Below are 144,179 nucleotides of genomic sequence, written 5' to 3'. Positions count from 1 at the left end.
GTAAATATCAACACCTGAATTATATATTTTCATAAATTTGGTAAATTGGAAAATTTAATTACTAAAAATATGCTGAAAATTACTAATTTTGGTAATTTAATTTCAGAAATTTTTGAAAAATAATTATTGAAATCAATAATTACTGAAAATTGATAATTAATTAAGATATTAATAAATACAAATTTATTAATAAAAATTATTGGTAATTTTTCATTTAAAATTTTATTTCAATAAATATAAATTTATTTTTTACATTTTCAGCATTTTTTTTCAATTTATTAATTTTTAATGATATTATCAGATAATAATTAAAAATTTTTAGTAATTTATTTTTAGTGGAAAGTTAATTTCGATAAATATAAACCTATTTTTATATTTTTAGTAATTTTGATCTTTACTATAATTTTGGTAATTTAATTACTAAAAATTACTGATTTTGGTAATTTAATTTAGTGAAAGGTAAATTATAAAACTTTCAATTATTCAAATAAATAATTGAAAATTTTTAATAATTTACATACGCATTTGATATTACATATATAATTATCATAATTATTGGAACTATATTTATAGGTTTGGTGAATGCCCCCCGATAGGAATGGCAATGGGTGGGTTCGAAGTGAGGATCATACTCTTTGTCCTGATCCTAAGTTTTAAATTAATTCATGTCTTTAACCCTAACCCCTATTGGGAAAAAAATTAGCTTGCATTCTCAATCCTCGATGGAGATGGGCTCCCCATCAGGGACCTAAGTTCCCACATTTTTTAATTAAAAGTTTGTTTTTAGAAAGGTATTTATTAAAATAAAGGAAAATTAGTATGTAAATAATATTTTAAGTATATTTTGATGTATGTAATATAAATAATATTATATATTTAATATAACATTTACACATCTACATGCCTCTCCTTGCTCCAAACCCCCACGCTGCTCTCTCCTTAATTCTCTCTCCCTCTCCCTTCCCACCATTCCCAAATTACCAAGTCATCAATCTTTAAAATTTCCTTACTAAAAACATTCCTAAAATCTCTCTTTATCCACTCTCTCTCCTAAAATCTCTCCACACTTCTAATTTATTGTCCTTAAAACTCTTATTTCCCCACCATTTTCTCTTACAACCTAGCCTTAACTTAAGCTTTAACCCAACATCTTGAGTTGGGCTTAGGATTGGAAGTGTTGAGCTTTGTGGCCCAATTTCTAGGTAGAATATATTGATAATATGTATGTATATATATATATATATATATATATATATATATATATATATATCACAAAATGTTGGGTGGGCTCAAATTGATCGAATCCGGCTCGGGCTACCTATGCTCTCAGCCCAAGCTCAACCTGAATTTAGGTAGACTTCAATTTTTTTTTGCCTAAACCCATCTTGAAGTTTGAAAACTCAAACCCAACCTATGCAAAATCTTTGGTTGAGTTGGGTCAGGCTCAGGTTAGGCCCACTCAATCAACACCTTAACTCCTTTTGCCTCAAGTTATTTTAACAAATTAAGTCCATGCATCATACAGGTCCCCACTAGTATATACTAAATTAATGTTATGCCACGCCTCTTTGTGCTCCATTACACCAAGGGAGCAATTCTAGAGGGGGTACAAGATTCCCTCTAAAAGCCTATGGAGTTGCCACCTAGCATGGCCTATTTCCCTTTTTCCTCTCCCTTTTATTAGGAAGCTAACTATCACCCACTTTCTCCTAAATTATTTCTAACTATCTCTCATTCTTATTTATCTCCTAAATTATCTATAATTCCTATTTATCATCTCTCCCACTTTTCATATATATATATATATATATATATATATATATATATTTATTTAAAGAAGTTTCAATTAAAAAATTTAACATTTATTTAATTATTATAATGAATGAAATAAGTTTAAAATATTTATTAAAAACACAAAAATAGTTATAATGGATTTAATAATATTCATATTATTAATAGTTTTATATTCTTATGAAATTCATAATTAAACGCGGAAAGTTTCCTCCTCACTTTTGTAGGCTCTCCCTCTTGTCATAGTGCAAGTTTTCAGTGTCTTTGCATCTCTTTTCTCTCTTTTCCTTTTCAATACTTCTTTTCTTCTAATGGCTGATGACGATTTACTTAAAGATCTCTCGTCTCTCATACTGCCACACCCAAATGCTGCAGTGGAAGCGAAGCAGTCAATACTCTCCCAACTAACTCTTGGCAATGCAATCTTATTTGTAAGGTTCTTTCTAACCGATCAGTTAATGTTAGTGGATTCCGTGAAATGCTTGTAAAATCCTAGAAAATTCCTGATTCAGTAATCAAATTCCCAAGTGGCTTTGAGCGGGATTCTATTGTTGATTGTGGATCGTGAAATGATCTCATCATTCTCCAAAATGCATAAGCAAATACAAGACCAGATATGTATTCTCTCTCTCTCTCTCTCATGCATCTTTTTGGGTGCATCTTCTTGGTCTCCCATCTGCTTACCTGAATCCTAATGTTGCTTGTCGCATCGGGACTAAACTAGGAAAGCCTTATCGTCCATCTGTGGGTGAAGTTTCAAAGTGGAGTTAATTTGCACGTCCGTGTGTTCATATGGATATTACACAACCTCTCCTATAGGAGGTTCCATATGCTTTGTTAACAGACAAAACTATGAATGTCCAAGTGCAATGAAAGACTTCCTCGGTATTGCTCATTTTATGGCTACGTTGGTCATGTTTTACAAGGTTGTCGTCTCCATCATCAACTCCATTCCGCCATTGATGCTTGTACTTTAGAAATTACTCGTTCTCCATTGGAGGAATTGAAAATTGAACGTTTTCCCCTCTCCATACGAACTTTGGCCTCTCAAAGGATGTTGCCATCGCATCGCCAAAATTCTATGGATAAACATATATCGACACCGTCATCTTCGCCATCGGCTCCAGCTGCTTCGACGTTAACTCAATTATAGAAACAGTTCCCCGATTAAGAAGCAGATGCAGGGGCAGTTATCAACCAGACGCTCATGTCTCACGTAATCAGGCGAGTGTAGTGATGCTTTGAATACTAATACATCAGTTATTGCAAAACTTGTTGGTCTTTTTAATTCTAATGTGATTACTCCTTCGAATGTAACTATTGGTTCTATTCACATGAAATTGGACGATACTGAGCACATGCAACCTCCTAGAATTCTAACTCCACATGCTCCCACTATGCTTCCTATGAAGGTGCAATTAATTGATAATGTTCTTGGCCAAGGTCTCTCGGATGGTGAGCTCACTACCACTTATAATGGTGGTATTCCCGCCAAATCAGGCATGCGTTCCACTCCCTCTCCTGTTGTCTCTTTCTCTATTATTAATTATGATGATAGTGTTGTGTCCTCGCTTCTTAATCTCAAGGAGCAAGCTCATTTGAAGGTTGAGCTTACTGCATCTTCCTCGAATGACTCTCCATATTCTACAGTGGCTGAGGTGGCAAGCCGTCAATTGCCACCACATTCACCATGATTTGCTTCTCTTAGAACTGCCGAGGTGGATGAGGTAGACCTCGACAATTCAACATTTCAACCATATCCTCAAGAAAATTAAGCCAACCATTTTCTTCATTTCTGAAATTCGTTGTAATCTGGTGAAATCTTAGAAAAATTTATCCAAGTTGTTGCATTTTGATTATTTTATCATTCCCTCTCAAGGTTGGCCTGGGGGATTATGGCTTGGTTGGATAAAGTCTATCGCGTTGTGTGTTCATCATCATAATGAATATTTAATTCATGCTTCCATCAGTAATAATCCTCCCTTAGTGGTTTAGGACTTTGTTGAAGTTTATGGTCATCCCAATGGGTCACAACGACAAGCAGTTTGGGATGAGATTGTTTCTGTTGGCTTTAGTATTTTCGGTCCATGGGATTTAATGGGAGACTTGAATGCCATATCAAATGCTGATGAGAAAAATGGCAGTTGTGCAGTGGACACACATCATGTTCAAATGTTTAATCAAATAGTTAAAACTTGTGGTTTACTAGATTTGGACTTTGTTGCTCAACCGTGTACTCCTTGGATTGATATTTGGCCCCATTCTTATCTTAAGCATCTTACAGCTGGTCGTAGCGACCATATACCAATTGTTCTTTATACCCAGCCTATACGGTGCCAACGAGACATATTCTGTTTGAATCTGTTTAGACAAAACCGGATGGTTTTAGGACATAGGTTCAACAGTTTTGGAATTCCAATCAAGCTAGGTTCCTTTAAACAATGGGTTCTGGCATGTAAAAATTTTCTTTCTTCATGGGGCCACACTAAGTTAGGGAACTCCAGTGCTCAAATTAGAGAAATTGAAGTGCAATTAATTAATGTTGATGGCAATATTCTAGAGGAATCTCATCTTCGTAAAAAGCTAGATAGATTGCAACTCTTGAGGAGATGTTTTGGAGACAAAGAACCTATAATGATTGGCTACGGGAAGAAGATAAACATACTAAATTTTTCATGTTACAATCTCAAATCATCGTCGACATAATGGTATTCACTAGTTACGAGACAACAATGGTACATGATCCTCTGATCCCACAATTATTGCTTCTCTGGTTAGAGACTATTTTGTTGATTTATTCTCGTCCTCTTATCCAGATGTTGATAATTTTGATGATAGCATTATTCCCCATCATATTACAGATGCTCTTCATGGCAGTGCAGTCTTCAGTGATGTTCTTTATGCTCCACGGCAATTGAGTTTCTCCACACATACATGAGATGCCAAGCTTGGAGTCTCCTTCTATAGACATGGGATGACAAGCTTGAAATGGTTGTGCTTGAATAATATTCAGCTACTACCATAACATTTGAAGTGGCCACTTTTTAGGGATTAGGATGATACCTCTGTAAATTTTAAGAGAGTGGAGTTATCACTTTTTTGTGAATGTATAAATTTTTTTAAGAGTGATAATTTAATCTCTTCTAATATTCTATCTATTGAAAGAAATATGAAAATTTTTCCACTTTCCTGTATTAAAAATATATTTGAAATATAATATATATATAATCAGGTCAGTTCAATTTTGATCGATTTACAAACCAATGTTTTAAAAAACAACCCAAAGGCTCTAAACCATTTTTGCCTCTAGGTTGTAGGTCACCGGTTCAATTGTTTGGGTCTAACCGTCCCACACGTATTTAGGGTATATATATCTATGTGTGTGTGTGTGTGTGTGTGTGTGTGTGTGCATAAATATGTATTTTATCAATAAATAATGTATAATTACGTTTTAGATATGTTATATCTATTTTTATATTTAATTTTTTATTTTAGTTTTTTATTTTTTATTTTTAAGATATTAAAAATTGTAATTTGAGGCCAAAAAGTGAGTTTTTTCACAAAAATAGCGAGGCAAGGTGCCTACAGCCCCTTGGGATGCATAGATCTCGAAAAGTTACCCAAAATAAAAAACAGATCACCCCAATTGGACATCAGAGTGCAAAGTTATGGCTCCTAAAGTTTGCATGCATTGAGTGTACAACCCATAACTCGATGATCGAGTTGAACGGATCAACGGTTGAATCAATCGAGTCAGACAGTTCTTGACCAAGTCAATAGTTTTTTACTGCCTGATGGTTCGAACAATTTAACAGTGGGTTCAAAACACTGGCCTAAATTTAACAAGTGAGAAAAATTTAGCGCAGCATAGGGCAGAAACAACTTGAGAGTGAGAGCTAAAGAGAAAGAATCAAGAAATAATGAGAGTTTGACAACTCTTTTTTGGCAACTCCTTGCTTCTCCTGCAACAAGGAAGAACTGTTTCTTGATTGTAGGGCTTGAGCATCTGCAAAGGCCAATCCCCACATGCATCAATTCTTCACTTGGGCAGGGCTACTGTCTGAGCCCACTCATTTGACCCACATCATATAATGAAAGTTGGGTTTCTCATAAAGAACGATTTTGGTATAATAGTATCAACAGCATAAAGAGAAAGATACAAAACCTTTCAGCCCTAAATATAGTGATTTACCTAAACTAAGGTTGATATTTCACAGGAAAACATTGGGAAATTTTGCAAAATTAATTAATACTTCCAGTTCCAGGCATTATATGAAACAACAAAAGTTTTAAAACTTAAAATATCCATGATTAATTGATATTGGTTGAGAAGATACAAGGAAAAGGTAAATATAAAGTTGACATGGAATAGGATTCTACCATGTTGGCAATACATGGATTGGACAATATTCCCACTTCAAATTGAAATTTGGGTTTGCTTCTCAGAGTGCGCCTCACACCAACCTCATGGTACTTTTAGCCTACATCAAGAATATCCTTTGTACTTGATGTTGTTATATTCTTGTGTGAAGATGTTTTCGGTGCTTGGTTTTCAAAACTAGACCAAATGGACAGTTGAACCGAAAAAATGGGAATTGGTTACCTGATTGATTCCATGTCATTATAAAATCGCTTTTTGGTCAAAACCATTGATTTGATCAACAAAGCGCTGACCCGAAAGGTCAAACAGTCAACCCGAACAATGATTTTGGCCATTTTATTTTTATATTATTTTTATTTTTGTCAGAATGGGTTGTCTGTTCAAACAGGACGATCAAACCATTTGGCCTAGGAACCGGTCCAATTTTAAAAACCTTGTTCCAATGCATCGTTGTGATGTATTGTGAAGTTGGTGCAAGGCATGTCCTGTGAGGAGTACCTTGTACTTTGGCCATGTCAACACTATTTTTATATCATGTTTTTTCGTTAGCTATGTTAGCACTATTTTGTTGAAATTAGCCATGCCATCACTATTTTGATATCATGTTTTTTCATTACCTTTTCCCAATTAGTACCTTTTACTCTGGGCCTAGTGCCATTTTGGTCCCCAAACTTTAAAATGCGACAATTCAGTACCCGAACTTTCAAAATGTATCAATCCAGTACCTATCGTTAATCAGTTGTTAATCAGCCATTAAGTGGCATTTGAAAAATACACAATTGCCCTTCAAGTGTCATCTAATTTTCTTGATCAACCATCCAAATGTTGACAAAAAATTAACAGTCCCAAATCCTTGCCTCTTTTATTCATAAAAGTTGGGGTCTGATAATTTTTTGTCAACATTCTTGAATAGAAAAGGCAAGGATTTGGGACTGTTAATTTTTTGTCAACATTTAAATGGTTGATAAAGAAAATTAGCTGACAATTGAAGGGCATTTCTATCTTTTTTAAATGCCACTTAACGACTGGTTAACGGTATGTACTGGATTGACACGATTTAAAAGTTTGGGTACTGAATTGTCGCATTTTATAGTTCGAAGACCAAAGTGGCACTAAATCCAAAGTACAAGGTACTAATAAGGAATTTTCCCTTTTCAATATTACTGCACAGTCCATGGGCAAGGCACGTGAAGGGCCATGTCAATTAATTTATAAACTAGTGAATGACCCATACTAAGTACAGGGAAGTTAATTACATACACACACACACACACACACACACACACACACACACACATATATATATATATATATATATATATATATATGAATAAACATTAATGATTTTTATTACTATTTATAAATTTCCATTTTTTAAGACATTCATACGGTCTACAGGTCCACATAAATTGACCGTTATATGTCAAACCTGCAAAATTATACGAGTTATTAAATTCAACTTGAACCATTTATTACATTAATTTAACCATTCTTATTATTAATAATTTATTTTAGTATTTAATTTAAAATTTTTGTTATATAGTAATAATAATAACTAAATTTGTAATTATTCAAATATTTACTTAAAATAATTTTTTCCAACCGAGTATAATTATTATATAATAGATTTGTCAATTCATATTTTGCATTCAAGAATAAACATTAATGATTTGGCTTAACAATTTTAATGACTCTTAATAAATATTGAATCTTATTTAAGGTTTAATTATTGTATTCGGTAATTATTATGGGGCATGCTTTGAATAAACATTAATGATAACTAATGATTGTTATTTCATTTTTTATTATTTACTTAATTAAGTACTTGATGATTGTTTTTATTATTAATTATTTCTATAAATAATTGATTGTTATTATTGTTTACTTAATCTAGTAATTTTTAGCAAGTAATTATTTGTTTTAATTTGAATTATTTCATTTTTTAATTATTTATAATAGACATTTAGGGTAGGCTTTTTATTTGATTTAAGAGACTTACCATGTTTTATCTAGACAATGACCTCATACTAAGTAAGGGGCAACTGAAGTATCATTTAATTTGAAATTTACTATGTAACAATAAAAAATCAATGTCCTGTTGAGCAACCCACCCCAAAAAAGTATCATAAGTTTGAAATCATTAATCTATTTATAAAATAGTAAAATTAGATGGATATTTACAACAATATCAACAATGTTACTTAATATTTAGGGACATATGAATGGATAAAAAGCATTTAAATGATATCCATTCAAAGAGGCAAAGAATGAAGGAAATCATTCAAAGAGCTACTAAGAAAAACAATCCATGCCAAACAACATTTGTAGATGCATCCATCCTCTGAAGCAAGAGATGAAAAATATATGACTATAATCAAATCATCATCATGTATGGCTACAATCAACTGATAATATAATCAGGACTCCAAAGCCCATCCAAAAAAGGAAACATGAAAGAAAGGAGAATAATGGGACCATCTTGAGTATGGAAGTCACCTCCAAGTTAGGTGGCAACACTTCTTTTGGTCAATCATGGTTATGGATTTTAAGTCTAAGCTCCCCACGGTGCACGTAGACTAGTTAGAATTTATCTTTCGGAAAAAGGTAGGAAAACTTGTACATAACCTAATGGTATGCTTGAATTGTGGGAATTGGGATATAGAAATAGGAAATGTAGGTTGAAATTATAATTTTGGGCATGTTGATGTGTCAAATTCAAGTCAATTAGAATACTCATAGATTTTTAGTTCATTCATTTAGTGGTAATTTGAATATTTTTTTATTCCATGTCTTTATTGAGTAATATAGAGTAATAATATATTAATAATTATGGAGTCGGTAATAATAATAAGTATTATTATTATTATTTACTAATATTATATTCTTATTATGTGTGTATTGATTTTGAAATAAGTAATATTAAATCATTATTATTATTATTTTTATTATGAAGTAATTAATTTGTTATAATTATGATTTTTAGTTAATTCTTGAAATAATAAATGCTTTTATAATTCTTTTTGTTTAACAATAATGAATAATTGAAAGTTTATAATTTAGCTTTCACTAAATGAAATATTTATTGGAGAATAATAATAGTATTAATTATAATTACTTATAATAATAATAATAATAATAATAATAATAATAATAATAATAATAATAATGTAAATAAGTAACAGTATGTATATATTTATAAAATAACTAATATGAATTAATATAAAAATAAAATTATTATATCCCAATTAATAATTAACATTATTAAAATACTTATTAATTATCATTAATTAATTAACATTTCGAAGTAATAATTATCGTTGTTATAATTAAGGAATTAATTATCAGTAAGTAATTATAATCAATAATTAATTTTTATCAAAAATCATTATTATTAGTGATAATTAATTATAATAATAATTTAATTATATTAATTAATATAATTATTAATTATAATTGTTAATAATAAAAACATAATTAATTATTTCATATAAATGTATGAATTATAACTTTTGATAATAATTCTACTATAAATAATTAACATTAAATATTTATTTTCAAAATAATTAATATGAGTTAATATAAATAAAAAAATGATTATTTTTTAATTATTAATTACCATTATGAAAATAATTATTAACTATCATTCTGAATTAATAATGAGAAACATTATCAGTAATAAATTATTAGTAACAAGTTAATATCAGTAATTAAGTATTAGCAGTAATTATTATAAGAAATTATTATCAGTAATTAATTATTATGAGTGATTTATTATTATTAGTAATTAATAGTTGAAATTAAATAATTAGAAGTCATTAATTATTATCAGTACCCCTTTCTTTCAAAAAGTTGACTCATCATCATTGTCATCATTAGACCTGTTCATGGGCCGGGTGGCCCGACGGGCTAGCCCGGCCCCCGGACGGGCTTGAACATGTTTATAGGTCCATGGGCTTAAACTCGGGCCAAAAAGCCCGACCCGCAATAATTCGAGCTGGGCTCAGATTTTGTCAAAATAGCCCAGCCTAGCCCGACCTAAAATTAGACTTAAAATGGGTTATGTGATTATGTCCATTTGAATAATTTTTTTGGTTTAAAACTGCAAAACTGTGTTTTAAAACGTAAAAGAAAGGGAAAAAAACCATCTTGTAGGCCCATTGTTCATTTAAATAGGAAAAAAAAACATATGAATTTTTAATTCTAATTTGAATAGGGAAATTGTAATTTTTTTTATTAGGTCGGGCTTCAGGCTTTTTATCAAGGCCGGGCTCGGGCTCGGGCCTAGCATATTTCAATTAATGACGAGTAAAAGCCCGGCCCGAGCCCTGCCTGACTAGCCCATGAACAGGTCTAGTCATCATCAATGACAACAACTTGATAAATACATAATTTAATAAAAATAGGTAAATATCATTAATTTATTTTTTTCATCTTTTGGAAAATTGAATAAGAGAAAAATAAAATGGTTAGCATTGCAAATGAAAAATAATTTGGATTTTTGCAAAAAAAAAATTATTGAACATAAAAAACCAATTATTCAAAAATAAGGTTGTTAAATCAAAGAATAATTAAAATTATTTAGTAAATAATAATTTTAAGAAATTAAAATTAATAATTAGATATCTATCCGAATTAAAATGGGTAATTTCAGAAAATGATTTTAAGTAATTAAAATTTTCTATTAACGTTTTTTAATAATAATCAGTATTATTAATATATTATTAATTACGAAATCAGTAATAATAATAAGTATAATATATTCTTATTATGTGTGTATTGGTTTTGAAATCAGTAATATTAAAGTATTATTATTATTAAAGTAATTAATTTATTATAATTAGGATTTTTAGTTAATTCGTAAAATAATATTTTCTTTTATAATTCTTTAAGTTTAATATTATTGAGTAATTGAAAGTTTTATGATTTACGTTCACTAAACGAAGTGTTTATTGGAGAATAATAATAGTATTAATTATAATTACTTGTAATAATAATAATAATAATGTAATTAAGTAACACTAATTATATATTTCTTAAATATTTAATACGAATCAATATTAATATAAAATGATTATATCCCAATTAATAATTAACATTATTAAAATGCTTATTAATTATCATTAATTAATGAACATTCTGAAGTAATAATTATCATCATTAGTATTAGTAATAATTAATTGCAATTAATTATAATTATTTATAATGATAATAATATAACTATATTAATTAATATAATATTATTAATTATAATTAATTATAATGATATAAATAATTATTTCATATAAATGTATGAATTATAATTTCTGATAATAATTATAATATAAATAATTAACATTAAATATTTATTTTCGAAATAATTAATGAGTTAATATAAATATAAAATGATTATTTCTGAATTATTAATTATCATTTCGAATTAATAATGAGCAATATTATCAGTAATAAATTATCAGTAATTAAGTATTAGGAGTAATTATTATAAGAAATTATTTTTCGAATTAATAATGAGCAATATTATCACTAATTAATTATTATCAACAATTAAGTAATAGTAGTAATTATTATAAGAAATTGTTTTCAGTAATTAATTATTATCAGTGAGTAATTATTATTAGTAATTAATTAATTAGAAGTAGTTAACAGTAATTAATTTATAATTAACAATAATTATTATTAGTAATTAATATCTGTAATTAATTAATTAGAGCTGGTTAATAGTAATTATTATTAGTAATCAATAGCTGGAATTAATTAATCAGTTTAGTAGTTAACACTAATTAATAGCATAGTTTCCCTTTTTTTAGGAAATGATTGAAAGTGGGATCTTCCCACTTCTCACAACTGTGCATAGTGGATAGTGGTGGGCTCCACTTTTCATGTTAGTGGGCTCTTTTCTTGAACTACCACTAATCAGAATTTGACACATGTCCATTGGGCTCTGTTCTTGAACTACCATTAATCAGAATTGGACACGTGTCCATTTTGTTTAAATCTTTAGAAAGATAGGTGTTTGAAGGTAGATGGGCCACATGTCTGATTGTAGGGGGCTTTGGTCTGAAATCATTTCTTTAATATATTAGATTAGATTAGTCATCCATAAATAGAATGTGAAGCAAAATGCAAATTAAAATGATGGAGTAACAAAATCTATATGCTAGATGGGAAGATGTTACAAATAAGAGAATTTAATAGGATGTTTACATTTGGTTGAGGTATAAATTTCATTTGCACCGGCATATTTACATGGGAGTGCAAATTCTGATTTATTTTTGCTTCATATTTAGCTGTCTTATTTGTTTGTGAGAAGTAAAATGATCTCCATTCTAAGGCTGTATTTGGTTTGAAGGAAAAAGTAGGGAAAGGAAAGGAAAGGTAATAAAACCTTTACAAACCTTGTATGGGTTTCTCTACCTTTCCTTTCCCCACCTTTTCCTTCAAACCAAACATAACCTAAATGAAAAAGAATTGAATGAGGATTATCTCTCTATTAATGGTTCAAATAACATCCTATATTGGCACCAAAAAACAACATCGGGTCAATTTCAGTCAATTTGAAAATTTTGCCTCTGGATCACCGTCCAGGTGGAGTGGATTAGACCGTGGTATGTTGGAATTTTATAAATTTATGTATATAGAATTATTATATTATGATTAACTTCTATTTTTTATTTTTGTATTTATAAAAATGCGAAAAGTTGGGTTTTGAGGCAAAAAAAAAGGGTTATTTTTGCATGGTTTTTGAATCATCGTTGGCACAGATGGTCGGACTATTCAGCCCCAAAACCATTTAGGCAATTGTTGTCGTTTCACCCTTGAACCATTTCTTGGCCAAAAAGTATTGACTTGGTTAATGGCCTATTGATTTGGGTGGTCGAACCATCAACTTCAAAAATGGTTTTTTTCTTTTATTTTAATTATTTTTTATTTTTTTAATTTGCAATGGGCCATCCATTAAGACCAGATGGTCAAATCATCGACTAGAAATTGATGGCTAAACTAATTATAGTTTTAGGTCAGTTTTTAAAACATTGTTTTATTTATGAAAATAGTAGGGCAAGACGCATTTAACCCCTTGGGAGGCATAGATTTCAAAAAATTACCCAAATCAATATAAAGATCACCCCATTTAGATGACAATGTAGTACTGTAAAAGAGACAAAATGTACAAATTTTGTCTAGACTCTCAGGTAGGAATATAATTATAATTATAAATAAAAAGTAAAATTGAACCAAATACAAATATTAGAGACTAGATTGGGTGGAGACCAATGATCAAAATTTATCGGCTGATACGTATCGTATCGGAGCCTTCCCGATATGCCCCTATAGGGGGTGTTTTGGATTGGCGAGTGGTTCAGAGGGTAGACTGGCCTTAAACCAGCACCCTCTGAACCAGTTTCAAAAAATAAAAATAAAAATAAAAATAAAAAACAGTACCGATACAGATTGATACGCCCTACCGGTGTATCAAGCTGTATCGATATTTTGGACCTTAATGGAGACAAAATCATGCACACCAAGCTGGGCTACCTATCACGAATAAACAAGCCAGTATTTAGTAACAAATGAAGCCTACAATGAACACTTGTGTGTTCACTCATGATAGATAGCCCAGCCCGGTGTGTATGATTTTGTTTCCAACTCATCAGGTTCTCAAATTTTACACTAGTCAAGATTTGATTTGCAACCAAAGGCAGCCTAAAGAAAAAAATCAAAAGCAAATTATTAAATGGGATGAGGATTAATAGGTTCATCAGAAAAATTAGGGCACAACTAATTCATCAATATGATATAGCTACGAGCATTTTCTAGTCAAACGAATTTGCAAAGAACCATCCATGAATATTACTTGGTTCGTGATATTTGATATTCTAGATTTTTTAATACATTTATATATTATATATTAATATTCTTAGTATTTGATAGTAGTATAATAGTGAGTTCGGATTCAGATAGCGCAAAGTCGGTTAAACATTGCCTTACATTGAGAATATTTTCATGTTTGTATGTTTTATTTTATTTTATGAAGAAATATTCCCAATGCAATGATGAAAATGACTGTTAGAACGGTGTGGGCACAGCTTTTTCCTTAATAGAAGCCAAGCTCTAGTGCACAGCTTTTGCCTTGATAGAAGCCGACCACCAGTATAGTACTTTTATATTTATTTTACAGATTTATGTTTATTTAGTAATATTCTAAATTTTAGGCCAAAACAAAATCCGGACTGGTGATGTTGCACTATTCTGGCCACTTGACGCTTTAAGGTTGAATCGGAATCTCCTCCCAATAAATAAATAAAAAAAAAGACATTCTAATAACATATTCATAATGGTGGATCCCAAACTTATAGTGAGATATGCATATAGAGCTGGAATCTGACCCCACAAATTACTTTCCAACACATTCTGACACAGTAGCGCGTGTTGGAAGTTGGAACATACTTAGTGAGGAGATCCCAGCAGATCCTGACTGACTGTGGGCATAGATTATGTTGAAATCGTGCTGGGATAGTTTATATGTTGGGAGGAGATCCCAGCTTGTGTGACTTGACTTCTCATCTCTATCAAAGTAATTATCAGAAATAAAGAAAGATTAAAAAAAAATCTTATCTTTTTAAGTAGTTACTATTTTTTTTTTTTGAAAAGTATTATAGGTATAATGTAGATTTTTGATTTCCACTACAAATTTATAAACATTCAAAAGGTCAAAAAATCACACTCTATGCACCCATATCCGCCCGTGAATTAGTATCAATTCCGAGCTAGCACCTACCCCAACTGTACTTTGTGCCTATGAATTCTGACCCTAGGCTGAACGGTCATTCTCCCATTTTTTTTCTTATTCAAAATTTAAGACTTCAATGTCATACTGACAAAAAAAAAAAAGAAAGACAGAAAGAAAAATTCAGTAGATAGTGGAGATAGCATATGATCAGGTTTGATGCCCACTTACAGAAATCATCTTCACAGCTCCTTGCATTCATGCATTGAGAATATCTTTCTATGAATAAAAATGTACAAATACGGTAATATTCCCAATGCATGACTACAAAGGACTATGAGGACGATTTTGTGAGGACCAAATCTGAATTTGTGTGAATGACATGGAGATAAAAAGTTATCTTAATTATGGTCGACATGAACTTGCCACATCATCATCCAAGTGATGAAACTAGAGAAGTCACCTTATTACCACTAGCTAAAAAGTCTTTGACTCTTTGATGTGCTCATTTCTTTTTTTGATCTTTTCATCTATATCTTGAATTGGTACATTTGTTCATCGAATTCTTGTTTGGTACATTTGTTCCAATCCTCTCAGCAAAGGAAGTCTTTGCTTCTGGCCCCACAAATCTACCAATTTTGTACAAGAATATTTATGAAACATGAAAGTTCATGTTAACTTGATTAAGGAGAATAAGATACAGGGGTTTCTATATTATGCCTTAAATGATTGATTTGGTGAGCCTTTGATCCAAACACTGTTATGATTAGATATATTCATGGACCAGGCTTAGGGTTGGTCCATAAAAATTTACACTGCTTTGGATTGATCTATTTGAATTTTGGCAAAAGCTAAGCTTGAGACTGCTTCATGAACAGGTCTAATTATGATACACAAAACTAGAGAAACAAATACTTTTCTTTTAATTAAGAAATAGTCTGTCTATATTAAATGCTGATGTATAGCATATAATACACATACTCAATCCATATCAAACAAGACTAGAGCTTAGCTGATGTTAGCCACATTAGACTGGTTTTGAGCACCATCATTTGGGCATCTCCCTTTATCCTAAAGAGAGAAAAATTATATTGATTTGTCATATTATTTATCATCATCATCATTTTTATTATCATCTGTCCTTGATCATCATCATCATCATCATCATCATCTAAGCCTCTAAGCCTTGTCTCATATACATTTGGATGCTACATGAATCATTTCTATCGTTTCATTATAAATTATGAATTCTTGAATTATTTCTCATAATTTACTTTTGAGTTCTTATGATTTTATTTTTTTCTAAAGGCAATTCTCACAAAATGCTTGAATTAAAATTCTATGGATATTTTAGGGCCTATTGATTTGCAGCCAAAATCGGAATCAAAATCCTTTGAAATCGGAATAAGAATGGCTAAATATTCTTATAGTTTTGTTTTGGATCAAACAAGAATCTCAATGAAAATTAGGATAATTAAGAAAGAGATTTCATTCTCAAAGGAGGGGAGAGAATGACCATCCCTTCAAATGGGGGAATGAGATTTCAATTCCACGTGCCCAACCTAATAATTGAAATCAAAATGGCCCATTCCAATTTTAATTCTAAACCCTAACCCTCTAAAGCAAACGGACCATTAATTTGTAGACGTCCAAACACCCAACCATCAATACCAGTTCTCGACCCTCATTCATCACCCACATGGATAAAATAGCCTGCTACTTACTTTAGGCGCGGACACCTATATTTGTTGTCAAGATTCAAGACCACAAGTTATATCTCAATTATATCAGATCGAGTACATGAATCCTGCCATTATATTTTATAATCTAGGGAGTTGCATTTTCGTTTCGTTTCTTTTCTGTTTTTTTTTTTTTGTCAACACAGATATCCAATCTTTCTGTAACTGTTCTAATTCTTTCTCATTTTCAGGACTAACAGAGTGTACATGTGCGGTTGCATTCGGAGACAAATTTGGGGAGCCCTCCAAAGTGTTTGCTAGCATACAAAATTCAAATTGGTGGTCCGCATTCAAAACAATTAAAGAAAAAAAAAAAAGAAATCCAAAAGTTACATCTATTTTGATCCAAAACAAGAAAATAAATGTAATTAAAAGTCATCTCTTTCACACACTATCTCTCAACGAAGACAACCATCTACCAATTGTTCGGGTAGTTGCCGAGCAGGGCATGGGTGCCACGTGGTGGATTTTGTGGCTGTTTTCTTTAGACCACGTTAACATCGTCACCAAAACTATGTAATAGAAGAGTATGATAAAGAACGAGTGTCCCACACAGACAAGGCAGTGTACTCCATCGGATATAAAAGGGAATTTTCCGAAGATCTCGATCGATGACCACATCTTGACAGTCTCATCATCTTAATCCAGTCGGAAAATGGATGTTCAACTATATTTTCCATTTGAGGTAAGAGACTTTTAGAATTCTCCACTCATTTAGTATATTTTTATATCATCTTTTCGCCTCGAAACTAGCATCGTCTCAACCTGTTCATCCTGGCCAACCCCTCTCACCTTACTAACTTGAGTGTCGGAATGCCTACCCGGGGAATAACTCCTCAAGCTTCTAACTCTTCCTATGATTGCAGATCTTGGTGTGTGGTTTCATCCTTCCACTTTGGCTTTGTCCAATTAGTAGGACTATCTGACTTCGTCCTCAGTTCGAAACACCTTGGATTGAATAGCATCAGATTTGCGATGTTTATGGGAAATGTACAAAAAGCCAGTTCCCTAACCTCCAACCATATACCGAAAATAACCATGCAAAAAGAGCGCATCCGGTCGCTCTAGAGCTCGCTCCCCATCCCGAGGATCCCGCTCATTTTGTAGCTTTCCGCCTCGAGAGCCCTGGCCTTAGACAACAGTCGACCCCGCACAGTTCCAGGCCATGTAGCAAAAGGTCGACCGCATCCTTGTTATGATGGAAACGTTGGGACAATTGGCACAGACTCCCCCAGCCACTCACCCTACCGCACAGGTGCCCACAATAGCTGATCCTCGCAACGAGGACCCCAAAAGGCACCACGCAGATAGACAAAGGGCCTAATCTGACCAGGGCATCCTCAACCATCCCATAAGTCTGATTCTCCACCACAGCTCCATGCACACGAAACCCGCAAAAGATCCCACCACTCCAACACCAGAGTTCCTGCGAAGGAACGACTTGGCCAACGTGTGCAACCTCCGGTCTCAATAGTCGAATCCAGCTTGATCCGCGACCAGCGAGCTATCCTAAAAGCGGAGAAGTCCACAAATGTGACCCCCAGCCGACCGAGACGTTGAGATTAGGGACCTACGAGAAAGGTTGGTTGAACTTAAGCGCAACCAGGCAAACCATAGTAGATCCTTCAATGGCACGATCGGCCAAACAACGTTATAGCCAGTGCCTCACAAGAGAGCCTATCTTCATGCAAGAGATTATGGACAAGCTCCCCTCAGCCGGATGGCAGCACCCTCAATCCAATAATATGATGGGGCTTTGGACCTTAATGATCTTCTCAAAGGGTTCAAGGCAATAATGATGTTGCACGACATATTTGAGGGCCTCATGTGTAAGGCCTCCGTCACAACCCTTTATGGAGTCACTAGAACCTAGTATGCCTACTCCCACCGTGGTTCATAGCCTCCCAAGAATAGTTGGAAGCACAGTTCTTGGCATAGTTCACCACTAGCTAGAGGCATTGGAAGACCTTGTCCAACCACATGCAAGTGCATCAAAAACAATGAGAGACCCTGAGAGACTACTTGGCGAGGTTCAACACTAAGGCCCTTTAAGTCTGAACTCTAAACCAATCGATTGCCATAAACGCCGTCATGAATGCACTACGCTCGTCGATGTTTAGCTTTTCTCTGTAGAAGAATCTTCCACTCACTCTAACCGTGTTCATGAAACATGCATAGAAATTTATGAATGCCATAGAAGCTCAAGCATTGCATAGGGAGGAGGAAGACCGGCATGACCATAAGTGGAGAGACCATGGTGGCTGAAAGCCAGACCGAGAAGATAAGAAACAGGACAATCGAGCTAATCACAGGCCAAGAATCCCATTATTGATGTACCGTAACTTCACTCCACTTAATGCTCTGTGAAATGAGATAGTGATGCAAATACGTGACCGCAGTTTTGTTAGGTGGCCCAAAAAGATGAAATCCCAGGGCAACAAGAGAAATTGGGACAAGTATTACGATTTCCACCGAGACCACGACCACGAAACCGAAAGTTGCCACAACCTTCGCCACAACTTGGTAGACCTCATCTAGCATGGATGCCTCCCTGGGTTCATCGATATAAAAAAGCATAAGCCTAGAGAAGAGCCACACCACACCGATGCACCCCTAGTCTAAGCTCCCCCCACCAGGGTCATTGTCATCATCTCGAGCATGATGGCCTTTGGGGAGAGAATAGCTAGGAATGGAGGGCGCATGCCGAGGAGCAGGGTGCCATGAACTTAGAAATATACTGATAGCAATCGGCGCCAAGCTCTAACAGTGACCAGACAACATTGTACAAACTCAAAATAAATAATAAGTTTTCTTCAATCACGAATGAGCAAACGCCCGCACACAGTCTGGCCGAACTCTAAATGGCCCAGGAACACCAATCCACATGCACGCGTGCTAGCTCGGCTGAACTCCGACGACCGTGGCTGCTAATCCACTACCCACATGGTGCAATCATGCATGACCGTAGTACGCATTGACCAATGGTCATAGCGCGATGGCAACCTCGTCAAAGACCTGGACGACCTCAAACGGCCAAGGCCTGACAGTCATGACACGAAAGACCCAACCAATCACAAATGGTCGAGTCTAGGACAAGCCCTCGATGGGCATCACGGGAACAACGTCCCTACCATAGAATGGCAAGAGGATGGCCATCGAAATCCGTGCACCCACTCGACTCACAGTCGGAGTAGAGTTAGCTGAAGACGATGGTTAGCCTAGTCAAAGAGCATAAAGCTCTCCAAGACCATGTGCTATCGAGCTCCCCAACAACATTGAGAACTTAGAAGCACCTTGGCCAATATAAGATTGAGGCCACGAAGCTTGAGACCTCGACTAGTGCAAGACCAAGCACCACTGAACTCCCCAACACAACGAGTGAGAGCTCGAAAGCGCTTCGGCCAAGACAACCCAGAGCAATCTAGTAAAAGCCTTCACTATAGTTGCAAAAAAAAAATGAAGGATGGAAGCACGAGTGCAAAAGAGCATTTCATTAATCAACCGAGTTGTACAGAGCATAAGCCCGACATCCCAAGCTATACAAAAGGAGAAAAAAAAATGTTTGGAATTACATCAACAACTTGGCATACTAAGCTAGGAAATGGGGGAGCAAGGAACAATGTTCAGCTATCCATTGGGGGTCTTCAGCTCAAACCTGGTCATTAGCCACCACGGTCTCGGACACTTCAGCAGCCTCTTGAGATGACTCTTTAGGATTGAAGGGGCCAAACTCTTGCACTACGCTCACCACCTCTGGAAATCAGTGCATTACCCCCCTTTGGTAGAGAGCAAAGCCCTCCTGCTAGGAAACAGTGGCGTAATCATCTAACTCATTCTAGGTTGACTCCAAATCCTTGTACTCGAAAACGCCCTCCTCCTTGGCTCGATCTGTCCTCATCTCAACCTCCTCTAACCCCTTCTGCAGCTGATCACGAGCCTCTTTCAGGTCGTGGATGCAGCTCCTCAACTTGAGAATGGCCTTGTCCCTCTCCTCGACCCCCACTTCAGCTCTGACAACTCAACTTTCAACTAAGCATTCTCAACCTCCCTCACCTCATACAGCCATTGCAACCCTGGAGACGGTCGACCAGGCCAACCATCAAGCACACCAACTATAGACCAAAGCACAGTTAGCAGAAAGAGATGAAAGAAAAAGTGGACAAAGCAAGACAAAGATGAGATTACCCACATGATCTTATGTGTGGCCGAACTCTCCAAGAAGCTACTGGTGTCGTTGTCGACCTCCCTCTTGATGTCGGGGAGTATCACACCCTGGACGAGCTGCTCAGCCACCCCCTTAGTCTCAAGGGTGCCATCCAGCCGAACTAACTAGCGCAGCACATATACGCCAATCGACCTGTCACCCTCGACCGAAACATTTTCCAGAGCGTCCCCCCTTTGTGACGAAGACACCCGAGCTAAGTGGTGGCCTCCTCGAAATCGACCACCACTGCCTCCTTCGTATATCTCGGCATCTTTATCTGCCGAGGTGTGCCCTTTACTGAATGATACTGGGAGCTTGTGGCCCTCGACGATGCGTTAGAGGCCCTTGCCGCCTGGGCCTTGTGGCCATGGCCTGCATGCGTCGTCGAACTTTGTCTTCAATGCCAACCATACCGAAATCTACATAAATCACCACGAACAATCAAAACCAATCAAAGTAAAAATGGAAAGAAGCTCACCAAGGAGGAACAATGCAATCTACAGACCAAATTGAGGTTGGTCGGCCAACAGATGCATCAGCCTAGCAAGGATTAACATTTGGGATGATGTGCACTCCCCGGTATGTACCCTCATTACCCTCCTTATAGAAACCACCACCTCCTTCGATAACTCAGCCTGAGAAGGGCTTTTATCCTTTGTCCTCAGAGTGGACAAGGTGTGGGGAAACGACCAACCTCCTCGACGCTTGACAAAGAAGAAGCTCTTTTTCTAATGCTTAATGGAAGAGGTGGCCCTGATGATCACCTTGGTGTTCGGCCTATCTGACAAGTAGTAGTAACCCTGCTTGTGCTTCTTTAGGTGGAGAAAGTACCTAAACATTGGCAGGGTAATCTCAATCTCCTTGAGAGTGCAGTAATAGAGCAACTCAGCTAGGTATCGAAATGAGTTTAGCATCAACTGAATGGGTAGGACCCGATACCACCTCAACACAACCACTACCCCGGGATTTAGAAGGAACCTAAGGTAAGTGGCCAAGCTATGGACGTAAACCCAAATCTCTCCAGAACGAGCCGAAGTGGCCCTTTCACCCAACATTTTTGAGCCATTGTTGACCTAGACGATCAAACCGTTTGGCCTGGGAATCATCTAGGCAATCGGTTCCATTTTACCCCAAACCCAGTCCCTGGCCAAAAACCATTGAATCGGTCAACAACCTGTTGACTCAGGTGGTCTTTCCATCGAACCGTTCAACCTGATCAATGGTTTTTTACCATTTTTTATTTTAATTAATTTTTACTTATTTCATATTTTTCGTCATAACAAGCTATCCATTCGGACTGGACGGTTGAACCTTCGACCCAAAAACTAGTGGCCATAACGGTTCCGGTTCCAGGTTGTTTTTTAAAACATTGTTCTCACCTATCCCCGAGCACCTTAGTTCAAACTCCTCTAGTATGCGATAAGCTTCCCGAATTCGGACTATATCGGGCGAAGAAAGGCTACACGGAGCCAAGGTGAACTGCTCACCGAACCTCCTCTCAAGGACTTCCTCTTCCAACTCGACATCGGCTTCGGTAGCCTCGTCAACACTAGCCTCCTAAGCACCAACTTTCCGAACCTAGGCATTGCCCCTTACATTGACCTTGGCCGGATTGGCGTCAGTCTTCGGTGCCCTAACCTTGTTTGCCCCACACCGAGGACTACCCTCACTCTCATCCCCCGAGGTGTACCCAGTGAAAAGACATCTTATCAAGGAAAATATGAGCTTGGAACACTTGAAACACCAAGCAAGGAAACAACATGAGACATTAGCCAAACTCCAAGGCGCGGACACTCTCCAAATGACAAAGTGAAATGGCTTGCCAACCTCCCTTTATATAAAGGTAGCCAACGGTTCGTATCAACGACATAGGTTTGCTGCCACACTTTGTACGTCATGACCTTGCGAAGACAAAATGATGCATCTATTAACCCATAATGGGAATGATACAAGCATTGAACCAACCGGTCTGCCCACTAAGTTGGTCCAACCTTGAGCTAGTTGGCTCAAACAAATTGGAGTTCCTCAGCTGAGGACCTTAGAACTCTTCCACCTAGTTGCGGTCGAGCACTATACTCCTCAACTTGGGAATGAGGGAGTGGTGTTTGGGTGGTTGCTAAGCTAGCCAAGGGCGTCACGTGATGGATTCTATAGCTGCTCTTTTTGGACCACGTTAACATTGTCACCCAAAAACCGCATGACGGAAGAGCACAACCAAGAAGGAATGTCCCATACAGACAAGGCAGTGCACTTCGTCAGGGAAAAGGGATCTCCTTAAGGACATCGACGGATGACCTCATCCTGATAACCCCTGAAGCCTAATTTGGCCAGAACACAAATGTTCAACTATAAATAGGTATTCCTCATTCGAGGTAAAGGAGTTTTGGAATTTTCCACTCACTTAGCACCTCTTCATATCATCTCTTTGACTCAAAACTAACATCATCTCAACCTACTCGTCCTGACCAACCCCTTTCACCCTACTAACTTGAGTGTGAGAGTGCCTACTCGGGGAATAACTCCTTGGGCCTCTAGCTCTTCTTGTGGTTGTAGATCTAAGTGTGTGACTTCACCCTTCCACCTTGACTTCGTCCAGTTGGTAGGACTATTTGACAGCATCCTCGATTCGAATTGAAACACCTCGGATTGGACAACATCACCCATCACTCCCCTTAATTCATTTCATGCTATATAAGGTAGTTACTTGCTTGGTTTCCACAAAATTCATGGTAGTAGTTAAAATCAAAGATCAAAGTATGAGTATTGAATATTGTATTGAACAAATTAGATATTGATACATTTTGGAAATGCATGGATATGAAATGAGGATATGGAAACACTTGGATATGCTAGGTAAATGCATACAAATCACATAAATATATTAATAATACTAAGGCCCTGTTTGCTTTTCGGTAAGTTACTTACTTGGGTAAATGCAGTTACCTGGGTAAGTATTTATTGGGAAAGGTAAGTGTACTTACCCATTTTCTTTTATTTCCCAAGTAAAAAAAGAAAATGACCATTTTAACTATAAAAATCTATTATTAAATGGGGCATTTTTGTCCCATTTAAGCATTGAAATCCTTCCTTCATGTGGAAAGTTATTTACCCACCTAGAAGATGGGATCACTTACCCACGTAAGTGATACTTTTCCTAGTCTCCACATTAATCTGAAAAAAGAACAAGATATTAATGGTCAATGAGAACCAAAATCCCACTAACCACTTTCCCCCTCTCAAAATCCAAAACAAGAACACCCTCTAAATCTAAAGCTGAATTATTTATGAATAAAGTATAAACACATGAAAAATGCTCACTTTAATAGATTATATGAAGAGAAACATTACAATCAACAATATCGGGACTTCAGAACATGTTCACATGATCCAATGGATATCACTCCATTTTAATTTTTATTGAAATTTGAAAATTTTATTAGTATTTTTATAAATAATAACTCTATTCTTTAAATAATAATTATGCTTTCATTTTTAACATATAGTCATTTTTGTTTTACATACAATTTTAAGATAAAACATATAAATCATTTAAGGCAAATAAAATAAATTATTTTATAATTTGTAGTTTTTAATAGTTCTTTGGGGAAATTAAATCTTAAACTATTCATTCTAGTTTCTATAATTATAATTTTATATTACTTAATTTTTTATTTTTTTGGGAAAATTTTATTTATTTAGCATTTCATATAATAACTCTATTTTTCAAATAATAAATATATTTTCAATTTTAACATATAATTATGTTTAAAATAAAACATATAAATTATTTAAGGTAAACAAATATATTGTTTTTATAATTTTTGGTTTTTATTAAATTTGTATGAAAAATTATTTTTTAAATTATTTATTTCAGTTTTTATAATTATAAATGTTAATCTTCATTAAAATTGGAAAATAATGGAAAGGCAGTCAATGTACAATTTTGTTAAATTATACACCTATATGCATGATTTAATTTGTGAAATATGCACCCAATGGTGGTTTATCCTATATTCATGACTATATAAACGAATATAATTAGAGTGTTTAATATGGATAGTTTAAACCTTGAATTAAATTACTTAATTTGCATTATATTATATATATTAGAAAAAGATTTGAGTGAAAAAAATGATTGAAACACCCATAATTTAATTTAATGATGGATATTGATACAAAGACAATTCATGAAGCTAACCCCATATAATTGAGATGAGAGAAATAGAGATGCCTAACTTCACTTTTATTTTCTTCTTTTGAAAATTATCACGGGTTGTCACAAAACCGTGATGTGCCTATTCTTATTTTTTATCTATAAATAAATATTATTTGTTTTTTGAATAAAAGAAGAAAGAAAAGGAAAATAAAAGGCAGAAGAGCTTTTCTGCTTTTGTATTATCTCTCATCACATACACACATTGACATTTGACGTGACACAACTCACCACCGCCGATGCGGAGTCGAGATCAGCAAGCAGGGCCCCACTCCCATAACGTTCACGTGGGGGGGGTGGTGGGTCCCGACAGAACCACTATAATGTAGGGTCATTGTCAGAATGATTAAAATTTGCGTAATGAAATCATAATCACGCCCATTGGCCACATCCAAACTCTCTTCTCTGCTGATTGGATGCCTCCCAACTCTATCAGGTATGTCTCCAACGAAGTCCCAAAAGCTTGCTGGACCCACCTCCCTAGTGGGCTCCATGGATCCAACGACCTGTCACGTGCACAAACATGGCTTCTGTTTGTTAACACAAATATCCCCTAAAAAACAAAAAGGTAACCGCGGCCCTACCCTTCCCCCAAATTTTAAATTTTCCTACCCCAAAAAGAAATTCTAAATAAATTCTGAAATTAAAAAAAAACGAAGGGAAGAGAGAGAGAGAGCAGCGGCAGCCGGCAGGTAGCCAAATAGCCCAACCCAAAGCTCAGCGAGGGGGACTTGAGGGACAGCATGATAAGTGTGTCCAGGGAATCAATAGAAGGATCAGAACTGTAGAAATCTTTTTCTTCTGCATCGTTTATCCTCACCAGAAAAGTATTAAAACCCCACCCGATAATCCGTTCTTCTTTTTCTTTTGGGCCTTTCTTTTAAGGTCCACCCACACATTTCGATTCTCGAACGAATCAAGAGGGGAAGATTTTTAGTTGAGAGTTGTTAAGATCTCTCCCAAGGGCGAAGGCCCTATCCAGCTAAAGGAAGAGGAAGGAAAAAAGGCAACGGAGAAGACCCCATTCCCATTCATGGCTTCAGACAGCAGAGCAACCAATGCCCACCGAACCCACTCCTCCGGTGGAAGCAATATCAGACCCCACAACCACGCTGACTCCGTGAACAAGGCCATTGCCCAGTACACTATTGATGCTCGTCTCCATGCCGTCTTCGAACAATCAGGCGAGTCCGGTAAGTCCTTCGACTACTCCCAATCCGTTAAAACCACCAATCAATCTGTTCCTGAACAACAAATCACCGCCTACTTGTCCAAAATTCAACGCGGCGGTTACATACAGCCCTTCGGCTGTATGGTCGCCGTCGATGAATCCAACTTCTTGGTCATCGCCTACAGTGAGAATGCCACGGAAATGCTCGACCTTAATCCGCAGTCGGTCCCCAATCTGGACAGACATGAGACTCTCACGGTTGGCACCGATGTCCGAACTCTTTTCATTCCATCGAGTGCGGTTTTGCTCGAGAAGGCCTTTGGTGCCCGGGAAATTACGTTACTCAACCCTGTTTGGGTTCACTGCAAGAATTCCGGGAAACCCTTCTATGCAATTTTGCATAGGATCGATGTGGGAATTGTAATTGATTTGGAGCCTGCAAGGACGGAGGACCCCGCTTTGTCCATTGCAGGGGCCGTGCAGTCACAGAAGCTCGCCGTCCGTGCGATTTCAAGGTTGCAATCGCTTCCGGGTGGGGATATCAAGCTTCTTTGCGATACCGTGGTTGAGCAAGTGCGGGAGCTTACGGGATATGATCGAGTCATGGTGTATAAATTCCACGAGGATGAGCATGGTGAGGTTGTGTCTGAGAGCAAGCGGCCGGACCTGGAGCCTTATATTGGGTTACACTATCCTGCCACTGACATACCCCAGGCCTCAAGGTTCTTGTTCAAGCAAAATCGTATCCGGATGATAGTTAATTGCCATGCCACACCTGTTCGGATAATTCAGGCTGAAGGGTTTACTCAACCTTTATGCTTGGTTGGTTCGACACTCCGTGCCCCACACGGTTGTCATGCTCAGTATATGGCCAACATGGGTTCAATAGCTTCCCTAGCCTTAGCAGTAATTATCAATGGGAGTGATGAAGAAAGTGCTGGTGGGCGTAACTCTATGAGGCTATGGGGACTTGTCGTGTGCCACCATACATCTCCAAGGTGCATTCCCTTCCCCCTCCGTTATGCTTGCGAGTTCCTTATGCAGGCCTTTGGACTTCAGTTGAACATGGAATTGCAATTAGCATCCCAGTTATCAGAGAAGCATGTATTACGGACCCAAACTCTCTTGTGTGATATGCTTCTCCGGGATTCGCCTACTGGTATTGTCACCCAGAGCCCCAGCATCATGGACCTTGTAAAGTGCGATGGGGCTGCACTTTATTACCAAGGGAAATACTATCCACTTGGTGTCACCCCCACTGAGGCTCAGATAAAAGATATTGCAGAGTGGTTGCTGGCTCACCATGGGGACTCCACAGGGTTGAGCACGGACAGTTTGGCTGATGCTGGGTACCCTGGAGCAGCCTCACTTGGTGATGCAGTTTGTGGGATGGCTGTGGCTTATATATCATCTAGAGATTTCTTGTTTTGGTTTAGGTCCCACACAGCCAAAGAGATCAAGTGGGGAGGGGCAAAACATCATCCAGAGGATAAGGATGATGTACAGAGGATGCACCCTCGTTCTTCCTTTAAGGCATTCTTGGAAGTTGTTAAGAGCCGTAGTTTGCCTTGGGAGAATTCTGAGATGGATGCAATTCACTCCTTGCAGCTTATACTTCGGGACTCATTTAGGAATGCTGAGGGCAGTAATTCCAAGGCTGTGGTTAATGCTGAGGTTGGGAATTTGGAGTTGCAAGGGATGGATGAGCTCAGTTCAGTTGCGAGAGAGATGGTTAGGCTGATAGAAACTGCTACTGCTCCCATTTTTGCCGTTGATTCACTTGGGCAGATAAATGGGTGGAATGCAAAGGTTGCAGAGTTGACAGGACTTTCAGTTGAGGAAGCCATGGGGAAGTCACTGGTTCATGATCTTGTTCATAAGGAGTCTGTGGAGGTTGTCAACCAGCTTCTTTATCATGCTCTTAGAGGCAAGTGTAACATCTCTAATTGTTGGTGCTTCTAGTTTGCAAAATCATTAATCAAGTGTTTCATGATTTTATTTGCACAACTAGTACCATGCTGATAAAAAAAAAAACTAATGCCATGACATCAGATTGTTTAACTGGCCAAACAAGAAAAATTGGGTGTGTTAAACATGTCTTGGTGAATCTCGAAATTATGAGTAAACATATGTCATCTGTAAATATGACATTCTTGGTACGATTTTTTTCTCTTGGTATGAATTTAGATTATGCTTTCTGTTACCAAATGTTTAAACTTAAAAGTTTTTTTTTTTTTTTAATTTTTTTTCTCAATAAAAAGTTTCAAGTTCTATCATCTGAAACCATACATTATATCTGGTGCCTGTCCTTTTTGGATACACATGATTACCTATATATTACTTCAATTTTTTTGCCTGCATTTTTTTTATATAATTTTTCTTTTCCAAATGGTTACTGGGCAGAAGTTGGTGTTTTGTACTTTGACAATGAAAATGATTAACAAATCTAGGACCTTCTTCTTCTTCTTCTTCTTCTTCATTTTGTCAACACTGTGAATATTCTATCACTTAATTCAGATTTATGCAGGCGAAGAAGATAAGAATGTAGAAATAAAGCTCAAGACATTTGGCTCACAACAGCTAAATAAAGCCATTTTTGTGGTTGTCAATGCTTGCTCTAGCAAGGATTACATGAATAATATTGTTGGAGTTTGCTTCGTGGGTCAGGATGTCACTGGTCAGAAAGTGGTAATGGACAAGTTTATCCACATACAGGGTGATTATAAAGCCATTGTGCAGAGCCCCAACCCTCTGATCCCACCTATATTTGCGGCTGATGAGAATACTTGTTGCTCGGAGTGGAACACGGCCATGGAAAAGCTGACTGGATGGGGAAGAGGAGACATGATTGGGAAGATGTTGGTGGGGGAGATTTTTGGCAGTATATGTCGGCTAAGGGGTCCGGATGCCTTGACAAAATTCATGATTGTCTTGCACAATGCAATTGGTGGGCAAGAAGCAGACAAGTTTCCATTTTCATTCTTTGACCGCAATGGGAAATATGTACATGCTCTTTTGACAGCAAATAAGAGGGTTAATATGGAAGGCCAGATTATTGGTGCATTCTGTTTCTTGCAGATTGCAAGTCCAGAACTTCAGCAAGCTCTTGAAATTCAGAGACAGCAAGAGAAGAAATGCTTTGCAAGAATGAAAGAGTTGGCCTATATCTGCCAGGAAATAAAGAATCCACTAAGTGGAATACGCTTTTCTAACTCACTCTTGGAGGCTACGGATTTAACTGAAGATCAGAAACAGTTTCTTGAGACGAGTGCTGCTTGTGAGAGGCAGATGATGAAAATCATAAGGGATGTTGATTTGGAGAGAATCGAGGATGGGTAAGTCATCTTTTCTTCCCATTGAGCAAATTATGTTGGCCCACCATCTCCCAATTAGTCTTCCTTTTTTTGATCAATAACAGTGAACATAGTTTTCAAGGCGCCAAGGTGAGGCTGGGCAAAAGGGGGCCCCTTGTTGCCTAGTTGCGTAGGTGATGGATTGTTTTTAATAAAATCCATGAGTACTAGGGTAATTCTCTAGGTTTCATACAACCGGCAACCATCTTTCACTAGTAATTATCTAGAATTTCTATAAAAAAGTATAAACTTCATATTAAAACATAGAAGATCAATATATTCATGAGAAGAAAAAGAATAAAGAAAAAATTCAGAAAAATAGAGGGGCTGGGCCCCTGTTTTTGCCCTAGGAAGAAGAGAAATAATATGTTGATTGGACAAAATTGTAAGTTTTTTCTTGCTTATTGGTTCAGGTTTTGAAATCTTCAAGGATTCAAGAGAGCATGCACCCAACATGTGTGTTGATTGACCCTAACAAATAAGAAAATAATAAAAAGAAATAAGTATTTTGACCCACAAAATGAATAATGTATTTTGACAATATCTATTTTATTATTATAACCTCAAAACATTAAGACTATAAAAACATATAATAGCACCATGTACAAAATAGTTAGGCACTTAAGTAAGGCTCCCTCCATGGGCACCCTTGTCGCCTAGGCATTGCCTTGACAACTATGACAATGATTTTCACACACACACACACACACACACACACACATACTGAGAATGAATTACATCCTGATCATCCTGGTGATCGACCTGGCCCTGAATACACACTCCATATTTACATTAATTGATACATGTAAAGTCTATACACAGTAATGTCACTCTTAAAGTCTATACACAGCCACTGATCATATGTTCTGTTTTAGTCCCATATTTACATTAATTGATACATGTAAAGTCTATACACATGAGCAGGATCGGAAACAACAAAACAGCCAGTAACTAGTAATGTCACTCTTAAAGTCTATACACAGCCACTGATCAAGTTGGTCCCAATCCTAAGTATATCCTCATTTGCACCCCTATTATTTTTAAAATCACATATCATATGTTCTGTTATAGTCCTACTTATTTTAAAACTGTTTGTTTCTAGGGTATTTGTCCATGAAATTCATTTTGCATTTCATACTTCATTAGTTTCATCAATTAAAACAATATCACAGAAAACAACATGCACCATGGGACCATCTTGATCAGCAAACAAATGCACCATGGGGTCAAGCCCACTGAGACACCAATTGAGTTAAATCATCACCTTGGTGATCAAGATGGTCACCCCTTGATTGATACAATAAGGGTTTAGTTCCTAGTTGGGAGGTCCATTTGTTGTGAGCCAGTTTATGCATGCCCCAAGAAGTATACACCTAGAAGCAACTCACAAAATTTTGAGATATTTGAAATCATCTCTACCTTTTCTGGTCATGGGCATCTTAGAGTTGAGGTGTATATAGATTAGATTGAGCTGAGTTTATCACAAACAGGAGATTTACATCTAGATATTGCTCATTTGTTGGAGGTAACTTGGTTATTTGGCACAATTAAACGCAGAATGTTTTTTTTTTTGATGAGTGAATGGTATTTTATTAAATAGAGATAGAAATAGTACAAGCATGAAGCACTCCCCATAAAGGTGGTTCCAAACCCAAGTTTTTTCATATTGCAGTTACAAATTAGCCAAAAATAGAGAATCCCTCGAACCCCCTTGTTTAGCTAAAGAATCTGTTCCAACTTTAATAAAGTGAGGAAAAAGTGAAGAAAAGGATAGAAGAAAGAAAGAGAAAGGGAAGGGAAAGAGAAGAATAGGAGAAGAAAAGAGGGAAGATAAGAAAGGAGAAATCTGTTCTATTCTTCTTACTGTCGATCCAGGTTGTATTAACATTCTATTAAGGCTGAAATGACTACAATACCCTTAGGAAAATTACAACAGATATAAGATAGAAAGAATAACATGAAAATGACAATACTGTCCCTGCTACCTACTTCTAACAATTCTGACACTCCCTCTTAAGTTGGAGTATATATATCATAAAGTTCTAGCTTGTTACAAATATAGTCCATCTTTGAGCGGCCCACACTTTTAGTAAAAATATCAGCTACTTGGTCTTCAGATTTAACATAGGGTGTAACAACCTCTCCACTTGTCACTCTTTCTCACGAAATGGCAATCAACTTCAATGTGTTTAGTCCTTTCATGAAACACTGGATTAGAGGCAATATGTATTGCGGCTTGGTTGTTACAAAGCAGTTTAATGGGTTGACAAATTGTGATATTAATCTCCCGAAGAAGATGCTTCAACCAGACTAGCTCACGGGTAGCATGGGCTATTGCCCTGTATTCAGCTTTAGCGCTACTCCTAGAAACTACATTCTGCTTCTTACTCTTCCAAGTTGTTGGAAAGGGATGACAAGGATTATTCCTTGTGGAATCCGAGTTAGAATCTTTCCTATTTTTTTTAGTTATTTATTTTCTTATTTAGGCTGTGATTATTTTCCTTTTTTAGGCTGTTGTTTAGTTTCCTTTTTTTCTTTAGGCTAAATTAGTGGGTTAGTTTCCTAGAATAGCTCGTAGATTGATTCTTAGAAGTTGTATATATTTGTACAGATCTTCTCAATGAAATTAGAACAAAAATCTTCAACCATTTGTTTCTGCTTTCATGGTATCAGAGCCTGCGACGATGTCTGGAACGAGCCATTCTTCATCAACAGTGGACTCGACAGCAGTAGATTCAACCATGAATGCATCGAGATCCCTTGGAACCTCCTTCACCACCTCTGACATAAGCCATTCTCTGCAGATTACCCAACACAAATTAAATGGGTCTAATTTTGTGAATGGTTTCAATCCGTTTTGTTAGTGATTCGAGGAAAAGGAAAAGTGGGTTACCTTACTGGTGAAATCCCTCCTCTAGCGAGCAGTGATGCAAATTACAAGACATGGGAAGCTGAAAATTTCATTGTCATGGCGCGGTTAATCAATTCCATGGAGCCGCAAATAGGACGCACGTATCTGTTTTTACAAGAATGCTCACGAAATATGGAAGGTTGTTCAGGAGATGTACTCAGATCTTGGAAACACGTCTCAGTGTTTTGAAATTCATTCTCTCCTGTTGAACATAAGGCAAGGGATCAATGTAAGTAACAGAGTACTACAACAGGTTGATTGATCTATGGCAAGAAATGGATTTGTTTTATACAATTCCATGGAAGTGTACTGATGATGGAGTACTGTACAATAAAGTCCTTGAGAAAGATCGAGTATTTGATTTTCTTCAAGGACTCAATAAAGACCTGGATGAAGTATGAAGTCATATTCTTGGAATCAAACCCCTTCCTTCACTTCGTGAGGTGTTCTCTGAGGTTCGACGATAAGAAAGTAGGAGGAAAGTCATGCTGAACCCGTCATCACACGGAATCCTAGAGGAACAATCTCAAGGATCTGCACTTGCATCTACTCGGTCTCAACCTCAGAAGAAAAAAGAAAACCACCAGTGGTGTGAACACTACAAAAAAGCCGTATCACACAAAGGAGACTTGCCAGGACATTCATGGAAAACCTCTAGATTGGAAACCACGGAATCAGAGGAAAGGTAACCCTTCAGCTCATGTAGCCGAATTTGCTGAGACAAAGAAGCCTAACACAACAACTTTCACACTGGAACAAATGGAGATTTTAAGGTCTCTTCTTCACCAGCAACAGATTTCTGAGGCACCGGGTTCTACACCTACAACAACAATTGCACAACGAGGTAATATCTCATCATCTCTATTATCACGAAAAGATGATCTCAACGACTGGATTGTTGACACCGGTGCATCAGATCATATGACAGGACATCATACAACTTTTTTGAATTATAAAAAATATGATGGCGAGATAAAAGTCTTAGTGGCAAATGGGAATACAATAATTGTGGCTGGAGTTGGAGATGTTTTTTTCCAATGACTTTATTTGAAATCTATTCTTTATGTTTCGAGTTTAAGATATAATCTCCTTTTTGTTAGTAAGTTAACTAAGGATAAAAATTGTAAAGTAACATTTCTTTGTAATCGTTGTATTTTTCAGGATCCGTCTTCGGGGAAGATGATTGGCAATGCTGAAGAACGACATGGTCTCTACTATCTCACTGATTCTTCTCCAAGGCCAAAACCACATCTATCTCTTTCTGCGTCTAGTTCGTTGAATTCAGATGTAGTTCTATGGCACAAACGCTTAGGACATCCTAGTTTTCAATATTTGAAACATTTGTATCCAAACTTATTTCTCAATAAAGATCCTTCTTCTATCCATTGTGTCATGTATTCTTGCGAAACAGTCCAGAAAAAATTATCCTATTCACAATTACAAACCTTCCAAACCGTTCCATCTTGTTCACAGTGATATTTGGGGAGCATCACGGGTTGTGGATTTAACAGGCAAGAGATGGTTCATCACCTTCATAGATGACCATACTCGTGCTTGTTGGGTTTATCTCTTGAAGAACAAATCTGATGCCCGGTATGTATTTCAACAGTTCCATAAAATGATAAAGAATGTGTTCCAATGCAACATTCACATACTCCGCACAAATAATGGAGGAGAGTACCTTGCACAGATTCTTGGAGATTACCTCATTCAAAATGGCATATTTCATCAAAGCTCATGTACATCTACTCCACAACAAAATGGGGTTGCAGAACGAAAAAATCGTCATTTGTTGGAGGTAGCTCGATCACTCATGTTTGCTAATGACCATACTCGTGCTTGCTGGGTTTATCTCTTGAAGAACAAATCTGATGCCCGATATGTATTTCAACAGTTCCATAAAATGATAAAGAATGTGTTCCAATGCAACATTCACATACTCCGCACAAATAATGGAGGAGAGTACTTTGCACAGATTCTTGGAGATTACCTCATTCAAAATGGCATATTTCATCAAAGCTCATGTACATCTACTCCACAACAAAATGGGGTTGCAGAACGAAAAAATCGTCATTTGTTGGAGGTAGCTCGATCACTCATGTTTGCTAATGCTGTTCCACATCATTTTTGGGAGAATCTGTATTAACTGGTGCCTATTTAATCAATAGACTTCCATCAAAACCCCTCAAATTCTGTACACCAGTCAGTTGTCTCCAAAAAGAATTCTCTCATATTCGTTTACTCAACTCTCTCCCACAAAAAATATTCGGGTGTTCTATGTTTGTTCATAATACCAATCCTACTTGGGGAAAACTTGATCCAAAGGCCATCAGATGTATCTTCATAGGATACTTTCCCACTAAAAAGGATATAAATGTTACAATCCTGTCACAAAAAAAATTCTATGTATCCTATGATGTTACATTCCTGGAAGATCAATCCTTCTATTCCCATGATTCTCTTCAGGGGGAGAACTTAATTGAAGATAATCATTGGGATCCTTCGATATCTCTTCCTGTGTCTTTGCCCCAGTTTCTATCAGTGTCCACTTTACCATCCTCTGAGTCTCCACCATTACCCCTACCAGATACAACCATAGGTCTCGATCAAGGGGGAGAATCGGTCCAACAACAAAGTGAACTAATTGTTTACTCAAGGAGGCCCCGTGTTACTCAGCAAAACCAATCATTGGAACCTATGGCGGATTCATCACAAGATTCACAAAGAGGTGTTGTTACAATTGATGATCTGGATGTTCCTATTGCTACAAGAAAGGGGGTAAGATTTTGTACTCAACATCCGATTTCAAATCATTTGTCATATTGCTATTTATCTAACACTCACATGGCATTTGTATCTCAACTTGATAATGTAACAATTCTTGTAAATATATATGATGCCTTGAGAGATTCAAAATGGAAGGTTGCTGCTTTGGAAGAGATGAAGGCACTAAATGACAATAATACATGGGAAGTTGTAAACATGCCTAAAGGGAAGAAGTTAGTGGGATGTAAGTGGATTTTTACGGTGAAAGTAGGCTTGGAAGGGAAAATAGAGAGATACAAGGCGCGTTTGGTTGCTCAAGGATATACGCAAACATACAGGCTTGATTACGAAGAAACTTTTGCATCAATTGCAAAATTGAACTCCATACGGGTTTTCTTGTCTATGGCAGCCAGCTTGGATTGGGAATTGCTCCAAATGGATGTTTCAAATGCTTTCCTGAATGGAACTCTTGATGAAGAAGTCTACATGAAGCTGCCTCCTGGCTTCGAAGACAAAGAAAAACCATGATCAGTGTGTAAATTGAAGAAGTCTTTGTATGGGTTAAAACAATCTCCTAGGGCATGGTTCACTCGATTTAGCACAGTTATGAAAAGATTTGGATACACACAAGGACAGGCATATCACACCTTATTCATAAAACAATCAAGGGATGGAAAAAAATCAATCTTGATTGTGTATGTTGATGATATGGTAATCACGGGTGATGATAATGATGAGATTACGAATCTCAAGGGCCTACTACAATCTGAGTTCAAAGTTAAGGATTTTGGAAAACTTCGGTATTTCCTTGGGATGGAAATTGCTAGAAGCAAAACTAGTATTTTTATTTCTCAAAGAAAATACATCCTAGATTTGTTGAAGGAAATCGGGAAGCTTGGTTGTCATCCAACTAGCACTCCACTGGAGAAGAATTGGAAGCATAAGATCTCTGAGAATGATCCTCCAGCTAACAAAGAGAGATATCAATGTCTTGTGGGAAAACTAATCTGTCTATCACTTACTAGGCCCGATATTGCCTATAGTGTTAGCATAGTTAGTCAGTTTATGCATGCTCCGACCGAGAGACATCAGTGTGCTGTTGATCAGATCCTTAGATATTTGAAAGGAACTCCTGGCAAGGGTATATTGTTCAAGAAAAGTGATAACCGGTTAGTTGAGGGATTTTGGACTGGTTTGGTTGAGGACAGTAAGTCTACTACATGATATTGTACAAAGGTTTGGAGGAATGTTGTTACATGACTAAGTAAGAAGCAAACTGTTGTGTCCAGAAGTAGTGCAGAAGCAGAATACAAGCCAATTGCACAAGGGATTTGTGAGTTAATATGGCTTGAACGACTACTGCCAGACTTAAATGTTCCACTTGATAGTCCAATGAAATTGTACACAACCCTATTCAACATGATCGAATGAAGCATCTTCGCATTGACAAAAATTTCATCAAATCAGAGATCGAAAGTGGAAAAATTTGTCTATCCTATGTGCCATTTGGATCACAAGAGGCAGACATCCTCACTAAACCATTACTTAGGGTCAAGTTTGAGACAAATGCATCCAATCTGGGAATGATTGATATACATTCACCAGCTTGAGGGGGATTGTTGGAAAGGGATGACGAGGATTATTCCTTGTGGAATCCAAGTCATAATCTTTTCTATTTTTTTAGTTATTTATTTTCTTATTTAGGCTATGATTATTTTCCTTTTTTAGGCTGTGATTTAGTTTCCTTTTTTTCTTTAGGCTAAATTAGTGAGTTAGTTTCCTAGAATAACTCCTAGATTGATTCTTAGAAGTTGTATATATTTGTACAGATCTTCTCAATGAAATTAGAACAGAAATCTTCAACCATTTGTTTCTGTTTTCACTACAAACATGTTCTAAACTTGGAATAGTAGAAAGCAGTCAAAATGAGTTGGGTGATGCAAGTGTCTTTTCAAACTCTAAGGCGAGCAGCTGTCCAAGTGTATCACCATCCCTTACCCTTCATTGTCCAAATGTGTTGGTCCTCGATAAGACATCCGTCATGAGAAAAAGAAAAAATGTTACCATCCTCAACAAGTTGAGCAAAGGAGACATACCAAGAAAGGGGGTGATCTGTGCAAGTACGCTTACCTTTACAAAGGGCAATAAGAAGATCAAGATCTGAGGATGGTGGATCTATCAATAGCAAAGACTCTGGTGGCATGTCAGAAGCTAGAGCTGGATCAACTACTGGCACCAATTCTGGTTGTTTATCAAGTCTAGAGTATACTCTGTGAGTAGATGGTCGAATAGGCTCCTCCATAGTAGGTAAGGGAATAAAGCATCACCAGATTCAGAGGGAAGAGGAATAGGAGGAGAAGGTTCATGTCCAAAGAAATAGGGTAAACTCTCAAAGAAGGTAACATTTGGAGCAACAAAAGCTTTCCGTAAAACAGGTTCATAGCATTTGTAACCTTTTTGAGTACGAGAGTAACCAAGAAAAACACATCTAATAGCTATGGAGTCAAGTTTATCATGGCCTGGACCCAATTTGTGAACAAAACACACAACCAAACACACGAGGAGGAAGAGAGAAATGTGAGGTGGAAGGAAACAAGATAGAGAAATGTGACTCGCTGTCTAGGACTGGAGAAGGCATACGGTTTATGAGAAAACAAGAGGTGAGAATTGCATCACTCCAATAGATTTTAGGAACTGACATTTGAATCAATAAGGCCAAAGCAGTTTCAATCATATGACGATTTTTTCTCTCAACCACAACATTTTGCTGAGGAGTGTGTAAACATGAGGGCTGATGTATAATACTATGAGAGTCAAAATAATATTGAAAAATATTATGAAAGTATTCCTTGGCATTATTTGAATGAAACACTTTAATGCATACACCAAATGATTCCTTATCTCAGCATGAAAAGATAGAAAAATAGAGAACAATTCTGAACGATCCTTCATTAAGGGGCCATTTGGCAAGTCTTTTTTGAAAGATCTTTTGGAAGCTCTGGCAGTCAAAAGACGATGTGAGCTTTTGCATCAAGATCTTAACAGTTTGAAGACCGTTTGGTTAAGGCGCATCTGTCCGCATGTCTTTCCGCACGAAGATGAGTTGAAAAAAAGGCGAAAAACTCCATTTGGAGCTTCCCGAAAATAGCCCGAAATGGGCTTCTCGCGTCTTTTCGGGGTTGTGACTTTCGGCGGCTAGATCTTTTCCCAACCAAACGGGAAAAGACCAAAATGCAGGCTGTCAGGCTTCTAAAAAACTGACAACCCGCGTGAAAAGACACGCCAAACAGGGCCTAAGTAAATCCATGTCATTCTTGAATAGTCATCAATAAATGTTACAAAATATCTGAATCCATTATAAGATGACACACGACTAGGACCCCAAACATTCGAGTGGACTAAAGCAAAAGGACTCAGGACTCTCTTATCATCCCTGGGAACAAAAGACACTCTATGATGTTTACTCAACTGACATGACTCACAATCTAGCTGAGTTAGAATCTAAGGTTGGGGTTTGCTTTTCCAAAACGTGCAGAGAAGGATGACCAAGACGGCAATGCCATTGATGTGGTGTAAGAGAGGAATGAAGAGCCTTTTGAGGACCATGGTCATCCAAGTAGTACAATCCTCCAACTTCACAACTGCCACCAACTGTCTTCCCCGTCTTGAAATCCTAAAAGACACAATATGAATGATAAAATGCTACTGAACAATGACAGGTTTGAGTAAGCTTACTTACAGACAAGAGACTAAAGGGAAACTTAAGAACATAAAAAATCGAGCGTAAACTAAGGTCAGAACCAAGAGACACATTATCGGTACCGACATTAGTAGAAGAAGAACTATTAGCTAAGGTAACGGTTTGAGAGATAGAAGGTGGGTGACAAGGATACAAACATATCTGATGAGCTAGTCTTGTGGTCTGAAGTTCCAGAATCAATTACCCAAGGTGAAGGTGAAGAACTAGAAGCAAGACAAGCAGTACCTGACTTCACAAGTGTAGCAGTGGCAGAACTAGAAGAGGCAAACTGGCGAAGCTTTTCATACTCCTCACATGAGATAGAAATTGTGTCTTTATCCTTACCAACATTGGAAGTAGGAGCAATTTCAGTCACACTAAGACTCCCAAAATCACCTTTAACCATTGCTTGTTTAGTCCAGGAGGATGGAGGGCCATGAAGATCATAACAAAAGTTGACTGTGTGACCTTCCTGTCCACAATGTGAGCACTCATGGGCTGAACCATGGCCACTACCACTACGACCACCACCACCCCTTGCACCACCAAACTCTCTACCACCTCCTCGTGCACCTCTGGGCCCATGACCAAAACTCCTCACATTTCCTCCACCTCTACCACACATATGTCTGCTAGGAAAACCTCTGGAACCACCATGGCTGATCTCTCTGAAGGTGGGAGATGATCACTATGTGGATTTGAGGCTCTTCTTATGTGAGAGAGAACCTCAAACAAGGATGGAAGATCACTGCTCCCTAAGATTTGGGATCGTACTGGTTCAAATTCAGATCTCAACCCAGATAAAAATCTTGCTACATCTAGATGTTCTTGTTGTTCTTGTTGAGTCTTCAAATCAGTGGATATGGGTTGATAAACATCGAGCTCATTCCTTAAACTTTTTAGAGAAGCATAGCATTCTTCAACACTTTTATCTCCTTGTTGAAGAGAAAAATAGTCTTGGTACAACTGGTAAATTCTTGTGACATTGTCTTGTCCAGAGTACAATTGCTTGGCATGGTCCCAAATCTCCTTGGCCGTGTCTAGAAACATAAGGTTTACACTAATGTGATTCTCCATACTATTCCCAAGTGATGTCATAATTTGGATATTCTCTTGTACCCATTCATTGTACCCTTTTGATTCACTTTTCAATGGACCCTCCTTGATGTATTTCAACTTGCCTCTTGCAATGAGAGATACCTCAACCGACTTGGCCCATGGGACATAATTAGTACCATTAAGTTTCACCGTATTTAATTGAGAAGTCATGAAATCTGATTGCACAACTATTGTAGGTTTAGTGCTACCATTTGATGAAACCATGAGTGAGAGGAGATCACTGATTTGTCACTTAGGCAAACTATCAAACAGCTAGTATGCAATTACTGTAACACCTTTTTCTTTAGGAAAAACACCAAGAATCATTAGCCATCTACTTTAGAAACACTTGGGAAATATTGCATACTTACCAAAAGGTGTCACCACAACATAAATGAAACGATGAGTGAGAGGAGATCACTGATTTGTCACTTAGGCAAACTATCAAACAGCTAGTATGCAATTACTGTAACACCTTTTTCTTTAGGAAAAACACCAAGAATCATTAGCCATTTAGAAACACTTGGGAAATATTGCATACTTACCCATAAGGTGTCACCACAACATAAACCACTACAAAATCACCACACATTGAGGAGTACCTACCTCACTACTCGAAACATCACAAAGCTTTTAGGAAAACACCACCAATTCACACAACACGAAAGAGAAGAAGATAGGAAGAGAAAGGGAAGGGAAAGAGAATAGGAGAAGAAAAGAGGGAAGACAAGGAAAAACACTGATGGCTCGTGCTAGCGAAGGAGAGTTCTCACCGGTAAGGAAAATGAGGAGATTCATAAAGGTGGAATCCAAAGAACTGCTGTTGGAGGAGATGTTTCACCAAAAGGTAATCACGTTGAAGATTAGGGAAGGTAGAAAAGGGACAATATTTCTAGTAGGGGAGGCGATATTCTGGTTTCAAAGCTTCCTCGATGGAGCAGTGAATGTAAGCTGGTGTTTGTAGTGGAGAGACAACTTCAAATCACCTAGCAAAGAATACCTGGCCAATAGAAAAAGGAACTCGAGAGGTTGGTTCGTGACTCTGGAAGAGAGATTTGAAAAAGGGAGAAAACAGATGGTTGTTATACCAAAAGGCAGAAATTTGGGAGGATGGATAGGGTTAGCTAATGAGATACATCGACTTGTAACTAGGATCCGAAGGTCAGATCTTCATGGATAGGTGGAGAAGCAGAAGCAAGAAGAAGATAGAACGTTGGAAAAAAAGGTGGGGCCGAAGGAGGAAATGAAGGAGAGAAGGAAAAGATTGGAGAAGTTGGGATTAGAAAATGACATAGAGGAAAATGATAACACAGTGGTGTCTCTTTCCACCCCAGTTCCTAAGATAATGATAGAAGGAGAAAGTGAAGATCGGAAGAGGAGACTAATGCTCTCTGTGAAAAACAAAGTGAAAGACTGGAAACATGTATTGGAAGAAGCATCCAAGAAGTTGGGACTGAAACAAACGGTCATTATTATGCCGTTTGAAGAGAACAGGGCGATACTGGATGTGGGTGTGGAAGAGGTAGACTTCACTATAGTTCAAACCAATGAGGGCATTGTAATGGTGGAGAAATGGTGTTCCTCCTGTAACTCGAAGACCTTTAACAATGGAGACTTTCGATTGAACTTGGTAGGCCTACCTTTCAATCTATGGCGTAAATGTCTGTTGGAGAAAATCGCAACTGCGTTGGGTGGAGTTCTCATCTCCTACAAGAAAACGGACTTGAAGGCTGTAGGGCTGAGAATTGCAGGAGTGAAGCCAGATGCTGTCCCACGATCGTTTGAACTGCTAGTTGAGGGCATGTGGAGCAAGGTATGGGTTGCATCAGAACTGGAAACAACACTGTGGAATGGGAGGTCGAAGGTTGAAGAAGATGGCGACATGGCAGGATGGGTGACATGTGGTGGCGCAAAGAAGCCACAAGTCCCTTGTGTAAAAAACAGGGTATGACGTGTACCTCTAAGGAAGATAAAGAGTCAAGACTCTCGTAGTTTCTGGCTCCAGAAAAAGAATTATGTTAAAAAATTGGGGATAGGAAGGCAAGAGACTTCTCATTTAAGGAGATATTAATAAATGGGGCCGGTGTAGCGAGTGGGGTGGGCCCACAAGGGAGTAAGACAAAGGAGTGTCGGACCTTAGTCGAGCCAGTGGTTCGAGCCGGGTCTGACACAGCTAACTTGGCCCACTGAAAGGTTAGTAGGGCGACACATGACTTATTAAGTCATCACGTGAGGCAACCCACTGGACCGTTGATAGACAGTCTCAAGGGTCCATCATCGTCTTCAACATCTTTGATGTCGAACAGTTTACAGATCCGGTGCGATATGAGATGGAATCCGTCCAAAGATGGCGACAGAGCGCCCTAATCCAAGATTCTTTAGATGGAGAAATGAGACATAGGTAGAAAGCGAGTTAGATTGGTGCGACTTGGAGGAAGAATCTGAGATTTCTTGTTCGGATGAAAACTCCATAGTTGGAAGCGACCATTTTCTAGAGCCGGGTGACATGGAAGCCCTTTTCAGCCTTAATCTGGAAGATCAAGCCTCTCAGTTTTAGTCTAGTCTGAAACCGTTGGTAGAAGTAAGGGCATCGAACACTGTAGAAAACCTACCGTCAAAGGAGAAGGATCCAACCAGAGCCATAGACAAAGGGAACATCGATAGGGATGAGTGAGGTGAGCCAGGAGATAAACCCTGACACGCCAAGCAAGGTCAAGGTGCTAGATCCAGGTCAAGGCCATATGATTTAGAAAGACATTGACCAACCAGCAACACCCACTGAGTCGGGAACCGGGGACACCATCTTTGTACCCTCTTTGAGCCTTCCTACAACCAACCTAGGTGTACCAGGTATCCAAGGTAATTGTGTAAATTCGGTTTTGGTTACTTATGGTGATTGTGCTATCCCTGCAGACACTACAACCGAGAACCAACTTCACAGAGAGCTCCAGAATACTGAAGGTGGCCAGACTGTCGGGATAGCAAGTGATGTGGTGGGGGAGGTGGCAGCAATTGATGTTGTAGGGGATAGCAGAGAAAATGATGTAATGATAACAAGGGTGGTAGAAGGTAGAGGGAAAGAAGCTGAGGATCATGGGGAGGGTGATTTTGATGAGGAAATAACGCTAAGGAAATGGGCTGAGAAGATGGGGCTGAAATTTTTGCAGTTAGGCCCGGACAAGACTCAGAAGAAGGAGTTGTCTGAAGGAGGAAAACTAGGCAAGAGGCAGGTAAGGGAGCTGAAAAAACAGATAGGAAGGTGGGGCAAGAGGGTGAAGGATGGTGGGATAGGTGGAAGGAGAGGCTGAAGTTAAAAGATAAGGCAGGGATAAATGATGTGATGTTGAAATGAAGATTATAAGTTGGAATGTTAGAGGTCTAGGGCGGGTAGCGAAGAGAAGACTCATAAAGGAAGTGTTAAGAAGAGAAAATCCAGATGTGGTGATGCTCCAAGAGTCTAAGGCACAAGAGGTTGATAGAAGGTGGGCAAGGAGTATCTGGGGAGGCGCCTTGTCGTGTGGAGCCTCAGGAGGAATAGTCACTATGTGGAATTAGAATACGGTGGAATGTGTGGAGGAATTTTTTTTTTGATCAATAACACTTTCACTAATTCATCAGTAGAAAATTAACAAGTGGAAGACAAACACACTTATCTTCCAAGAGTCACAAAGAACTTCAAGAAATGAAAAAAGAAATTACCAAGATACAAAGACACTAACATTACAGCTTAGCCCAAAACAAAGAATCCCTTTATACCCCTTGTTTTGCTAAACCGTCAGCTAGGGAATTAGCTGATCTTTTAATCCAACATGTCTTAACTTCCATCTCCCGCACCAGCCATTTGAATTTCCTCTTCTCATTATTATACTTCCATAAATCATTTTGATCTTTAGTCAGCCACCCTATCACCACCTCTGAATCCCCTTCAATTATAAGTTTCTTGATGTTCAATTCCTTAGCTTTCCGGGCTCCTTCCATAATTGCACATATCTCAGCTCTAAGGGAGTCACCCACTCCAATTGGGCCTGAGAACATAGTAGAGATGACCCCATTTTCATCTCTAAAAACACCCCCGATCTCCGATTGTCCCGGGTTTCCCCTGCTGCATCCATCAAAGTTTAATTTCAAGAATCCACTAGGTGGGGGGGTCCAAGCCACACTCATTACTGACTTGGTCTGCGTGCAATTTGCAATTTCACCCCACTTCCTCAACATGTCATCCATAGTGTAATCTGTGAATATTTCCAAATATTTCGGCCACTGTATCGCCCTAAACTGTATGATAACCCTCAGATCTGCTGTTCCTTTCTAAGTTTTTGAGAATATCCTGGAGTTTCTTTCTTCCCACAGTGTCCAACATACTGCAACCCTTAGTCCTCTCCACATTGTCCTTCCCCTTTTTAACCGCCACCTGAAAAAGGAAGGTGAGAAAAGGCCCTGCATGTTTGATGGGGGATTCCAGCTGCATCCAAATAAGGAGAAAGCCCAATCCCACAATGACCTCGCGAAGTGGCAAGACACCAGTAGGTGAAAACCAGTCTCCCCATCTGCTTTACACAGAACACACCACTGAGGTGACAAGCAAGTATTGGGTCTCTTCTTTCCATATAGGCTTCCCAACAAAAACTACCAACCCTAGGAGGTATTGCTCTGCACCAAACCTCACCAACAGGGAAAGGGGACAAGGTAGGACTGGTGGACTGACTTAAGACTTTGAAGAACGAAGCACAAGAGAAAATGCCATTGGGGGTAGGTGTCCAAATTCTAGAATCCGCCCTAGTGGGGTCTAAGACAACATTATCAAGAAGTGCAAGAAGGCTTGAAATACAGTCGAAGTCTGAGTCCCTCAAATCCCTTCTTAGACCCAAGTTCCACCCAATCCTAGAAGTGGAAGAGAACGGGGTGGTGAAAGACGAGATCGACTCATTTTTCAAATAAAAAAGAGCATACAAAGACGGAAACTGATCCTTTAGAGGGGCGCTCCCCACCTAGGTTTGTTCCCAAAATTTTATGGAGTTACTGGAATTCAAGTCATACCTAATATTAGGAATGAAAACTGGTAGCAGGTCATGAATGGCTTTCCAAGGAGAATTGCTTATGATCCTAGCTCTGATTCCAGCGTCCCATCCATTGTGCTCCAGCCCATGAGTACATGCCACTATTCTAGCCCATAGCTTCTCCTTCTCCATAGGAAACCTCCACAACCACTTACCCAGCAGAGTCATATTCCTTCTCCTAATACTCTCAAGCCCCAAATCACCATATGACTTACTCCTACACACTATTTCCCAGCTAACTCTATGATCCCTCTTCTCTTCTCCTGACTCTCACGGGAAATCTCTCATTATCTTCTCTAATCTGTTAGCAATCTTCACTGGGATTTTAAACACCGACATGAAAAAGATGGGTAAGTTAGCAAGCGTGGCCTTAATTAGTGTAATTCTCCCACTAAGAGAAAGGTAGTTCTTTTTCCAGGATACCAATCTTTTTTCAAACCTTTCCATCACCGGGTTCCAGAAACTCTCTCTCTTGGGATTATCACCTAATGGTAATCCTAAGTAGTTCAGAGCCCACCCCGAAACTTCACACCCCAGCACTTCAACACTCTCCTTGATCTCTCCCTCCTCCAAATTCACCCCCACTGCACAGCTTTTCCCAAGGTTAACCTTCAAATTGGACATTTGCTCAAACAGTTGTATCACCGACTTTAAGTTCCTAATAAACCTCACATTACCACCTTCAAAACATCATATCATCAGCAAACTGTAAGTGAGTGAGGGGGGTTTTCACCCTCCCAACCCTCCAGCCTCTAATGAGCCCCCTAGAATCTGCTCTGTGAATCAGTTTCCCCAAAACCTCCGCAATTAAAATGAACAAGAAAGGAGAAAGGGGGTCTCCTTGTCTTATACCCCTACTGGCTGGAAAGAAATCTACTACTGTCCCATTCACTAGTACTGAATAATGACAATTCCGGACACAACCCATGATCCACTTACATCATCTAGCCCAAAACCCGAATTTAATTAAAACTTTCCTCAAGAACTCCCAGTCCACCAAGTCATAAGCCTTTTCCGAGTCCAGCTCACAGACCACTCCCTTCTTCTTATCCCTCTTAAAGTTCTCCACACTCTCATTAGTAATTAAAATCTGGTCTGTAATTTGTCTTCCACTCACAAAAGCTCCTTGATAGTGTGCAATGATATCTGGCAGTACCTTCTTCAGCCTCAAAGACAACACTTTTGCAATGATCTTATACAAGCAATTAACCAAGCTTATTGGCCTAAAATCCTTCGGGTGGGATGCATCTTTCTTTTTTGGAATTAAGGCTATAAATGTAGAGTTCACACCTGGATTGACAATTCCTCTCTTGAAAAACTCCTTAAACACCCACAAGAGATCATCTTTCAAGATATCCCAACAATCCTGATAAAAAGCCATTGTAAACCCATCCAGCCCTGGAGCTTTTGTTCTATCCATAGAAAACACAGCCTCCTTGATCTCTTCTATATTAAAGCTTTTTCCATCATTCTCCTGTTCTCCACCCCTACATCTGGCCAATCCAAACCTTCTACCCACACCCTTCTACTCACAGGCCTTCTTAGAATAGATTTGAAGTGCTCCACACAGGCCCTGGCAATCTCCTCTTGCTGTACTAACTCAACTCCATCTACTACCAATTTGGAGATAAAGTTCTTCCTTCTCCTGCCATCTGCTAGAGAGTGGAAATACTTAGTGTTTCTATCTCCCTCTTGCAACCATTTACACTGAGATTTTTGCCTCCAGCTAATTTCGTCCTTGTGCAGGCAGTCCTCTAACTATCTTCTCAATTCTCTCCTGAGGTCATTGTCTTCCTCTACAAATTCTCCCCTTTCCTCTTTAAAGTCAAGGCTTTCAATCTTCTTCATCAAGTCTCCCTTTCTTTCTTCTGTCCTCATGAACTCCATCAAATTCCACTCCTTGATTCTTGCTTTCAAGAATTGTAGTTTCTTATGGAATCTCATCCCCTCCCACTCCACCAACGGGTTACACTCATGCCACGACTCCCTCACTTTGTTAGGAAACCCTGGATGTAACTACATATTTTCAAATCTAAAGGGGGTAGAACCTCCACACCTTCTTTCCTCCTTACATAACACTATGGGCCAGTGATCTGAGGTCACCCTTGGGAGAACTCTAGCATCCAAGGTTCCCCAATGTTCTTCCCAATCCAAAGAGAGCATGAACCTATCCAGCTTAGCGCAAATGTGTCTAGATTGGAGATTTGACCATGTAAATGCCTTATGTGCTAGGGGAATCTCTTTAAGCTCAAAGGCATCCACAAAACTGTTAAACTTCCTCATGCTTTTTGTCACCCTCTGGTTAACCTTGTTGGACTCTTCCGAGAATCTAATCACATTGAAATCCCCACCCATGCACCAAGGCCCATCCCACAACCCTCTAACATCAGCCAATTCCTCCCACAACTCCTTTCTCTCTCTGTAGTCATTCGGTCCGTAAACATTTGCGAGCACCCAAATATAATCATCCTCTTGCTGCTTAAACTTCATGGAAACCGAGTACTTTCCGATCAACTCCTCCAGACCTTCAACCACATCCCTCTTCCACATTGTTACAATCCCCCTGAAAGCACCCCACGATGGAGCCGCCACCCAGCTAATGCCCCTGGCTTTCCATACACTCTTTGCCCATTTGTCATTAAACTCCATTCTCTTAGGTTCTTAGTGTCAATAAATTGTAGAATCTCAATGATAATTTTAACTGGGTGTTGACAAATGTTTATGGGCCTAATTCATATAGGGAAAGAAATGAGATGTGGGAAGAACTGGCAGATGTGAGAGGTTTGTGGCAAGCCCCGTGGTTCTTGGGAGGGACTTTAATGTGATCAGACATATTGCTGAATTGAATAATCCGAGACATAGGATAACCACCAGCATGAAAAGATTTAATAATTTTATAGACACATTTGAATTGAAGGAAATCGGGATTGGACAACACAAATATACTTGGACTAATTGTCAAGAGAACCCTATGTGCTCAAAGTTGGATAGGTTTCTTGTGTCTTGGGATTGGGAGGAACATTGGATTAAATGGTGGGCAGGACACTACCCAGGGTCATCTTAGATCACTGGCCGATATGTATCGGACAAGGGACACGGGGTGGGGCCGTTTCCCTTTAGGTTTAAGAACATGTGGTTAACGATCCCGGAGTTTGTGCAAAAGGTTGAGGAGTGGTGGAAGGAGGATAGCCCCCAGTCTGTGGGAAGGGATTGGATTTCGTATGAAGCTTCAGAATTTAAAAGTAAAAGTCAAGGAATGGAATCTTAATTCCTTCCATGATCATTTAGAGCTTTATGGTAGGGCAATTCGCCAAATGGATGCCCCCCCTTCATAACTTCATATGCGTCTACATTAGGTAATTCTACCACAACTCTCCATGTATCATCTCATTCCTCTGACTCTCCTTGGGTAATTGATTCTAGAGCGTCAAAACATATGACCGGTAAGTTTACCTACTTTCAGACCTATCATCTTCTCTCTGGAAGAGACAAAGTTAGGCTGGCTGATGGTTCATTCTCTACCATAGTTGGTCAAGGAACTGTTTCTCTTCCCTCTGGTCCTACACTCTCTGATGTTTTACACATTCCTCAATTCCCTATTAATTTGTTTTCTGTTAGTAGTATAACCAATTCTTTAAATTGTTCAGTAACCTTCTTCCCTTCTCATTGTGTAATCCAGGATTTGGACTTAGGGAAGGTGATTGGTAGAGGGCGTATGGTGGATGGTGTTTACTTGTTGGAGAATAAGGTTGGCCTTGCAGTCACTGAGTCTAAGAGTCAAGCCTATTTATGACACAATCGTCTTGGTCATTTATCCTTTGATTCCTTAAAGATTGTGTTTCCAGAAGCTCTCTCAGTGCCTGAATGGACAAATGCAATGAAGAGATTAATGCATTACATAAAAATGGTACATGGGAATTGGTGGATCTTCCTGAGGGAAAAGAACTAGTTGGATGTAAATGGGTATTTACAGTGAAACATAGAGCTGATGGCACATTGGAAAGGTATAAAGCTTGTTTAGTGGCAAAAGGGTTCATTCAAGTGTATGGTGTGGATTATGCAGAAACTTTTGCACCAGTTGCTAAGATGAACTCCGTTACGGTTCTCTTCTCTTTAGCTGCTAATTTCGATTGGGACCTTCACCAATTGGACATCAAGAATGCTTTTCTAAATGGTGATCTAGAAGAAGAAGTGTACATGGTACAACCTCCTGGTTTCCAGGCTCAAGGTAATGAACAAAAGGTTTGCAGGTTTAAAAAGTCTTTATATGGCCTAAAACAGTCATCAAGAGCCTGGTTCAGTAGATTCCAAGTAGATGTGCAACAAAAGGGCTACAAGCAATGCCAATCTAACCATACATTGTTTGTGAAAAGAGAGGAAGGAAAAATTGCCGCCCTAATAGTGTATGTTGATGATATGGTTATCACTAGTGATTGGAAAGATGAAATTCAAAGATTGAAGGGATTTCTTGCTACTCAGTTTGAGGTGAAAGATCTAGGCCCTTTGAAATACTTTCTTGGAATTGAAGTTGCCCGCTCACAAAAGGGTATCTTCATTTCTCAAAGAAAGTATGCCCTAGATCTGTTACAAGATACAGGAAAGTTGGGGGTGAAACTAATTGATCCTAATCAGAAATTAAGTGATTGCCCAGGTGAATCTATCAAAGATGTGAAGCAATTTCAGAGGCTTGTAGGAAGACTATTATATCTCTCCATGACTCGGCCAGGCATTGCTTATGCTGTGGGTGTTCTTAGTCAATTCATGCATGCCCCTAAGACCTCCCATCTTGAAGTAGCTGAAATAATTCTCAAATACCTTAAGAAATTCCCAGGTGCAGGTTTGTTATTCCAGAAGCATGGACATCTGAAGGTTGAAGTATATACTGATGATAGTAAGTCTACCAGTGGCTATTTTACCTTTGTGGGAGGAAACCTAGTGACTTGGAGAAGCAAAAAGCAAAATGTGGCGGCTAGATCTAGTGTTGAAGCTGAATATAGAGCAATATCTCATGGAGTGGCTGAAATAATGTGGTTGAAAAATCTATTGAGTGAGCTGGGATTTACAGTTGATGAACCTATGACTTTATATTGTCACAACAAGGCAGCCATAAATATTGCTGCAAACCCGGTACTACACGATAGAACCAAGCACATTGAAGTAGACAAGCATTTTATCAGAGAGAAGGTTGTTAAAGGGGAAGTGTGCACTCCCTATGTCAGTTCCGAAGATCAACTTGTAGACATCTTCACAAAAGGGCTACATCATTTGCGGCACAATGATTTATGTGACAAGTTGAGCATGATTGACATCTATGTCCCAACTTGAGGGGGAGTGTTAAAAGACTGATTAAAGAGTGTTTTTTCTTATGTTTTTTTATTTCTTTTAGTGTTATAGGGATACTATTGTAATTCCCCTTGTCCTTATGTTATGTTTAGTCGCCCTAATATAAATATTAAAAAGCTGGTGCCACCAACAACTTTTGATGCTCTCAAATCTCTCTCCTCTCTTCTCTCTTTATCTCCTCTATCTTTCTTCACTTCAGTTCTAGACAAGACAAATATTTAACGTAAAAGAGCAAGAAATCAGTAGGTGATAACAATCCTCATTCTGCACTTTACATAAAATGCACCAATTGGAGGACAAGCATGAATAAGGTCTCTTTTTTTGTACATTGTCCATAGTGTTAATTTTACTATAATACACTTCCCAACAAAAACTGGGAATTTTAGGTGGAATTGGCCTTGATTAGACTTCTTTAACTAGAAACAACAAAGGGGAAGCAGTAGAGCATAGGGACTTAAAGAAGGAAGAACAAGAGAATGAGCCACTTGAGGTCAAAGACTAAATTCTTCTATCTGGTTTAGGAGGGTCCAAACAAACAAAATCAAGTAAAAGTAAGAGCTCAGAGATAGAAACCGATTCCTCATCCCTCAACCCTCTACGGAACCCAAAATCCCAATTAAGAGACAATGGGAGAATGGGGGGAGAAAGAAACTTCGAAACAGTCTCCTTTTTATGGAGGGAAATAGAAGATGTTAGTAGCAAGGTCAAGTGCTGAAGTTGAATTTAGGTCAAGGGCCCCGTTGGTTTATCGGTTTAGTCGGTTTTTATATATATTTTAAACTAAAATATCTATTTATATTTAAGTTTATTTCTTTTTGGTTTTTATGCAAAATCAAAATATATATTTAAATCAATTAGTTTTTTATCCAAAACTGATTTTTGGTCAATATATATTTAAATTTATACAAAACTGAATTAAATATTGTACCATTGTATTATATTTGTATTGGTTTTACTTTTTAGTTTTTATCATAAATAACCAATTTTTTTTCAAAGTTCAAACAAAACACATAAAATATATCAACATTTAATATATAGGGTAGGGACTAATTAATAATTAATTAAACATATAGGATCGGTTTGGTTTGGTTTGGTAACAGAGTTGTCGGTTTATTTTCTCATACTAACCGAAACTGACCAACTTAGGTTGGGTCGGGCCGGTTTGGTTGGTTTGGTCGGTTTGACATTTAATGTGAACACCTCTACTTTGCACCAACTTGAGGGAGAGTGTTAGAAGTAGTGTGTTTAGAAGCACAAGGGTCTTCTTGACATTTACATGTTGTTTGGCCATGTAGTAATTTGCACAATGTTTTAAGGGCATTATTGTAAATATCTATTATGTTTCATTAAGGAATAAAAACATATGGAGGGTCGGGTCTCTCATACCAAACCCTTCTCTTCATTTTTTCTGTTCCTCCTCCTTCCAACACCAAGGCACTAACACGAGCACATCTGAGAAGCTTAGTGGATGGCAAGGAACTGGTCTTGATCTTTTAAGAGAAGCACTGGCTACCGTAGTTCTCAAGGTGTCATCTAGGCGCCCTTGGATGGGTGCCTTGCCTAAATGCCTTGTTTATAGCAATTAAGTGCCCATCTAGGCGGCTAGGCACCTATGGGCGATAAGGCACCTACCTAGGCAACTAAAATGACAAGGCAGGTGCCTTATTAAAATACCATTGGTATTGTTGCATCTTACTACTATGTATGCTACTACATTCTATTATATACTATATGCATCATTTATACTTTGTTTTGAAGTTTTACCATTGAAATTTAAAAGATCTAAAGGTTTTGAGAAGAGAAAGCAAAAAAGAAGAAATATAAAGAAGTTTCTTTCTTTTTTGTTTTTCTCCTACTCTCTCTCTCTCTCTCTCTTATATTAAATAAACAGCAACTCCACCCTTGTTCTTTCTCTTTTACTTTTTATCTTAAATTTTATCATAAAAAACTATAACCTTCTTTAGTTGCTAGTTTGGTGTTTTTTTTATCAGAAACAGCAACTTCATTAAAGATAAATTAAAACTGAAATACAGAAGTCAACCCCTATTAGAAGAGGTTGATCCAATAAACATCATACATTACAGCACTGCCCAGTAAAGCCTCTCCCTTACAGTCCCTTGTTTTGCTAAGGCATCAGTTCTCTGTATTGCCAAATTCCCAGCTGCCCTGATTGCATCCACCCAATTACCAATTTGGAGTCCCCCTTTATCTCAATCTGCTGTAGCCCCAACTGTTTGCCCAGTTTAACTCCTTGATGTAGGGCCAAGATTTCCACTCTTAAGGAATCTCCAACTCCAACTGGACCTGAATACAGAGCCATTATCTTGCCTTCAATATCTCTGAAAACACCTCCTATTACCAGATGGGCCCGGATTACCTGTAGAGCTTCCATCAAAGTTCAGTTTTAGTTTGATATATCTCTGAAAACACCTTCTATACCAGTTGCTAGTTTGATATGGAATTGCTTTATTAAATATTTGTTATATTAATTTCATTTTTGAAAGTATTGAAATAATTGCCCTAAATATGTTGATTTTCCATGTTTGGAGAGGAAATTTGATGTTACTAATAGAGAAAATTGCTACTTTTTTTTTTCATTTAATATGCATGCTGAATTGTATATAAAACTAGAAAACTAGGAAAAACTCACTTTTCTATTTTATGAATTTTTTATCGCCGAGGAATCGCCTAGGGACTAGGTGTCCCATTGCCACCTAGAATCACCTAGGTGCCTTAACAACTATGCTGGCTACATCAAGCTGTCCAATTACCTCTTGGTATGAATAACTGTTGTTGATCTCACTCATTTGCAGATGGTCCCCTCCCCTAAGTTGTTGCTTGTAACTTTGGTGCTTTGTGTAGTTAACTAGATACATGTTTTAATGAGATTAAAATTAGAGCCAAGATGGATCTTAACTCAACTCAACTCAACCAAGCCTTATCCTAATTATATGGGGTCAAGTACATGTCCTGTTCCACCATTCTATATGTTCAGTGCCATATCCATCGTGAAATTATAGGCCCTTAAAAATCATTTTTCACAATTTAACCCATGTCCTTTCTAGTCTGCCCCTAGCTCCTAATTCATAACAGATCATGTCTCCTTACTCGTATAGCAGATGTAGGGGGTGACCATTTTCAGCCTGACCCGACTTGCATATATATTTTTTCTACATATTTATATGTGTTATTTTATAAAAAAAACTATGCTGCCGGAACAACATGATCTCAAAAGGGCTTTAACCATTCAAACCCCCTAGTGAATTTGATAAGAACCACCTGATTTGCTACCACTTTTATGATACCGATTGATTGGTTACAAGTTTGTCTGGTATTACAATTGAACTCATTATTTTATGTTATATTGTATATTATATATATAAATATCATAATATGACACCTAGGGGGTGCAGTTGGATTGAGCCAAGCTGAATGTCGGCATGTCTTGGCTTTAGTTTGACTAAAATACTCCTATGTTCAAGTTCGATTTGAACTCTATTTTCCAGTTCAAGTTCGGTTTAAAAGCTCAAAAAACTAATATGTTTTATATATGTATATTTATTTATATTAATCAAGCCCAACTTGTGAGCTTTCATCCCTGAACATTTTATTGGTCGAATTTGAGTTGAAATAACTGATTGAATTTACCTTGAGATTTGAACTTGATTACCATCGAACTGTTTAGCTTGATTTGATTGCACCCCTAATGACACCTATAATTCATATTATATATAAAATTTTATATTATACAATGTATAAAATAAATTTCATATACATATTGTATGATATATAATATAAAACACTATATATTTAATATTTTATACATAAAGGGCATAATCCCAGAATCCAAGGTTTAAAATGTCGATGTCGATGGAAATGTCGCTTACCAAAATATTGGACATATGTCGGAAATGTCAAGGGGAAATATTGTAAAAATTAGAGACATTGTGGAAATATTATGAAATATTATGAAATATGCAAAGATATTATGTAAAATGATAAAAGAAGCATTAATACATATTTCTAGACTATTATCTTATTCCCAACCATTATATAAAGCTAAGAAACTAAGATCAATAACAAATTAGTAAATGACGGTTTACTGATTTATTATGCATTTTGATGTTTTTACAAGGTTATCTAATATTTTCTTTTCTTATTTTTAGTTCTGATTTATTATAAATTCTAGTATATTTATTTCACACTAGTAAATAGAAATACATTTATTCTGATTTTTTAAATATTAAAGTTATAATACATTATGTTTTATTATTAATTTAATAAACTGATTCTCCTTTTTGTAGTATTAAGATTATGATAATATCTGATTTCTTATAAAGCTTAATGAATTTATTATGATTTTTAATACTAAATTTATAATAAATAATGATTTAGTATAAAATTTATTAAATTTATTCTATTTTTTTTATTAAATGTAGAACATGGTTTATTATAAAATTTAATAAACATTTTCTGATTTTAATAAATATTTTAAAAAATACTAACTAGTTAATATTTTATTACTTGAAAAATATTTTATGTTTTATATTATAAAGTAATTAATTTATTCTTTTGTTTTTATATTTTGTTAATTCTTTTTATAGTTATTTTATTTGAAATATTAAATAGAAATATTAATGGAAAAATCTATATTAATATACTGTATTATATTAATATAATATACTAATATATTATATTTTTAATATACATTAGTCGACATCTTGTCGACATAATAGGAAAAACTGTATTTTTTTTTGGTTATTTGGACTGATTTGGTCGACATTTCCGAAATATAGGAAATGTCGACCGACATAATGTAATTTTTATATTACCATCCATTTTCATGTTGTTGAGCCTCGACATCGACATATGTCGGGCGACATTAGTGACATTTGGCGACATTTGAAACCATGCCAGAATCAGATCTGGGCTCCGGCCTGGTTCATGATCACCCCTCCGTAGATGGTTATAGAATAATATAAAATCATCTCAAGAAAAGTGATGGGATTTGAACCCCATATGGGGTTCTTATTTCCTATTCTGCTTCTTTGAACTTGTAGCAATGTCAACATGTTTTCATCAATTTATCATGTTGGTTCAAAGATTATGTAGGGTTTAAGAATGATAAACCTTTCACTATCTATGATAATCTTTTTGATTTTGACATAACTTACCTAGAGATTTGCATTCTGTCTGCAAGGTTTATGTTAGACTGTTAGTGCCATCCATTAAAGAAGTAAGATCTTAAAGTGATTAAACATCAGATGATACAGTTCTAAATCAATCATGTCTCTTCACTCACTGCTATATTGTAAATGCTCATGAAGAATATCCTGGTTTACTCTTTTTGATACCTTTCTTCCTAAGTTTTCTATATTTTTTGGTATATGATAGGCTTTTTTTTTTTTTTTTAAATATATATGATAGACTGTTTTGATTACTATAGTTTCTGACTTTCTGTAAGTTACTGTACCTTGTTTTCTTAAAATATTCTAGTGCATTTTTGCTACTGTTCAGAACTAGAACTTACATCTTTTTTGCTTTTGGTAACAGATCACTGGAGCTTGACAAGGTTGAATTTTTAGTTGGGAATGTTATAAACGCTATTGTTAGCCAAGTTATGTTCCTTCTAAGGGAAAGGAGCGTGCAATTAATTCGGGATATCCCAGAAGAAATTAAAATATTAGCTGTTTATGGTGATCAAGTGAGAATTCAGCAGATCTTGGCTGATTTTTTGTTGAATATGGTCCGATATGCACCAACTCCAGAAGGCTGGGTAGAAATTCATGTTTGGCCTCGTTTGGGTCAGAGTTCAGATGGAAGAGAGCTTGTGCAGCTTGAATTCAGGTTGACTTGCATTGTACCTTTTCCTGTTTCATTATATATTAGGCACTTGATAATTATCTGCATTCTTTATTTCTAAAACTGTGATGGATACATTTATTGGATAAAATCTATATAAACTCTTGTATGCAATCATCATCCTCATCCAAGCCCAGTCCCAACTATGTGGGGTTGGGTACATGAATCCTGTTTTTTTTGATAAATGAGTGAAATTTTATTAAACCAGCAAATAAGAGTTACATGCAACCCGTGGAAAGGCACGAGATGCGACCTTTCCTTTAAAACTAATTACAGAATTATAAGTACAAAAGAAATTACACTGAAGCTCAAAATAAAGTATCTCGGGAAACCCCTTGATTTGCAAGTGAATCAGCCAATGAATTTTCTGATCTGCCTACCCACTGAACTCTGATTGTCATATTCCTTGTTAACCATTTAAACTTTTTGAGAAGATCTCTAAAACCCCAAATAATAGTGTCTGGATCCTTCAGCCAACCCATTATCACCTAGGAATCCTCTTCAATAATCAGATGCTCTATGCCTAGCTGATTTGCAAGCTTCTTGTACAGCAGCCAGTATCTCGGCCCTTAAAGAGGCTCCAACACCTGTAGGACCTGAGTACAAAGATATCACGTTACTATCTTTGTTTCTCAGCACTCCTATGCCTGAAGGTCCTGGATTTCCTCGGCTACTTTCATCAAAGTTCAGCTTGATAAACTCCTCCCCTGGTGGCATCCATTCAACCCCATGTCAGTCCTTCCTAGTAGAAGTATTAGCCACTGCTAACCAACTTCTCCATAGGTCATCAAAAGAGTATGCATCAAAGATCTTTAGAGTTTTCAGCCACTGAATTGCCCTTGTCAAAATATATTCTTTAACTTCCGAGAAGCTCATTTCTTTTTCACAAAAGATTCTGGTGTTCCTTTCTTTCCAAACTGTCCACAACAAAGCTGCTCTTATGCACTTCCACATAATTCTCCCTCTCTTTTTGTGCCATTCAAAAATAGATGGACTAAACAACAAACTAGTATCAGATGACAGGTTCCACCTACACTCAAACAACGTAAGAATCCAATTCCATACAGCTGTAACAAAGGAGCAAGAGATCAGTATGTGGTGACAATCCTCATTCTGAGATTTACGAAGAACACACCAATTAGGGGATAAGCACCAATTTAGTCTTCTCTTTTGTAGGTTTTCAAAGGTGGTTAATCTTACCATAATAAACTTCTCAACAAAAAACAACAATCTTTGGGGGAATGGGCCTAGTCCAAAATTCTTTAACTAGGAAATTCTGAGGTGCAGAAGTGGAACAAAGGGACTTGAAGAAAGAGGAGCAAGTGAACAAACCATTCGGGTTAGGGGTCCAAATTCTTGTGTCAGGTTTGAGGGGATCTAAACAAATAGGTTCAAGTGAAGACAATAAATCTGAAACACAAGCACTTTCATCATCACGTAACCCTCTATGGAAACCAAAATCCCAGTTTAGGGCCAAAGAAGAGTCTGAGTAGGAAATAAAATTGGAAATCGGCTCTTCCTTATAAAGGGAAAGAGAGTAAAGAGAGGGAAAAAGGTCTTTCCATTCCTTTCTGTTTAATGCTATATCCTTGGTTAAAATTTGAGCACTTATATCATTTCTTATTACTTTTGATCCGTTTGCTTTTTAATCCACCTATAGTCCTTCTAGTCCCTTCAACTTGCAACAGATCACTTCTTCTTATGGGTGCTGTCAATGGTCTTGTATGCATCTAACCGAACCATCTTAGTCTACTTTCTTTCATTTTATCACCAATTGGGGCAACTCCTTGGTTCCTTCAAATGACTTTATTTCTGACCCTATCCTTTTGAGTTTTTCCACTCATTCATTTCAGCATTCATATCTCTGCCACACTCATTTTTTGGACATTGTGGTTCTTGACTGCCCAAGACTCTGCTCTACACAGTATAGCTGGCCTTACATCTGTTTTGTGGAAACTTATTTTGTTTTTTTTGATAAATGAGTGGTAATTTTATTTAGGGGAAGAAAATGTACAATCATCCTAAGAAATGAGAATATAGTCACACTCTTAACGGAAATTCAATTATAAGGTACCACAACAATTCACCCCTTGATACCCCTTATTTAGCCAAAGAATCAGCCATAACATTTGTTGATCTACTAACCCATTGGAATCTTACTGACATTGTTTCTGGTAAGCCAATTAACTTTCTTGAGAAGATCCTTGTAGCACAAGAAAACTGTTTTTGGATCCGGCAACCAACCCACTACCACCTTGGAGTCTCCTTCAATTATAAAGTGCTACACTCCAAGTTGGTTTGCAACTTGTATTCCTTGTATTGTAGCCAGTATCTCAGCCTTTGTAGAGTCACTAACTCCCACTGGTCCAGAAAATAGGGATAAAATGTTACTATCCTTATCTCTCAATATCCCTCCTATACCTGAGGGCCCTAGATTACCTTGATTGCTCTCGTCAAAGTTCAGCTTTACCACTCCTAGAGGTCTCCATTCTGCCTGTGATCTAATCTTTTCGGAGGCTATGGAGGCCACTTCTGCCCATCTTTTCCAAAGATCATCAAAGGAATAATTCACAAAAAGGTTGGAGTTTTCAGCCAAAGGATTGAGTTGTATATCCTACCTGCAATAATTTGAAATAAAAAGACGAAAATAGAAGAGAAGAAGAAGATGGAAGAGAAAGAAGTAATGGAGGAAGAAGGTGGAAGAAAAAGAGAAGAAAGAAGAGAAACTTCGATCCTCTCCTTAGTTCCCCAATCTTAGCTTTTATTCTCTTAATTGTAATATGAGCACAAGTGTACCCTTAGTAGGGCGGCTAGCACTAAATAGACGTAACTAAATAACAACAACAACAACAACAACAACAACAATAATAATAATAATAATAATAATAATAATAATAACAACTAAGGCCCACTACTTATAAACATTAAAAAAAATAGACGTAACTAAAGAAAGGAAAGAAACTAAGGCTCATTCGGCCCATCTTCTCTACACTCTCCCTCAAGCTGAGCATATATATCAATCATGCCCGGCTTGCTTACATAGTGATGTAACTTTGCCTTAGGCACACCCTTGGTCAGAATATCTGCTAACTGTTGCTCTAAGGCAATGAAGGAAGGCAAACTTCTCCAGAAGCCACCCTTTTCCTTATAAAATGCCGGTCTACTTCAATATGCTTTGTCCTATCATGCTGAACTGAGTTGTGATCTATATTAATTGTAGTCTGGTTATCATAGTACAACATTAAGGGCTTATCATGTGCAATACCCATCTCCCCTAGAAGTGACCTAAGCCATAAGAACTTTGAAACTGCATGTGCCGCTGCTTTATACTCTGCCTCAATTGAAGATTTGGCTACTATTGATTGTTTCTTACTTCTCCAAGAGACAATATTCCCTGCAACCAAGGCACAATATCTCGATGTAGATCTTCTATCATCAATGCTACCAGCCCAATCGGCATCTGTATAAGCCTCTAACTTCATGTGTCCATGCCTAGAAAGAGAATACCCTTTCTAGGAGTTCCCTTGAAGTAACATAGAACCCGTTCTGTAGTAACTATATGTGTCTCTAGGGCCATTTCATAAATTGACTAATCACATTGATAGCATATGAGATATCTGGCCGTGTCATGCAAAGGTATAGTAGCTTCCCCAAAAGTCTCTGGAACACTCCCCCTATTTGCCAAGAGCTCACTATCATTAGCTGAAAGTTTATGGTTGGCATCAATAAGTGTAGAAGCAGGTTTAGCACCAAGTTTCCCAGTCTCTGTGAGAAGATCTAACATATACTTCCGTTAGTAGATGAAAATGCCATCTTTAGACATACCAACTTTGACATAAAGGAAAAGAGAAGAAGGAAGAAGAAGAAGAGTGAGGAGAATTTGTATTAGACTATAAAAATTTACATTTAAGCCCCTTGATAACTAAAGACATAAAGGAGAAGAATGCCCCTCAAACCATCAGGTTACACACACAACACACCAGTTTGGGGATAAACACAAGTAAGGTCTCTTCTTTTGCAGGTTATCCAGAGTATTTATAGGAAATTTCCTTTTAATCTATGTGGTATTCTACACCCACATGAAACTTTTGTATGCAATATGAAACATTTCTCCAACCATAATAGGAAAACTCAGTGAATGACTAGATTTGTTCTGGCCTCTGACTCAGAATCAGCTAAGATAACTCGGTTGATATAGCAAATTAGTGTTTTCCATATACATATATGTATGCATGTTTATGTACATATGCATCTAGTTATGTATTAATGTTATGCATCACTATTTTAATGGTATAGTACCTTCTCATGAGTGGTTATATGTTCTTAGAACATTTTTAAATTTAGGAGAAGATGTGATAAACAATGGTTTATGTGGACCTTGAAAAGGACATGTATGACGGTCTAACATCCAATGTTAAAACACCTGTTGAGAGAGTCATCAGAGCTTCCAGTTACAGTGGGACTTCACTAAGGCTCTAGTCCTTATTTATTTGCGTCAGTCATGTTTGAATTGACTAATCATATTTGGAGGAGATCCCATGGTGTATGTTTGCTAATTTTGATTAATCAATAGAATTAAATGAGACCAAATGCAAAATTGGATTTATTGATGTATGCATTAGAACAAGAGGTTTTAAAATAAGTAGGACCAAAACAGAATATATGCAATGTAAATTTAATAATAATAGGAACAGAAATCGGGGTATACTTTGGGATTGGAGGCCAAGAGATATCTCAATCTATGATACTTAGATACCAATACTTGCCTAGCATTTTGATGCTGTATCTGATACTTATTGGATATGGATACTTCTAGATGCACTCTAGCATTAATATTTAAAATATGTAAAGTGGTATATTTTAACAAATTAGACTTAATATCTGCATATATTATAAATTTAATTCAATTCGGCAAGATATAAGTCTTGGGAAATGACATTTAACTTAAAAAACTAGATATAAATGCATATTTAGGCATATTACATGGGATACCCCTACCTATATCCATGTCTAGAATTTTAGGAAAGGGAGAGTCACATCCCCATTTCTCATATCTATGTCCATGTTCATAACTCCATTTTTGTATTTGGACTTTGTGGATCTTAGCATGACCTCTTTCTTACCTTGGTTTGATAATCCATAACAAAGTAGAGATTGAGGAGGATATCACCTATAGAAGGGAAAAAATGTGGTTTCATGAAATAGTTACAAGGGAAGCAATGTTTCATGGAGTTGAGTGTTGAGCAATCAAGAAAAATGTCCAACAACGAGCGTAACAAAAAATGTAATATTTGAGATGGATGAGTGGGAAAAGTATTAAGAGTAGATAATAGAAATCTGCAGAAATAAAAGTCTGTAGAAAAATATGAAGAAAAGAAGAGATTTTGTGAGAAGAGAGAATAGAGAAAAGAATGAGAGAGCAAGCAGATCTGGCTGCCCTCTCCCATTGGTATTTATACTTTAAGTAAAAAATAAGTACAATGCGTAATATGCCCTTATAGGGCAACTAACACATAAAATTGCATAAAAAACTTAAAAAGCATCACTCCAAAGGATTCCAGCAAGAATGTTGTGGTCCCTACTTCCTATATAAATAAATAATAAACGAAAACAACTAACAGATCTGCACAAATCCCCAACGCTCCCCCTCAAGTTGGAAGTAAATGTCATATATTCCCAACTTGCGTAGGTCATGTTCAAGCTTGTTCTTTGCAACCCCTTTGGTGAAGACATTAGCTAATTGTAACTTAGAGGAGAGATAAGGCAAGCTGACATCTCCATTTGTCACCCTTTCTCTTATGAAGTGTCTATCAACCTCAATGTGTTTTTGTCCTGTCATGCCGAACTGTATTGTGGGCAATATTGATTGCAGCCAGCTTGGTTGTCACAATATAACATCATGGGCTCCTCTGCATCTGTTCTAATCTTAGTTAGCAATGATCTAACCCAAAGTAATTTTGAAACACTATGGGCCATGGATCTATATTTGGCCTTTGCACTTGACTTACCCACCATTGACTATGTTTTACTCTTCCATGAATTCAGATTTCCTCCCATAGAGGTGCATATCCCTGATGTGGATCTCCTGTCATCTAGACAACCTGCCTAATTTGCATCTATATAGGGCTCCAGTTTCAACTTCTTATGATATGAGAATAGAATTCCTCTGCCCAGATGCTTCTTTAGGTATGCAAGTATCCTATTAATGGCTTCCCAGTGCTGAACCTAAGGAACATGCATATACTGACTCACAATACTAATAGGATAGGAAATGCTTGGGCGTATCATACATAAATATAGTAGCTGGCTTACCATCCTCTGATATCTCCTAACATCCTTAACCAACTCATCATCCAAAGCATCAATCTTGTGGTTCATGTCAATAGGATTATCAGTCCGTTTCACTCCTAGCTTCCCAGTTTCCTGCAGTAGGTCCAAAACATACTTCCTCTAAGAGATGAATATCCCATGCTTGGATCTTGCAACCTCAATCCCCAAAAAATATTTTAGTTCACCTAGATCCTTAATCTCAAATTCTTGCTGTGGTGACTTCTTGAGTGCATCAATCTCCCTCAGATCATTCCCTGTAACAACTATATCATCCACATACACAATCAGTATTGACGCAAGTGCTTCTCTCCTCTTCACAAAGAGAATGTGGTCTGATTGGGTTTGTGTGTATCCAAAATGGATTAATGCCCCCCTAAACCTGTCAAACCATGCCTTAGGTGTTTAAACTGTATAGTGACATTTTTTTGGCCTGCAAGCTTTTCCCTCACCAACATTCTTATAGAAACCAGCTGGAAGGTCCATATATACCTCCTACAAATCAGGAATGCATTTTTAACATCAAGCTGGAAGAGGGCCATGAATAAGTAGTTTCTAGAGACAAGAGGATCTGAACTGAGCTCATCTTAGCTGCTAGTGCAAAGGTCTTCAGATAATCTATACCATGTTCTATGTTTACCCTTTTGCAACCAACCTTGCCTTATACCTCGCTATGCTTCCATCAGCCCTGTACTTCACAGTGAACACCCATCTACATCCAACTGTCTCCTTTTTTGTAGGAAGATCAACTATCTCCCTTGTTTGGTTCTTAACCATTTCTCTTCTATCATAGTTGTTCTCCACTTAGGTTTAGAGAGAGCCTCACTAACATTCATGGGTATAGACATAGAATCTAGGGAAGAAAGGAAGGCATGGTAGGAAGGTTATAGGGCATTATAAGAGAAATGGTGTGAAACGTAAGTTGTACACTTTCTCTTTCCCTTGCGGAGTGCAATGGGGAGATCAAGATTAGCTGCAACATCAGTGTTAGGTATAGAAACATCACCAGTGGGATTAGAGGCAATAATTGGCTCAAAGGAAATACCTGGAATTGTATCAGCCGGAACTAGAATCTTAGATGGACTGGTAGAGAGTGGTGCGGGTTCTTCCACAGGAGCATGTGTGGAGTCAACCCTTGTGTTGGTGTTGAAAGAACTATGAGGCAGGTTGTAGTGGATTAGGTAGTAGGACTAGAGTTGATGGGTTAGATGAAGGAATAGGAAGAGGAACAGTCTGTGAAGTCTCCTCCCCAAAACACTCCCCCTAAGGAGAACCACCAAAGAAAAAAAAATGTAGACTCAAAGAAGGTAGCATCCATACTGACAAACTCGTTCCTCGACACTGGATCATAACAACAATACCCCTTCTAGTTTTGAGTATACCCAAGAAAAACACATTTCTTGGCCTTAGGATCCAACTTCCTATGATGAAGACCAAGCATATGAACAAAACAAACACACTCAAAAACTTTCAAAGGTATATAAAATATCTCCCCATCTAGCAAAAGAAGACTAAATGGTACCTTAAACCCTAGGATGCGTGAAGGTACATGGTTAATCGGGTACACAACCGTGAGAATTGCATCCCCCCCAAAACGAATAGGAATTGAAGCACACACCATAAGACTTCTTGCCACCTCCACAATGTGTCTATTTTTCCTCTTTCCTACTCCATTCCGTTGTACTGTATAAGCATAACTACATTGATGAATCACTCTATGCTTAAAAAAATGTGGCCAAATCCTTTTTTTCTTTGATCAGAAACGATAACTTTCATTAGAGATAAATTAAATTGAAATACAGAAGTCAACCCTTATTAGAAAAGGTTGATCCAATAAACATCAAACATTACAACACTGCCCAATAAAGTCTCTCCCTTATAGTCCCTTGTTTTGCTAGGGCGTCAGCAAAACCATTTGCTGATCTCCTTACCCACTTGGAATAAACACCCACCTCCCTTATAATGCTAAGAATTTCCCTTATCAGTCGTTTATATTTCCAAATTCCTAGCTGCCTTGATTGCATCCACCCACTTACCAACTTGGAGTCTCCCCTCTATCTCAATCTGCTGTAGCCCCAATTGTTTGGCCAGTTTTGCACCTTGATGTATTGCCAAGATTTCCTCCCTTAAGGAATCTCCAACTCGTACTGGACCTGAATACAAAGCCATTATCTTGCCTTCATTATCTCTGAAAACACCTCCTATACCAGATGGGCCCGGATTACCTATAGAGCTTCCATCAAAGTTCAGTTTCACCCTTTGTTGAGAAATCCTTGAAAAGATCACAAGATTTCAACCAATGGATAACCTTAGTAGTTACTCCTTCCACAACCTCTTCCTTGGATCAACCAATGTGGCCAAATCCTTCTCAAAATATTCTCTAAATTGTCTGATATGAAAATCTTAGTCCTCACCCCAAACTGTGTGAGAATCATTTGGTATAACTATCACACCATATTAGGTATCTTATCATGTGATTTCATCAAATATACCCAAGAATACCGAGTGTAATCATCCATAAACAAAAGAAAACAATTGTGTCCACCCATGGAAGAAATATGATTAGGTCCCCATACATCAATGTGAACAATATCAAAACCTAAAGAACTTCTTTTATCACTTGGTTTAAAAGAATGTCTACAATGCTTTCCCAACTAACAATTTTCACACTCTAGACTAGATAACTGAATAGGCATAAACAACTTTGGAAACAAACATCTCAATGAACTAAAAGAAAGATGACCTAATTAATTATGCTAGAAAATAATTTGACTCATTGACTTTGATCCATTACTATTGCTACTAACATGGTGACTCTGATGTCTTGGAATTTGATCTAGAAGGTAGACTCCATTCACCTCATAACCACTCCCAAATGTCCTCTTTGACTCTAGATCCTGCTAAACACAATTACTAGGAAGGAAAGTCACTTAAGAGTCCAATTTTTTTGTCAGATACTCACAAAAAGAATATTAGCATGAAGTTTGGGAACATGTAAGACAGAGGACAAAGTAATGTCATCAATTACCCTAATTGACCCTTCCCCAGCAATGGGAATATGAGAACTATCTGCTGTAGAGACTCTATCTCTAATAGAACACAACTGATAATAACTGAAAAGGGTACATATTGGTCATGTGCTCAGATGCTCTTGAACCTATAATCTAGGGAGGTTCCTTCTTACCTGAGGTGGAGGCATAATATGCAACCACATGTGAACTACTTGTATGAGCAAAGGAAGTCGTGTGATTGGTGTTTGCACTCTGTTGCCCCCTTAAAGATCTAGAACCGGCCAAATCCTTCTTACTTGTTAGCTGTCCAAACTTCTCCAATTCAGTTCTGATTGCTGCCATTGCAATGGATTCCAAATTAGCTTGGGTAAGAGGGTACTAGAGAGTCTCCAATAACTGCTATATTTGCATTTCCCTTCTTGTTCTTGACCCTAGTTGGTATGAGATGTGGATGGAGCTTCCAACAGGTGTCTCTAGTATACTTATAGCTTCTTGCAGTAGTCATACACCAAGTCCTTCCCCCTCCTGATCTCACTACTCCCCCTATCTCCATTTGGCTTAGGTTTGACTATACTAACCATAGTCGATTGGTCACACTCTCTCTGGAAAGGATGTGTTGCTTAGAACTATCAAATTCAGGTTTTAGTCTAGCCAAGAACTCAAAAACCCTATTCTTCTCTATCAACTTCTAATAGGTTATTGCATCTTCCATACTTTGAAACCACAATCTTTAAGTGATTTATCTCCCGCCAAAGTGTTTTCAGCATGGAGAAATACATAGCAAGAGGCCTATCTCCCTGTTTTGTATTAATCACTTGATTCCTCAATTGATAGGCTCTTGCTACATTCTATTATTGGGAATAGGTCTCAGTCACTCCATCCTAAATCTCCTTTGCTGTATTTGCCCACAAAAAAAATTCTTACCAATATGTGGTAACATTGAATTACACGGCCAAGACATCATCATGTAATTCTCATGTACCCACAGGGAGGAATCTGTATCAAGTTTCTTTTCATCCCCAATAAGGTATCCTAGTTTTCCATGAGCTCCAATAGCTATCTTGGCTTATTAATGGTTTGTATCATTTAACTTAATTGTGGTGATAATCTCAAGTCCAAAAGATTCTTCGGAGCTTGCTCCACCCAGTCCTCCACCCAATCCCATGTCATTGGTTAAACTCTGCTTAATGCTCTTGCCCTCCATAATTCTCAGAATAAATTAGAAAAACAACTATGGGTGAGAAAAAAAATCAATTTATCTCCTTCAGAGTTCTCAACTGCACTTTTGGTACTCAAAAACCTCCTCCCACTAAGATTCCTGTCTCCGTAGGAGCCGGTAGAAACAAGAGAAAAGGCTGCGACTCCCTCTAGAAACCTTAGAAATCACTGGAACTTGAACTACCCCCTTCAAAATTCACCAAGAACTCCAAAAAATCTAGAGCGCCCATTCCAAGGTCAAAATTGAAGAGTCCTACTGCAATCAAGATTCTTCCCCCTTCTCTAGTTCTTCCTGATTTTAGTGGTCAACCCTAGATCTGCTACAAGGAGTTCTAGATCCACAAATGTTTTACTCTATTTGTTATGTAAAGACTAAGGGCAGATCTGTCCTTTCCATGTAATGAGCATAACCTATAAATATTAATTAAAGTGGCGGCGGCAGAACATGAAGCTTCTGCTCCTCCTTTCAACCCTTGTGTTCTACTGCTTCTTCTTCCTCTTTCTCTTCTCTCCTCTTTCTTTCTGCTTATCTTCGATCCTGAGATTCATTAGGGTTCAAGACTGATAACAGTCCTGAACTTCTAGTTGGTATCAGAGCCAAGTTCTCTCATGTGAGTCTAGTCCAGCCGACCACATGAGAACCATCTAAGGCTGGAAGACTAAGAAAGCAGAGTTCGTTGACTGGTTCTTGGAGATCTCCAGAGGATTAGCAGCTGTTTGAAGAAGTATCACAGTTGTAGCAAGTTGGTGATCAGGAAGAATCAGAGAAGGCTAGGGTTCGGGTAACCTTGGTAGGCAGCGAACTGCATTCTACTGCAAGTTTTTTACTTTCTGAGAGAAGTAACATCAGAAAAGATAGGTTGGACCTATCCAGTAAGGGTGGCCGAACTACTCTAGGGTTTTATCTCTCTATTCTCTAGGGTTTTGTCCTATCCCTACGGCAAACCCTAGTATTAGGCTGAAACTTGTGATCTTATTCCTGCGGCAAACCCTAGAATTCTCCTCAACATTGATCAGTTTTAGGGTTTCATATTAACCCTAATACAAACCTTTTCCGTAAGGCTCTTAGGACTGATTAAAACCTCGAATTGGCTTCAGCATATCTGATTGCCCTTCAAACTGTGTTTCAATCTTCTTTTGGGGTTTCAAACACTTTTGAAGGGGTGAAAACAGTTCGGACTGTTGCTGTTGTGTGTGGTTATTGATTTCAGATCAGTCTTATATATATTTCATGCACATCTATCGTGAGTATAGATTGGTTCTCTATTGATTTTGTGACTGTTGTTGGGACTTCTAGTGCTGGTTTTGACTGTAGTAACCATAATCTTTGATACTTCTGGTTCTTGACTGAAATGGAGCTTAAGAATCAAGCAGAAGGCAGTTTTGGGAACAACAGTTATGGTGGTGGTTCTGAGACAGGTTTTCAGATTACAACTGTAAAGTTTGATGGATCAAACTACTTGGAATGGGCCCAATCAGCCATGATGGCTATTGGGGGAAGGGGCAAAGTAGGGTATCTCTTGGGAGATGTAGCAGAACCTTCCAAGGGAGACCCTACGTATACCAAGTGGGTCAAAGAAAACTACTTGGTTATGACATGGCTCTGTAATTCAATGCAGCCCCATATTAGCCGAAATTACTTATGGGCAAAGACAGCCAAGGAGATATGGAATGTGATGAAAGAGACTTACCCCCAACCCCTTAATGTTGCCAGAGCATATGAGTTGAAATGTGAGGTGAATGCCCTTAAACAAGGAGAGAAACCGGTGTCGGTCTATTTCTCTAACTTGCAGTCCCTGTGGCATGAGATTGATCACTTAGAGACTCTTGAGTGGGAGAGTCCCAAAGATGCTCAGATACATAGAAAGCACATTGAGACAAACAGAGTGTTTGAGTTTCTGGCAGGACTGAATTCAGAATATGATATTGTGAGGCAGCAGATCTTGACCAGAGATAGTGTGACCCTCTCTCAGGCATATTCCTTAGTGCACAGTGAAGAGACCAGGAGGAAAGTCATGATGCAACCTCAGCCGCTTACACCTGCCTTGGTAGCTGTCAAACCCAAAACAGAGGGTGATTCAGAGAGGGACAGAAAGAAGGAAGATAAAAGGGATGTGGTGTGTGAGCATTGCAAGAAACCTAAACACACAAAAGAAACATGTTGGAAGCTGCATCCACATTTGGTCCCGGCAAAGTTGAGAAATAAAAGGAGTAATGCTCATGTGGCTACGACTACTGATTCAGCATCCTCATCTGGCACGAGAGGCACACCATTAGAGACCTTAGCTGCAGTTTGGGCAGCTCTAATACAATTGGAGAAGGAAGTTGGCAGTTCAGCTCAGTTACCGCAGTCATCATCAGCTCCAGCTACATCGGCCTTTGCACACTCAGGTACTCGAGCCTCAACCTACCATGCCTCCGCTCCAGGTACTACTGAACCGTGTTGGGTAATAGATTCAGGTGCATCTGACCATATGACCAGCTTGCCCTCTCTGTTTACTACTTATCACTTATCTTCTGGTAGGGATAAAGTATCTATAGCTGATGGCTCTCTTGTCCCTATTTCTGGCAAGGGTGACATCAAACTGTCAGATACTATATCCTTGTCCTCTGTCTTGCATGTTCCTAAACTGGATACTAACCTCCTTTTTGTCAGTAGCATTACCAAACATTTGAACTGCTCAGTAACTTTCTTTCCTGACCGATGTGTTTTTCAGGACATGGAGACGAAGAAGGTGATTGGGACTGGTTGTGAGACGAATGGGATCTATCTGCTCGGGGAGAGTTCTCGTCGGGAAGAGTCAGTGGATAAGAAGTTACTTGTTTCTCAAGTTGTGAGTCCGGTTATGTTGTGGCATAACCGATTGGGTCATTTATCTTTTCGGTCCTTGAAGAGTCTGTTTCCTACTTTGTTTGAGTCTGTTGAGTCATCTCAGTTGAAGTGTGAAAGTTGTGAGTTGGCTAAACATTGTAGAAACTCTTATTCATTGAGTAATAAAAGGAGTAATAGTTCTTTTGATATTGTGCATACTGATGTTTGGGGGCCATATCACATTCCTTCTATGGGGGGGTACAGGTATTTTTTGCTATTTGTTGATGACCACACCCGTTTTTCATGGGTTTATCTTATGCGATCACGAGATGAGGTGCCTGTCCTGACCCAAAACTTCCACCAAATGATCCTAACACAATTTGATGCCAGGATAAAAGTACTTAGATCTGATAATGCAAAGGAATACTTTGCTAAGCCATTGGCATCGTACCTCCTTAATCATGCGGTTATCCACCAGAGCACGTGTCCTCATACACCTCAGCAGAATGGGGTTGCAGAGAGGAAGAATAGGCACATCTTGGAGGTGGCTAGAAGTATTATGTTTACCTCCAATGTCCCTATTCGCTTCTGGGGTGATGCTATCCTTATGGCGGTATATCTTATTAATCGGATTCCTTCTCGGGTTCTTGATATGAAACCTCCTTTTTCCCTTCTATACCCCAATGAGGAGTTGTTCACTATTCCCCTCAAGACATTTGGTTGTACCTGTTTTGTTAAGCTTCTTGGTCCCAATCACTCCAAGTTTCAACCCAAGGCCTCCAAATGCATCTTTCTTGGTTATGCACAAAGTCAAAAGGGTTATTGTTGTTATGATCCTGTCTCAGGGAAGAAGTTTGTATCCATGGATGTCACTTTCTTTGAGGAGACACCCTACTATTCTCGGGTCTCTCCTTAGGGGGAGAGTAGTGAGCGTGGAGATTTGGGTCTTTTTCTTCAGGGGGAGGAGGAGTGCAGTGAGGACAGGGTTAATACCTTTGGGGCTGTTCCCTTACCTATTCCAGTTGATGATGAGGGCTGTAGTAGGGAGGGTGGTCAAAGGGATTGGGAGTTGAGAGTCTATCATAGGCGATGCAGGCAGATTGATCCTGGTCATCAGCAGTCCCAGCCAGCTACAATCTCTTCTGCGGCTCCAAGTCCAGATATTACAGTCCCAGGGCCCACAGAGACTCCTTCCATTGTTGCTACCTCACCCTCTGTAGATGACCTTGACCTTTCCATTGCCCTCCGTAAAGGAAAACGACATTGCACCACATCTACAGCCCACTGCATCTCCCAGTTTTTGTCCTATGATCGCCTATCTCCCTCCAGGTCCTATCTCACCTCTGTTGTTGATGTCCCTATTCCGAGAACAGTGCAAGAAGCCCTATCAGTCCCGGAGTGGAGATGTGTATCACGGAAGAAGTCAGAAGTATGTCTCCCATACATCACCTCCAATATGCAACTGGCAGATATCCTCACTAAAGTTGTATCACGGAAGAAGCTAGAGGCAGATCTATCCAAGTTGGGAATGATAAACATTTATTCCCAACTTGAGGGGGAGTGTAGAGAACACTGAAGTGGGCCCCACAACTACGGTCCCATTGTGTTCGTAGGGTAGAAGATATTCTAGTCTACCTAGGGTTAGCTATTGGTCATTTAGTTGTTTCAGTTGTTATTTATTTCAGTCTTTGTTTTACTCTATTTGTTATGTAAAGACTAAGGGCAGATCTGTCCTTTCCATGTAATGAGCATAACCTATAAATATCAATTAAAGTGGCGGCGACAGAACATGAAGCTTTTGCTCCTCCTTTCAACCCTTGTGTTCTACTGCTTCTTCTTCCTCTTTCTCTTCTCTCTTTCTTTCTGCTTATCTTCGATCCTGAGATTCATTAGGGTTCAAGACTGATAACAGTCCTGAACTTCTAGTCTTCCTATCTAAACAAATAATAAATAAAAACAACTAACAAATGACTAGTGTTTTAAAAGTCACGCCTTAGGTTCACCTCAGGCGCAGAGGCGAGGCGCATTCTAGGCCAAGCCATGCGCCTTGCCCAAGCTAAGGTGCATGCACCACAGGAAGGCACTCGCCTCGGTGCCTAGGCATGTGCCTCAGGCCAGGCGCTTGGCGGCCCAGACGAGTGCCTTATGAATGTTTTTGAAAATTTTGGGTCAACTTTTGTTGAAGTCATTTTTTTTTATTCAAATAATTTGTAATAAGTGGGCTAGCTAATCTACTAGCCAAATCATTAAAATTATAAAAAAGTATCCCGTATGGGAGTTCCCCCTCTTAAGTGGGGAGTTCTCTCTCTTTAAGTGGGGAGTTCCCTCTCTTTAAATGGGAGGGACAAGTGTCCTTCACCTTGGAGGAGGGGGTAGTTACATAACCACCCCACAGATAGACTCTTCGGAGAAAAATTTCACAGGAGATTCTTAAGAAAAGCAAAGATAGGGAGAGAAGAAAAGAGAAGTGCTCAAGGGAAGGCAAGGAAGGAAAAGTCTCACTAATATAGGTAGAGAAAAGGAAAGTTCTCTCTGTGAATACTTCCTATTTATGTCTTCTGCTATGTATCCTTCTTTCTCTCCCTTTTGTTATTACTTTTGAGAAAGGAAAAAGAGGGAAATAAACCATCTACAACCAGGTGCCTCTACTTGGTTGATTATGGTCCCTCTTTCAAGACAAAGGGATTAAACCATCTACAGTCTAAATCTCAAAGGCTGATTATGATTCCCTTCAAATGAAAATGAAGAGTAGGGGGGAATAAACCATCTACAATCAGGTGCCTCTACTTGGTTGATTATGGTCCCTCTTTCAAGACAAAGTTAGGGAGTAAGCCATCTATAGTCTAAATCTCAAAGGCTGATTATGGTTCCCTTCAAATGAAAATGAAGAGCAGAGGGATGAAAATCGTCTACAATCAAATGTTCAATTTGATTGACTACTTTGTATTTAAAATTCCAAGGAGTAAGGCTGTCTACAATTTCATCTGATTGACTACAACTTATTATGAAGAAAGGAGTGAGAAGGAAATTTTCTTTGTATTAAAAAAAAGAGAAATGCATTGCTGTATAGTTTCTCAATTGTATTTTCTTCTCATTCTTGTACACCTGATGTAAAAGAAAAGCAAATGAAGAGTTCTTTTTGAAGTATCCTATTGTTGTTTTCTTTTGTTCTATGCATTCATTTTTCCAAGTCAGAATCAAAAGGTGTTCTCTACTTTCTTGTGGGGATGTAATTAAGGGGAACAATCCGTATGATTCCCTGAATGGGCCTTACCCAAAATAGTTAAAACTCAATCACTTGATTGAGTGAATTATGTTGCATGAGAATTTATTAAAATTTTCACACCAACATAATTTTTGCATGCCCGGTGGGACCCATTTTTCTTTTCATCTCTGACTTAGAGTATAGAACAAAAGAAAAAAAAAAATGTGTAAGTCTTATATTAATATTATTTACTTACAGGAAGAAATATCTCAGACATGGCACCTAAAGTGGTTGTCTACTACCACAAACTGACTACTACGGAGAAGGAAAAGATAAGAGGCTCTAAGAAGCCTTCCTACAAGGAAACATTTACTGTGGATGTGTCTTCTGTCACCAAGGTGGAGAAAAAAAAATCAAGAAGGAGAAAAAAGGAAGGTCACTAAGACCTCTCCTGTGAGGAAAAGTCTACATGTTCAAGCCATGTTCAACTCTGCCAGGAAGGAAGGTTTCAAGCCACTAATTGCAAATTCCTCCAAAAAGATTGCTTCATCAATCTTGAATATCACAAAATCAATGGTGACTTCCCCAAAAAAGTCCACTAAAACTAGGGCTAAGGTTATTTACCCTACCCAAATCATGATAGGAACCATTCCGGTGAATCTTTGGATTCCTCCTACAACATCAGTCATGATGGTGACTATTTCTAAAGAGAAATCTACTCTTCAAACCTTCAATGAGGCTATAGGAGAAAAGGAAATAGATGTTCCTTCATCTACACAAGTGAAGCCCCAAGTAATTAAACTCGGAAATTCAAGTGGAAAAGGTTCTTCCTCTTGTGGAAAAAAATGATTTGTAATCAGAAGCCTTCAACTAGAATCGAAGGATCTTCAAAACAATCCCCAATTCCTGTTCATATGCCTAGATCCAAGAAGCCTCCAAAAGCTAAAAAGCTACAAAGTAGCACTCCCATTTCCCTTGCTGATTTTGTTGCAGAAAAATCAAAGAAAGCAAAATCAGACATGGAAGCTAGAAAATGGGCTTTTATTTCTGGATACACATTTGCGAAAAAAGCAAATTTTTACTTTGCACTGGGGGCATATACTATGCTCAATGAAGAACTTAAGCCTTATAAAGGCCCTATCACTAGAGCAAGAGCTCGATTATAAGTTCTGAAGACGCGTCAAGTTCAAGTTTGACCAGTGAGTTTGTCACTTCCAAAGTCAAACTAATCCAAGAAGATCATAAATCTTCAATCCAAGAAGATGAATCTGTGGATGAAATTACTTCACAATTGCAAGGAATTTCTATGTCCTTGGGAGAAGACCAAGAGCCATCTCCTATGACAGTCATGGTGACTGGTACTTCAAGTTTAGAAGAGAAAATTCAAGAGATGCAACGAAAGATGGCAAAAAAGGATGCAGAAATTGCATCTTTGGCTACTCAATTGGCGGCTCAAGCAAGCACATTTGCTAGAGAGTCGTCTCAACAAGCATCGACTTCTGCTCCTACTCCTGAAATAGGCCTAAAGACACTTATTGCAGAGGTAACAAAGGAATTCCAAGCATCTCTCACACCACCTATCCTTGGTTACAGGAAACCATATCCTGCCCATTTTGATACACTCCCATTTCCTTCAGGATATCAAAAGCCCAACTTTGAGAAGTTTGATGGAATAAATGGATCTCCCCATGAACATTTGGCCCATTTCTATTCTGCATGTGGTGAATTAGCAATGTCTGATGCCTTATTAATAAGGCAATTTGTGCAATCTTTAAAAGGAGCAACTTTTACCTGGTACACACAATTAGCACCAGGATCAATCATCACATGAGATGATATGCAACGTGCTTTCTTAGCATTGTTTGTAAGCTCCGAGAGGAAATTATCAATTACAGACTTGGCCGAAACGAAACAAAGGCCAAATGAAAGTGTAAATGAATTCATTACATGATGGAGAAATATGAATCTTCAACGTGTTGAACAGTTAAAGGAAACCTCAGCAGTACAAATGTGCGCTAACAATCTCTTACCAGAGATTGCTACCTTTGTAGGCACAACAAAACCTCAATCATTTGATGCATTGGTTTCTAAAGCCAACAATGTGGAAAGACAAATTGCTAGGCGAAAGACTGTGGCATGCAAGCCCAATCCTCCTTCAGAAGTAAAAAAGGATGGCAAAAAGCCTATAGGCAAAGGAGAGGCCATGACCACCTTTGTTAATATTAAAAAGAAGGCTAAAGGAAAGGATGTCCCTAAGCCTATGGCTCTACAAGAAAGAAGGGAAAAGAAATACTCATTTGATAATGAGGATGTGGAAGGAATTTTTGAAGACCTCTTAGCAGCAAAGGCAATTGAGTTGCCAGAGCCAAAGAGACCATCTGAGGTGAACAAGACAAATGATTCGAAATATTGTCGGTATCATATGATGGTCATCCATATCATCAAAGGTTGTTTCGTTCTCAGAGATATCATCCAATCAATGATAAATAGGGGAGAAATTGAAATTGTAGAACCTCCTCCTAAAGAAACTATTGCAGCTGCAAATAATGTTTCTCTATTAGAGGAAGAGGGTGCTACCCTCCCTTCATTATATGAATTGATGCAAGAACCAAGTATGATGTGCTTCTGTGATTCTTCTGAGGATGAGACAAATTGGCAAACTGTAGTCAAGGAGGGAAAGGGGGCAGTCAAGCCCATACAAATTACACTCCAATTCTCTGGGCATTAAATTTCAGGGACGAAGAGCCTCCACAAAGAACAATAAGAAGAAAAATAAGAGGAGATTTAAGAAAAAAGTTCAAGTTGATTTTGAAGAAAAGTATGGACAACCTCCAAGGTTTCCAGTCACACTGAAAGAGTACATCCTAAAAGAAATCTTGGGAGAAAGTTATGATGAATTGGAAGTAGCACCATGTTATGTGGCTTCATGCAAAGAAAATGAAGAAAGAAAAGAAAATGAGGTGGATCAAATTACTTTGCAGTATAGCCGAAAACACAAGAAAGAAAAGAATATAGATGGTTCTATCTTCAGAGTAGAAAATGAAGAGCCAAGAGAGAAAAAGGAGTCAGAGTTGACTCAACAAGTTCAACAAGACAAGGAGGAAGACCATAGATTAGAGAATCTAATCAGGGTCCGACCTTAAGTTAAGAAGGCATTGCGAGAAACAAAATTGCACATTAAATATGACATTCTTGCCCATCTAAAGCGCATTCCTGGATTATTAAGTGTTTATGACGCTCTCCAGCTTTCTCCAGAATTGAGAAAGGCATTAATTCAGGCATTGCTTAATCCTGAACAATTCAAAGATGAAGTCAATCAAATTGAAGTACAACCAAAGTCCCCAAAGGTTTGTGCTTCATGTATGGCATGCATATCTTTTGATGATGAAGACTTACAGCTTGGGACGAAATATCACAACCTCCCTTTGTATGTATCAGGAATAATTGGTGATACTCCCATCAATAGAGTTCTCTTAGATTGTGGATCTGCCGTTAACCTTCTACCCTTGAAAACTTTATTGGTTATGTGTATGACACCTCGCCAATTATCCCCTTCATGTTTGACCATTCAAGGGTTTAATCAAGAGGGGCAGAAGGCAATGGGTACCATTGCTCTGAAGATTGAAATTGGGGAGTTATATTCCGATGCTTTGTTTCATGTCATCAATGCAAATACTTCGTATAATGTCCTTTTAGGATGTCCATGGTTACACACATACGGAGTTGTCCCATCAACACTTCATCAATGCTTTAAGTTTAGCAAAGATGGAGAGGTATAAAAAGTGGTTGCAGATATGAATCCATTCCAAGGAGAAGTACATTATGCGGATGCTAAATTTTATAAATTTGCTAATTTTCATTCTTCCCCTTCTTCAAAGAAAGAAGTTAAAGAGAATGTTGAAAGTAGTCTTCAAGAATGCAAAGAACCATCAGCTTCAAAAATCAAGGTTGCTGTATCATTGCACAGGAAGTCAAAGGGAAACAAAAACCCCAAGTTGACTCAAAACCTAAAGCTACCTTTAGGTACATTCCAAAAAGCCAAAGGAAATTGGGGCAAAAGGCACTTACTTCATTGTAAGAGACTACAATGGCGACACTGATGACAAGTTATACTTGTCCACTTAGGAAGATTGACCAACCCATCCCATGCACTCAATTTATTGTGTCAACTTCCCTCCCAAAGAATGGAAGAAAGAATAAAAGGTTAGTTCTCCAAAAGTTCAAGCCATTGAGTCACTACCATAATCCTACATGTAGTGATGCAGAATCGACCTCAGCAATCCCTATGTTCACACAACGTGAAAAGGCTATTTTCAGCCAAGAGGAGATAAAGCCATGGGTCTCTGTGTTCAAAAGACTTAGAGGCTTGAAGAATATATAGAAAAATGAAAAGAAACGAGTCTCTATTTTCAAGAGACTTGTAATTCCAAACCAAAAGGTCAACAAGGTTGTGAAAAAGAAAGAGCAACCCAACATTATCATTAAAAAGCTAGAAGATGGTGGAGAATTCTAAATAGAGGTCAATTACATCTCCACCAAAGAGAGTGAATCCTCATTGGAGGATCAAGGTATGAACCCTATCCAGGATTCTAATACTTCAATGGCGCTTCAAGGTACAAACCTTAATTGTAATAATTTGCAACAAGTAATGCCTCAAGAGGATATCCCTCAATCAATTAATCTTCTCCATGAAGATGAAAAAATAGAAGAAGTCAAAGAGGCTCAACCTGCACCGTCAAAGCTTGAAGATGGAGGTCAAGCAACAGTAGATGACCTTCAAGAAATCAACCTCGGATGTGTTGAAGACCCCAAGCCTATCTTTGTTAGTGCTCTACTTACTAGGGAAGAGCTAATAATGTATGAATCCTTACTAAAAGAATACAAAGATGTTTTTGCTTGGGGATATAAAGACATGCCAGGATTGGATCCTAAAATAGTTGTACATAGATTAGCTATTCCTAAGGATTAACGTCCTGTAAAACAAGCTCAACATCACTTTAGACCAGAGCTCACAGTATAAATTGAATATGAGGTTGATAAATTGAAAAGTGCTGGTTTTATCAGGGAAGTTAAATGTCCTACATGGCTTGCTAATATTGTTTCTGTTAAAAAGAAAAATGGACAAGTCCGCATCTGCATAGATTTTAGAGATCTTAATGATGCATGTCCAAAAGATGAATTTCCACTACCTATTACAGAATTGCTAGTGGATGCTACTACCGGATTTGAAGCATTGTCCTTGATGGACGGTTTTTTAGGTTATAACCAAATTAAAATGGCTCTAGAAGATGAAGAGCTAACTGCTTTTTTCACTCCAAAAGGGATATTTTGCTACACAGTTATGCCCTTTGGCTTGAAAAATGCTGGAGCTACATACCAGTGAGCCATTACAGTCATATTCAGTGATATGCTCCACAACACTGGGGAATGTTATGTTGACGATTTAGTGGTGAAAACTAAGAAAAGAGAACACCACTTGGATGATCTCAAAAGAGTTTTCAACAGACTTCGAAAACACCAACTTAAAATGAACCCCTTAAAGTGTGCATTTGGGGTAACTTTTGGAAAATTCCTTGGATTTATTGTCCGACATCGAGGGATTGAAATTGACCCTATAAAAATTAAGGCAATCTTAGAAATGCCTCCTCGAAATTTGCGAGAATTACACGGCTTACAAGGGAGACTTGCTTATATAAGGAGATTCATCTCCAACTTGTCTGGTAGATGCCAACCTTTCTTTTAGTTGATGAGGAAGGATGCACATTTTATATGGGATGAAGCATGTCAAAATGCTTTCCAAAGCATAAAAAATTATTTGTTAAACCCACCAGTGCTTGCCGCACCAATAAAAGGGAAGCCATTAATATTATATATTTCAGCTTCACCAAATTCTCTGAGGGGCATTGTTAACTCAAAATAATGATAAAGGAAGGGAAAATGCCCTTTATTATCTGAGTAGAACCTTAGTTGGGGCTGAACACAATTATTCTTCAATTGAAAAGATGTGCTTAGCTTTAGTATTTGTTGTCCAAAAGTTACAACATTATTTGCTTGTCCCCTCAAATATTTGCTCTCTCGGCCAGTTCTAACGGGTAGACTAACAAAATGGTCACTTATTTGATCTGAGTTCGAGATAAAATATGTTCCTTTAAAAGCAATAAAAGGGCAAGCTTTAGCTGACTTCTTAGCAGCTCATCCTGTGCCAGATGACACTGAGCTTTTAGAAGACCTTCTAGATGAAAGGGTCTTATACATAGAAACTGAAAGACCATGGCAACTCTATTTCGATGGAGCTTCTTCAAAACAAGGCGTAGGAGCAGGGATTGTGTTCATCGCTCCCACGGGAGATTTAATTCCACATTCTATCTCCCTCACGTCATTATGCTCAAACAATACAGCCGAGTATGAAGCAGTCATTATCAGTTTAGAAATGGCTCGGGAGATGAATATTAAATATTTACAAGTCTTTGGAGATTCTCAATTGGTGGTTAACCAATTAAATGAATTGTATGGGGTTAAAAAATTAAGTTTAATCCCTTACTTTAACAGAGCTAGAGAGCTGATATCTCAATTCAGCAGCATACAAGTGAGCCACATTCCAAGATCAGAAAATGAGAAGGTTGATGCTTTATCTAAGTTGGCTGCATCTCTTAGTTTACCTAAACAAAGACAACTTCAGATTATAGTCGGTGAGAGACATGTTCTGCCCCCCATAAATGAAAGAGTTTGAGAAACTGAGTTTGTGAACTTTGTCACAATTCAGTTGGAAGAAGAAGCCTCAGATTGGAGAATGCCCATAATTAATTATCTACAATATAGGCTCATCCCGATAGATCCTAGAAGGAGTACTGATGTGCTACACCAAGCTGAACATTACAGATATATAAATGGCATTTTATATAGAAAATCTATTAATGGAATTCTACTTAAGTGTCGTTCCAGAAATGAAGTCCAACAAGCTCTCCGCGAAATACATGCAGAAGAGTGTGATGTACATCAGAATGTCCCTGAAATGGTAGGACATTTAGAAGAATTGGGCTATTTTTGGCCCACTGTTATTTTAGATGCTATCTACATCTTAAGGAATTGTGTTAACTACTAAAATCTAAGGGGTATGTTACCAGAAGCTGTCAATGTTAACATGGTCACAATGTACCAAATCGAAGAAGAAACAGATTGGAGACAACCCATTATTGATTATTTACAATATGGGAGGTTACCTACAGACCCAAAGAAAAGAGTCGATATACGTCGACGGGCCCCACGTTTCACTTATTTTGGCGACACCTTATATAGAAGATCCTTTGATGGAATCTTGTTAAGATGTCTATCTAATGAAGAGGCAAGAAGCGCATTATATGAAGTCCATTCAGGTACACGTGGAGCCCATCAAGTCGGACCAAAAGTTGCAGGCCAATTAAAAAGGTTAGGTTATTATTGGCCTACTATGATTCGAGATGCAATACAATTTGCTTCTACTTGCAAAGTATGCCAACTTCATGGCGATTTTATACATCAACCGCCTATGCCTCTTCATCCTACAACGTAATCATGGCCATTTGAGGCTTGGGGCCTAGATGTCATCGGCCCTTTTAAACCACCATCTTCTAAGTCATATTCATATATTTTGGCTGCCACAGATTATTTTTCCAAGTGGGCAGAGGCAATTCCAATAAAAGAAGTTGGGGCAATAAATGTTGTCAACTTCATTCAAAACCATATCATATACAGATATGGAATTCCCTCCAAAATTATATCGGATAATGCCTCATACTTTAAGTACAAGGCCATGATAAAGTTAGCTGAGAAATATAAATTCTAGCATGCCAAATCTCCAGCTTATAATCCCTCGTCAAATGGACAAGCAAAAGCTTTCAACAAAGTTCTTTGCAAAATACTTAAGAAAATGGTATCGAAGAATAAAAGAGATTGGCATGAACGCCTCCCTGAAGCACTTTGGGCATATCGAACAATAGTATGGATAGCCACTAGATGCGCACCTTATAGTTTGGTATTTGGAGCAGAAGTTGTTCTTCCTCCAGAAGTTCAATTGCCCTCTTTAAGAATTGCAACACAACTCATACATCCAGAAGAAAATGTAAAGATAAGGCTTGCTGGGCTTGAGGCTCTCGATGAGAAGAGACTCATAGCTCAACAAAGACTTGAAGTTTACCAAGCCCAAGTTGCAAGCGCCTTTAATAAAAGGGTGAGATATTGGTCATTTGTGGTAGGAGATTTGTCCTAACTGTCATAAGACCTATTGTAGTCACAAGGAAAACTTTAGGGGAATTTGAACCTAAATGGGAGGGTCCATATGTAGTCACTAAAGTCTTCCCAAAAGGAGCATATGAACTCTCTGACTCCGAAGCTCAAATAAAGTACCATTGTGTAAATGGTAAATTCATTAAGCGCTTTTATGCTTAAACAAAAAGAAGGCCTAAATGAAGACCCACCGATGCCTCTTATGTGGTTAAACTGATGAGACTATCCACCGATGCCTCTTATGTGGTTAAACTGACGAGTAAAACCACCATGTCTGAACGTGGCTAAACTGCTTAGATAAACCACCAATGGTATCAGTACGTGGTAAAATTGCTAAAATGCCCCACTAATCGCTCTCATGTGGTTAAATTGTTGGAGCGGCACATGAACTACGTTGGCTTGATCCCTAAATGGGTACGTAGGCAGCCTAATATATAGGTCCAACCACAACAATAATGTAAAACATATATTCATTTGAATATCAATGTTATTATAAAAGTTTTTAAAGAATGTATGAACAAATCAATACATTTCAAATATCTTTAAAGAGTTGGTGCCTTTGCTCATATGAGCTAAGTAAATTCTCATAACTAGCCACACGAGGCTTGTGGGCTTTCATTTGCTCCTCTCCAACTTCCAACTTGTGAGCCTTCAATTGAACTTCTCGCTCTTTACATTCCACGAGCTCACGGTCAAGAGCAGATTTCTCCGCTTTCAAGACCTCATCCTTTTGTTGTTCTTCAACAAGTTGATGCCTTAGATTAGTGACATGGCATTCAGCTTCCTTGAGCTCAGCAAACAAATCAATCATTCTTGAAGTTATCTCAGAACAGTTCACAACCATGTCAGCCTGCCTCTCATGAATAGCATCAATGCAGTCAATTCATTTCTTATAACGAGAAACAGCTTCTCGGTATTTGAATTCATCTATACCTGAACCTTTTTCGATTTCAGCCTGTCGGGAATGGAGGTCTTTAACCGTAGATAAAACTTTGGTCACAACATGACGGAATTTCTCTACCCATGTCTGAAGATCGGGTGCTAGAGTCACCATTGATTGAAGTACAAAAAGGCTGTTATGGATCTCCTTACTCTTAAGGATCAATTACCTGGGGGAGGAGTTGTTTACAATTTCCAAAATTTCTTGAATGCTGTGATTCACAAACTCCGCCATACGAGACACCATGTTCCCAAGAAAGGTAGCAGCAGCAGGAACACCAATACAGTCCTCATTACCTTTTGAGGTAGGTAAATTATCAGCAACAAGCAAAACATTTCCAACCTCAGCATTCTTCTCATTACCTTCTAAGGAAGTTAACTCATCATGGATACATGAGGTTTCTTGCATATGGCTAGTTTCAAATTCAACATTCTTCCCACTACCTTCCAAAGAAGGTAATTTATCAGAAGCACCATCCACCATCATTATACCACTAGAAGGGTCAATCTAATCTTCAAACATTTTGATATGATCTCCTTTAAATCCTTCTCTCTTTATGAGGTCAAAAGTTCAAATCTGAAGTTGAGAACATATCAGCCTAACACCAAGGCAATATTCAATGAGGTCAACTTGACCTAATCTCTTTATGAGATCAAAATGATTTTCAAGTAAAGGTGTATTTTCTTTTTAAAAAAAAAAAACTTATTTCTTTGTGAGATCAATTTAATCTTCAGATCAAAGCAACCTCTTTATGAAGTCAAACACTTGGCTTAATCTCTTTGGGAGATCAAAATGATCTCTTAAAATTGATTTCTGCAATCCCCAAATCAAATACTGCCCTCTTTTCAAAGATGAAATTGAGAAGATATCAGCCTAAGACCGAGGAAGTCTCCAATTAGGTCTACTTAAAAAAAAAATCAAAATGATTTTCAAATAAAAGAAAATCTCCTTAAATTGATTTCTGTAGTCAAATATTTTGATATAATCTCTTATGATATCAGTCATTGATCTAAGAGATCAGATTTTCTTATGATATCAGTCATTGATTTCTGTAGTCAAATATTTCTTCTTTTTCTAATTTTGATATCTTTTATGAGATCAGATGTGAAACTGGTCCCTGTAATGAGCAAGGGGGTCACGTGTGAGAAGCCCTTAATCAAAAGATCATTAGTACTAAAAGAAGCTTCAGTACTAAAAACAGAAAGAACATACCTGAAAACGAGAGAGATTTTAATTAGCTAAGAGAATAGCAAAGTGTTGGCAAACAGCTGGTATGCTGTTTCAGCAAATATGCGGATGCGGTAATTACACTGCAAATCTTGACTTTAATAAACAGCAGATACGCTGTTTCAGCAAATATGCTGATGCAGTGATTATACTGCAAAACTGGTACACTGTTTCAGAAGATATGCTGATGCAGTAATTATACTGCAAAACTGGATTTAAATAAACAGTAGATACACTGTTTCAGCAGGCATGCTGATGCAGTAACTACACTGCAAATTTTGGCTTTAATAAACAGCAGATACGCTGTTTCAGCAAACATGCTGATGCAGTAATTATACTTCAAAATTGGCTAAAAAAACAGCAGATATGCTGTTTCAGCAAATATGCTGATGCAGTGATTATACTGCTAAACTTGGCTTTAAATAAACAGCAGATACGCTGTTTCAGCAAATATGCTGATGCAGTGATTATACTGCTAAACTTGGCTTTAACTAAACAGCAGACATGCTGATGCAGTGATTATACTGCAATAATCCATTGAAGAACCAAGAGAAGCTTTCTCTTGATAGCAATAAAAATAAAAAAATATATATCAATCCTGGTTAAGGGTTTTTTTTTCTCCCCAAGAGGAGAAAAAAAATCTCTCTTTGTTCGTCCACCACTTCAGAAAATAAAGAAAACTTTCTTTGTTTAATCACAGATTGTGAAGAGAAGACAAAAAGTCTCTCTTTTTGAAAGATTTCAGCAGCTCCTTGACTTGAAAACTGAAGGAGAGGTTTCCCTTTCTCTCATGAACCGTAGAGAGCTTGTGAGAAGCTTGTGAAACAAAAAAAAAAAAGAGGCTGGAATGCCAGCCCATGTCTTTTATAGCCAAAATCAGTCTTACAGTCCTAATATGATTAGGATTGTTCATTAGGGTTAATAACAAAGGCTGGGGCGTGCAGCCCACTTAACAGCTTTATAACAACTTATTTGTGGGCCTATTTTAAGTATAACTAAGAAATTTTAAAATAGCCCACTTGCAGCTTTTAGTTGGGCCTAAGTACGCAGCCTTAGTTAGCCCATTTAATGGCTTCACGGTAGGCCATACGTGGGCCTCATAACAACTCATGGTACAACAGCCCATTTAGGTCCATTAAGTTTAAGCCCAAGCCTCTTTAAATAAATTAAGAGGCTGGGACCACTTCTAGAAAGGGGTTAAATGCAAAGAAAGTTAAACCCAAGCCCTCTTAAATACATTAAGAGGTTGGGACCACTTCTAAAAAAGGGATGCAAAGAAAGTTAAACTCAAGCCCTCTTAAATACATTAAGAGGTTGGGACCACTTCTAAAAGGGGGTTAAATACAAAGAAAGTTAAGCCCGAGCCTCCTTAAATAAATTAAGATGCTGGGACCACTTCTAAAAGGGATTTAAATAAAAAGAAAATGTAATCAAAACCCTCTTAAACATATAAAAAGAAAATATAAGTCCAAAGCCATAATAAGCTTTCAAATTTTGCCCCTTACAATATCTCCATTTCAAAAGGATTCAAATTGACCATTAATACCCTTAAGGACCCATCTGATGTTTAATTAAAATTATTCATCAAATAAAACAAAGTAAAAAAATATATAAAAAAATAAAAAGGAGTAAATCACATCCATCTTTGGATGCTATAAAAAAAGAGACCTATTCAAAATCCTATTCAGATTAGGACTCATCAATTCCAAAAAAAAAAACTAATTACATGATTATTTCCAAAAAAAAAATCCTAGTAAAGCCAGGTTTCCTCCACGAATCCTACTTAAATTAGGACTATTATTTTCTGAGCCTACAAAATAATTGTCTTGGTCAAAAACAACTTGGGATCAAAATTTAAGGGTGGACCAAAGATAATTTGATAAAATCAAAGAGTCCTACTTCAACCAGGACTCTTCCAACCGTGAAAATCTGTGATTAACCCTCAAATGCTCAAATCAAATCACATAATTAATGACATCAAGCATAGCAAAATCGAGAGTCCAGAGTCCTAGTTGCACTAGGATTTCTCAATTTAACAAGATGAGTAACTATAAAACCTCATCAAATTAATCAAATAGGTAGATTATATCAAATTTTGTCTAACGAAAGATATTGCAAGAGTCCTGATCTAGTAACTCTTCCAATTTTAGCTCAATTCTTTTCTAACGACAAAACTTTCATAAATTTTGACTTTAACTGCTTTTTTGAGCACTATATGCCCATATTCTAGGATTTTGGGCCCACAGTGCTCAAGGGGGTACTGTTGAAGTCATTTTTTTTATTCAAATAATTTGTAATAAGTGGGCTAGCTAGTCTACTAGCCAAATCATTAAAATTATAAAAAAGTATCCCGTATGGGAGTTCCCCCTCTTAAGTGGGGAGTTCTCTCTCTTTAAGTGGGGAGTTCCCTCTCTTTAAGTGGGAGGGACAAGTGTCCTTCACCTAGGAGGAGGGGGTAGTTACATAACCACCCCACTCCCTATTTAAGCTCCTTAAGGGGAAACAGAGACACACAAAGAGACTCTTTGGAGAAAATTTTAACAAGAGATTCTTAAGAAAAGCAAAGATAGGGAGAGAAAAAAAGAGAAGTGCTCAAGGGAAGGCAAGGAAGGAAAAGTCTCACTAATATAGGTAGAGAAAAGGAAAGTTCTCTCTGTGAATACTTCCTATTTATGTCTTCTGCTATGTATCCTTCTTTCTCTCCCTTTTGTTATTACTTTTGAGAAAGGAAAAAGAGGGAAATAAACCATCTACAACCAGGTGCCTCTACTTGATTGATTATGGTCCCTCTTTCAAGACAAAGTTGGGGATTAAACCATCTACAGTCTAAATCTCAAAGGTTGATTATGATTCCCTTCAAATAAAAATGAAGAGTAGGGGGGAATAAACCATCTACAATCAGGTGCTTCTACTTGTTGATTATGGTTCCTCTTTCAAGACAAAGTTAGGGAGTAAACCATCTACAGTCTAAATTCAAAGGCTGATTATGGTTCCCTTCAAATGAAAATGAAGAGCGGAGGGATGAAAATTGTCTGCAATTAAATGTTCAATTTGATTGACTACTTTGTATGCAAAATTCCAAGGAGTAAGGCTGTCTACAATCAGAATTTCATCTGATAGACTACAACTTATTATGAAGAAAGGAGTGAGAATGAAATTTTCTTTGTATTAAAAAAAAGAGAAATGTATTGCTGTATAGTTTCTCAATTGTATTTTCGTCTTCTTTCTTCTCATTCTTGTACACCTGATGTAAAAGAAAAGCAAATGAAGAGTTCTTTTTGAAGTATCCTATTGTTGTTTTCTTTTGTTCTATGCGTTCATTTCTCCAAGTCAGAATCAAAAGGTGTTCTCTACTTTCTTGTGGGGATGTAATTAAGTGGAACAGTCTGTATTATTCCCTGAATGGGCCTTACCCAAAATAATAAAAATTCAATCACTTGATTGAGTGAATTATGTTGTGTGAGAATTTATTAAAATTTTCACACCACCAACTTTGTATTTGTAGTTTATAGATAATTGTTATCATATATAAAAGGTGTTTCTCTTTTATTATTTTACACCTATTGCATACCATATAGTAAAAATAATAGAAAAGTAGTGGGAAAATATCAAAAACTTCCTGAAAACAAGTAAAGAAGCAAAAGAGGGAGACAAACAGTTGTCTTCGAACTCAACTCAAGGCTGGAAGAGGAAGGAACAACAACAATTGCAAACTCTTCTTCGTTCAAACTCCAAGAGGAAGAGCAGCAGATTCAAATATCCAATCGAAAATAGGTATTCTTCTTCTTCTTCTTTGGAGTGTGAAACAGGGGATCCACCCTAGTCCTCTTCTTTTCTTCTTCTTCCCAGTTCATTTCTGTTTTTTTTTTCCTGACTGATTTGCACCGAAAACAGGGGCTCGGCCCTTCTTCTTCTTCTTCTCCTTCTTCTTCTTCTTCTTCTTCTTCTTCTTCACTGTATACTTTTTTTTTTCCTTTTTAGCTCACTGGTTTGCACTGAAAACAGGGGCTCCGCCCCTCCACCTCCTCCTCCTTCTTCCTTATTCATTTCAATTTTTTTTCATCACTGGTTTGCACCGAAAACAGGGGCTCTGCCCCTTCTTCTTCATTGTATTTGCATCAAAAACAGAGGCTCCACCCCTTCTCCTCCTTCTTCCCTATTCATTTCTTTTTTTTTCATCACTGATTTGCACAAAAAACAGGGGCTCCGCCCCTTCTTCTTCTTCACTATACTTTTTTTTTCCTTTTTTGCTCACTGGTTTGCACTGAAAACGAGGGCTCTGCCCCTTCTATTATTTTTTTCCTCACTAGTTTGCACAGTTGCACTGTCTTATTCTTTCTTTATTTCTTCATTTCTTTTTTTTCTTCCACAGTTTCTGTTTGCACGGAAAACAGTGTCTCCGCCCCCAGCCCCCTTCTTCTTCTTCCCTGGTTTTTTTCTTCCTTAGTTTTTTTTTCTTTGCACTGGTTTGATCATTTTACACATTATTTATTTCTTCTACTGATTTATTTTAGTTTTATCATCAGTGTTTTGTTATGAATCTTGTGATCTTGACATCACATTCAGTTCAGGCAAACACACAGTTTCCATAGTTCTGTTGTATCTTTATTTAGTTTTTTATTTTTTATTTTATTTTTTTCTATTCAGTCATACTTGTAACTTAATAGTTTATTTAATTTTTCTCATTGATTTAGGGTTAAAGTGCTTCCATAGTTCCGTGCAAGAATATTTAATAAAAAAATGGCTGATATGAGTGCTAATCAGGAAGAAAGCCAAGGAACTCAATTAAATAGAAGGGATCCAGCTTGGAAATATTGTCACTTGCAAGATCCCAAGAACACCAATGCAGTGACATGTAACTTTTGTGGAAAAATTACTGTTGGAGGAATTTATAGAGCTAAGGAACGCATCATTGGTGGTAGGAGGAATATAAAGGATTCTCCTAAATGTCCTAAAGATGTGAGGGAAGAGATCTTGGCTTATATGAACAAAAAAAAACTGTTAAAGAAAGTATGGGTGGGGAAGAAGAGAGCACTTGTATTTTAGATTATGATGACTTCGAGAATATGGTTGAAGATGAAGATGATTTGGGCGATGATGTTCACATACTTGGAGTTAGTGGCCAAGGGAGATCTGGTAGTGTAAATGCAACTTCAAAGACTAGGCCTTTGGGGTCTATGACTAAGGAATCAAGTTCTAAACCCAATAGGCCACCACCCATAAAACAACAAAGGGGCCCCATGGATAGGTTTATTTCTACAACTAGACCAGAACAAGTTGTGGAAATGAGAAGGGAGTTGAAAAGATTGACACAAACAATCATTAGCGATGCATATAACAAAGAGGCAAGAGAACAAGTTTCTATATGCGTTGCTAGATGATTCTACCAAGCAGGTATTCCTTTGAATACTGTTTGCTGGAATACAACAGCCGAAGAAGAAGAAGAAGAAGAAGAAGAAGAAGAAGAAGAAGAAGAAGAGAAGATTTGAGAAAGGCAACTTTTCTCTTCAGCCGGCCCTACACTCTTATATAGATGATTCTAAAATAATGTTACATGAATGGACTAGAATGCCCCTGATTAGTGATGGGACACCTAGACAAATAAAACAAATAAAACATTAAACAAGTTTAGGCCCAATAACTAAGAACTTAAGACACAAATATGACTAACATAAACACTAAAAACAGTCGAACCGACACTTCCCCTCAAGCTAAGCATGGATGTCAGTCATGTTTAGCTTGCCAAGTAAGTATGAGAACTTCGTTGAAGCTAGTCCTTTAGTTAACACATTTGCAATCTGCATCTCGGAAGGAGTATAAGTAATGCAGAGTTCTCCTGAGACAATTCTTTCTCTAACGAAGTGTCAGGCAATCTCAATGTGCGTCGTCCTATCATGTTGCATTGGGTTATTTGCAATGTTGATGGCAGCCTTGTTGTCACAGTACAACTTGAGAGGACACTCGACCTTTATCCCGAGTTCACCAAGAAGGGTCCTAAGCCACAGCAGTTCAGCAACACCATGAGCCATAGCTCGATATTTAGCCTCTGCACTTGATCTAGCAACCACATTCTGCTTTTTACTTCGCCATGTAACTAGATTTCCTCCAACAAACGTGCAATACCCAAAAGTAGACTTCCTGTCCCCAACAGAGCCAGGCCAATTTGCATCAGTATACGCTTCAATTTCAATTTTGTTGTGTTTTTTGAACAGAATTCCTTTTCCTGGGCAAGTCTTCAAGTACCTAAGAATTCTTTCCACTGCTCTCATATGAGGAATCTTTGGAGAGTGCATGAACTGGCTGACAACATGTACAACATAAGCAATATTTGGTCAAGTGAGAGACAAATATATCAACTTCCCTACCAGTTTTTGGTATCTTTCTTTATCAAGGTAGTCCTCTCAATTGATTCTTGTAGACCATGGTTCTGTTCTATTGGAGTATTTGCTGGTCTACACCCCATCATACCTATTTCCCCTAGAAGGTCAAGGACATACTTTCGTTGACATATATAGATGCCCTCTTGTGACCTAGCAACTTCAATTCCAAGGAAGTATCTTAGATGGCCCAAGTCTTTGATCTCAAACTCAGAAGCCAAGAACTCCTTTAATCTTTTTATCTCTTCTAGATCATCCCCTGTAATCGCCATATCATCCACATAGACGATTAGTACCGTAAGTCGGCTATTCTGTTTCCTTATGAACAAAGTATGATCAGCACCACTTTGAGTGTATCCCACTCTCTTCATGGCCCCACAAAGTCTTTCAAACCAAGCCCGAGGAGACTGCTTAAGGCCATATAATGCTTTCCTTAGTTTACATACTTTCCCATCAAAACCATAACCTGGTGGAGGATCCATGAATACCTCTTCACGTAGATCACCATTTAGAAAAGCAATCTTCACATCCAACTGATGTAGCTCCCATGAGAAATTTGCAGCTTGTGACAATAAGACCCGGATTGTGTTGAGCTTTGCGACTGGAGCAAAGGTCTCTTTGTAGTCCATCCCTTCCTTTTGAGTAAACCCCTTTGCCACAAGTCTGGCCTTATATCTTTCAATGGACCCGTCCTCCCTATGCTTTACAGTGAATACCCACTTGCATCCCACAGTGCTCTTCCCTTCTGGTAGATCCACTAATTCCCAAGTCCTTGCTTTTATTAAGGCTTTCATTTCTTCATTCATAGCCTCTTTCCATCATGGATCAGACACTGCCTCTGGGTACCTAGTAGGAATATGCACAGTGGAGAGAGCAGGCACAAAGGAATAATAACGAGGAGATAAACGCGAGTAAGAAACAAATTCAGCAATGGGGTGTCGGATAGTACAAGAACGGGTAGACTTACGAAGAGCAATGGGGAGATCCAAATCATAAGTATGAGTGATAGGATTACCTGGAGTTGCTGAGGCAGATTGATCCGAGTCCGATTGATTGCTTCCATGAGTTAGAGGGTCTTTTTTCCTTCTGTTGTAGGTGATTCTTATATCTTTCTGTTGCTTACCGGTGTCCTCAGTTACATCTGCAGCATCAAGAGTGGTAACAGGTGCATTGGGAGCCTCACTAGGTTCACCCGAGATGCTACAACTAGGAGGATCAGGAGGAGAAGATGGAAGGCCTGAGGCAGAAAGAGACACAAAAAAGGAGGGGGAAGAAGAATCCTCTTCCATCCCACTAGTCTCCTCCTGAAGAGGATTCTGGGAAGAATGAAAATAGGAGTGAGACTCAAAAAATACCACATCTTTTGTGACGCATTTCTTCTTGATGACAGGATCATAACACTTGTAACCTTTCTGTGTAGGAGAGTACCCTAGAAAGATTCCTTTCGTAGCCCTAGGATCCAACTTGGTCTTCTTTGGATCCTTTACATGTATAAAACACACACAACCAAAGACTCTAGGTGGAAGAGGAAAATCTAGAAGATTAGGGCAAAGGACAGAGAAAGGAGTTTTCATACCCAACACCTTGGATGGCATCCAATTTATCAGATATGATGCGGTAAGGACTGCTTGAGACCAATAGTGCTTGGGAACCTTGTGCTGAAATGATAGAGCTCGAGCGATCTCCAATAAGTGTCTATTTTTGCTCTCAACAACCCTATTCTGTTGAGGGGTACTAGCACAAGATGACTGATGTATCATGCCAGCATCCTCCATGAACAGGTTTAAGGATCTTTCAAAATATTCCGCAGCATTGTCTGAACGAAACTGCTTAATCTTCTTGTCAAATTGAGTTTCAATCATTTTACAAAAGGCCATGGTTATCTGTGGCACTTCATCACGTCCTTTTAACAAGTAGATCCATGTGCATCATGACTAGTGATCAGTAAAACTGATAAAGTAATGAAAGCCATCCATAGAAACAAGGGGTGAAGGGCCCCAAACATCAGAATGAACCAAATCAAAAGGAGCTTGAATTTCATTACTAGAAATTGGATAAAGAGTTCTACATTGTTTTGACAACTGACACACTTCACAAACTAAACCTTGACTCGAAATACCCTTGAATAATTCAGGAAACAACCCTTGCAATGATGAAAAAGGTAAATGACCTAGCCTAGCATGCCATAAGTGTAACCTAGCTATTGACTCCTCGTTATTCTAATTACTGGTAGTAGATGATTGTAAGGCCGAACTTATGTCTGTATCAAAATAGTAGAGACCTCCACACTCATGACCGCTCCCAATCATTCTCTTCGTCAATCTGTCCTGAAAGACACAATGAGTAGGAAAGAAAGTTACGCTATAGTTTAAATTCTTGGTAAGTTTTGAAACAAATAAGAGATTGGAAGAAAGATTGGGAACATGTAGAACAGATTTAAGAGAGAGGTTCTTGCTCAGGTCAACCCCCCCTTCCCAGAGATGGTGGAGAGGGAACCGTCAGCAACTCTCATCTTATCTTGGCCAGACATCAATTGGTAAGAAGAAAATAAAGAGGTCATGTGTGTCATGTGGCCAGTTGCACTGGAATCAATAATCCAAGAAGTAGAGTCTATAGAACTAGTTGTGCTATAAGCAGAGACAATACCTGATCTGGCAAGAGAGGTGGAAGCAAGGGAATTAGTCCTTAGACGGGTTAAGGCCCGGCTAAGGACCTCTACCTCATTAGTAGTGAAACCCAAGTATCCGGATGTGAAGGAATTAGAAGTTTGTCCCATGGGAGAAGATGCAACTGTAGATGTGTTCTTCGAGCTATCACAACTGTGACTAGTAACATGATTCCCACTTGCTGTTGGATTCTTCTGGGGCTTCTTGTCTTTCCTTAACGCAGCTGGTTTCAGATGAGGATAAAGAGCCCAACAAGTCTCTTTTACATGCCTTTCACCACCACAATGAGAGCACTTAAGATGCCTCTTGTCTGAATGCTTGCTCCCCTTTTGGTTTGAAGAAATCAGGGCTGAATGTTCAGCAGGTTGTTCGGCTGGCTGTATTTGAGTGTCAACTTGCATCTCTTTCCTCCTAACCTCTTCATTCCTTACTAGATTATAGACATGATGTAAATCTGGCATTTCATCCCTTCCCAAAATCTGAGACCTTATGCTCTCATACATTGGGTCTAAAACTTGTTTATCATGCCTCTCTACCCTTATGCTCTCATACTTAAAGGCTCTACCCTCTTCAATTTGTTTATCATGCCTCTCCTTGTCTTTTGCATTCTCCCAATCAAGAATAAGATGATGATCAAGTTCTTCCCATAGTCCTTCTAGGGTTGCAAAATACGTTGCAACTGTCATATATCCTTGTCTCAATGCAGCAATGTCTTGGTTCAGCCTATAAATTCTGGCATTGTTCTTTCTCTGTCCATAAGTTTTAGAGACTTTCTCCCAAATCTTAGCAGCAATAGGAAAGTGTTGAACAGTCCTGGCCACTCTTGAAGTCATTGAAGCAAGCAGCCAGGACATAACAATAGCATTTTCCTTACGCCATACTGCATACTCCGCACTACTCACTACAGGTTCCTTCTTCTGTCCATCTAGATAACCCGTAAGTTCCCGGGAAGTAATGAAGAGCATGGCTGAAACAGACCATTCTCTGAAATTATATTCATCCAACAGTACATTGGTGATCTACAAGCTGTGCGGATTTGGATTTTCCAGATTAGGAGACCTCCCACCAGTTCTATTATCCCTAGAAGACACTTTTCCCGATATTGAAGATATCTCCTTCTTCTTACAGTGATCACAATTGAAAAACTCAGTACAAAGAACACTATTTCAGACTTACCGAAGCTGTTGTAGGTCTGAGAACCCCTTGTACCAGGTCTGAAACTAAGAACAATCCACCTCTGTACTGTGCTGAACTCTTCTGGACTAGACTGGGCTTTGACCTATGCTGTAGTAGACTGTGATCACCCGTACGATCTGTACTAGGACTGTCAAAGTCAGTCCTTCCACCTAGATCTGTTCCACACAGATCTCTCTTAGCAGCCGAATGGCTACTACCTGCTGCAAGGTATCTAGTAGGGCATCAATCTCTAGAACAAACTCCCCTTGGGCCCTACAACCAAGGGAAACCCTAGATACAGACCTTGCTGTGTTCTACGGTCAGCCCCAGGGTTTCTTCACAGTGGCCAAGATAGGAGAGAGAGAGAAAAAAAAGGGAATAGAGAAGAGCAGAAAAAGTGGTGGCTATAACAAACAGACGGATTAGTGCTTTGATACCATGTTTGTTGGAATACAACAGCCGAAGAAGAAGAAGAAGAAGAAGAAGAGAAGAAGATTTGAGAAAGGCAGTTTTTCTCTTCAGCCGACCCTACACTCTTATATAGATGATTATAAAATAATGTTACATGAATGGACTAGAATGCCCCTGATTAGTGATGGGACACCTAGGCAAATAAAACAAATAAAACATTAAACAAGTTTAGGCCCAATAACTAAGAACTTAAGACACAAATATGACTAACATAAACACTAAAAACAGTCGAACCAACAAATTCCATTCGTTTAAAAAGTTGAGGCAATGCTAGAGGCAGTTGAACAATATGGGTTGGGATACAAACTATGTTGTGTTGGGACCATGTTTATAGAAAGTATTGATGATTCAAATGAGGTGAAAATAGCTGAAAGGTTGTTTTTATTACTTGACAAGATGGTGGAGAAAATAGGGCAAAGAATGTTCTTCAAGTGATCTCATATAATGCTTCAAACTATGTTTTAGCTGGTAATTTTTTTTTACTTTTATAGTTTCTTTATTGTTATTTGTTATTATTTTTTGTAGTCGTTAACTTTTCAATTTACACATGTTTGATTATTTTATTATGCTATTGCCTTTTAGGGAAATTTTTTATGGAAAAACACCCTCATTTAACTTGGACCCCGTGTGCTGCCCACTGTTTGGATTTGATTTTGGAAGATATTAGAAAGTTGCCGGTTTTAAGGAAAAGAATTGAAAGGTCTATTGCACTAACATGATATATTTATAATCATCCGGGGTTGTTAAATTTAATGAGGAAGTACACAAACCAGAGAGAAGTACTCCGACCAGCAAAGACCCACTTTGCCACTTCCTTTCTCACTCTGCAAAGCATTTACACACAAAAGAACTTGAGAGATCTTTTTAATTCAAAGGATTGGAATGAAAGCAAGTGGATGAAGGAAATAAATAGGAAAAAAGGTAGGGGAGACAATGATGATGCCCACTTTTTGGAACAACATCATCTTCACACTTAAGGTGTGTAGTCCACTTGTGCGGGTCTTGAGATTGGTGGACCATGGGAACAAGCTTTCAATGAGTTACATTTATGAAGCCATGGATAGGGTAAAGGAAGCCATTGCAAGTGCATTTAGTGGACATGAGGAAAAATATAAAAACAGTTTTGAAATCATTGATGAGAGGTGGGAGTGTCAACTCTACCAACCATTGCACGTAGCAAGCTTCTATTTAAATCTGGAGTTTTACTATGATGGTGTTGAAAGGATTGATTCAGATGAAGAAACCATCACCAGGCTCTATAAAGTAATTGAATTGTTTGAGAAGGACAAAAACATGATCAATGCAATCATTGATGAGATAAACAAATATAAAAATGCAGAGGGTGTTTTTGGTCTTGATATGGCTATTTGGCAGAGAAAGGTGAAAGCACCGGATAAGTAACATTGACTTAATAGTTTGTTTATATAATTATGTTAGAGTCGGTTGTACAAGGGTAGTACTGTCCTTGTATGTTTAGTTATATATGTATTGCTCTGCTGATGTGGCCCTCACTTAATGGTAATCCTTGTATATCTTAGAAGAGTATAAATAAAAGAAGGGCCGACTAGAGGTTTTGTGATTTTTCTCTCTAGTTCGGCTGTGACTTTTCTCCTTTTTCTTCTCTTTCTCCTTCTCCTTCTCTTTCTCTTTTCCTTCTCTTTCTTCTGATCTGAACATATACGAACATCTAATCTGAGTTTTATCATGGTATCAGAGCCACGATAATCAGTTCAGATCAGTTCTCCTTTTCTCTCTGTTCTGCGAATTCCTCTCTAGGGTTTTGCAGAATTCTCATTGATATTTAGAGAGTTTTCTAGAAAGGAAGAAAAGGACTGGTCATTTTCTCCTTTTGGGGGGGGGGGGGGGGTTCCATGCCTTCAATGAGTGCAGTCGTTGTGGTTTTGTGTGGTTGGTAGAAAACCCTCTACTCGCAATTCGAAGAGGGCTGGTTTTGTGATGGTGACAGTGCAGACTTGGTACCCTCTACTCGACAGGTACATGATCTTCGAACTAAGTTGTGGTATGTACCAAGCTTCTTTTATATGTTGCAGAACTGAAAATATTATTCATGAGGGGTGTTGTGAGGGTTTCTAGTGCTGACAGTAAACGACAACAGTAGTGTTGTTGCTAAAAGTGGGGAACAGTTGTGAATATTATTGCTGAAACAGTGGTGAATAGTTGTGAGTGTTGCTGCTGAAACCTGGTACTAGGAACCCTAGTGGTGTTCAGTTATTCGTGTGGAGTGTGGTAATTTATTAGGGCAGTAGAGTAACAATTTAGTGGTACAACCTCCCATTGTTTTTTGTGCAGTCATGGGAGACGACAGTGAATACAAATCAAGTGTGATGGTGCCTTCTAATTATCTGAATGTGCAGATGACTTCTATAAAACTGAATGGTGAGAATTATGTCCCTTGGGCCAAGTTTGTTGAAGTTTTCCTGAAAGCCAAAAAGAAAGTGAAACATGTGAGGGAGATAAACCCTCAATTGATTCTCCGAGATATGATGAATAGGAGCAGGAGGATGCTCAAATTATGACTTGGCTATGGAATAGCATGGAGTCCAAAATTAGTGTGAACTTCATGTTTTTAGATACAGCCAAGGAAGTCTGGGATCATGCAAGGAAACTATATTCTGGACAAGATAACACTACTAGGGTTTACCAACTGTACCAAGAGTACTTCAATCTACAACAAGGGAATCAGAGTCTTGAGGACTATTATGCCAATATGAGAAATTTACAAAATGAGTTGAATGTTTATCATCCTCTTACACCTGATGTCAAAGTTCAGCAACAACAAAGAGAGCAGTTGGATGTGACCAGATTTTTAGTAGGGCTGAAATCTGAGTATGAATCCGTAAGAGCACAGATATTAGGTGGATTTGCTCTTCCCTCTCTTGAGGAAGTGTTTGCTCATCTTCGGAGGATTTCAGTTGGACCCATAGAGACTTCCACTATGTCAGATAGGTCTGCATTTGCAGTTATGAGAGGGGGAGGTCGTGGTGGTAGAGGAGGTCAGCATGGTCGTGGTAGTGGTGGTGGACCCATGTATGGTCGTGGTGGTGGTGGAATGTATAATCGTGGTGGTGGTCGTGTTGGAGGACGAGACTCAGGGAGAGCCCGTGGTAGGGGACGTGGTAATACTCAGAGAAGGTGTACTCATTGTGGTATGGAGGGGCATACTATCAACTTTTGCTACGATCTCCATGGCCCACCTTCAACCTGGGTGAATCATGCAACTGTAAATGGTGGTATCTCAAGTCACTGATCAGATCCCCACTACATCTACAGATACTTCTAGAAAGGAGATGGTGAGTGTTTCACAGGATGAGTATGAGCAGTTCATTCAGGGTACATCTCAATAGAACACAACTACCCTTGCACACACAGGTATGGCTTGTCTGATATCCACATCTTCCCGTTGGATTGTAGATTTTGGAGCTTTCGATCATATGACTGGAACTTCAGGTGTGTTTTCATCCATTTCTCCGTCCTCCACTTCCCAATCTGTTACTCTTGCCAATAGCTCTACATCAGCCATATGTGGTGTTGGTAATGTTGACACTGACTCATTATCCCTCTCCTCAGTTCTATATGTTCCCAAGTTTCCCTTTAACCTGATGCTTGTTAGTAAATTGACTCAGTCTCTTAATTGTTCAATAACGTTTTACCCTTCCTCTTGTGTGTTTCAGGATCTCAAGACGGGGATGAAGATTGGTGGAGGGCATGAAGCTAGTGGATTGTATTATCTTGATGGAGGTGGTTCGGCAACAGCTCTTCAGTCATCTCTCTCCCCTCATCAGTGGCATTGCAGACTTGGTCATCCATCTCTTAGAGCTCTTCAATTACTTGTTTCGTCGTTGTGTCGTCTTTCTAATTTAAATTGTGAGTCGTGTCAGTTTGGGAAACATCATCGTGTCTCCTTTAGTCCTAGAGTTGATAGTCATACATCGAGTCCTTTTTCTTTAGTCCATTCGGACATCTGGGGTCCAAACAGAGTAGTGTCTTATAATGGTTACAAGTACTTTGTAATTTTTGTTGATGATTATTCAAGGATGACATGGCTTTACCTTATGAAAGAAAAGAGTGAATTGTTTTCTATCTTCTAGAAATTTTATGCTGAAATTTGCAATCAATTTGGTGTAAATATTAAAATTCTTCGTTCTGATAATGGCTGCGAGTATTTTTCCACACACTTTCAAGAATATTTGGAACAACATGGCATTATCCATCAAACCTAAAAGAAAAAACCGTCACCTTTTGGAAACTACTCGGTCCCTCCTACATCAGATGAATGTCCCCAAACCCTTTTGGAGTGATGTTGTACTCACATCTTGATTTCTTATTAACCGCATACTCATGTCTATCCTTGAAGGTCAGCCCCCTTTCTCTGTTCTATTTCCCACGTTGTCTCCTTTTCCCCTTACTCCCAGAGTTTTTGGATGCGTGTGTTTCGTTCATAATCTTGGGCTTGGAATGGACAAGTTAGATGCTAGATCCACTAAGTGTGTCTTTGTTGCCTATTCCAGGACTCAAAAAGGGTATAAGTGTTATAACCCTCATTATCGGCGTTATTTTGTGTGTTCTGATGTTACATTTTTTGAGTTTGTTCCTTTCTTCTCCAGGTTGGATACTTCTTCTCCTCTGTTGCCATCAATCCCTCTTCCAGTTCCTGTTGAGGATCCCGTTCCTCTTGTTCCGGTCGTGACCCAGTCTTTGCTTCAGTGCAGCTACCTGAGAGAGGACCACCTATCCGGCAAGTGTATACACATCGTCAGGCATCGGCTCTTCCCTAGCTTCATCACTGTCGATAGATCCGGCAATTGATCCCACCCCTGCCCCAACTCCAAGTTCTAACCTTGATCTTCCTATTGCTTCCCATTGACAGAGGACCACCTATTGCTTCCCATCGACAGATCCGACACCGGCAGTTGATCCCACCGTCGACAGATCCGGCAGTTGATCCCTTGTATCTCACATTTCGGCTTCCCATCGACAGTTTGTTCTATGCTATCCTCTGTCTCTGTTCCCAAGGATGTCCAAGAAGCCCTGAATTCTCCAAGGTGGCACCAAGCAATGGAAGAACTCTCGGCCCTGACTCGTACTCATACGTGGGACCTCACTACTCTTCCTCCTAGTAAGCATGTGGTCGGATGTAAGTGGGTATACACGGTTAAATACTTACCTGATGGAAGTGTTGAACGGTTGAAAGCTCGGTTAGTTGCCAAAGGTTATTCATGGTATTGATTACACAATCACCTTCTCTCCGGTTGCCAAAATTGGGTCAGTTCGTGTTCTAATTTCTCTTGCTGCTATGTTTGATTGGCCCTTGTTTCAACTTGACATCAAGAATGCCTTTTTACATGGTGATCTTCTTTTAGAGGTGTACACGGAGCAACCACCAGGGTTTGTTGCTCAGGGGGAGGGTGAGAAGGTCTGTAGACTTAAGAAGGCTATTTATGGACTTAAACAATCCCCCCGTGCATGGTTTGGGAGATTTAGTGAAGTGGTGAAGAAGTTTGGAATGAAACAGTGTCAGGTTGATCATTCCGTATTCAGCTTTGAATCAAATGCTGGGAAGATTTTGTTGGTGGTATATGTAGATGACATTGTTATCATAGGCAGTGACAGACCAGGAATTGACAGGTTGAAGACTTACTTGCATGATCACTTCCAGACAAAGGATCTTGGCAAATTAGGATACTTCCTAGGGATAGAGGTTGCAAGGTCCAAGAATGGTATTAATATGTGCTAGAGGAAATATGTTCTTGATTTGCTAGAGGAAATAGGGTTGTTGGGTGCCAGACCAGATGAAACACCTATGGAACTGAATGCTAGATTGGGTAGTGATACAGGTAAGGAGTTTAAGGATCCGGGAAGGTACAGAAGACTGGTGGGTAAGCTTAATTACCTAACCATCACTCGACCTGATATCTCATTTGCGGTCAGTGTAGTGAGTCAATTTATGCAGAATCCAAGAATCCCACACTGGGAGGCAATCCTAAGGATTGTGAGGTATTTGAAGGGTGCTCCAGGTCATGGTTTGTTGTATAAGAGTGGAGGAAGTCTTGAGATAGAGGGATACACAGATGCTGATTGGGCCGGGTCCATATCTGACAGAAGGTCCACTACAGGGTATTGTACTTTTCTTGGTGGGAACTTAGTGACATGGAAGAGTAAGAAGTAGACAGTGGTAGCAAGTAGTGCAGAGGCTAAATTTAGGGCTATGGCTCACACATGTGAACTGGTGTGGTTGAAGCATCTACTAGAGGAGATGGGATACTCGATTGACACTCCTATGAAATTATACTATGATAACCAAGCTGCATACCATATCTCCTCTAAGCCAATGTTTCACGAAGGGACGAAGCACATAGAAGTGGATTGCCACTTTGTACGTGAGAAGGTGCTTAGTGGAGTGATAAGTACAGCATATGTGAATAAGGAAATCAATGGGCAGATTTGTTTACCAAAGGGTTGAATCGGGGAAGAGTAGACTACATATGTACTCACCAGCTTGAGGGGGAGTGTTAGAGTCGGCTGTACAAGGGTAGTACAGTCCTTTTATGTTTAGTTATATATGTATTGCTCTGCTGATGTGGTCCTCACTTAAGTGAGGGCACAATGGTAATCCTTGTATATCTTAGAAGAGTATAAATAAAAGAAGGGCTGACTAGAGGTTTTGTGATTTTTCTCCTTTTTCTTCTCTTTCTCCTTCTCCTTCTCTCTCTCTTTTCCTTCTCTTTCTTCTGATCTGAACATATACAAACATCTAATCTGAGTTTTATCAAATTATTTAGTATATTTTTTATGTATTTGTTGAAACTGAAGGAGAGGAGACTTGTGTGTTTCGGCAATGAGGGTTCTGAGAAGAGTTTTCGAACTAAACCTATCTCAGCCCTCTAACACTGTTTTATTAGATATTTTTGAGTAATTACAAGGAGGCCCTTAGTTGGGCAGAATTTACAAAGAATTAAAAAAAATAACTTAACATTGACAGGATGGGCCCAAAATAACAAGAAGAATAAACAACCTATGGGCCATTCGGCCCATCTTCTCTACACTCCCCCTCAAGCTGAGCATAGATGTCAATCATGCCAAGCTTGCTGGTATCATGTTGAAGTTTTGCCTTGGGAATACCTTTGGTAAGAAAATCTGCCAACTGTCCTTCAGATGTGATGAAAGGAAGACACACTTCACCCGAAGAGACCCTTTCCCTAATGAAGTGTCGATCAACTTCAATATGCTTGGTTCTATCATGTTGCACTGGGTTGTGAGCAATGTTGATGGCAGCCTGATTATCATAGTATAACATCATTGGCTTGTCATTATTCAACTCCAAGTTCTTCCATCAAAGATTTTAGCCATAATAATTCAAAAACCCCATGTGCCATGGCCCTGTATTCTGCTTCAGTAGAAGACCGAGCAACAACCGATTGTTTCTTGCTTCTCCAAGAAACAACATTACCAGCTACCAAGCTGCAATACCTAGATGTAGATCTTCTGTCATCAATGTTTCCGGCCCAGTCAGCATCGGTGTAAGCTTCAAGTTTCATATGGCCATGCTTGGCAAACAGAATACCCTTTCCTGGGGAGCCCTTCAAATAACTTAGGATTCTCTCTGCAACTGCCAAATGAGTGTCTCGAGGAGCATGCATGAATTGGCTAATGCAACTGACTGCATATGCAATATCTGGCCGAGTCATGCATAGATACAAAAGTTTCCCAAGAAGTCTCTGAAAGATTCCTTTGTCTTCTAACAATGTCCCTTCTGAGGCTGAGAGTTTATGACTCATATCAATAGGAGTAGCAGCTGGTCTAGCACCCATCTTTCCAGTTTCAGAGAGCAAGTCAAGAGCATACTTTCTTTGGGAGATAAGAATCCCATCCTTGGATCGAGCCACTTCTATGCCAAGAAAGTATCTCAATTCCCCCAAATCTTTAATCTCAAACTCTGTATGGAGAAAAGATTTTAGATCTTGAATTCCTGAGGCATCATTACCCATCACTACAATATCATCTACATACACAATGAGGTATACTGCCAGAGGTCCACTCCTCTTCACAAAAAGAGTATGATCGGACTATGTCTGCACATAACCAAAGTTAACAAGTGTTGTTCTAAATCTCTCAAACCATGCTCTAGGGGACTGTTTTAGTCCATAAAGAGATTTCTTCAGCCTGCATACCTTCCCTTTTATATCAGTTCCATACATCCCTGGAGGAAGAGACATGTAAACCTCCTCATGTAGTTCACCATTCAGAAATGCATTCTTCACATCCAATTGATAAAGGGGCCAATCAAAGTGAGCAGCTAAAGATAGAAGAACCCTCACAGATGTCATCTTGGCAACAGGTGCAAAAGTCTCTAAATAATCAATCCCATATGTCTGTGTATAGCCTTTTGCAACCAGCCTGGCCTTGCACCTTTCAATGATACCATCAGCTCTGTATTTGATAGTAAAGACCCACTTGCAACCAACAGGATCCTTCCCTTCAGGCAAATCCATCACTTCCCATGTGTCATTCTTGTGTAGGGCATCTATTTCAGATTTCATAGCATCCCTCCATTCTAGAATCTTAAGAGCTTCTGACACAGACCTGGGAATAGGATGAGAAGCAACAGAAGAGAGATAGGCAAAATATGAAGGTGAAAGCAAACTGTAAGAAAAGTGCTTGGAAATGCAGTGTGCAGTGCACTTCCGTTTTCCTTTTCTAACAGCAATGGGAATATCAAGGTCAGGGAAGGATGAATCCAAAGGTGCTGAACTAGTACCTATTGTCTCTTCTGTGACTGGAAGTATAGGAGGCTCATGTGTTGTAGGAGAAACAACCTGCACATTTCTGGATCTTTGCCTTTGATACACCTTGGGATTGAGGACAGGACGAGGAGGTAGGGTACCAGGACAAGGAGAATGGAACGACCGATCCAACCTTGATTCATTTGAGGGAGAGGCAGACACATCAAGGGACTCAACAGGGACAGGAAGAGGAAGAGCAAGCATCTGTGTCAAATTCTCCCCCTATGGACAATGTCCTTCTGGAGAGGAACCATAAAAAGGGGAAGACTCATCAAAGGTGACATCCATTGAAACATACCGATTGCCAGACTTTGGATCAAAACAGCAATAACCCTTCTGTTTGGGGGAATAACCAAGGAAAATACACTTTTGGGAATAAAATTTTACTTAATATTTTGTTATTATTTAATTTTTAACAGCTGATTGGTGGGTTTCATATGGTGTTTCAGCTCCAAATTTACAAAAGATTGCAATTAAAGTTCTTAGTTTGACATGTAGTGCAACTGGAGTGTATTTGAGCATGTAATTAAAACTTCACTTGAGATTTTAACATTATATTTTTATATTTTATAATCCATTATATGTTGATACTTTTAGTTTTAAACTTTTAATTTTATTTATCAATCTTATGTTTTATGAATTTATGCAGATCCATACCAAAAAAGGAATCGGTTGGATCAAAAGTGCTTGAATGACTTAGTCTTCATTAAGTATAACCAATTGCTTAAAGAGAACTTGGATTCACGTAGTGTCACTGATCCTATGTCTTTGAAAGATATAGATGAAAATAATGAATGGTTATTGGGGGAGATGGCACGTGAAGATGGTGGAGCTAAAAATGATTTGGTATTCCATGATGATTCTTTAACATGGGAGATGTGGCTCTTGCTTCGGGAGTCAAAGAGCCAATAAGGAGCACTAGAAATAGAGGTTCAGGTGTAGCTTCAACTTCTCATGCAAGAGTAGCAACATCAGCCAATGCAAGAAGGTCTAGAGGGGGTTCAAGTTCTCAACTTCGTTTGGAAGATGAAGAGTTTGAGGAAGATGAACGGGAAGAGGCGTTGGGAGACTATAATTTTGATGATGAGGAGGATGATGAAGTTGAACTTCCAAATGGAGAAGATGATGAGGAAGAAGATTATGGAAATGAAGAGTGAATGGGTGACACTTGGAGAGTAATTTATTTCAGCCAGCTTGTTTTAAAGGCTTGAAGAATGAAGATCTACTCTTTTTTTGTTTGTTTTGTTTAAGACTGGCATTTTTTTTTATGCCAGTCACGTCACACCATACTTGTTTTTTGATAATATTGACTATTGATCTTGAATCTTGATCAATCATCAATGATGTGAATGTGAACTTGTGTCATGTGTGAATCTACTGATTACCACTTACTAGATATTTAGATGTAGTGATTGTGGTAAGTCACTAAGTCACAAGTGGTATTGACTATTGAGGCTTAATTGTTTTACTTTTAACACCATGGAGAGTGGAGACTTGGACTTGGAGAGGTAAGTTTTCTTTTAATAATTTCTTTTATGTTTGTATTCTTGTTCATTATTTATGAAATTATGATATTATGCCAATCCCCATTTGCTTGTTCATTGTAAATGATTAATTTTTATTATATGACATAACTCATATGTGTGAGCCATGGATATCGGAGACTTAGAGAGGTAAGTGTCTTTTTAACTTCTCTTATATTTGTATTTTTGTATCTTATCTTATTCATGATATTTAAATTCTTTGTAATTTATAAGCACATTGGTGACATTGCTTTAACATCTTTTTATATTTTAATAATATGATTATTTCATTATTTGAATCTTTGAAAGTTTGAATTTGATAATTGATACTATCTTAGTAACTTAGTATGTTATTTTAATTATTTAATTGTTTAGAGCTTTAGACTTTAGAATAGAAATTAGAACTTTAGATTGCATTGTCATACTCATTTCTTAACTCTTAACTCTTTGAAATTTAGATTGTATTATTTTTGTTTTTTTCCTGATTTAAAATATATATATATATATATATATATATATATATATATATATATATATATATATCTTTTCATTTTTTTGGAAGTTCCTGAAAATTCTGTGTCTTTTGAAATGCGCCTTGCCTTGCGCCTCGGGCGCAAATTGGCCCCTGCGCCTTGTGCTTTTAAAAGACTGCAAATGACACAAAATCCTCAACAATAAAGTAAGAGGGAAAGTAGACTAAGCAAGAAAGACTTATTGGAAGCAATCACAATTAAGTGGTACATTGGTTGAAATCCTTGGATACATTTTCAAATGTGCCAATGGATGACTTCCTTAGAAAGTGGAAAGAAGTGGCTGAATCTTGCTCAACTATTGGTCTCCACCAGAAAGAGGGTCTGTTAAACTTAATTTTGATGGGACTTGGGAATAGTATGGGAAACCCAGGTTTATCAGGTATTGGTGAGGTTTTTAGAGATGGGGAGGGCAAGATATTAGCTCTTTACTCAGGTCCAGCTGGGGAGGGAGATTTCCTTGGAGCAGAAGTGTGGGCTCTGTTGGAAGGTGTTCAAAGGGTGAAGGATCTGAACATTAGGAAGCTAGTTGTTGAGGGAGATTCAAAATTGGCAGTGAGCTGGTTACAAAGCGAGGAGTCAAAGCTTTGGGTACGGTAATGAAAAGAAGAAAGTCAGGTGGTTGTCAAGAGATATGGAAATCTCTTTCAATTGGATTAAACGTTGTGCTATTTCATTAGCCAAACAAGGGGTGGGGAGAGAACCTCTATTCTGGGCACATTTGTAAGTGAGGGGAATAGCTGGGGAGAGATAAGAGATTTTCTCTCTCATTGACTTACCTTATACTTCTGTAATTGTTTATGCTGTACACTCCTTTTTTCTTTAATGAAATTATGCAGTTACTGATAAAAAAAGTGTATAGGACACCATCTACAACTCCACTTAAAGTTCTCTGTTACAAGTTGAAAGGGTTTAGAAGGGATCAGAGCAGATAAAAAATGGCATGGGTTGAAGTAGTGACATAATTTAAGAGCCCATAACTTAACAATTGTTTAAGACCTTTTCTCCTTGTCAGATTTATGGAGAAAGAGAAATTGGTGAGCAGTAGCAAGGTATTCATCGAGGAAGACCAGGGCAGTTACAAGATGGACTGATGGACTCTACTGCCTGAAGGTTCATTGAAGCTGAACTTTGATGGGAGTAGTCAGGGCAATCCACAGGGCACTCTGGAAAGGGGGGGGGGGGGGGGGGAGTCTGATAAACGAGCTTGGAGCGATTGTATTTCTCTACTCAGGCTCCTTGGGATTTGGAGATTCAGTCAGAGCAGAACTACTAGCAGTCCTACAAGGAGTGCAATTTGCAAATCTGCTAGGTGCAGGCCAGCTTCTTATTGAAGGGGATTCCAAGGTGGTAGTGGGGTGGTTGAAGAGCCCTGAGGATACTATGTGGTGCTGCTACATGAATGAAGTCAAAATTTAACTGACTGACAAGGAATATGTCTGTTATTATACAATGGATGGGGAGATCCGCAAATGCTTTGGCTGATGGTTTAGCTAAGCAAGGGGAAAATATGGAAGTTTTGTTTTGGGCTCAGCTGTAATGCTTGTTTTTTCTTTCTAGTTTCCTAGTAATCAGTTGGGAGAGGCTGCAGCTTGTGCCTCTCCAAGGGCTGTTGTATGAGTTTAAAGTTCTCCATTATATTCTGAAGTAATAAAGTTTTTCTTTATTCATCAAAAAAAAAAAAAAAAAAACAATGGATATGTCACTGAAGTGAATAGAGTGAATGGAAGAACATGATTCATTAATGGTTGGGACAAGGCTAAGTTGATGTGATGTAATATGTAATGGTAGGATGATTTGTTATTTTATTAAATTTAGAGATCTGTAAGTATTGTTTTATTGGATAAGAGATCTATAGGTATACTTAATCTGAAATTTGAAAATCTAAGTTCTAAATTAAATCTAATGTTTAATTTTATATCTTTAGATTCTTTACAACTAGAGAAGATAAAGTCCTAAATCATAATATATCAAATTATTCAAATAATTAGATTTTAGAAATCTCCAAGTAAAATCCTAAATATTGAGTTTTAATCTAAAATTTAAATGTTAGAAATCACATCTTTATCTTAATTAAAGACCTAAGATTCTTAAATCTTAGCAATTAAAGAGTCCTAATACTTTTAAAAATTTATATTGGTTTTTTTTTTAATTTAAAGAGTGGCATGTATAAGAATTTACCAGATCAACTATATCTATCGGAACAAAATGTTACCAGGTTTACTACCAAGTCCTAAGATATAGAATATTTAAGATAACTTTTTAGGAAAAGTAGGTGCTGTATTCTTTCTCTAATGTTGGCCTGCTTGAACAATCCATATTTGGGAGGGCCTTTTTCTACAAACTATGTGCTTGATTCTTGGGAGCACAAATGAGCTCAAGGTTGGGGCCATTCGTTGACACAATGGTGAAATCTTGGGCTGACAAATGTGAGAATGTGGGTTTGAATTTGAAGTAGCCATTTCATGCAAGAAAATGCTGTTGGTTATATCCAGTCCACCCCTTCTAATATCCTGGACGGCTGAGACCAACTTTGAGCAATTTCCCTTTATAGGCTGACTTGAGGTGATTCATGAGTCAACCATCAGGTTTTCTTACTAAGGTTCTAACCAGTCAAATCACTTGGGCAAGTGTGTCATTTGTTTCAAGGCTGAAACTTAGTATGAGTGGGATCTACCTTACTATTTTGAAACTTATCTAACGTGTGATATTTCCAACTTGGCTTCTGGCTTAGGGCATTTGTGGTTGTTACATGACAAGGTTGTTACATGACAAAGTAGGATACATAAAGGTGGGAGATAGTGTGTAGGAGAAAGGAAGAAGGTGGGTTGGGGATAGGAAATTTGGCTTTAAAGAATATAGTTTTGTTAGGTAAGTGGCTGTGGAGATGGCCCTTGGAAAGAGAGAGGTTGTGACATGAGGTGATAGCGAGTATTTACGGCTGCTTGGAAAATGGTTGGGATGGTAGTGTTTCTTATTGAACTAGCTTGACTACTCCTTGGAAAGCTATTCACAACATCCTTCCCTAACTTTGTTAGGCATGGTGTTTGTTTAGGGAATTCTGTTTACTTTTGGGAAGATGTTTGGGTGGGAAATTCGTCTCTCAAGGACCTTTTCCCTTCTCTCTACTCTATTTCCTTGTTTAAGAATAAGGTTATCTCTAATTTTCTTCCCTCCCCCCTCCCCTTCCTCTTTGTCTTTAAGTTGGAATTTTGGTTTTAGTAGGGATTTAAGGGATGTTAAACTTGGTGTTGTTCTGTGTAGAGAGACTGGGCCAAATGAGTCCTAGTATCTTTTCCTGTAATATGTTATTAGCTAATGGGCCTATCATTTCTTTTTGTTAGTTTTCTCTATGTTACTGCCTAGCTGGCCACCCACTTAAGGGCATACTTATAATTAACCTCAGATTGAAGTTTAACAAAAGGACTAGAGAAGGGAGGGAAGAGATATTTGAACTCTTCTACTTCTTCCTCTTCTTTTCTCCATCTTCTTCCTTTGTACTGCTGTTCTCTATTCTTCTTCCTTCTTTCTCTCTAAATTTTACCAAGTTTATACCAGTTTTATAGGACTGATTTACATCTTGGTATCAGAGTAGGTTTCTTTTCTCTCTTTTTTTCTTTTTCTCCTTTTCCCATACACCCTTCGATTAAGAGAGTGTATGGAGAGATAGGTTCTCTACAGTTCAGAGGACCTTTTTTCTAGTTGGTAGAGGGTTTGGAGAGTTGTATTCTGGCTGGAAATTGCCACGAAGTGATGCTGTAATGTTTTTGCCCAAAACCCTAGCCGATTAGAGATTTTCGAAGTTGCAGATAAAAGTGAAGCATTGGGTGTGGTGCTCTGTGCTTGGGAGGTGTCTTTTGACTTCTAAAAGAGGGCAGTTCAGGTTTGGAAGAGATTGGGAAGCTCTGGTAGGAGCGGCTGCATCTTCTCTCTTTCTCCCCGACAGCTGGGTGCAGTGAAACCCTAGTTTTCTAGCATCTAGGTACTTGTTTGACTTCAAGTTAGTTTTCAAAGATCAGATTTCTACTTTTATGATTTTCATTTGATTAATAGAGCAATACAGAAGTGAGTTCAAGCAAGTGCCTATTTCCGGGCTTGGCTCGGTAGATTTCGTTTTGACTGGTGTGACCACAGTTAAGTTAGATGGAACCAATTACCTTGCTCGAGCACAATCTATAAGGATTTATGCCTGTAGTAGAGGAAAATTAGGGTATCTCACAGGCAGTAAGGTGAAACCCGAAGAGGCAGACCCTGAATTTGAGAAATGGATGCAGGAGAACTATACATCCATAGGATGGTTGGTCAACTCTATGCAGCCTCATATCAGTCAACATTATCTCTGGATGCCCTCGGCCAAGGAGATCTGGGACAATACTACTGAAACCTATTCACAGAAGTTGAATGTAGCTAGAGTCTACAAGCTGAAAAATGATGTGAAGAACCTAAGATAGGGGGAGAAGAGTGTGGAAATCTACCATTCTATGCTGAAATCCTTATGGCAGGAGATTGATGTTATGGAGACAGTTGTATGGGAGAGCACAATGGATGCAAAAACTTATAGGAAGTTGCTAGAACGAAACAGGGTCTTTGAGTTTCTTATAGGACTCAACCTTGAGTTTGATATCATTAGGCAGAATATTCTAGCCAAAGATGAGGTTACTTTTGCCCAGGCTTATACTATGCTAAGGAGTTTTTTGAGAAAACCCTCTCAACCTATCTTGAAACTTTTGAGGTTATTCATCATAGTTCTTGTTCCTACACTCCACAACAGAATGGAGTGGCGGAAAGGAAGAATCGGCATGTGGTTGAAGTTGCCAGATCCCTCCTTTTACATTCCATGTTCCTACAAAATTTTGGGGAGATGCAATCATTACTGCTACCTCTTTGATTAACCGTATACCTTCTTGGGTTTTTGGCTTTAAAACCCCCTTTAGCCTTCTCTTTCCGGATGAGGATTTGTTCTCTCTTCCTCTCTGTATTTTTGGGTGCACCTGCTATGTACATGTTAACAGCCATCAAAAGCACAAATTTGAACCTAAAGCTTGTAAATGTGTTTTCCTGGGATATGCCTCCATGCAGAAGGGATATTGTTGTTTTGATCCGGTTAGTGGCACTCGTTTTGTATCTAGGGATGTCACATTTGTTGAATCTACTCCTTTCTTTAGCATTCCCGCTGAGGGGGAGAAATTTGAGGAACCCTTTGCAATGTCTCCAATAGTTCCTCTTCCTATCCCTTTTGAGTCATCTCATGAGGTGTCCACTTTTCCCACTGGGCCTACCTCCAATATTCTTGTCCCCCCCCCCTCCACCTCATCTTCATGTCATTCCTCATCATCCTGTTCTCCAAAGGTGGTACCAAAGCCACTGATTCAGACATGGGCAAGCTGTTTCCACTCCTACAGATGAGCCTCTTGCTCCTCCCGTCATCATTGAGGTAACAGATCAGTCTTTCTCTGACCCATCTACTTCTTTCCCAGACCTTGATCTTCCTATTGCTCTTCGCAAGGGCAAGCGAAAGTGTACAACCCATTGTATCTCTAAACACCTATCCTATAGCCTTCTATCTCCTACCTACTACTATGTTCTTGCTTCTGTTTCTTCCCATGTGATACCTATGTCTGTACCAGAAGCCCTATCTAAACCTGAATGGAAGGATACTATGATGGCTGAACTAGATGCTTTGCATAAGAACCATACCTAGGATATTGTTGACTTGCCAGAAGGGAAGGAACTAGTGGGTTGTAAATGGGTATTTTCCATTAAATATCATTATAATGACTCAATTGAGAGGTTTAAGGCCAGGCTGGTGGCTAAAGGCTTCACTCAGATGTACGGTATTGACTATCTTGAGACCTTTGCTCCTGTGGCTAAGATGACCTCAGTCTTGGTTTTGTTGTTCCTAGCTACTACCTATAAATGGCCTCTCCACCAGTTTGATGTTAAAAATGCTTTCTTGAATGGAGATCTACATGAAGAGGTCTATATGTCTTTGCCTCCAGGAGTGTATGGAAAGGAAATGCAAGGGAAGGTGCGTAAACTGTAGTAATCCATTTATGGTCTCATGCAGTCTCCTCAAGCTTGGTTTAAAAGATTCAGGGCTGCTCTTGTCTCATTTAGTTACACACAAACTCAATCTGATCATACCTTGTTCTTGAAGATAAATGGCTCTCTGGTAACCTTTCTAATATTCTATGTTGATGATATTGTGGTCACGGGTAATGACACCCATGAGGTCAGTAAGCTCAAAAGGTTTCTTAACTCCGAATTTGAAATCAAGGACTTAGGAGATCTCTGATATTTTTTGGGCATTGAAGTTGCTAGATCTAAGGATAGTATCTTCATTTCTCAGTGCAAATATGTTCTTGACCTCCTTGCTGAGACTGGTAAATTTGGTGCTAAACCAACCTCCATTCCTATTGATCCCAACCATAAACTTTTTGCTACAAATAGTGAACTTTTATCTGATAAGGGAGTGTTTCAGAGACTGCTTGGGAAGTTGTTATATCTTTGCATGACTCGGGTGGACATTTCCTATGCAGTGAGTGTTATTAGTCAATTTATCTCCCAGAGATACTCATTTAGCTGCCGCAGAAAGAGTTCTGTGTTACTTGAAAGGTACTCCAGAAAAGCATTCTATTTGCTAAACATGGACACATGAAGCTGGAAGCATACACTGATGCTGATTGGGCAGGATGTATTGATGATAGGAGATCCACCTCGGGTTATTATGCTTTTGTGGTAGGGAACATTGTTTCATGGAGGAGTAAGAAACAGTCAGTAGTTGCCAGATCCTCTACTGAAGTAGAATACAGGGCAATGGCACATGGTGTGTCAGAATTACTGTGGCTACAATCACTTTTAGAAGAATTGGGGTTGACTATGAGAAGCCAATGATGCTCTACTGTGATAACCAAGCAGCTATCAATATTGCACGTAATCCTGATCAACATGACAGAACTAAACACATTGAGGTTGATAGACATTTTATACGAGAAAGAGTTTCCTCAGGAGAAGTTTGCTTGCCATGCATCGCCTCAGAAGAGCAGTTGGCTGATATTTTAACTAAGGGATTCCCTAGAGGGAAGCTGGCACACTATATAAACAAGCTGGGCATGATTGACATCTATGCTCAGTTTGAGGGGGAGTGCAGAGAGACTAGGCCGAATGGGCCCTAGTATCTTTTCCTGTAATATGTTATTAGCTAATGGGCCTATCATTTCATTTTGTTAGTTTTCTATATGTTACTGCCTAGCTGGCCACCCACTTAAGGGAATACTTGTAATTAACCTTAGATTGAAATTTAACAAAAGGATTAGAGAAGGGAGGGAAGAGATATTCGAACTCTTCTTCTTCTTCCTCTTCCTTTCTCCATCTTCTTCCTTTGTACTGCTGTTCTCTATTCTTCTTCTTTCTTTCTCTCTAAATTTTACCAAGTTTATATCAGTTTTACAGGACTGATTTACATCTTCCGCAACTCATTGTTCTTGATAATGTCTGTTTGGATCCTTTAAAAATGGACAATAGGATTTGGTCCCCCCCATCCAAAAGGTTCCTTCACTTGTGCCTCCTTTTTAAAGGCCCTTTGCTCTTCCTCCGTTCAGTTTGTCTTTCTGCTTAAGGAGATTTGGGCTAGGCCTGTTCCCCCTAAAATTATCTTGTTTGGCTGGGAAGTGTTTTGTGGGAAAATCAATTCTTTAGATTTCTTGTGGAAGAAAAAACTATTTTTGCGCTTGTCTCCTAATTGGTGCATTCTTTGCAAAGCTAATGGTGAGGACTGCTTCAACTTACTAATTTCTTGTTCATTTGTTGTTGCTATTTAGGATTGGATTTTTGCCTTGTTTGGGTGCAGGTGGAACCTACCTACTGATGTAAGTTTGCTTTTTGATTCGTTAGTCTTTGTGTGGCCTACCGAAAGTGGGAAGATTATGTGGAAATGCATTAGAGCAGATGCACTTTGGACAATTTGGAAGAAAGGAATGCAAGAATTGTTAAAGAAAAGGAATGAAGCCTCCTAGATGTCAAGGAGTGCATCTTAACAAGGGCAATTCATTGGCTGAGAACTTTGGATTCTTTCCACTTGTTTTCCTTTGATGATTTTTGGAGGAATTGGTCTGCTGTGGCAAATAGTTCCTCCAAGAAGGAAAGGCTTATTGTAGTTTGGACCCCTCCACCTGAAGGTTGTAAGTAGTCAAGACAATCCTGGCCCCTCATGTATAGGAGGGGTTTTGAGAGATGAGGATAGTAATATTCTAGCCTTGTACTTGGGTCCAGTGGGATTAAGAGACTCAAATAGGGCAGAGTTATTGGCATCTTTACAAGGAATTCAAATTGCAAATCAACTTGGTGTTGAGAATCTTCTAATTGAAGGAGACTCTGAGGTTGTTGTGGGTTGGTTAACCGACCCGAACTCAGTCATGTGGTACTACAAGGATCTACTAAAGAAGGCTAGCTGGCTAACAAGGAATATGAATGTTAGCTTAGTTTGGGTGGGCAGGTCAGCACATGCTATGGCTGATTATCTTGCTAAACAAGGGATTTTGAGGTAACATCTGTACTGGGATACCTTGTAATGGTTTATTTCTAGTGCTCTGTTGTCTTTTACACTTTCAAGGGAGGTAATACCTGGTGCCTCTATTTGGGCTGCTTGTAAGAGTTCTCATATTTTGATAATAAAAGGTTGGTGGGATATGGGGAATGTGGAGAGAGGAGCATAGCTTTGTTAGGAAAATGGTTGCAGAGGCTACCCCTAGATAAGGAGAAGTTGTGGGATAAGGTGGTGGTAAGTATCCATGTGTTACTGGACAGTGGATGGGATCCTGGTTTGTCTACAAGGGCTAACAAGGGTGTCTTCCTGGAAGGTGATCCATAGAATTCTTCCCTTCTTCCTCACGTGTATCAGGTATGATGTTTCCTCTAGGACTAATATCTAATTTTGGGAACACACTTGGGTGGGGCAATATTCTCTTAAATATCAACTTCTATCTTTATTTGCACTCTCTTCTTTAAAAGGAGAATTGGTTTCATGTTCTTGACAAGGTGTTCCCAGATCCTTCTAAGGGAATTGGTTCCAGAACTTCCTCGTGTCTTAAGACTCCAAGTTCTTGACAGGGTGTTCCTGGATCCTTTTAAGTCTGACTATAGAATCTGGACTCCAAACCCTTTTGGTTCTTTCTCTTGTGTTTTTTTCTTCAAGGTCTTATCCTCCTCTACTAGTCAATTGTATCCTTTTCCTGTGACAGAAGTTTGGTGTAGGCCAATTCCTCTTAGAGTCTGAGCTTTTCTTGGGAAGCCTATTGTGGGAAAATTAACACACTTGATTTGTTCCAGAAAAGGAGACCTAATTTGTGTTTATCCCTAATTGCTGTAGTCTTTGCAAAGCTAATGATGAGACTTGTTATCACTTACAAATCTCTTGTGGAGATGCACTGGGGCTGCACTTTTTTGGATGATGTGGGAAGAAATGAATGGAAGAATACTCAAGGGCAAAGAAAGAAGCAAGGAGGCATTAATAGTGTACCACAGTGAGAGTGGGCTACTGAGTAAAGCCCTTGGAGAGCTATCATATGTTTCTACAGATGATATTATTAGGAAGTGGAGGAAAGTCGGCAGCACATCATCAATAAAAGAATGTGATAGATTTTAACTGGAATCCACCAGATAAAGGTTTCATAAAGCTCAACTGTGGTGGTAACAGCATGGGCAATCTGGAACCTCTAGTAGTGGGGGTGTCTTTAGAAATGAAAAAGGTACTATTGTTGCATTATTTTTGGGATCAGTAGGTATAGGGGATTCCTTGCAGGTGAAATTATGCATTAATGGAGGATTCGCAACAAGCTAGAAGCATAAAATCTAAAGAAATTTATTATTGAAGAGGACTCGGAGATGGTGATAAGCTGGTTGATGAGTAGTGAGCCAACTATGTGGGCATATAAGAATGAAATAAAATGTTCAGATGGTTGACAAGCAATATGGAAATTAAATTCCATTGGGTAAAAAGAACAACAAATTGTATGGCTGATACATTACCAAAACAAGGGGTGGGAAGAAATCAAATGTTATGCACTTAATTGTAACTGAAAAAGAGGGGAGAGAGAAGAATTTATCTCTTAAGAGGGTTTCTGTAAATTTGTAAATATTCTCTACTTTTTCTAATTTTGTAAAATTTACAATTGCTGATAAAAAGCAACATTCAAAATTTTCATTAAAGATAAAAAGATAGGAAACGACCTCATTCGGAAAGAAATGAAAGGAAGTGACAAAAACATTGTAGTAACCTATCCAGACACACATAAGAAGCATGGTGATGTAAAATTACAGTCAGCCCTGTGGGCGAAGTCTCAGGCTAACCAAGTGTCAGCACTGTGGGTGGAGATGTAAAATTACAGTCAGCCTTGTGGTTGTTTCAGATCTGCCCTCTCCCTCTCTAGCTAACTTAAGTGTCAGCAATGTTATTGGCAGATTCGTGGACCTAGCTGCCAAGTCCTTTGCGTCTCTAATGAAATATCTCAAGATTTGTGGGCCTTTTTTTTTCTGGTTACATCCAATCTAAAATTATATGACAATCTCCTTCAGAGTTATCCTGACAAGATGGTTTTTTTTTACCAAAAGAATTACTGATTTTGGATGGTACTCTATAGCATGCTGAGAAAATTTTCATTTGGTAGGAATTATTATTCTCGTCAAATTCACTTGTTTCCGTTGTACATGGATAGTGAGAAGTGCTAATGCACTGGCAGATGGTCTAGCTAGGCAAGGGGTGAACAGAAACTCAATGTTTTGGGCTGTTTTGTAATTGTTTCATGAATTCGGGTTTATAGGGTATTTGGGAGTTGAGATTTTTTAGCTCCTTACCTTGTAATTCAGCTTTTCCATCTTATTAATAAAATTCACTGTTATTGATCAAAAAAAAAAAAAAAAGAAATCACTTGTTTCATGTTGCAACATGCTCATCACTATACGTCTTTATTGAACATTATGCTGGCAATTGCCAAAAAAAAGAAATCACTTTTTTCAACTTTTCATTGCACGAAAGAGCACCAAAGTCTTTGAAGCATGGAAGTTAGTTCTGGTAGAAAGGAAACTGAAGTAATTGTTAGTGCAGCCAGAATGTTGGGGTTACAAAGAATTAAATGCAGAAACAAATGAAACCTGCTATGAACCATAGATATTGTTCATGGTTAAATGCAGAATTAAATGTGGACACACACATGAATATGAGAAATGGGGATATGACTCCATTCCTACAATCTCAGATGCAGTACAGGTATCCCGTGTAATATGCATATCATGCCACAATTCCAAATTTCCTAGTAACCATGGGTTATTAAATGAACTTCTCCACTGATGTCAGACTGCCAGCTCCAATACCACTTGACGCCTGCATCAAGGTGCAAATCAGCTAACCCACTTTAAGAACTTTCACTGCATCAGTCCTAGGGCCCTGGTATGGGCCCATCTTGGTCCACCCAATCGCATTCCTACTGAATATGTATCAATTTTGCCTTGCTGGTAATTGCTGATTATCTAGACTTTTTCCCTCTTTCAAATACATAATGAGATTACTTTAGATGTAGGGGTGCAATCAATTTCTGGAACATGTCAATGAATAATATACCATTAGAACCAAGAGGCCTGCTGTGGACTAGTTTCCATCATCCTTCAGATGCTGGAAGCTAGCACCTGTTTCTGGCCATTGGTACATTCTTATGAGATGCAAAATGAGCTTGTCACTTTGGTAGTGTGGTATTCTGTTCCCTACATCCTGTAACAATTGGGTGACACAAAAGAAAATAGGAAAAAGAAAAGCAGAACTGCAGAAGTGGGCATACAAATGGAGCAGTCGGCATGAATTTGTAAAGAAGGAAAGAGTAGGAGTCAAACTTCTGTTTGGCTACATGTTATCATTTGATATGCTGACCATTTTCTTCAATATCTGTGCTAATTAACAGATTTCTGTTTGCTGTAGGATTGTTTGCCCTGGGGAGGGCCTGCCTTCAGATGTTGTTCAAGATATGTTTAATAACAGCCAATGGGTGACTCAGGAAGGTCTAGGGTTGAGCATGTGCAGGAAGATTCTAAAGCTGATGAATGGTGAAGTCCAATATAGCAGGGAGTCTGAAAGATGTTATTTCCTCATTAAGTTTGAACTTCCTAGACCTCACAGAGGTTCAAAGAGTTTGGGTTAGATTTTATTCACCCATGAGTCACGAAACTTCAGACTGCTTCTCAAACTTGACCTGTTGCTGTCTTGTTACATCTACCAGGAGAGTTGCAAGGCAACTGCTTAAAAGGTTCTAACAGCTAGCATAAGCAGTTCATCCAATCCTTGTCTGTGGTTTTTTAGGCACTGGTTTGAAGAAATACGAGGCCTACTACTGCTGCTGTACAAGTAGTAACTGATATCCTTTTTAGTCTGAAGTATGTATCATAGTAGGATTACATGAAATGGACTGTCCTCATTGAAGTGCACAGGGTGTGGTTGTCCTGATTCATTCATGGAGAAGGCCTCAGTAGGATGCGGTATATTTTCATGGAAGCCAACGCTGAGGCTTCCATGGTACACCTGAGTTGTTGATCAATGTCGATCATTACTTGCTTCCTTGTGCCATAACTGTGTATATCTAATGTTATTTTTATGATGTTTTATTTGAATTTCAAAAGATGTGAGTGAAATTTTTACGGGCTTGGAGGATCTTTTTGCCTCTAACTCAAAGTGGCAGCTTCTGTACAATAAAAGGATCTGTCATGCTTTATTCATGTATGCAGCATCAACTCTGGCTGGTAAACTAATCCACCATATGTATTTATTTGATCATTTTTCTGTTCTTGAGCTTCTTATATGTCCATATTTATTCGGAAAAATGAAAAATCTGTTTACTGATTTCTTCTTTTGAAAACAAGAGCTTGGAGTTGGAGATAAATCCTTCTGTCCATGTAGTCCAAGGCTTACACAGTCCAACTTGAACCTGCCTTCCTCAAACTCATGGGCAAAGCGAGAGGTGAGAGCCTGAGAGGCTGAGAGGAGAGGAGGCTTACACAGTCCAACTTGAACCTGCTTTCCTCAAACTCATGGGCAAAGCGAGAGGTGAGAGCCTGAGAGGCTGAGAGGAGAGAAGGCTTACACAGTCCAACTTGAACCTGCTTTCCTCAAAACTCATGGGCAAAGCGAGAGGTGAGAGCCTGAGAGGCTGAAAGGAGAGGAGGCTTACACAGTCCAACTTGAACCTGCTTTCCTCAAACTCATGGGCAAAGCGAGAGGTGAGAGCCTGAGAGGCTGAAAGGAGAGGAGGCTTACACAGCCCAACTTGAACCTGCTTTCCTCAAACTCATGGGCAAAGCGAGAGGTGAGAACCTGAGAGGAGAGGAGATAGATACCAGTTTCTTTTCTTGTCTCACTTCTCACTTTTCGGTACGTGAAAAACTGTCCAAGTTGAAGTTGTGCTTTCCCTTAGCTTTGCTACTGTTGCAGGCTTCTTTCCATTACCTTCGCGTACGGTACAGTGAACGGTTCTTTCGTTGCGTAACGAAAAATAAAATAAAATAAAAAGTAATAATCATCGAATACGAATTGCTTATCGATTACCCATCAATTATTGAGTTCGAATCGTCCACAGTTCTACTAATGGTACAGATCAAATCATGAAATGAACGTCAGCTTTTTAGACGTGGATCTAATAGGAATCTACCTATCCATGAAGGCTGAAGCTTCGAACTTGAAAGCAAAAGTATAAACCCATTCCCATTTGCTCTTTAAAACTCACCCATACGGCCATATCAGGATTCACATCTGCCCCCCCCCCCCCGCGTATTCCAACCTTGTTTTGGGAACATCTCCCACCGACAACTTCTAGAGATGTTGAGATGTGCATGTGGGGCGCAGATGTGATCTCACTATATTCATTCCTTCTTGGACCATATCACACCACACGTATATGGTTCCGGGTCCACCATTTGCCACCTGTACTTTGTTTTAAGAGTCAACACGGTCCATGTCCATATTGAGTGGGTCCTATAATCAAGTGTCTCCTAACTAAGGGAACAAATACAAATGCATTAGACTTTTTGTTGAGTAATAAAAAAAATAGAATGAGTTCAATCAAATTCAAATGACTTAGATGGTTGTTTGTAATGTTATGGGTCTTGCTGTATTGCAAACTTTTATACACCGTCCATTTATTTATGTAGTACTATGGACTATCGTAGGATTATTATTATAAAAGCTAGACTTTTGACCTTTGACACTGCTGATCTTGAAATTAGGACCCACCCGATGACATGGGATGGGACAGTGGCAGACAGGCAGGTGTCATGGGCTACTGGCCTACGTACGGGATCATGGGCCTTCTGTCCCCAGATCACATCCAGATTTAACCCACCAAAACCAAAATAAGATGGTTTGTATGATATAATAATAGCTCGGCTTCACATAATCATACATATACACGTCACTCACCCCCTATTCCCCTAATCCCCTATACCCTATTCCCTTCCCGACATCCCGTGGAATGCAATAGAAATTTTGCATACCCTTGATGGGCAAAATCGTAGTTGCAATTAACGAAAAAGGGTGATCCACGAGCCAGTCCAACCTAGTGGTGAAGTGTGGGCTTTGTGAAGTCAAGCCTGCCACAAGGTCTCCTCCAAGCATTACTACTACTACTAATTTCACAGAGAGAGAGAGAGGTGGATTGTAGATTACGATGAGATGGAGATGGAAGTAACTTAATGAGAAGAAAGAGACCCTAAGCTCAGAGAAAAAAAAAAAAAAAAGATCCAAAAACAAAAGGCACCACAGCACAGATCAGTAGAAGCGATGCAGAGAGATTTCTTTTAGAGATTAATGGAGAAAACAACTGCCACTCCTTAAGGAGACGTCTGGGGTCGCGTTATCTGTGGTTCTTCTTCTGTGTATTATTTTCTCTCCATTAAAACAAAGGACATCAAAAAGAAACGAAAGAAAGCTACTGGAAAAGCTATAAAAAAAAAAAAAAAAAAAAGAGTTTGGTGATGCCAACCCAAAAGCTACCTCTCCATTTCAGCATCAGCAATACAACCAACTGTACATAGAGATGTAGATCGTAGACAGAGACCCAACCAAGTCACCCCTCGGAATCTCTTTTTATCTTCTTAATTGCTCCTGCTGCTGCTATTACTGTCTCAGGGTTTTTCGTTGGGATTTTATTATGGACACCCCTCCAGCAAAAGAGCTGCTCAAGAAGATCCAAGAGCTCGAAGCTGGGCATGCCCACCTTAAGCAAGAGATGTCGAAGCTGATGCTTAGAACCACTGGTGGCACCGACTCCAAAATGGACAACGGACATCAGCGCTCCCACTCTGTATCGCCCGAGAGATCTAGATTGGCCGCTTCGAGGAGGAAAAGTGGTAGTGTCTACGAAGGAGCTGCTTCCTGGAAAAAGGGTTCCTCGTCTTTCAGGCATTCGTCGCCGTTGCAGAGGGAGAACAGGAGCCATGGTGTTTTGAATCCGGGACAAGGTGGTGGGCCGGCAGCTGTCAAATTTACGGATAAGCAGTATCTGAATATTTTGCAGTCCATGGGGCAATCGGTTCATATATTCGATCTCAGTGGCCGAATCATTTACTGGTGAACTATTCTATTCTGTTATTTTGCAGATTTTTTTTCTTGGGTTTCATGTTCAGTTGTCGACCTTTGCTTTCTCGGGGGATCGGGATTGGTGATTTTAGATTACAGTTGTTGTTTGGATTGAGTTTGATTGTCGCCTTTGAACACTAGTTGGTGGTGTTGATTAATTGATATCCTGCACTGCACGATATTTAGTAATAGTTTATATTTGTTTAGTTTTCTTCTTCAATTAGCCTCTACTATGTCTTTCTAACGGAGCTTAGGTTCTCGACCTGTTATGACTCCTTTATTTTTAACCACTTGTAGATGTTCAATTTGGCAGGAATAGAACTGCTGAGCACCTTTATGGTTATCCGGCATCGGAAGCCCTTGGTCAGGACGCCATTGAACTTCTTACAGATTCCCGCGACTCCGATGCAGCAAGTAGTATAGTACGCCGTATAACCATGGGAGAAAGTTGGACCGGCCAGTTCCCTATGAAGAAGAAATCAGGAGAAAGGTTTCTGGTCATTGCTACCAACACGCCATTTTATGACGATGATGGTAGCTTGGTAGGGATTATTTGTGTATCAAGTGATGCACGGCCGTTCCAAGAAACGCGGGTCCCCTTTTCAGGTCCGAGGCCTTTGGAAGGTGATTCCAGCTTTACGCGGCCTAGAAGTGACCTTCACCAACCTCTGCAAGTTGCAATTGCCTCAAAAATATCAAACCTGGTTAGTTTCTTTCTTCCTTTAATCCTTGTTAGTTGTTACTTCTCCAAATATTTCCTCTTCCCCAGGTGAGGATAGGATCCATAGTTTTGTGATTTCTTTTAGCGTAGCCAGCCTTTCTTGACTGTTAGAACCACAACAGGCTTCTAAGGTGACCAATAAAGTCCGTTCAAAAATTCGGATCGGTGAGAATGGCATTGAGCTTGAATGTGGGAGCGGAGACAGCCAGCAATCCGATCATGTCTCAGATGCAATTCTATCTGATCACAGGGAAGATGCGACTTCAAGTGGAGCTAGCACACCTAGGGGAGATGTGGCTCCATCCCCCTTTGGTGTATTTTCTCAGGCTGCAGCTGAGGAGAAATCCCCAGGAAAACCTATCAAAAGTGCTGGTGCAGAGAGTGAAGGGAAGCCTGGGATCCACAAGATGTTAACTTCAAAGGCAGAGTCATGGATTAATAAAAAGGGGATATCGTGGCCTTGGAAAGGTAATGATCGGGATGCACCTGAAGCAAAGGCCAACCGTTTTGTATGGCCCTGGTTGAATCATGATCAAGAAAATGGTTTGGGTCATCAGAAAAATAGTGATTCTAGTGGAAAGCCAGAAAATCAGGAAACTAACCGGCCTGGAAATAATGAGCCTTCTGGGTCCTGGTCCTCATTTAATGTTAATAGCACAAGTAGTGTGAGCAGCAGTGGAAGTACCAGTAGCAGTGCTGTTAATAAACTGGATATGGAAGCCGATTGCTTGGACTATGAAATCTTGTGGGAAGACTTGACAATTGGAGAACAGATTGGGCAAGGTAGTGATCTTTGCCATCACTGATATATATGATCATAGTAAATAATAAGTTGCTTAGGTCACTTCTGCTATTCTCTTTTTCCTTGATAAAGTGCATGTGTTAGATTTTTAAAATGTGCATTACTATCTTTTGCTAAATCTGCAACAGTTTTGCAGCCTGCTCAAACTCAGTCAGTAGAAAAAGGACTAGATTCTCATAAATTCTTCTCCTGGTTTAGGCAAATATATATTGATTTCATAAGTAGATTACTTATTATCTTAGTTCTTAAGTTACTTTTTTTTTTATTTGTTTGAAAGGAAGTTTGGATTTTGATACTCCCAGGCATTGTTTTTTTAATATTAATTTGCACTGGTTTTTGGTTTTCCACACAAAAGTTCCTTGTACAACCAGAGGAACAAGTTTTACGCCTAAACAAATAGGAAATTGAAAAGGGAAAAAGAAAGAGTAGAGGAAACATTGGTTATATGCACAAAAGTCCCATACAACAAGATGTAAGAGTTTTCCTATCAAGTTCCATCTAATGGATAGGAACATTTACCAAAGTAATAGTCCATATTTTTTTTGATGAATTAATAATCCATATTTTTAATGCTTCTCATGTTTCTGTTTTCATGGTTCATAACTTTGTCTTGTCCCATCATAATCAGATATTCTTTTTTAGGTTTTGTTCTGAATTTCTGATGTTTTTGCAGGTTCTTGTGGAACTGTATATCATGCTCTATGGTATGGCTCGGTATGTTTAGTTCTTCTATTTGGTACCTTCAATATTAGGAAGGAAAATCATATTATCTGCATCACTTGCACTTAGCTGTTTAAAAGCAGTGACTTTGTATATGTTTAGTTCCATGCTTTTAGCACTTCTACTTCCATGCCAGTGTTTAGATGGATTGTGTGCAAGCATACATCATTGCCTTATTGATGTTTCTGATATTGTGGTCTGAATTCCTTCTAAATTTTAATGATCAGCCTTTTCCAGTTAATGGAAAATGAATGGTGGTGTTCTTCCAATATATTAAAGGCCTTACATGATATCCACTTTTCTTGCAGGATGTCGCTGTCAAGGTATTCTCCAAGCAAGAGTATTCTGATGAAGTGGTACTTTCTTTCAGACAAGAGGTTGCTTTCTTTTCTCAACCTTGGCATTTCTTTTCAAACTGGGTCCTGGTTAAATCATTTTCAGATGTTTTCTAGCCCCTCTGTTTGACATCCTTATGTCCTATTTGACACGTACTGGTAAAAATGTCCTTATGCCCCTGCCTCCCCCCAAAAAATGGACAGTATGCCCCCCAATATTATAATTTATATATTTCTATTCTCATCCTCAACTGAAGCAGAAATATCTAACATGCTTGACTTGCCATGTATGTCTATAAGTTTTGCTTTCCAGCCTCCTCACCCCCTCCCCCTCCCCCCCCCCCCCAAAAAAAAAATGAACAAAATGCCCCTCAATATTATAATTTATATATTTCTGTTCCCATCCTCAACTGAAGCAGAAATGTCTAACATGCTTGACTTGCCAAGTATAGGGGCTGAACCCCTACTTTTGTTATAGGAAAAGAAGAAAAGAAAAAGTGGAAGAAGAAGATTTGTAAGAAGAAAATGTGTTGATTAGACCAAATTTTAAGTTCTTCCCTTGCTTATTGGTTCAGGTTTTGAAATCTTTGAGGATTCAATCAAGAATCAAAACTTTGATACGATACACCCCGTATTGGGTGTAATGTATTGTATCTTTGGCGCCCCAATACACATGTTTACAGGTGTTTTCGGAAACCCATTTTTTAAAATAATATATATATATATATAAATGAAATTGAAAACCAAAGAAATAAAAAAATAAGGGGAGTATCATTATAAGTACTGATACACCTCTGCCGATACACAGAGGTTTATCGATACTTTAATCAATGAGTTCAATACAGCAGTTAGCAATGTTTGTGTTGATTAAACCCTAACAAAAAAGAAAATAATAAAAAGAAATTAGTACATAAACACATAGAATGAGTATTCTAGTTTAAAAATGCCTATTTTATAATTATAATGTCAAAAAATTAAAAACATAAAAGTATTTTATAACATAGTGCACAAAACTACTTGGCGACTGGGTGAGGCGAGCCTCCAAGGGCGCCTTGTCGCCTAGGCGTCACCTTGACAACTATGCTCCATTTACTCATGGAAGACACAATTCTTGGGCATCCACCTTTTCACCAATGAAATGCCGATCAATGTCAATGTATTTGGTTTGATTGTGCTAAAATTATATGCAATTTTAATTGCTGCCTTATTGTCATAATATAATCTTATTGGCTGGTCAACACCAACTGCCAAATCGATTAATACAGGCTTCACCCACTTTTTCTGAAATAACATGAAAAATAGAATGTAAGGCATTTTCAGAAGCCTGACTTGGCAATAAGAAAAAAACAAGGACTCACAGACACATTTGTAGAAAAGTGTAAACTATTAAAATAGTCCATATTTCCTTTTAAGATTCTAAAACTATATACCTATAAAAAAGGTCCAGAACTTTATCTTTGTTATTTGATAATGATTTGTAGGAATTGAGTCCATACAACACTTACACCACTACACCTGGAAAAAGTTACTTCAATGTTAAGAAGATTATCTGAAAGTAATGAAAAGATCAGTTGGTTAAAATTTATTTCATAATGGTGATTTTTGGTGTAAGCTTAGGTAGAACTAGTTTTGTGCTTTTGGTTTGTCCTGATCTTCCAAAAAAATAAAACACATGGCAATTTTTGAAGTTCCTGACTGCTGCATGCTTTCTGCTTTCCAAGGGTGAAAATGCTACTTTTTAAAGTGTTCCTTGAATAGTTGAATTGTAGAAAGGTTTGTTATGATATTGAAAACATACAACTATGAGCATGTTTCCATTTCTTCTTTCATTAGTCACTCCTATTATTTTTGGAGTCTGATTATTATCCAGCAGTACACAACATTCACAGAATGCATCAGACTTTTTGCCAAGACATTTTAGATTTTTTTCTATATTACTTATCTATTTTGCATGCATTTCAAGGACATGCACATGGTCACATTAAAATATCTGAAATTGTATGTAATTGTTATGGTTTCTCTTATAAAGGCTTATTAGCCCTACTCAATAATACATTATTCCTTAAATGACTTTTTTCCTCATAGAAATTTTGATACAAGTGTCTGGTCTGAAAGTGTATGTATATGTTTTCCAATGAAGGTATCACTTATGAAGAGGCTCCGACATCCAAATGTACTACTTTTCATGGGTGCAGTAACTTCACCTCAGCGTCTTTGCATTGTTACAGAGTTCCTCCCACGGTTCATTCTTCACTTCTCCTTCTGAAAGCTTCGATATTTAGAGAAATCTGAATCATGTTCATATTTTCTACTTGTATAACATATTAATATCATCTACTGTTCTGAATCTGCCATGATAACATAGTTGTCAGGGCAACACCTAGGTGACTAGGCACCCTTGAAGGGTTGCCTTGCCCAAGCGCTTAAATATTTTTGTATAAGGCACTACTTAGTATTTTTTATATTTTATTTTATGATATTGTAATATTACAATGATTATTATTACACTAAATTATTCATTTTCTAGGTTTATAGTATTTTTATAATTCTTATACTAGTTATCTTTTATTATTTTCTTATTTGTTTGGTTTGAACTAACACACATGATTATGTAGTTTTGATCCCTTTAAGATTTCAAAACCTGAACTAATAAGTATAGAAGCACTTGAATTTTTTTTGTTTTTTTTTGATAAATGAAGCACTTGAATTATTATTATTTTTATTCCTCTTCCTCCTGATAAAAACAAGGGCTGAGCCCCTATATTTTCTATGTTTTCTTTTCTTCTCATATATATGTTGATTTTGTATGTTTTTATATGATGTTTATACTTATTTCATGAAGATCATGGTAATTCTTAATCAAAGATTATTACTAATTACTATAAGACCTAGGGAACTACCCAAGGATTTATATATTTTTCTTATAAAAATTTATTGCCTAGCTGGGCACCCCCTTTTGCCTAGGCTTGCCTTGGCCCCTTGAAAACTATGCACAATAACTGTTTTATTAGATTTGGTTGATTTGTAATTACTTTAAATTATGGTATTTTCGGTGCTTATGTTGCCTTTTTAATGCAGTGGAAGTCTGTTTCGGTTGCTTCAACGAAACACATCTAAATTGGATTGGAGGCGGCGAGTTCGCGTGGCCTTGGATATTGTGAGTTTTACCATTACTCTTTTATAAGAATAAGATATTGTATTAATGATGAAGAGCAAGGTTTAAGGCCCATTTACAAAAGGTTGCATGGTATGGATCTATATAGTGTACAATCAATATATCACAGCCTCACAGGTTGAGTAAAAAGTGATTTCATGCCAATTATTATCATTATCACATTTTCAAAAACTTTTCTTTCAAAATAAATCAAAAATTAAAGTTTAATATAAAAGCACTACGGAAGAAATGAAACAGGTGTTTTAGTCTTCCATATTAATTGATGTGCTGCTTTACTTCTACATGTTCTCTTGTTTCTCACCTTCCAAATGCTCCAACAAATGGAAAAAGGAGCTATGTTTCATTGAATACTATCTCATTCATTTAAGCCCTTCATTTGCTATGGTTGGATGAGAGTGGTTATGTTACCTCTATTGATGAAACAACCCTATAAAATCGGTCCAGACGAGCAATTGTAGATGGAGAATGAACTTCTCCCTATTGATCAAAAAAGAGAATGAATTCCTCCCATTTGCCACATGACACATTCTACAAACTTCATTGCCTCAAGTTCTAGTGCTCACTGGTGAATATGTTAATGAGGCTTTCTTCCGACCATCAAAACAGTTAAACAGAGGGATGGTCCTGTGGAAATTTTCTAGAGCAGCAGTAATGTGAGCAATATGGGAAGAAAGGAATATAGCGCTACGGGTGATCCATTGGGTATAGGCATTCCTACTTTTTCCCCTTTTACAAATTACAATAGAAGATTCCGTAAGAGGCCTTACATAGCAACCCGAATATCAGCAAGAATAACAGTCACCTTGTCATGGACAGCTCCAAGCAGCCAACATATAAAACTGAACGTTGATGGAAATAATATGGAAAATCCAGGGAGATCGGACGTTGCTGGTGTATTTACAGATAGTAATGGTGTAATTGTGGCTATATATTCAGGGCTAATAGGACAAGGAGATTCATTATGGGCTGAATTACTTGTGGTGCACCGAGGACTTAAACTGGGAAATCTGTTAATTATGAGAAACATTATAGTAGGAGACTCCCATATCTTAATAAGAATCTTAGTGAACAATAGCTTGTTGAATTGGTAATACAATTGTGTACTGGGAGAAGTGAGGAAGTTGGCATGGGAATTGTTAATTCAGTTTCAATGGAGAAGGGAAGCAAACAGTTAGGCTGATTATCTAGCCATACAAGGATAGACAGAGATGAACTGTTTTGGGTGTCAGTAAATACATAATAAGATAGATGAGAAAGGGTGTAAAAGGGCATGGTAGTTGGAACTACCTGTGGGGATGTGGTGCCTTTTCTACTCTTTAAATTAATACAATGTACAGTTTACAATCAAAAAAAAAAATCTTAATGAAGCTTTCAACATTAAGAAAACTTTTGATGGGATGTATGGCATAATTTATCCATCATGATGATCCAAATAAATGGGTTTAGGAGATTTACGAACAGTATGGCTGACAGTTTAGCTAAGCAAGGGGTTCATAGAAAAACTATGTTTTAGGCTTATTTGTAATACATGGGATGGTGTAGCTCCCTTGGGTTTGTTGTTTGTTTTCAGAACTTCTTGTTGTACTTATTTATCAAAAAAAAAAAAAGAACTTGTTGTACTTCTCTTTTCTAATATTAATGAAATAATCTTTGTGTTGCTGATAAAAAAAATGGCACAATTTATCCACCCTGCCCCACAAGAAATAAAATAGAATAAAATAAAAATGATTTAGATTTGAGATTGAGGTACCAAACTCAGTGCCATGTGATTTGTTTCCCTCTGAGGGATCTCTAGAAAGTCTCTGACCCTCCAATATTAAGTTGTTTGATTGCAAGTGGGCCACAAGTAGGGGTGCTCATCAAAAACCAAAAAAAAAACCGAACTGATGAAACCAAACCAAAAATTCTGGTTAACTGAACTGACCAGTATATATTTATGTATATTATATATATTTCATATATTTATAATATACAATATATTATTTATCATATAATATATTATAAATATCAAAAAACCGAAGAACTGATCCAGTTGAAAACTAAATCGATTAACCGGTTAACCAACTGATTTCGGTTCGGTTTCAGTTCACGGTTTTCCAAAAACCGGTGGTACCAGTTCAGTTTGGAAAATCGGCCCTATGAGCACCCCTAGCCACAAGAAGACCAATACCTGTGACATGCTCCAGATGATAGGAGATAGGGAAGAGGGATGTATTGGTGTTTTCCCCAATGTGTGCACTCACTGTGTTCGGATAATATGAAGTCAATTAACTATTTTTTATTCACTGTCACTTCACTGCATCAATTTAGTATTCTTCCCTGGTCTCTTTTAAGCTTGTTGATCCTAACTTGAGGGTATTGTTGTTCTATTGATTATCATTGGATGGTTAGAGATGATTGCCCAAGACTATAGGGATTGAGTTACCTATTCTTGGCATCCAAGCTGTACTGCAAGCTGTGCTGACTTCTGAGATTAGAACTTTGTCACAGATATTTCTAAGGGAGGGGGGATGATGAAAGGCTTGTAAATGGAATTTTTCTTGCTGGCTTGGGAACCTTTTCTTTCAATACCAGCTTCAGTGTTCCTTGGAGCTATGGTCTCTTTGTTCTTCTTTCTCACTGTTAGAAGTTATTAGAATCTTTTATATGTATTGGCAGCAGGGTATAGGGATCTTTTTTTCACTTTCTTTCATTATGTTAATTAAATAGAGGTAATTATGTAATTATATATATCATTATAATATGAATAAAAGAATGGCGGCAGTTAGAGAACAAAGTTTTGTTCGACCTCTCCTACTTTCTGTCCTAGTTCTCTCAATCTTTATTCTCTCTTCTTCTACTTTATTCTCCACCAACCCAGATTTATTCCAGAATATATTTGTTTGTATGTTCTTATATTTTAGTACCGTTTTAGGCTGATCACATGGTATCAGAGCATCTGTAGTCACCCAACACTTTTTCCAAGCTTTTCACGTCCAATGCATAACAAATTCTTGTCTCCACTATTAGGTGACTAAGACTTAAAAAGGGATTAAAAAGGACCCTTGCATCCCCTGATCGGAAGAGGGTGATGGATGAAAATTTTCATGCTCTTGAATCCAACCACACCTTGGAGCTCACCTCTTTGCCTCCTGGAAAACAGGCAGTAGGGTGCAAATGGGTTTACACCGTTAAACATTTCCTTGATGGGTGCAAAGGAGTACACCCAGACATATGGGATTGGTTATAATCAAACTTTTTCAGCTTTTTTAAGAATGCTTTCCTTAATGGTAAGCTTCAAGAAGAGGTGTATATGAAGCGACGGTTAGCAACCTCATGGGTATGTTGTTCAGGGGGGGAGGTAGGAAAAGGCATGTGCTTGGTGTGCCTACGCGTTCGCCTTGTGCTTCATCCCAGGCATGCACCTTTTCAAAATTTTTGCATTTTACTCTTTTTAAGCCTAGCAGCTGTCCCCAACCAAGCCCGTCGAGGCAAGCCTAAACAAGTCCATGTTGGCGTCTTAAATTCTTAATCCCTATAAAAAATGATTTTATAATTTTAGTTGACTTTTAAAATTATCTTTTATTAGGATGAGTGAATGAACATAGCAAATAGGGGGTTCTCAGAGAGTGCAATGTAAGCTTGCTGCTTTAGCTTTTCCCGGCTTCCGACTCTGTTCTGATAGAACTTTAATACTTACATAAAAAAGGAAAGAAAATATGGTGCTCATTACAGTTGATGCATTTAATCAGGGAGCCTTGCTTCTCACTTTGGCTTAAAATTTTTTTCGTCAGAAGCTAAAATCTGGTAATGCTCCCACTATCTTGCTAGGAACAGGGTTTCTAGGAGGTAATGTGTAGCCTTTTGACATTGCAGTGTCACTACTGGGAGTCTGGGACTGGCTCCCTCCTTTCCCCCCGTCTGTAATAAGTTCATCATTCATTGCCAAGTGAAAAATAAATAAATAAATGTTCCGAGTATGAAGTTTGATTTATAGTTTTTTATTGATAAGTTGGATTTACCGTTTATGCTATTTCCTATGACCCTGTAGTGTTTCCATTTGTAATTCATAGTTTTTCTTGTAGATTTTAGGGCTTTCAATTGATTGGTCAACTCAACATTCTTATCTGATGTGATTATAGATGATCTAGGAGTGTTATATAGGTTCAGAAAAGTCATGGGCTATTTAATTACCACTGAAGTATCTGAACTGAATGGCTTCTTGCTTTGTCTTTTAATGGTTCATCATCATCCAATTATCCCAACTATATCGGGTCGGCTACATCCTGTTTTGCCCTTCTGTTTTGTCTTTTAATGGACAAAAATATAAATAATAATATATTCAAGAGTACAGTAATCAAGCCAACTTCAGCTTCAGCCATTAAGGAACTTAAAACCTCCTTGGTAACTTATTCACTAGCAGACAAAGCAATAAGTTTTTCAATTCAGACATTTCAGCTTTTATTAAACAACACCTTAGTTTGGATTTACATCCATGACTTCACATGTCCATTTGTAATTGGATCTTCTGAATCCATCTGCTCCAATTCTGTGAATACCTAATCTGTGTCTCTATGCTTGCATCCAGATTGTTTAGAGAATAGGTCTAGATATTTAATGCATCTTTTGTGTGGCAGCTTGGTCCCAAATGTTCCCCTTTCCACCCTTTAATCAGGGAAAAGTTAGCACATTTCAACACCAGAGTATCTATCTCCTGTCTCTCCACAACCACCACACCACCCATCCACCTGTGTACTGCCCTTTATAGAACAGTCCTGTGAAGTTGATTATTTTTCTTTAAAAAATTGCTGGATACGAAGTTTAAATATGATAAATTAATGTTCTTATTGCTGTACTTTATCGACTTCTCCATGGGGAAGCTTGTGCTCTGATATGGCCTTGTGGCTTGAGATGTACATCTTGTGTGTGTGTGTGTGTGTGTGTGTGAAACTTTTGCTATAGATAAAGGAAGCAACCTAGATCTGTAATTTTATACTAGTAAAATTTTTTAGTGAAATCTTTAATTGCTGGAGATTGAAGCCCAATTCATTCCAATTTGGTTATTTATAATTATGATTGGACTCTGATCTCACATTTTGGCATTGTATTGTTTCCAAATTGGATGTTGCTCCTATTTGTTCATAATGGGAATTGTTTGCTGGACATTGAAAGTATATGTATATGATATAACTTACTGACAGTCTTTTGGATTCCACTGCTTTTACTAGACTTCTGAACTTTTGATTGTAAAAGAAAATTATTACTTTCCAAGCCCCTAAATTATCTTCCTGGAAAACATTCATTATTACTCCACTAATCATGATTTCTATTCTTGTTCAATCTTCTTCAGGCCAGGGGCATGAATTATCTTCATCACTGTAATCCACCTATCATCCATCGTGACTTGAAGTCATCAAATCTTCTGGTTGACAGAAACTGGACAGTTAAGGTTTGATTTTTGTTTCTTCTTCTTCTTGAAGCCATCTCCCCCTAACCCAATACACATATTGAAGTTAGAAATTTTAAGAGAATAGGCAAGATCATTTCTTTATCTTTTGGTTTCATCAGGTTGCGGACTTTGGTCTCTCACGTCTCAAGCATGAAACATACCTGACAACAAAGACAGGGAAAGGAACGGTATATAACATAGCATTGCATAATGTCGCATTCTTCTGAAATTTTCTTTGGATTGTTCATAGTGTGGTCTAATCATTTGATATGGAATTTATCCATTTTGTAGCCACAATGGATGGCCCCAGAAGTTCTCCGTAATGAGCCTTCAGATGAGAAGTAATGAACCTTGCATCACTGATTTGATTGTTTTGTTATAATTTTCTTATTCTTTAAACTAAGATCTGAACAAATATTGATTTATTCATTTTCATGTGGAAACTTTCAGATCAGATGTGTATAGTTTTGGGGTAATTCTGTGGGAGCTTATTACTGAGAAAATCCCTTGGGATAATCTCAACTCAATGCAGGTATCCTTATTCTTGAGATGATGCATCTTACCTCAATAATTTCCATTTTATTATATTTTTATTTGAAAGAATGGCCACATTTTGTGACATTCTATCATTAGTCAAAAAGAATTAGCATTCAATAAAACTACTGAAAAAACAAAAATAAAAGCAGAGAAAATTTTAAGAATTAGTAATATTTTAAGAACCCAGCTGAGGTCTTTCCTAATGGGAGTGTTGGATTGAGTAAATCCTGTTCAACATCTACATTTCATCTAGCATTGATGGTTTATCTAATGCTTTATGACCTGGCCAGCTCAGACAGTTGGACTGTCAGAAACATCACCTGGCACCATGACCAGTCTTGGACAGGCTGAATTTGGCAAATTTTGGAATTCCTGTAGAAAATTATATTGACATTTTTTTTTTAAGTTTAACATTAAGGCAAGATTTCATTCATTTTGGCAAAATCAGAATGTACAGATTACCAAGTATGGTGGGATATAATACATGGGTTAAATCGTTAAACTCTCCAAATAGGGTATATCAGAAGCTATCTGTATGAAAGAGTATATAATGAGAAATATGGAATGGTGTGGTCTGTCCCTGAAACTGTTGTGGATGGAATGGAAAGAGCAAACTGTTGTCCTTGCTGTTTTCAGTACCTTGCCCTGTGGCAATGCTTTGTTCTCAAATAACCTAGAATTTTTTATATAACTTGTAAACTTTTATTGTATTGTTAAAAAGAGTACATGTTCAATGTGTTCAATGTTACCTCAAATATCCTAGCATTTTTTAGTCCAAATTGTTCATGTTGCCCTTTTTACATACACTCTTCATCTTCCATTCCACTAGCACCTCCTTGGTCACTTGTGGGCAGCACCAGGTATAATTAAATGCTTGGGTCAAGTGAGCCCACAAGATGGTTCTAAATAGACCATATAGGACTAAATGCTTTGCTGTTTCTACCACCTCTGGTTAGAACAAGCAACTTGATGATGATGGGAGCTCACACCTTGCATCAACAACTTGTCCTGTGACAAACATTTGCAAATAGTAGTAGTTTACGCCATAGTTTATCTGTGTCGGTGCCTCCCATAACTCTTTTTGTGCAAAGAGGGACCTTTCAATAGATGATAATTTTTTTAAGAAGGATCTGACTGAAGATATGGGACTTAGCCTACCCACTTCCTAGTTCTACCATCTTGTTCTCCAGGTCAAGTTGGAAGTCATATATTCATGTACATATGCATATGTATAGCTTCTTTGTTTTTGTTTTTTCCCTAGATTTTTTTTACACCCACCATCTAAGTGCAGCCACCTTGTTCAACAAATGCCAAAGGTTAGGACCATAGTCTATCCCTCCCAAGATCCCAGATAGCTGGGACCAACATTGGGTAATGAACCGCCTAGCGGGAAAAATGGTCAATGCCCTGTCTGAGTTTAATCAAATTGGTCTATCCAGGGCAAACCACTCAAGTCATTAGTTTCCATGGTTGAGAAGGAATAAAAGTCATATTGACCTCCTCTAGTGGTTTTAGTAGTAGAAAGTGGTAGGTGTTGGTGATGGGGTATTGGAAATAGAGTTTGGAGGGGAAGTTATTAGTAGATTCCTTATGGTGTCCTATATCCGGTATATCAAATTATCAATACTCTTTTTTCATTCTCATTTTTTTCTAGGAAAGAGCATTTTCTTTGAGACATAATATGTAATTCTTCTGCCCATCAATTGTTGAACATCCAATTGATTTCTTGATTTTATGCACTTGACAATAAAGCATGAATCAAACAATTACATGAGGATGTCTTTTATTGGTGATTAGTAACAAGTAATGCAGGATATTAGGGATCAGTTGTATTGGGCTGAAGTTGTTCTTTTGCTAAGCAGGGGGGAAATTAGGGATCAGTTGTATTGGGCTCAATTGCAATTTTTGTGCTGTTTTTTTCTTGTAGAGTGAGGGTGCACCTTGTGCCTCTCTCTGGATGCTTGTAATAGTTTTTTTCCTTTATTGATTTCAATGAAGTTGGTGCATTGGATGAATTGTCCCAGCGGTGGTGCGGTTTCAAATGCCGCTATTATCAAAGAAAAGAGCTGTTGATTTGATGTTGTAAAAAGTGTAAAGGGGTGTCAAGCAGTGATTAATATCAAAAAAATAAAATAATGAGCTTGTCAAAAAAAAAAACATGTAATGCGGAATACTGCAACTTCTAAAAATTTCTTGGTTGGATTCTGCAGGTAATTGGAGCTGTTGGGTTCATGAATCAACGATTGGAGATACCAAAAGACACAGACCCACAATGGGTTTCTATAATCCAGAGCTGCTGGGAGAGGTGCTTATTACTTTCTAGTCTCTCTTTTTGTTTCTTGTATCTTTTCCTTCCCTTTTTTTTCCTGCAACCAGGGTAAAAACATCGGTGTTACCATGAGTCTTAGTAGTTCTCTATTTAGCTAGAAAGAGCCACTCAGATGCACAGACACAGGTGCCTTGTTTCCTCCTAGTCATCTATGGAGAAGTCCGATTGACCCAGGAATCCTTCTTTTGTTATTTAATTTGAAACCCAAAAGGACCCTCGTCACCCAATATTCCTCTTTGTCCATTTTCCTTGACTAAAGTAAGAACCTTGCCAACTATACCAGATATTTATGGGCATTCTTTGAATAAAAGAACTAGAGGTTTTGATGTTTAATGCCAAGTCCAACACAAGGTGGGGTTTTGGGTAACCTGGGGTTGATACGACTAATATATGTGTGATCTTGGTGATCCCCTATTTGGTGGACAGTATGGATGGCCACAAGATTCATCCTTGTGACTAGAATAGGCAGTGTGATTTGGAAAAGCTTAATCAACCTGATCCAACGAGGCCATTTTTCCTGGGTTATCATCTTGAGCATGATTTTGGGTGAGAATTCTTCTAGGTGAGACCCATCAGGTGGTGGGACCTGAAATTTGATGCCTGGCATGTTCTTGATGCAAGTAGTTCAGGAGTAAGTGTCCTGTGGTATATAATTATTGTCTAGAAAATAAATTTATACATAGTCAATAGTAATTGGGCCTTTGTTTAGCATGTTTGATGATGTATTTTTTTTTTCTGTGCCTTGATCTTATTTTCTAATTTCAATCTATGGAAAACAGTGAGCCCCAACGTCGACCAAATTTCCAGGAACTACTAGAAAAATTAAAAGATCTGCAGAGACAGTGTTCCATTCAAATTCAAGTGAATCGCATTGCTTCTGGAGATGCCACGCAAAAAGCATTGTAGTTGCGAGAATCAAGTGAAGGTACCTAGAGGCCTGGCTTCGTCTATGGTTTGGTTTTGACAATCCCTTGTCTACACAGTGCAAGCCATGATTTTATTGCGTATCTTGCTTGCACGCTTTTATGCTTTTTGGCGTTGCCAACAGAAGCATCGATGCATTGTTTGTACGCATTGGCATTTATTATTGGTAGAAAACTGCCTCCATAATATGCCAGAGTTGAAGGTGTCTCAAATTGAATGAAAGAAGAAAAAGATCGGTCAGAGGATGTGTAAATCATTTGTATGAGGTTTCTGCTAACTTTGGTGATGGTGATCTTTTATTTTTTTGGATAGACTGAAAACATGGTAATGGTGGTCGATTCTGTGGTTTTTTCCTCCTAACCTCATAATATGTCATCTGAAAGGGTGTCAGCTGTAACTTGATTCATGTGATCCGATTCGTCTGTTAACCAATTTGTAATGTCTGAAAAATCAGTCAAAACAGCTGTATATGCATCTTCTCTGTTTGTTTGCCTTGGCAAGTATATAGAATTGAAGAATCTTTTGCTTCATTTGATATTTGGTGGGTATATGTTTCTTTTATTGCATCTTAGACACTGTGTGGTTAATGACTCTTGTGTTGGGTGTATTTGGGTCTTGGGGGGGTCAATGCGTCAACTTGGTTTTCATGTGTCTTAAATTCCAACTTTTTTTGACAAGTAAAAAAAAAAACTAAGAGAAATTTGTCTTAAATTCCAATTGAGATGGGCTGATTCATCAATTTGAAGCGGAAACATGTACAGGGAAATAGCGGTGAAATTAACCTTGAGCGTTGAGCCTTGCACAAAACTAAAGAGAATGGACGTAAGGATGCGTTATAAATCACAGAAAGAAATGTAATTCAAAACTAGAATTTCCTGGTGAGCCAAGTCAGTTCAGTTGCATTCATCCGTGCGTTTCCCTCACCCAGAGAAAACCTTTGGGTTTTGGGCTTTTTCTCGACTGACTGTTTTTCGGGGACTTGGCGACTGACTGACTGACTGACTGGTGAGGAAATTATCATGGCAGTGGAACCAATCCCGTTTCCTGAAAGGTTTTTCAACAAAACGGTGTTACATTGGCATGTTGTTTTCTCAGAAAAGATTTTTTTCTTTTTTTTTTTTTATCTGGGGACCATTGCTGCTGCAAACCTGTATCTCCTGCACTCGTTTTGGTGTGAGACGGGTTGTTCTTCCATTCAACTCTTTACACATCAACCACACACACTATCCCCTGATCTCTCACGTGGGAGGTAATTAAATGGCTGATTGCCCATCCTGTTATGCCCGTTCTCATTTTTTAAATGTAAAAAATAATTAAAAAATATATTTGACTTCCCAATTTGAGGTTGGACATAGAGAAAAAACAAAATAAGGAAGCCCTAACCATTTCTTCTTCAGCCAAGGGAGGGAATGAGTTCCTTCAGTTGTAGAGAAACTGATTACTCTCCCCATTTAATCTTTTATTACTGAATTAGAGAAGAAGAATCACACCCTTTAGTTTTGCATATAGGCAATCATAACATTACATGTTCAGTAATCCTTTTCTCCACAATGGAGTGGCTAGCGCGGAGCTTGCGTCTCTGCTACAACCATCTGAGAAGTCAAGAAAAGCGCTTAGACCAAGATCTGTAGCAAATGCAAAAAGCTCTTACCACATGGAGGAGGAAGAAGGACAAGATAGTAGACCATTTTTAACAGCATCCCTCATATATGGTATGGTCTACAATAAGCATCGATGATGAAGTCCGAGAGAAGCAAAGCATTTTTGTAAGCCTCGAGAGAGACAAAGCTACTTGAGTTTTATTAGATGAATCAGCATTTAGCTCTTTCAATTTCTTTTACCCCATTTTTATGGAGAGAGCAATAAGACGGATTCTGAATACTTCCGTTTTCTTTCAATTTCCTGGTGCTTTTGCAAATTATCATTTGATGTTTTAACAATCTTAATTGCATTGTCTTTCCCAGGTCGTTTTGATAGTTGGGTCTCTTGGGTCTCTTTTGACCATTTTGCAGCATTAATCCTTATGGATTCACCATTCAAACCACCCAAGGATCTTATGGTCTCAAAATCGAAAGAACCAAATTAGAGTTTTTTAACCTCATTTTAGTGAATGACCTAAACCTCATTTCTCAGTTAAATGACATTTTTTTTCTTTCTTAATTGTTCATACAGCTTTCATTACACTTTTGCCTTTATTATAAGTTCATTATTATTTATAAAATTATTACTTCTCTATTGAGTACTATGAATAGATATAATTGCAATTATCAAATAATTTTAAGTTTGAAAACTTAGTATATCCAAAACCTGATGATCAATATATAAATAATTTTAATTATTCATTTCCCATACTTAGTACGGGGTCATTCACATACGTACCTAACAATAACTATATATATTAAAGGATGGTTTTCTTTTCTTTACATTTATACTAATTTTGATATTATTAGTAATTTTTAGCAATAAGTTGTTATCAATATTTTCAGTAATTTTGATCAATTATTACTAAAAATTAATAATTAATTAAGATAATAATAAATATAAATTTCATAATTAAAATTTATTGACAAATTTTCATTGGAAAATTCATTTCAGTAAAATTAAATTTATATCTTTAAAATTTACATTAGTTTTCATATTATCAGTAATTTTTTAGTAATAAGTAGTTATTGATATTTATAGTAATTTTGGTCAATTTATTAATAGAAGAACCACTTTCGGTCACTTATAATTTTAATATTATAATTATTTCTATGATTAATATTCAGATTCATTAATAATCTTAATTACCGGTTTATAATTACCAACATTATCAATATATAATGAAGATTATTTAATATAAGTAATTATAATTAATAATATTATTTTTACCAGATAATATATTATTAACATTATTGGTTTTCGAATCATTAATACTAATATCTATCTTATAATATCAGTAATATAAGTAATTATTCCAGTAATAATATAAGATGGTAAATATGAATTTTATTACTAAATATGACTTGCTGAAATTTATTGAGTTTGGTAATTTATTCATTTAACTCGATCCAGTTTCCAACAAACCATGGTTTATATGTTATAGTGATCATTAATTAATATTAGTGATTTTATAATCACTAATTATATAACTTTGTAAATAAGAAAATTTAAGTTATAGAAATTACTTGCTGAAACTAGTACTTTAATTTCATGGAGTGTGCCTAAATTAATTATTTAGATAAATGATTACTAAAAAATTAATATAAATTTTAATTAGAAAATTTAATTCAAGAAGTATAAATTTATTTCATGTTTAGATTTACATTATTTTTATATTGTCACTAATTTTTAGCAAAAATTAGTTATTGATATAATCAGTAATTTTGTTCAAATTATTAATAAAAAAGACCGCTTCTATTAATTTAATTCAATGAAAGTTATATTTAAAACTTTGAATTTTTCAAATAAATAATTGGAAGTTTTAATAATTCCCATAAGTATTGGATAGTACATTTATAATTACCATATTTTATTAGAACTAATAATTATATTATACTATATTATATTATATTAATTAATATAACATAATTAATATTATTATATTATAATTAATACTATTATATTATTATCAATAACTATAATTAATTATTACTAATAATAATGATTTCTGATAAAAATTAATTACTGATTATAATTACTTACTAATAATTAATTCCTTATTTATAACAATGTTAATTATTAATTGGGATATAACCATTTTATATTTATATTAATTCATATTAATTATTTTATAAATATATAATTAGTTCTAATTATTTACATTATTATTATAAGTAATTATAATTAGTGCTATTATTATAATTAATACTATTATTATAAAAGAAATTATTATTTTATTATTTAACCAAAAATAATAATTATTACAAATTATTTACTTAATATACACAAATTAAGTACATACATAATAAGAATATATTATTACTTAATTTAGTTTGAAGTTTACAATCATTGTCAATACTCGTTAATAGTTAGAATTACAGTCGTTATTAATAAAGAAAATACTTTATTAATTATAAACTTGAATTAACTTTTTGGAAGCAACCTAATTTAACATTTAAAAAGAAATAACTCAAAATGGAATTATTAGATAAATAGTAAATACCAAATAAAGTGGGTTATTGCTTACCAATAAAATCTCATTTAATATCTTAAATCAAATTTAAAAAAAAAAACATAAATTAATAGTGGGTTTCAAATAATTGGTTAGAATAGATTGCCAATTACAAAGATACGAGACCCATATTAGTTTTTAAATTTAATTTTTATAACTGAATAGTAAACCTCAAACTAAATTATAAACACATTTAGTTACCCATACTTAGTATGGGGTCATTCACTAGTTCAAATATTAAAATGAAAACAAATGATCAAATCACTTAACTAATTCAATGGTAAAGTGAGACCATGACTATTGTAACCATAATATGGTTTATTTTAGGGAAATTCAATTCCAAGGCCAATTCATCGAGTCAGTTCGAGTAGGGTAAACCCCTAGACCCTAGTACCAACCTAAATGGGAGTCAATACCAAGAATTTAGAACCAAATCCTACCCTGATAGAACCGATCATTCAGTTCCAAATAGAACCTCCCTATTTGTTTAGCCCTACATACATCCGTAATTCGTTTGGCAAAGGGTGCAATTTGCGACTATAATACTCAATACTATGTCGTAAAAAAAAAACAAACAAAAAACAAAAAATACATATATCATAAGAATCACACCAGTCCCAATCACTAGCCAAGCAATATTTGACCTGACCAATTGTTATCACTAAACTAAAAACAGGGGTGGAGCTAGGAGGGACCTAGGGGCCATGACCCCCTATGGTTTGAGAAAAATGTTTATGCGTGTTGTGGGGATTAGGGAGAAAGAGGACATATTGGGATTTGGTCCCCCTATGGGTTCACCAAATAGTTGTATACATTTGACAATGCATTCATCTATAACTTGTATTACTGTTACCTATTATTTGCAAAATAAAAGAAAATAAAAAAAAAATAACTAAACCAATATTCAAACAAAGAATTTGATACCCATTGCCTAGAACCACTTGTAATCAATTTAGGTTACAAGTTTGAACAACCAGATTTTTTCTATTTTTGTTCTTGTTTGTTGTTCAAGTTTTCTTAGAAGATTGAACACTTGAATTGAATGAATTTGATTATTCGTTAATTTGTAGAGTTGGAGTTGAAATTTTGATATTTTAAGGAGTTTTTTTTTTTTTGTAACCAACAAAGTCATTCATTAAGATAAGAGCTAGGTAGGAAATACAGAAATTTGTAGCAAAATCCAGCAACCGAGAGTTAAGTCTATGTGGGAAGGGAGGCTACCAAACTCCCTTAAGATAATCCCAACTAGCCAAGAAATGAGTTGTTGAGTTGCTTTTTCGAGAAGCAAAACTACAGTCAAAAGTATTAAGGCTTTGAAGCTCACAAAAAATCAAAAAATAAAGAATAGCAGTCATTTGCAAAATTGGTTGAACGTAGCTTTAGAGACTTGATAATCATCTTGTAGTCCAAATCGAGTTGGATATTTGTGAAGCCCAGCTACTTGGAGAGCTTTGTACCTTAAAGAATGGTCATTGCCTTTGAGAACATTGTCGAGCGGGTAACATCATTACCGGCCATGGCAGCTATTATCTATCCCATACCATTTAGAACTAGAACACTATACCCAACATACAAACTTGAGACAAAGCTTCCATCAGTCTAGATATGAGCCTAACTTGCATGAGGGGCACTAGGACAAGAGGTAGGTTTATCAATGTTTATCATTAAGGAGTCCATGGATGGGCTCTAAGCCTGGGCTAATAGAGAATCTTGGTAAGACTGTGTGTATGAGACAATGTTAGTAGGGGATCTTCCGTATGGTTATTAAAAGACAAATTGTTTCTTCTAATCCAAATGCACCAAGGATGAATAGCAAAGGTTGACAAGAAGGATTGAACATCGTGTTTTGCAAACAAAACTTTGAATCTAGAACATCAACCAATCTTTAATGCACAGGTTAGGGGGGTTGTTATCAAATCTGAGACCAAGATTAGAGGCTAGCCAAATGTTTCTTACTTCAGAGCAAGTGAGTAAGGTGTGGCTAATGGCTTTTGGATTTAAGAGACTAAGAGGGCAATTTGTGTTAGCAATTTGAAACTTGCTAGCTAGCCAATTTTTCACCGGAATTCCATCATTTAAAACTTTCCACAAGAAAACTTTAATTTTAGGAATCAATGGGAGTTTCTAAACAAGCTTCCACAACTTGCCTTCTTGAGAAGTTGGTCACCCTAGTATTAGTTTCTACTCTATAACAAAGAGACTTGGCTATCCAATAGGCACTTTTTGTGGAGAAACTACCATTGTTTGAGAGAGGCCAGCAGAATTTGTCTTGACACTCAATAGATGGAAGGTAAATCATTTGGATTGTAAAAGCCACCTAAGAGGAAAAGGGGTTGTTGATTACTTGAGAATTCCAAGTGTGGGTATTCATATCAATCAAATCACTAACTGAGTTAATTTGACATCTTGTGGGCTTATGGGTTGGGACTTTTATAGTCCCTTAAAGTAGGGATCCAAGGATTTGTCCATACATTTACTTGGCCGTTACCAATGCTCCAAAGTTCCCCATGTATAAGTACTTCTCTTCCTACACTGATACTGTGCTACCCCCAAGAGGAGTTTTTTGGAACTCTGGCCAAAAGAAAATGGGGTATTGAATGATTATCCTTACTTGTTTGGCTAACAGAGCCATGTTAAAGGCATAACGGTCTCAAATTCCTAGACCTCCAGCTGATTTATTTTTACAAATGGTGCTCCACTTGATCCAATTGATTCTTTTCCTTGATGGCTATCCCCCTAGTAAAATCTTCTCTACAACTTTGAGATGTTGTTGTAGATACATTTTGGAAGCTAAAAACAAGACATAGCATAGACCGACAAGGAGGAGACATATTTAATTAAAATTTACTTACCTACAGATGATGGAATTTGACTTTTCCTTCCCCCAATTCTATTAGCCGCTTTATCCAAGATAAAGCCAAAAGTGTTATGTCTTGATCTTTGAATCTCGAAGGGAAGACCAAGATAGAAACTAGGGTGAGAGACCCTTTTCATCTTCAAGGACCTAGCTATCATTCTTTGGAATCTTTTAGGGGTGTTCTTGCTGAAGAAAACTTCTGATATTTGAAGATTGACTTTTTGCCCAGAAGCTTTTTCATAGAGATCAAGAGAGTGGAGAATTTCCTCTATCTCATTGAGGTTAGCTCTTAAGAAAAGATAATTGTCGTCTTCGAAAAAAGAGATGAGTTATAGGAGCATTGTGGTTAACCTTAATACCTAAAATATTTTTATTGATTGCTTTCAAAGAGAGAGAAAGAGAGAGAAATGTTGAAAAGACTTTAGAAACCAGGAGGAAAAGATATGGGGAAATTGGATCCACTTATCTTAGTCCTCTAGAGGGAGTGATAACTTTGCCTATGTACCCATTTATTAAGATTCTATAAGAGACAGTGCTAATACATTGCATCACCCAATTTCTCCAATAACTGCCAAACCCCATCTTGATCATAATCATATCTAAGAACCTCTATTCCACTCTATCGTAGGCTTTCATCATGTCAAGCTTAATTGCCATCAGTTTGTTCTTGGACTTGTGTTTTTTCATAGTGAATAATATCATGCGCTAGTAGGGTGTTGTCCAAAATTTGCCATCTTGGCATGCTTTGATTTGAGCTTACAAGCTGCTTATCAAGTATAGGTCCAAGTCTATTGGCTAGTACTTTTGAAATAATTTTGTAGGAGGTATTGTAGAGGCTGATTGGCCAATATTAGGAAGCTGACTCTGGGTTATTTGTTTTTGGAATGAGGGTGGTGATGGTATTATTTAACTCCTTCAGCATTTTCCCACTTCAAAAAAATTCATGCATTGTCTCCAAGACATCCTTACCCACAACTTTCTAGGATTTCTGATAAAAGAAATTTGGAAGTCCATCCGAACCCAGAGCTTTAGAGGGGGTCATTTGGTTTAAAGCATTTATGATTTCTTCATTAGTGACAGATAAATCTAAGAGATTCCTATCATCTTCTAAAAGTTGGACATTAATACTGTTGATGAGCTCATCAACATTGTTTGATCCCCCACTACTCTCTGAAACATCTCCCTTAATCATCCTTAAATTCATGGATAAAGTTTCTTCAAGAGAGAGATAGTGGAAGCATTAAAAAAATGTGTGTTCTTATCCCCTTCCTTTGACCAGTTTATTCGAGACTTCTGTCTCCACATGATTTTTTCTCTCTTGAGCTTCTGATCCAAGTAGTTCTCTAGATTTTTTATTACAATGTCATTATTTCTCATTTGACGATCATCTAAGGCTTTTTTGTAAAGCCTCATTTGCTTTTTCGATATTAAGGGAGATGTCCCCAAAGACAAACTTGTTGCACTTTTTCATTTCCGGATTCAAGCTTTAGATTTTCTTGGCTAACTCAAACATCTAAGACTCTTCTTTAGGATTTTTCCAGGCAGATTTAAACATCTCTTCGCAATTTAGGTGGGAACACCATGCTTCTTCAAATCTAAAAGGTTTGGGTGACCAAGACATTTTGTAATCAATATCAAGTAGAATTGGGTGGTGGTCAAATTTATATTTGAGAAGGTGAATAACCATTACAT

General features: G+C 37.8%; 2 protein-coding genes and 1 long non-coding RNA gene across 9 annotated transcripts; all 3 read left to right on the top strand.

Moving 5' to 3' along the window:
* The first annotated feature begins 25,078 nt into the window (after positions 1-25,078).
* LOC148861269 (phytochrome B-like) lies at positions 25,079-117,720 on the top strand. Of its 6 annotated transcripts, none has more exons than XR_016112814.1 (5): positions 25,079-28,148; positions 28,749-29,556; positions 32,248-33,329; positions 56,042-56,335; positions 116,862-117,720. XR_016112814.1 is itself a non-coding variant. In XM_088983953.1 (4 exons), the coding sequence occupies exons 1-4, from the start codon at positions 26,084-26,086 to the stop codon at positions 117,079-117,081; spliced, it is 3,387 nt and encodes a 1,128-aa protein (XP_088840079.1). In that variant the 5' UTR covers positions 25,079-26,083; the 3' UTR covers positions 117,082-117,720. The 6 variants fall into 6 exon arrangements, 4 of the variants coding, with proteins under 4 accessions (XP_088840079.1, XP_088840080.1, XP_088840082.1 ...); XR_016112815.1 differs by lacking the exons at positions 32,248-33,329; positions 116,862-117,720 and adding exons at positions 33,647-33,692; positions 103,493-104,220; XM_088983953.1 differs by lacking the exon at positions 32,248-33,329.
* On the top strand, positions 34,208-34,409 carry LOC148861270 (uncharacterized). The gene is made up of 2 exons (XR_016112817.1): positions 34,208-34,283; positions 34,380-34,409. It is a non-coding gene; the product is annotated as an uncharacterized LOC148861270 (long non-coding RNA).
* Positions 117,721-119,397: 1,677 nt separating the features above from the next.
* On the top strand, positions 119,398-136,012 carry LOC148861268 (uncharacterized). Of its 2 annotated transcripts, none has more exons than XM_088985637.1 (13): positions 119,398-120,497; positions 120,820-121,210; positions 121,350-122,010; positions 122,703-122,743; positions 123,058-123,126; positions 125,225-125,325; positions 126,163-126,241; positions 131,589-131,687; positions 131,807-131,875; positions 131,979-132,028; positions 132,138-132,219; positions 134,435-134,529; positions 135,333-136,012. In XM_088985637.1, exons 1-13 carry the CDS (start codon positions 120,079-120,081, stop codon positions 135,457-135,459), a joined length of 2,283 nt encoding a protein of 760 aa, XP_088841763.1. In that variant the 5' UTR covers positions 119,398-120,078; the 3' UTR covers positions 135,460-136,012. The 2 variants fall into 2 exon arrangements, with proteins under 2 accessions (XP_088841763.1, XP_088841765.1); XM_088985639.1 differs by having other exon boundaries at positions 119,524-120,497; positions 131,589-131,681.
* The last annotated feature ends 8,167 nt before the right edge of the window (positions 136,013-144,179 follow it).

Source organism: Nelumbo lutea, chromosome 4 (assembly GCF_056320005.1).
Source record: "Nelumbo lutea isolate HS-2025 chromosome 4, American lotus-T2T, whole genome shotgun sequence".
NCBI lineage: Eukaryota > Viridiplantae > Streptophyta > Magnoliopsida > Proteales > Nelumbonaceae > Nelumbo > Nelumbo lutea.
This window is presented reverse-complemented; position numbering and strand designations above follow the sequence as displayed.

Excerpts from the sequence above, each read along its gene's own strand:
- LOC148861269 (XM_088983953.1), top strand. The coding sequence starts at position 26,084 with ATGGCTTCAGACAGCAGAGCAACCAATGCCCACCGAACCCACTCCTCC. Across the intron at positions 28,149-28,748 it reads TCTTTATCATGCTCTTAGAG|GCGAAGAAGATAAGAATGTA; the intron begins GCAAGTGTAACA and ends AGATTTATGCAG. Across the intron at positions 29,557-56,041 it reads TTGGAGAGAATCGAGGATGG|ATCACTGGAGCTTGACAAGG; the intron begins GTAAGTCATCTT and ends TTTTGGTAACAG.
- LOC148861268 (XM_088985637.1), top strand. The coding sequence starts at position 120,079 with ATGGACACCCCTCCAGCAAAAGAGCTGCTCAAGAAGATCCAAGAGCTC. Across the intron at positions 131,688-131,806 it reads ACAGAAACTGGACAGTTAAG|GTTGCGGACTTTGGTCTCTC; the intron begins GTTTGATTTTTG and ends TGGTTTCATCAG. Across the intron at positions 131,876-131,978 it reads CAAAGACAGGGAAAGGAACG|CCACAATGGATGGCCCCAGA; the intron begins GTATATAACATA and ends TCCATTTTGTAG.